The sequence below is a fragment of the Trachemys scripta genome, chromosome 9 (genome assembly GCF_013100865.1).
Source record: "Trachemys scripta elegans isolate TJP31775 chromosome 9, CAS_Tse_1.0, whole genome shotgun sequence".
Taxonomy (NCBI): domain Eukaryota; kingdom Metazoa; phylum Chordata; order Testudines; family Emydidae; genus Trachemys; species Trachemys scripta.
Genome location: NC_048306.1, coordinates 30,514,205 through 30,658,383, shown reverse-complemented (window position 1 = coordinate 30,658,383; position 144,179 = coordinate 30,514,205). Strand labels below are relative to the sequence as shown.

General features: G+C 39.8%; 1 protein-coding gene across 2 annotated transcripts; it reads right to left on the bottom strand.

Moving 5' to 3' along the window:
* Positions 1–48,713: 48,713 nt before the first annotated feature.
* KLHL4 (kelch like family member 4) lies at positions 48,714–136,329 on the bottom strand. 2 transcript variants are annotated; one of them, XM_034782096.1, is made up of 11 exons: positions 135,615–136,329; positions 77,796–77,969; positions 77,207–77,343; positions 72,458–72,654; positions 65,869–66,081; positions 62,266–62,452; positions 58,249–58,473; positions 56,259–56,421; positions 52,817–53,029; positions 50,869–51,040; positions 48,714–48,969 (listed from the first exon to the last, which is right to left on the bottom strand). In XM_034782096.1, the coding sequence occupies exons 1-11, from the start codon at positions 136,031–136,033 to the stop codon at positions 48,910–48,912; spliced, it is 2,160 nt and encodes a 719-aa protein (XP_034637987.1). In that variant the 5' UTR covers positions 136,034–136,329; the 3' UTR covers positions 48,714–48,909. The 2 variants fall into 2 exon arrangements, with proteins under 2 accessions (XP_034637987.1, XP_034637988.1); XM_034782097.1 differs by having other exon boundaries at positions 77,735–77,969; positions 135,615–135,736.
* Positions 136,330–144,179: the final 7,850 nt, after the last annotated feature.

The window sequence follows — 144,179 nt, the reverse complement described above, 5'->3', positions numbered from 1 at the left end:
AATGACAGGGCCAAAAGGGTAATATGATGGATAGAATTGTTTTGATCGAACCAACATGTACAAGGTGTGACTTTGCATCTTACTAGACTCTGTGATTATTGGGGGTTCTCTTTGGGTCTGCTGGGTCAGCTATCTGCGCAGAGCTGGGGCAGCACACAGGAACACACACACGCAGCTGAGTGATATCAACATAGGAGAAAGCAGAGCACTACACCGGTAACATCTGACAACACTGGTGACCCCGACTGCTGATCTGGTGAGTAAGCGAACCTGCCGTGGTAAGAATCGCAATCTAACATGGCAGCAAACCTCGAGCTAGGAAACCCCCTGATCCCCTCCCTTATGATCCCCATGAGTTTGATAACTCTTGGACTGGCTGGATTGCCAGTAAGGGGGGTCCATATGAATTTAAAAAAGAGAGTGGGGAAACATGGCCTGGCATATGCAGAGCAATGGTAGAAACCAAGGCTCTGAGAAACAATATTAAAAGTAAAAAAGCAAGAATTTTGCAACTCATGTCTATGGCAGTGAGATGGGCTCAGACAGCATGCTGGCATGCTGGCCAAACAAGTAACCGAAAAAACAGGAGAAGTATGCCCTGAATTAGGCTAAGAAACCTACAGGGAACTGCCATTGTGTCCAACATCGCAATAAACCTAGTCGACGTCAGATGCAAGTGTTGTCAGATGCTATCGGTGTGGTGCTCTGCTTTCTCCTATGTTGATATCACTCGGCTGCGTGCGTGTGTTCCCTCTGTGTGCTGCCCCAGCTCTGCGCAGATAGTTGACCCAGCAGACCCGAAGAGAACCCCCAGTAACCACAGAGTCTAGTAAGATGCAAAGTCACATCAACTAGGTTTATTGCGATGTTGGACACAATGGCAGTATCGTGTAGGTTTCTTAGCCTAATTCAGGGCATACTATGAGAAAGTGCCTCTTGGCAATGGACCCGGCTCAGTCAGTGGCGGGACTTTCCACTGCTCCCTCGGCTGGACAAAGACACCACCCCAGGGATACATTCTTATATACAGGTACAAACAAACAAGTTACACATCACTCCTGACATATTGAGGTGCAACACTTCTACTCAGCAAGGTACAACCCCTCTACATAGTAAGGTGCCGCCTCTCACCTTGTACATGTTGGTTCGATCAAAACAACTCTATCCATCATATTACCCTTTTGGCCCTGTCATTGGGATGGGTCAGCTTGTTCCTTAAGTGTGGAATGTACAAGTATGCGAATGTTCTGATATCTGGTGTCCAGTACCTTTTAGGTATGTCTCTTTTTGCAGCATCAGCCTTTCCTTGCCAGCTTCTGTGAGCAGGGCTTGCCTCTGGCTCACAGCTTAACTTTGCTTTATGTTAGCAAAGTCTTGACCATTACTTTAGTTCAGGCCTTAGGTCTCATACCAGGCCTCTGATACAAGGGTTTATGTCTCAGGGCCTCCTTTTACTACAACAGTTAGTTAGCTAGGTGGGGAAATAATCAGACACTTGCAAAATTGTCATGAAGTAATATACTCTTTATCTTTTTCTTATACATAATATGCTTTATTCAGAAATGTTCATGCATGATTCTATATACATGCTCAAGCTAACATTTAATATACTGTTGTGATACAGCATGGCCAGAGGGCAGCAGGAGAGGGTTAGAAGGGAGCCTTATTCCCCGTAGAGGGAAGAAAGTTTGCTATAGATTAATTAGAGCACCTGAAGCCAATTAGAGCACCTGAAGTCTGTCACCTGATAAAAAACCCCTGCTTCAATCAGACAGGGGAAGGAGTTAGAGCAGAGAGGATTGTTGTGGGAGCAGAGAACAGTTTGAAGGAGTAGAAACAGTGGATTGGTGTTGGAGCAAAGAGCAGTTTGGAGGGAAGCAGAGGGAAGTTTGGAGAAGTGTTGCGGGGGGCTAAGAAGACCAAGACCCTAGGTAAAGAGACACTTGGCTTGTGCAGAGGGAGGGCAGGAAGCCCCCACAAGCTGAAGGGCAGGAGAGGGAAGTAGCTCAGGGGAAGGAACTGCTAGTTCAAGTGGTTTACTGCTATCCTTAGAGCCCCTGGGCTGGGACCTGGAGCAGAGGGCGGGCCCGGGTCCCTCCCTCTCCACTCCCCTCCTCTAGGACACTAGTGGGGCAGTTAATATCCCAGTTCAGGTGCAAGAAATGGCATCCTGAACACCCTCTTTCCCACCCCGGAAAGGAAAGTGCGAGACCCATCATAGTAATGCCGGCAATTTGCCACACTGTTAAAACTGTATGTCTAGAAAGCTAAAAGTATTGGTTAAAACTTAACCTTAGTTCTCAAGCTGCTTTTCTAAAGCATTTTGTAACAGAACCCATAGTCTGAGGAAGTTTCCTTGCCAAGGAAACAATGACTATAAAGAATACTGCAAATAGTTTGGACCATGTTATATATATTTATTTAGAAATGCAATTGATAAGAAATATATATCTCTAATCTTTAAAGAATATGATACATTTAGTTGATTCTTAAGAAGCCAATTTAAATTGAAAATCTTTTACCATGAAACTTACAAAATGATTTATGATTAAACAACTACAAGAGAGACAATGTGGGTGACAATATGTTTTATTGGATCAACTTCTGTTGGTGAGAGAGACCAGCTTTCGAGCCATACAGAGCTACAAGGCATTTGTGGCTGACTGAGAGTGGAGCACAGACAGCTTAACATGGAAAATATTTACAACTCAAGGGATAGGAATAGCTTAATACTAGTGTACAAGTATCTACATCTGTCCTGTCTTACTGTCTCATTATCATCAACATTAATAGGGATGAACCAAGAAAATGAGATAAATTACTTTAAGTTGATGCATAATTAACTACTAAACAAGTGAAGAACGTGAAGGAAAGTGGAAAGGACATGAGGAGATTCTATAGATAGACTCTATCCTAATTTCAGGAAGGATATTTCTGTTGACAGAACAAGGTACTGCCAAAGAAATTGTAAACTGGGAAATAACATGGAGTCATGCTAAGATGGCCAAGGACCACTACACAGGGATCCCCAAGGGAAACTGCCTGTAGATGTAGGTTGCTGACTAGAGGTTAACCAGTGCATGCTGAATAGTTGCCATGCTATGATGTCTTTTACAAACTGATATGGCCAAACATGCCTTACAAAAAATGGTCTATAAGATGTTTACCTGACAATGTATGAACTTTGTTCTGGCTTCTAAGCAATAGTATACCATCGCAAAAATGTCTCAAAGGAGATGCATCATTTTTTCTTGGATGGGGAGAAGAGCCCAAATTTGCATTTTTTGTTAGATGTTTCATATCTTCTACAGGAGCCTGGATCACCCCCACAATAACTTTGCCAAGAAGAGGAACCTAGGTAAATAGGTGTGTATTCAGCAGTTTGCTCAATGAAGCTAATGTACCCTGACAAAAAGAACTGAGAGAAAGAACTGGTAGTCTCTAAGAGCACCTATTAATTCATTCCTCTAAAGTCCTGAATTTCAAAATCCAGAAAGAGAACAAGAATACAGCTGTCATAACACCTGAAATTAATGGCTTCTTGAGATAGAGTGAAAGCAGTTTTTAATATATTTTTCTATTTCAAGTAGCCATTCATTGAAATTGTGAACGTGACCTACAGAATACACATAGATTTACTTTACCCAAGAGATGACTTAGTTATATTCAGCTAAATGCTTCTCAGGAAGTACATACTTGAGTTAATACTAATAAAATAACTGCAGAATGCATATTTTTAACATGTTTAATATTACCTATTTAGAAATAATGCTAACTTTAAAAGTAATTGAGGTTGTTGGAGCTAGATATGAGGCAGTTAATGTAATAAGTTTTACTGGTAAGAGGAAATTGTGTTTACCTATAGCAAAATATAGTTGAGAGAAATCTTGAGTATTTCAAAGAGATCAATTTAGAAATCACACACATTTTGTGAGGGTTTTTTTTAAATCCTTTTTTTTTTTTTTTAAATATCTTGAGATTTGCTCTGTAAGGACTTCAGGCTTCTATGTCTTTAGCGTAACTCTGTGAGTTAGATAAATCATCTTGCAAAAGAAATGTAGGCAAAGATCACTGACTGCATGTGTGTTGAGCCCTCATGTCAACCTTGGGGAGGAAAACTTGGACATGGAAGTAAGGGAGATGGGGGGGCACTTAAGGCAAAAGGCAGACAAACCATGATTTAGTTGTAATTTTTTTCACTTGAGAACATTATAGTTATAATGCAACCTGTAGAAATATTGTAATCAGATGTAATTAAATGTTTAAATAACTTTCATGATAACTGTAACTTGTTTCATTTCCTTTTAATTACTAGTATTTCAAGATCCAGGGTTGCCATAATTGTTGGCTAGAGAAATTGCTCCTATATTTTTCTGCTGAAAGAACAGCTTAAAGTGCCATTATAGAAGAACTGAAGGGCATGTGCTGAACAGGGAAAGCAGAATGAATAAATGACTCTCAAAAACTTGGATGATCAAAAATATTTTTATTACATCTAAGACATATATAGTATAATTTGTCAGAACTGAACATAAATTCCTTTGACACAAAACTATATTGTTTAATGAAAATAAGCTACAGATGGATGGAATCCGCCACTGAATGCTCTATCAACCTCCTGCATTCCAAGAATAGTTGGTGACAATAAATATGGAGAAAAAGTAAAGAACTTTCTACTCAATTTTACACATCATTTACTGTACCTGCACTGATTCCCCTATTAAATGGACATTTTTTCAATGTCACATGCAACATTAGGAGGAAAAGTTATTTTATAGGTTACCTGAGCTGCTCAAAGTGAGCCACCTATCAATATTGGATGGATGGACATACAGACTAACAGATACATACATACACCAATATCTCTCTCTTTCAGTGTTGTTCATTTTTATTTTTTTCAGATTGATTCTTTTCTCCCCCATGGGAAGTTATTTTTAGATCACTTTAACTTGTGCTATTTGTTGTGAATAAATCTACAAAATATCTTAATAGATGCAGCAACAAAACATGTTGCTATATGCAGCTTCATAAAGTAAGAAATAGACTTGAATGTAGAAATAGGTTTGATTTTACTTCCACTAACAGAATTTTCTCAGTTTATCTTGGATAAGAGAAGGATCTGGCCCAATGTTGCTTGCATGGTGTAGTAATAGTGAATTAGCATGGAAAATCAGTGCTTCACAAATTTTGGTAATAAATTCCACAGAGTTTCAGATTTTATAAATCTAAATGTTCTACTATGGCCATTGGGTCTTGATTTAATTGACAAGCTGCAGTAACCAAAATTCTCCCCAGATATCAAAAATTTCCCCATCTACTAGCACAGGTAGTATGAAGGAGCTGGTATGTTTCCATTAATACAATTCCATATCGATAGTATAACTTGACGAACACTATCAGAATGTAGGAGGAAAGACAAAAACAATTATAGCTTTATTTTTTTCCCCATTTCATAAAGCTATAACTAAGGCTTGGTCTACACTACGAGCTTAGGTCGAATTTAGCAGCGTTAAATCGAATTAACCCTGGACACATCCACACAACGAAGCCCTTTTTTCCAACTTAAAGGGTTCTTTAAACTGGTTTCTTTACTCCACCTCCAACGAGTGGACTAGCGCTGAAATCGGCCTTTCTGGGTCAGATTTGGGTTAGTGCTCGCCATATGGGGAGACAAATCAGTGCTAACTGAACTCCGTAGCAGTAAATGAAATGGCAAAATATTAGAAAAAAGTCTCAAAGGCCATGAAGGACAGAGGCCATAACAGGGACGCACAGCAGTGCTGCGTGAAAATTAAGGAGCTAAGCAAGCCTACCACAAAGCCAGAGAGGCAAATGGAAGGTCCGGGGCAGAGCTGCAGACATGCCGCTTCTACGCGGAGCTGCATGCCATGCTAGGGGGTGTAGCCACCACTACCCCAACCCTGTGCTTTGACTCCATCAATGGAGAATCAACGCAACAGGGAAATGGGTTCGGGGTACGAGGAAGATGATGATGAAGACAATGAAGATAGCTCACAGCAAGGAAGCGGAGAAACCGGTTTCCCCAACAGCCAGGATATGTTTATCACCCTGGACTGGAACCAGTAACCCCCGAACTCACCCAAGGCGTGCTCCCAGACCCTAAGGGCTCACAAGGGACCTCTGGTGAGTGTACCTTTGTAAATATTACACATGGTTTAAAAGCAAGCGTGTTTAATGATTAATTTGCCCTGGCAATCACGGACAGTACAGCTACTGGAAAAGTCTGTTAACGTGTATGGAGATGGAGCGGAAATCCTCCAGGGACATCTCAAGAAACCTCTCCTTCATGTACTCCCAAAGCCTTTGCAAAAGGTTTCTGGGGAGGGCTGCCTTATCCCGTCCGCCGTGGTAGGACACTTTACCACACCAGGCCAGTAGCACGTAGTCTGGAATCATTGCATAACAAAGCATGGCAGCGTATGGTCCCAGTGTTTGCTGGCATGCAGACAACATTCATTCCTTATCTCTCTTTTTTATCCTCAGGAGAGTGATATCATTCACGGTCACCTGGTTGAAATGGGGTGATTTTATTAAGGGGACATTCAGAGGTCCCCATTCCTGCTTGGCTGAACAGAAATATTCCCCGCTGTTAGCCATGTGGTGGGGGGAGGGGTGAAGTGATCATCCCAGAGAATTGGGTGTGGGAGGAAGGGGGGTTAGTTGGGTTTGTGCTGCATGTTAACCTGGAAACCGCAGCCCCTCCTTTTACATTGCAAACCCATTTTAAATGGCCAACCCAACAGGTGCTTGGTATGGGAAATGAGGATGCTGCTGTTTGAAACCATTTCCACATGTTATGAAGGTTAAAAAAGCCAAAAGACTTTGGCTTACCATGGCTTCCTGAAACCCGAATTCTGTTGCCTGGCACTGCGTGAGTGATCTCTCACACCAAACCGGCAGGCCCTCAATATAAGAGGAAAAATGCGACCTTGAAACGAAAGCACATGTGCTGTGTAATGTGAACAGCAAAATTTAATGTGAAAGAGTGTACCCATTGTTCTCTAAAATGTGTCTTTTTTAACCACCTCTCCCTTCTCCACCAGCTGCAAATGTTTCTCCTTCGCAAAGGCTAGTGAAGATTAGAAGGAGAAAACAGCAGACTTGGGATGATATGTTCTCGGAGCTCCAGATGTCCTCCCACGCTGACAGAGCACAGCAGAATGCATGGAGGCACTCAATGTCAGAATGCAGAAAAGCACAATATGAACGAGAGGAGAGGTGGCGGGCTGAATCGTGGGATGAACAGAGCAAGTGGCAGGCTGAAGAGGATAGGTGGCGTCAGCTTGCAGACAGAAGGCAAGAGTCGATGCTCCAGCTGCTGGAGCATCAAACTGATATGCTCCAGCGTATGGTTGAGCTGCAGGAAAGGCACAAGGAGCAGAGACCACCGCTGCAGCACCTGTGTAACCAACACCCCTCCTCCCCAAGTTCCATAGCCTCCTCACCCAGACGCCCAAAAATGTGGTGGAGGGGGGCCTCCGGCCACCCAGCCACTCCACCCCAGATGATTGCCCAAGCATCAGAAGGCTGTCCTTCAATAAGTGTTAAAGTTTTAAACTGCAGCGTGTCCTTGTTCTTCACTCCTCTCCCACCCATCCTGGGCTACCTTGGCAGTTATCCCCTAGTTGTGTAATGAATTAATAAAGAATGCATAAATGTGAAGTAACAATGACTTTATTGCCTCTGCAAGCAGTGCTCGAAGGGGGGAGGGGAGGGTGGTTAGCTTACAGGGAAGTAGAGTGAACCGGGGGGGGGGAGGGGATTCATCAAGGAGAAACAAACAGAACTTTCACACCGTAGCCTGGCCAGTCACAAAACTGGTTTTCAAAGCTTCTCTGATGTGCACCGCGCCCTGCTGTACTCTTCTAACCGCCCTGGTCTCTGGCTGCGCGTAATCAGCAGACAGGCGATTTGCCTCAACCTCCCACTCCGCCATAAATGTCTCCCTCTTACTCTCACAGATATTGTGGAGCACACAGCAAGCAGCAATAACAATTGGAATATTGGTTTCGCTAAGGTCTATCCAAGTCAGTAAACTGCGCTAGCGTGCTTTTAAACATCCAAATGCACATTTTATCACCATTCTGCACTTGCTCAGCCTATAGTTGAACAGGCTGCCTATGTACGGCTTCTTGAGCCATGGCATTAAGGGGTAGGCTGGGTCCCCAAGGATAACTACAGGCATTTCAACATCCCCAACGGTTATTTTCTGGTCTGGAAAGAAAGTCCCTTCCTGCAGCTTTTGAAACAGACCAGAGTTTCTGAAGAAGTGAGCATCATGTTCCTTTCCCGGCCATCCCATGTTGATGTTAGTGAAACATCCCTTATGATCCACCAGGGCTTGCAGCAGCATTGAAAAGTACCCTTTTTGGTTTATGTACTCGGTGGCTTGGTGCGCCGGTGACAAGATAGGGATATGGGTTCCGTCTATCACCCCACCACAGTTAGGGAATCCCATTGCAGCAAAGCCATCCACTATGACCTGCACGTTTCCCAGAGTCACTACCCTTGATATCAGCAGGTCTTTGATTGCGTTGGCTACTTGGATCACAGCAGCCCCCACAGTAGATTTGCCCACTCCAAATTGATTCCCGATTGACCGGTAGCTGTCTGGCGTTGCAAGCTTCCACAGGGCTATCACCACTCGCTTCTCAACTGTGAGGGCTGCTCTCATCCTGGTATTCTGGCGCTTCAGGGCAGGGGAAAGCAAGTCACAAAGTTCCATGAAAGTGCCCTTACGCATGCAAAAGTTTCGCAGCCACTGGGAATTGTCCCACACCTGCAACATGATGCGGTCCCACCAGTCTGTCCTTGTTTCCCGGCCCCAGAATCGGCATTCCACGCATGAACCTGCCCCAGTAACACCATGATTTGCACATTGCTGGGGCCCGTACTTTGTGAGAGGTCTATGTCCATGTCAATTTCTTCATCACTCTCGTCGCCGCACTGCAATCGCCCCTCGCCTGGTTTTGCTTTGGCATGTTCTGGCTCTGCATATACTCCAGGACAATGCGCATGGTGTTCACAGTGCTCATAATTGCCGTGGTGATCTGAGCGGGCTCCATGATCCCAGTGCTATGGCGCCTGGGCTGAAAAAAGGCACGAAACTATTTTCTGACGGAGGGAGGGAGGGGAGAGTGACAACATGGCTTACAGGGAATTAAAATCAACAAAGGTGGCTGTGCATCAGGGAGAAACACAAACAACTGTCACAAAGAATTCCCCCCCCCCCCCGAATGCCCCCCCCCCCCAAGATTGAACTCAAAACCCTGGGTTTAGCAAGCCATTGATTTCACGGAGGGATGGGGAAGCAAATCAATACAGAACAAATCTGGTCCATCTATCTTTTACATCTTAGGCTTGCAGCAGACGGTGCAGCATGACTGACAGCCATCGGCATCTTCTGGGTGCTTAGCAGAAGATGCTGCATTACGACTGCTAGCCATCATCGATAAGACGGTGCAATCGGACTGCCGGCAGGACTGAGTCTCCAGGAGACAAAACATGTCTGCCCAGGTGCCTCTGACCGAACTCACTGAGGAGTACGATGACGATGGATACCAGTCATAATACAGCATCTGCTGCCAAGAGGCAAGGAGCTGCTGCTGTATAGCAATGGAGTCCCACGTCTGCCAGCACCCAGATAGCCAATGACAGCTACCAGTCATACTGCACCGTCTACTGCCAAAAGGCAATTAGCTGCTGCTATGTAGCAATGCAGTACCACGTCTGCTGGCACCCAGATGACATATGGTGATGCTGAGCTGAGCGGGCTCCATGCTTGCCGTGGTATGTCGTCTGCACCGGTAACCCAGGAAAAAAGGCGCGAAACGATTGTCTGCCATTGCTCTCATGGAGAGGGGCCTGACGACATGTACCCAGAATCCCCCGCGACACTGTTTTTGCCTCATCAGGCATTGGGATCTCAACCCAGAATTCTAATGGGCAGCGGAGACTGCAGTAACTGTGGGATAGCTACCCACAGTGCAACGCTTCGGAAGTTGACGCTAGCCTCGGTACTGTGGAGGCGGTCTGCCGACTTAATGCACTTAGAGCATTTTATGTGGGGGGACACACAATCGACTGTATAAAAACGATTTCTATAAAACCAGCTTCTATAAATTCGACCTAATTTTGTAGTATAGACATACCCTAAGGCATTATTCTATTTCCATTTGGGAGAAGAGATAACCTTGTGGGTAAGAGACTGGACAAGGCTCAAGATCTAAGGTAAAATTTTCAGAAGTACCTAAGTGACTTAGGAGTCTGTCACTTTTGAAAATGGGACTTAGGCTCTAAGTAAGTCATTTAGGCACTTCTGAAAATTTATCTTTTACTTCCTCCCTCTACCTGTGTTTTTAAACAGGTCAGAATTTGGCCCTATTGATCACATTTTCAGAAAAACCATTTAAATCGCACTCCCAGAACTTGCATGTGCACCTGTTTACCAAAAAAGAAAAGGAATTTACAGTGATCATATGATCTGTATGTGCACAATTATCTGCTAACTGTGTCAGATGCCAAACTGCGTGTATGTATGTTAAGTTTTTTGAACACAGTTTCAGAGGCTCCTATGAAAAGTTTAGCACTTAGATTTCAGCCCAGCTACAGTATAGGCCTCTGCCTTTAAATTTTCTGGGAAAGCAAACCTCATATAGGTATCCCTGTACACATATTAGGATTTTGTTCTACAGCCTTGTGGCGCTGAACTTTGGGGATAAATAATCTGTCATCTAAGTCTTTATATCACGCTTGTCACTAGTATCTCAGTAAGCTGACTTTTTTTCATTAACTATTGATTTTACTCTGGGAAAAATTGTGTTGTAAATATATCAATGGGCATCAGAATTTATTTTTGGATTCTCTGTGGTTTCCAAGAAACATATTGTCACAACCAGGCAGGTCATGACCTAGTAGTCATAAACAGAGTTTGCAGTCACAAGATGAAAGTAAGCTGGCTCAGGATAACTAGAGGTCAGAACCCCGAATCAGATGCCAGGAGTCCTGCCAGGTCAGGATGCCAGGAAATGAAGCCAGGGGAAAAGGAGCATGAAGCACAAGGCACACAGTCCAAAACAGGGTGGAGCCCAGTTCTGACAGTTTCCTGTTTCTGCTGCTGGCTTAAGTAGAGCCAGTAGGCCAATCAGTTGCTCTAGGACTCTGCCAATAGGACAGCAGGGGAAAAGCCTCAAACTGGAGCTGGGCTTCATGGGTCCCAGGTAAGCAAGCATTAGCAGGCTGCCAGATGGAGGATGGGAAGGTGACTGTTCCTATAAAACCTGCAAATTGAGACCAGTGAGTCATGACATCTATCCTGGTAATTGTTCAGATTGGATATATCATCTTGGAAAAATAAACTTTCACAACAGGAATGCTGTTTGAAATTTAGAAAAATGAGTTAATGTAGCAAATTTTGCTGAGATTTGGCTTCCTATCTATGATTTTCATTTAATCAATATCTGTTTCATATAAATGTATTTGCATATTTATAGTACCTACTATTGAACTACTTCATACTGTACTAATATAGTTTTTGGCATACTATTATGAAATCCCATTTGTTTAGGCTCATTGGGAAATATTGTAGGCAGAAATTTAGTTATTTTATCCATAAAATAAACTGAGTTCTCTAAAATACCATACAATAATCCCTAATGAACGCTAATACACTGTTGTTTGAAAATGGAATATCTCTCTGATAATTTTTCAAGGAACAGAACTAAGTGGTACATTTCATAAATGGAATGCCAAACAAGTTTAGGTTAAACATTTGAGAGTGCTAATGACAGAAGTAGATGTAAAACTTGAACCTTGCCCTCTGATGCTTTGCACTTCAATTTCAATGGGTCTGCTGTAAGTGGTTGCAGAATTAGGCCCCTATTGGTGAAGTATTGTATTGTTTCTCAAACTGTTCTTAGCAGCTTGAGCTATAAGCTTAGTTAAACATTGTAATTTGAAGACTTGCATAATGATTTTTTACATGCCAGAACTCTCACCGAAAAGATAATATTAAAGTATTTTAAAACAAAATCACCAATTTCACCAATCTACTAGAATTTTTGAGGGGGTCATCAAGCATGTGGACAAGGGGGATCCAGAGGATATTGTGTACTTACATTGTCAGAAAGCCTTTGACAGGGTCCCTCACCAAAGGCTCTTAAGCAAAGTAGCTATCATGGGGTAAGAGGGAAGGTCCTCTCATTGATGGTAACTGGTTAAAATATAGGAACCAAAGGGTAGGAACAAATGGTCAGCTCTCAGAATGGAGAGAGGTAAATAATGGTGCCCCCCTGGGGGTCTGTACTGGGACCAGTCCTATTCAGCATATTCATAAATGATCTGGGAAAACGGATGAACAGTGAGGTGACAACATTTTCAGATGATACAAAACTACTCAAGATATTTCAGTCCAAAACAGACTGAAGGGTTACAAAGGGATCTCAAGTATCAGAGGGGTAGCCGTGTTAGTCTGAATCTGTAAAAAGAACAGAGGGTCCTGTGGCACCTTTAAGACTAACAGAAGTATTAGGAGCATAAGCTTTCGTGGATAAGAACTTCATTTCTTCAGATGCAAGTAATGGAAATTTCCAGAGGCAGGTATAAATCAGTATGGAGATAACGAGGTTAGTTCAATCAGGGAGGGTGAGGTGCTCTGCTAGCAGTTGAGGTGTGAACACCAAGGGAGGAGAAACTGCTTCTGTAGTTGGATAGCCATTCACAGTCTTTGTTTAATCCTGATCCGATGGTGTCAAATTTGCAAAAGAACTGGAGCTCAGCAGTTTCTCTTTGGAGTCTGGTCCTGAAATTTTTTCGCTGTAAGATGGCTACCTTTACATTTGCTATTGTATCAGAGGGGTAGCCGTGTTAGTCTGAATCTGTAAAAAGCAACAGAGGGTCGCTACAAGACAGGCCCAGAAGAGAAACCAACAGAACTCCACTGGTCATCACCTACAGTCCTCAGCTTAAACCTCTCCAACTCATCATCAGTGATCTACAACCCATCCTGGACAATGATCCCTCACTTTCACAGACCTTGGGAGGCAGGCCAGTCCTTGCCCACAGACAACCTGCCAACCTTAAGCATATTCTCACCAGCAACCACACACTGCACCATAACAACTCTAACTCAGGAACCAACCCATGCAACAAACCTCGATGCCAACTCTGCCCACATATCTACACCAGCAACACCATCACAGGACCTAACCAGATCAGCTACAACATCACTGGCTCATTCACCTGCACGTCCACCAATGTTATATATGCCATCATATGCCAGCAATGCCCCTCTGCTATGTACATTGGCCAAACTGGACAGTCACTACGCAAGAGGATAAATGGACACAAGTCAGATATCAGGAATGGCAATATACAAAAATCTGTAGGAGAACACTTCAACCTCCCTGGCCACACAATAGCAGATGTAAAGGTAGCCATCTTACAGCAAAAAAAACTTCAGGACCAGACTCCAAAGAAAAACTGCTGAGCTCCAGTTCATTTGCAAATTTGACACCATCAGATCAGGATTAAACAAAGACTGTGAATGGCTATCCAACTACAGAAACAGTTTCTCCTCCCTTGGTGTTCACACCTCAACTGCTAGCAGAGCACCTCACCCTCCCTGATTGAACTAACCTCGTTATCTCTACACTGATATATACCTGCCTCTGGAGATTTCCATTACTTGCATCTGAAGAAGTGAGGTTCTTACCCACGAAAGCTTATGCTCCCAGTACTTCTGTTAGTCTCAAAGGTGCCACAGGACCCTCTGTTGCTATTTGCTATTGTGTGGCCAGGGAAGTTGAAGTGTTCTCCTACAGGTTTTTGTGTATTGCCATTCTTGATATCTGACTTGTGTCCATTTATCCTCTTGCTGTCCAGTGACTGTCCAGTTTGGCCAGTGTACATAGCAGAGGTGCATTGCTGGCACATGATGGCATATATAACATTGGTGGACGTGCAGGTGAATGAGCCGGTGATGTTGTAGCTGATCTGGTTAGGTCCTGTGATGGTGTTGCTGGTGTAGATATGTGGGCAGAGTTGGCATCGAGGTTTGTTGCATGGGTTGATTCCTGAGCTAGAGTTGTTATGGTGCGGTGCGTGGTTGCTGGTGAGAATATGCTTAAGGTTGGCAGGTTGTCTGTGGGCAAGGACTGGCCTGCCTCCCAAGGTCTGTGAAAGTGAGGGATCATTGTCAGGATGGGTTGTAGATCACTGATGATACGTTGAAGAGGTTTAAGCTGAGGACTGTAGGTGATGGCCAGCGGACTTCTGTTGGTTTCTTTTTTGGGCCTGTCTTGAAGCAGTAGGCTTCTGGGTACACGTCTGGCTCTGTTGATTTGTTTTTCTATTTCCTTGTGTGAGTATCGTAGTTTTGAGAATGCTTGGTGAAGATCTTGTAGGTGTTGGTCTCTGTCTGAGGGGTTGGAGCAGATGCGGTTGTACCTCAGCGCTTGGCTGTAGATGATGGACTGTGTGGTGTGTCCGGGGTGGAAGCTGGAGGCATGAAGGTAGGTGTAGCGGTTGGTGGGTTTTCGGTATAGGGTGGTGTTAACGTGGCCATCGCTTATTTGTACTGTGGTGCCTATGAAGTGGACCTCCCGTGTAGATTGGTCCAGGTTGAGGTTGACGGTGGGGTGGAAGCTGTTGAAATCATGGTGGAATTCTTCCAGGGTCTCCTTTCCATGGGTCCAGATGACGAAGATGTCATCAATGTAGCGTAGGTAGAGAAGGGGCATGAGTGGACGAGAGCTGAGGAAGCGTTGTTCCAGGTCAGCCATAAAAATGTTGGCATATTGTGGGGCCATGTGGGTGCCCATAGCGGAGCCACTGGTCTGGAGGTATATATTGTCACCAAATTTGAAATAATTGTGCGTGAGGATAAAGTCACAGAGCTCAGCAACAAGCTGTGCTGTGTCATCATCAGGGATACTGTTCCTGACAGCTTGTATTCCATCTGTGTGTAGGATGTTTGTGTAGAGAGCCTCCACATCCATGGTGGCTAGGATGGTGTTTTCTGGAAGGTCACCAATGCATTGTAGTTTTCTCAGGAAATCAGTGGTGTCACGGAGATAGCTGGGAGTGCTGGTGGTGTAGGGTCTGAGTAGGGAGTCCACATATCCAGACAGTCCTTCAGTGAGAGTGCCAATGCCCGAGATGATGGGACATCCAGGATTTCCAGGTTTGTGGATCTTGGGTAGTAGATAGAATAACGGGGCACTAAGGGTATGTTGATTTGTTCCTGTGTCAGTGTAGGAGTCTGAGTAGATGGTGCAGTTTCCTAGTGTATTCCTCAGTGGGATCTGAGGAAAGTGGCCTGTAGAATTTTTGGTATTGGAGAGTTGTCTGGCAGCCTCCTTCTGGTAGTCAGACCTGTTCATGATGACAACAGCCCCTCCTTTATCAGCCTTTTTGATGATAATGCCAGGGTGGTTTCTGAGGCTGTGGATGGCATTGCGTTCTGCACAACTTAGGTTATGAGGTAAGCGATGTTGTTTTTCCACCATTTCTGCCTGTGCATGTTGGCAGAAGCATTCTATGTATAGGTCCAGACTGTCATTTCGATCCTCAGGAGTCCATGTGGAGTTCTTCTTCCTGTGTTGTTGGTGGGAGGGTATCTGTGTATCAGTGCACTGTTCAGTGTTATCTTGAAAGTATTCTTTGAGTCGGAGGCGGCGAAAGTAGGCTTCCAGATCACCACAGAACTGTATCATGTTCGTGGGGGTGCTGGGGCAAAAGGAGAGTCCCCGAGATAGGACAGACTCTTCTGCTGGGTTGAGTGTGCAGCTGGATAAATTGACGATATTGCTGGGTGAGTTAGGGGTACACCTGCTGTGGCCCCATGTGGCAGGTAGGATTTTAGACAGCTTACGGTCCTTTTTCCTTTGTAGAGAGGTGAAGTGTGTAATGTAGATCTCCTGTCTTATTTTAGTAAAGTCCATTTGTATGGAGGGTTGGTTATTTATGAAAGTCTCCAGGTTGGAGAGCTCTTTTTTGATGTTTTTCTGTTTGCTGTATAGGATGCTGATCAGGTGGTTCCTCAGTTTCCTTGATAGCGTATGGCATAATCTCTCACTGTGGTCTGTGCAGTATGTAGATAGCAATGGATTTTTCACCTTCAGTCCATTTGGTATGATGTCCATCTATTTGCATTTGGAAAGGAAGATGATATTTGTCTGTATTTGTGCAAGTTTCTTCATGGGGTTGATAGATTTCCATTCCATACGGCTAAATGCAGTGCCTTGCATGGAGTCATGTATCAGAGGGGTAGCTGTGTTAGTCTGAATCTGTAAAAAGCAACAGAGGGTCCTGTGGCACCTTTAAGACTAACAGAAGTATTGGGAGCATAAGCTTTCGTGGGTAAGAACCTCACTTCTTCAGATGCAAGTAATGGAAATTTCCAGAGGCAGGTATAAATCAGTATGGAGATAACGAGGTTAGTTCAATCAGGGAGGGTGAGGTGCTCTGCTAGCAGTTGAGGTGTGAACACCAAGGGAGGAGAAACTGCTTCTGTAGTTGGATAGCCATTCACAGTCTTTGTTTAGTCCTGATTTGATGGTGTCAAATTTGCAAATGAACTGGAGCTCAGCAGTTTCTCTTTGGAGTCGGGTCCTGACGTTTTTTTGCTGTAAGATGGCTATCTTTACATCTGCTATTGTGTGGCCAGGGTGGTTGAAGTGTTCTCCTACAGGTTTTTGTATATTATCATTCCTGATATCTGACTTGTGTCCATTTATCCTCTTGCTGTCCAGTGACTGTCCAGTTTGGCCAATGTACATAGCAGAGGGGCATTGCTGGCACATGATGGCACATATATAACATTGGTGGACGTGCAGGTGAATGAGCCGGTGATGTTGTAGCTGATCTGGTTAGGTCCTGTGATGGTGTTGCTGGTGTAGATATGTGGGCAGAGTTGGCATCGAGGTTTGTTGCATGGGTTGTTTCCTGAGCTAGAGTTGTTATGGTGCGGTGCATGGTTGCTGGTGAGAATATGCTTAAGGTTGGCGGGTTGTCTGTGGGCGAGGACTGGCCTGCCTCCCAAGGTCTGTGAAAGTGAGGGATCATTGTCCAGGATGGGTTGTAGATCACTGATGATACATTGGAGAGGTTTAAGCTGAGGACTGTAGGTGATGGCCAGTGGATCTCACAATACTGGGTAACTGGGAACAAAATTGCAGATGAAATTCAGTGTTGATAAATGGAAAGTAATGCACAGAGGAAAACATAAATACAGCTATACATATAAAATGATGGGGTCTAAATTAGCTGTTACTACTCAAGAAGGAGATCTTGGAGTCACTGTGGATAGTTCTCTGGAAACATCCACTCAATGTGCAGTGGCAGTCAAAAAAGCTAACAGAGTCTTGGGAATCATTAAGAAATGGATAGATAATAAGACAGAAAATATCATATTGCCTCTATATAAATCCTTGGTACACCCACATCTTGAATACTGTGGGCATATGTGGTTGCCCCATCTCAAAAAAGGTACATTGGAATTGGAAAAGGTTCAGAAAAGGGCAATAAAACTGATTAGGGGTATGGAACAGCTTCCGTATGTGGAGAGATTAATAAGATTAGGACTTTTCATCTTGAAAAAGAGACGACTAAGGAGGAGTATGATAGAGGTCTATAAAATCATGACTGGTATGGAGAAAATAAATAAGGAAGTGTTATTTACTCCTTCTCATAACATAGGAACTCTAGGGGGCGGTCACCAAATGAAATGAATAGGCAGCAGGTTTAAAACAAACAAAAGGAAGTATTTCTTCACACAAAGCACAGTCAACCTGTGGAACTCTTTGCCAGAGGATGTTGTGAAGGCCAAGACTATAACAGCATTCAAAAAAGAACTAGATAAATTCATGGAGGATAGGTCCGTCAATGGCTATTAACCAGGATGGGTAGGGATGGTGTCCCTGGCCTCTGTTTGCCAGAAGCTGGGAATGGGCAACAGGGCATGGATCACTTGATGGTTATTCATTCTATTCATTCCCTCTGTGGCACCTGGCATTGACCACTGTTGGAAGATAGGATAGTGGGCTAAATGTACCTTTGGCCTGACCCAGTATGGCCATTCTTATATTCTTAAAAAGTGGAGGAGGGAAGCTTATGTAAACAATTGTACAGCTATGTGATATCACTAAACTTTATAACAGCAATGTTATGCCCATAACAAATGTATCTTCTGAAAGTTCTAAAACTGGCAGGAGGTCTTGTGAAATGTTTCTACAGAGCACAACTTTTGTTTTGTTCTTCCATCCTTATTACTGAATGTATACTACAGTAGGTGAAACCAAGAGTATAGTTCACCTTGAATTTAATGAAGTATGAAGGTGTTAGATGCTACAGTGCAACTACAAGTACTTTCTTGTAGCATCACTGGACTTAGACTAACCATTTTGGCTATTGATTTGTGGGTCACACGTGTAGTATAAGAAAAAAGGTCTTGATATTTTGCCTGTCTTAGTAGGATGATCATTTGCAATAGCTTCAGCTAAATTTAAAAGTGTGTGGTTTTTTTTTTTTTAATGTAGCTAGGTGCTGCCTTGCACAGCATAAGCAAACATTGCAGAGAATTTCCTATAAATTGTCTAAAGATCAGTGTTTATACCTTATTGAAATGAAAGGTACCATATTATCCCCAATAGCTAGTTTATCACTTTCTAAATCCTATTATTAATATTAATCATAATTTCAGTATTTTTAAATGATTTGATAGGCTGGAAAAGTTACCATTAAAGAGCCTATGTTGGTTTATGCAATGCTTCAAATCTCTAACCTGTCTCTTCAATCCGTCTCCTCATATGCCATGTTATTCTCTTTCATATCCCCAAACTGTCCTTTTGCCTGAAAGTGATAATCAAAGATCCCCCACTTTCTGAGGACTGTGGCTGATGAGTTTGGTGCTGTGGTGGATAGGGCTGCCCCAGTTGCTTTTGATGACATTTATGTTGCCATGAAAGTGCTCCCAGCGGGCTCTCTGTAACTGAACTGATTCTTTCGCTGACCAGCCAGTGTGAACTCTGTCCACAACAGGGGAATTTATTTGAAAAACTAGTGGAAGTGAGGTACTGATTTAGTGTGTCTTTGATCCTAAATTCGGGTTATGGAAAATAAATATTTGGCCATGGCTGGAGCCAGGTAGATTGGCATTTGTCTATTATTAGCTCATCCATTGTTCTCTTCAGGACCTTTGGTATTCTCTCTGGAGTTATGTTGTTTCTGATAGTGTTTAATTTCCTGCTTGTTCTCCCTAACAGCCTCCTTTGCTTTAACCCCATGTAGTCTGATAATATCAACCAGGTAAACTGAGGTACATGTGATATTCATGAAAATAATTCATATGTCTCCCTCTTTATCCCATAATGAAGTAGCTAACATGGTCACAGAAGAAATGAACTGTGCAAATACTATGCTAAGGTTCTGGGTTGCGGGCCAGATTATCAAATAATTTAGGTGTGCAACTGTGTGTGCACAATTGTGTGTGCAAACTAGGTAATTGTGTGTAAAAATGTTCTAATAAAAAAAGAGGGGAAAGAGATTAAACTCTTTGAGGTGAAGGTGGATAGATGGATAAGGTAGTCTGAGTTTATTTTTCTCAAGGCATCAATATGGAGGTGGAAGGCTGTTTTGAATACCAAATTAGCAAATTTCTATACTTTTCATTCAGGTTTGTTATAATTTTAATCTTAATTTTGAATTTTCTGGATTTTCTAATTGTTTAAAAATGTGAATACTCTTGAAAAGTAATAAAGACCAAAACACGTATATTTGCCTGCAACTTAAACTCTATTGCAGGGGTTGGCAACCTCTGGCACGCGGCTTGCCGACCCCTGCTCTATCATATTAAATATATATATATACACACACATACAGGAGTCTAACTTGTATTAAAAAAAAAAAGGTTTAAGGTTGAAAGTGTGTTTCAACTGCTAAAGTAATTGGACAAGGAGCTTACTTAAGAAAAAACATTTTCTTAAGTAAAAAACATTTTTCTCATAAGAGCCAAGAAGCACTTGGCAAACTAATATTATTTGTCAGATTCTGGAACTATACTTGAATTTCTGTAAAATATACTGAGTATAGTGATAATGTAGCATGACATTCAACTAATGTAATTTTGAAAGCCGGTGGAGTAAAAACTTGTAGGGAGATCTGGGGGGGGGGGAGGGGGAGAATATTTTAAAATGTTATATTTGGCTCGATTTAATCCATTCTTAAAGCAAAAATAAACAAATAGCACAGTATCTTCCTTATAGATGGTAAAATAATTTCCACGAGACCACCTCCAGCACATCAGATAATAGAGGATGCTGCACTTGGGCCCTGGCAGGTGTTCTGTCCTGTCATCACTTCCCCTGCTGATGCAGAGGAGAGCCAGCTTCCCCAGTAGTGAATGACAGCAACAAGCCAGTCTGTCTTCTTCACTGGTATGTTAGTTTACTTGTCCTTTACAGAAGGTTTTTGGGTCTTGTTTCCTATCATTTCTGTCACTCCAGTGCTGAGTGAGTCCACCTTCATCTATTCTGTATCCTTCTCCATCACCTTTTTTCTCTTTCCTCCTCCATTGCTCCATCTCAGCAGTGCCATCTACCCTCCTCTTTCATTAATCTCAGAAATGACAAACCCAAAATGCTGCTATAATAATTCTGCTTCTGCACAAAACAAAATTCAGTGAGAGGCCCAAAATTAGTTTTCCAGGAACATTTTGAAATGTCAGTTTGTGCTCATAAATGTTTACAGAATAGTGAAGAAGATGACTGAGGACATGTTTGAGTCGAAGTGTGATTTGGAATGAATTTACAAAAAACAATCTCAATTATTCACCTAGCACTGATCGCCACTACCACATAATATACTTAGAGCTCTTAAAATGAAAGGCTTGTGAAGTCAACTTGCAAGATTTCTCTCATGTGGCACCTACTCAGTATTTGTTTTCCCACTGTATTTGCAGGAGACTTTAAACACCAAGATTTTGGCTGACACATCTACCCCCAAAAGGTGATGATTTTACTGAATAATTGTTTTACATTTCATAACAACTTACACTCTTGTAGCTATGTTGGTACGCAGAGTGGTAACTCATTCAGCATCACTAAAAGCAGAATTCTTAATTGGTTCCTAGTGCACAGCTGAACTGATGGACTGAAACAGGAATTTCAAAGCATGGTCATTTCTGTGACTTTACAAAAATCTGCCATGTCTACTAGGAAAGCATTAGTTGAGCTAGTCAAATCTTGACTGCATTGTAATTTATGCCAATAGAAGGTCTGCATTAGTATCAGTGAGCTACTGCTAAGTGCTAAGGTCAGTTGTGCATTTCATACTTCAGCTGCAGAGGAAGAATTTTATTGCTTTTCATAGTCATGCTGCAGTGAAAAGGGTTCTTTACGATGCCACAGACAATTAACTGAGGTACATTACCTAGAAACTAAAAAGGTCACACATGGAACATAATCGACACCTCATAACCCCTATAACTGATTACAGAAATGCAAATGAGTGCTTCTCAGATTCCTCTGAGTAGCATAACTCTTCTCCAGACTTGAATTATCTCTCCATTTTCTTACAGTCTTTATACTTTAAAATGCTTAATTTACCTTTTTCAAGTAATATCAGTCTAAGTTAAAAAATTGTACATCCCCATTCATAAAAGCCTATTAAGTTGCAATTATATCTTTGTGTAATGTGCACAGAGAAAGGAACAGAATATATTTTATAAATAAAACACTTTTTAATGCTTCAATAATCCCCTTCAAGGTCATATGTAATACTTGTGGCAAAAAAGGGCAGACATGGAGGGAAACTTGGAACTCTACTAGAATTTTAGGTAATGAAGAACAAACAGTGGGATTTCTTAACAAAAATATCATAGCATCTTTTATGTGCAACCCCTCCCCACCCCAACATATCAAGAATAGGGGTAGGTTAACTAAAGGATAAGATAGTGAAAGATGGGGATCTGAGTTGAGCCTGTTCTATTTAATGCAATATCAAATGTTGAATCCCATTGACTTTAGGAGGAGGAACTAACTTGTATATTGTCATGGTGTTCATTTTCATATCTACACAATGATATTGCACTGTCATATCAAGGTTTCACTGTAGCATTCCTGAATTGTCACACGACATTGTAATTTTACTACATGTAACACTGTGACATGCTGATGCATCATTGTGGCTAGCATCCATTGGAAAAATTCCATCAGACTTTTCCAATGTTCAGTTTCCATCAGAAACCTATCTGGCTCCTTGGTGGCCCACCTAGTGGACTGCTGGGGAACTGAAAGCCTGGCAAGTAGCAGCTTCCAGACTTGCAACTGTTTGACAGTCCAGACTCTCAGAGCTTCCAGGGTCTGTACCCCATTCCTAATCATGGGAAATTTGGGGGATCATTCTGAATCAGAATGAAACCAAATTTTGAAATATTAAAATGCTCTGGGAAATATAATGACCTTTCTCTTTCCTGCTTTAATTGTGACTTAACACTGTGCTGCATGCAGGCAGCCCAAATCAAGTATGCCCTTGTATGTAATGGATTTCCATTTAAATTTCCATGCATACAGAGCTCCATCCTCCTTTTAAGTAGGCACAAACCATTATATCCTCTAATGCACACAGCTTTATGCAAAGAAATTATAGCCAAGAGAGTAATTAAGTATGTATATCCATTTTACCTGCTGACATCCTATGTTAAAAAGTCATTCAGAAACTGGATATACCTTCAAGCTGATATTAACAGCAGACTTAGAATTTTGCCTTTCTGAACATATCGCATTTAATGTACAGTTTGTACTTCTTTGGTGATAGTTGTCCCTGTGGGAGGATTCACCCACAGGGACAACAGCAATCTTCTGCCTTTCATTGGTGATGCCACTGTGCAGAGCAACTTGAAAAGTCTAGCCTGGGTCCCAGAGCAGCTTTGCTGACAGACTGCTTGTAGGATGTACTGCATTTTTGATTTCCTCCTGTTACCTGCCATCCTCCTTCGGGAACAGCAACACACCTATTTTTGGCATTATGCTAGTCACTTTGTCTTAATCTTCCATGTACAGATCGATGATTTCTCTCTCTTCACCCTTCATTCCCATTGTTGTCAGGAGACTGCAGTATTTCCACATCCAGTCCGCCAGCACTCACAATTATCTGCCATTTGGTAGTGGAATTATATGAAAGCTAAGTATAAAAGCCCTGTCTTATTCCACATATTCAACTGTCTTATTGAACTATCGTATTCAACATATAAATCTCCATCTCGATGCCAATCTCCTGGGTAAATGAGAGACACTGAGTAAGAGTCAAGGCCTGTTGTCTGAGTGTTTAAAAATAAATACAAAGGGTATGGAGGCAGAATTGAGACTGACTGTGGAACCTTACCTTTGAATTCTTAGACTTTCAAACAATATATTTTTAAGCATCCTTTTGACTTACAGCCAGATTCTGCTATGATTACAAGGAGTAGTACTTCGTTCCACAAATAGGCCCATTGGGCCAGATCCTCACTGGTGTAAATTGATGTAGCTACCTTGCCTTTAAGGCAACTTGATGCTATGCACCAGCTGAGGATCTGGCCCACTTATTGAAATGGGAGTATTCATGAAATAAATAAGGTAAGAGTGTTAAATATTTTCCCTTAGAATTTTCCCTTAGAAATGTTTATAATCTTCAAGTAAGGTTTTCATGCTCAAACAATTCTGTGTTTGTAACCTAAAATGAGTCTCAATGAAGATTTTTTGTTTCCTGGGAATATCTTAAAACAGGCCTGCTGTTCTGAGACTTAAAAGTGAATGTACGTATCTAAATAGTTTAAAATGCATAACTTTATTTTATTTGTAAGATGGTCTGAAAAGCTAATTCTGAAAATTCTATAAAGCCTTCAGCTCAGATCTTGGTAAATACAGTGAGCAGGGTGTGGAGGAGCACTGTGGCATGTGTTCAATTCACATTTAAGGTAGCATTTTCCTCCCCTTTTATTATCATTGAGACAAATAAAACATCTTCAGCCCTCTCTTCTCCTCACAATGCCATGATACAGGAGGGGGTGCTCATACCCTTGTATCTTCAGATAGAGGGCAGTGGCAGGAAGGGGACAAAGGATTTCCCTCCTAATACTGCCACCCAGAGGAATTCGAGTTGGGGAAAGTCTTGTACATATAATATTACGCCATCATGAGAGAGCTGCCATCCCACAACACTGCACCCTCTGCCCTCCCTCCTTGATATAACACTTGAAGGGGTGTTGGAGAGTCATGGCCAAGAGAAGGGGACCGAGATAGTGCTACTTTGTCACAGGAATTCATACTAGCAGCAGAAAGAGCAGGGACTATATAAGTACTGTGATTGTCATCCTAGCCCAGGGGTTGGCAACCTCTGGCACGTGGCTCGCCAGGAAAAGACCCTGGTGGGCTGGGCCAGTTTGTTTACCTGCCACTTCCACAGGTTCGGCCGATCGCGTTCATTGCTCAAGGCCAATGGAGGCTGTGGGAAGCCGAGGACAGCACATCCCGCAGCCCCCATTGGCCTGGGACGACAAACTGCAGCCAGTGGGAGTTGCGATGGGCCAAACCTTAGGACGCGGCAGGTAAACAAACTGGCCTGGCCTAGCCTGCCAGAGTGCTTACCCTGGCGAGTCACATGCCAGAGGTTGCCGACCCCTGTCCTAGTCAATTGGTGTAGGTATTAATTCCCCTGTTAACATGTCACCTGAAAAGCAGTTGAATTCAGAAAAGTGTAATTAAAAAAAAAACCCTCAAGATCAATTTAGATTCAAGTTAAGCAGACATGACCTTTGACAAGTCAGTTTTCAGCTATTGCAAGTCATTATAGGTAAATAAACACAGAAGGGAAAAGTCTTGCCTTTTTGAAGTTCTCATTTGAGCATCTTGATACTGTGTCCTAACAAGTAATTAAGGTTTATAGATTTTTATTTTTAACTAACTAAATCCATCTCCCATTAGTCTTTTTTAGTAAATGACAGAAAACTTTATAGAATTAATATATAAGGATAATATTTTCTTTTTAGCAAGAGCCACATATTTCCTCATTAGTTTTCTCAGCTGTGAATAAAGTTCCCTGCTGTTAAATCCAAAATACATGTGAGATGCCATGTCTTCGATATTCCAATTACAAGACTTAAAAATCTGGCCTCCTAGAGCACACAGGTGTTGATAATCAGCAATATGCAACACCATTACTGAGCACCGTTTGAGTATTATTTACACTCATTTAAAACACTTCTCTGGACTTATTTTAAGGAGAGGTCAAATGTTTGATAAGATACAACCCTCAGTTTCTCATGCTGTTCAAATGCTGTAATTTTTTCCTCTTTCCCCTTATACTATCAAGCAGAGTGCTTGCTTGTTGTGGAGTTTTCTATGTCAAAATGCTTAAACATAAATCTCCCTTATTGTAATCCTTCCCCAAAAAAGAAACAGAACTAACCCTCACCCAACAAATACGCTCAGGAAGAAAGCCGTAGTAAAAAGGCAGCATGCCCTCAAAGTCAACAAATTTGTGCTCTGTCAGAGCATCTGAAGACGCAAACTCAAGCTAAGACCACTAATAAGACTCTTTATTTACAACCTCCATAAGAAAAGGAAGTGATGTCACCTCCATTGTTTCTTCTGATTGTCTCCTACATCTGTCCAGCATCACTATTGTCTTATATAATTGTCTTTTGTAAATAAGCCCTCATTTAAATCCTGATCTCACCCAGAATCCTCAACAAATGAGCAACCATACCATCAGAGAGTCATGAAATGGAGGCATAGAGCTGTGTGTCATCAGCCTACTGATGTTACTGTACCCAGAGCCAACTGGGTTATGTGATTCAATTTCACTCCAAGCCACCTCCCAAACACTTTCTCCATCCCTGTTCAGGAATCCTTCTTTGACAGAGGTGTGGCCCATCCTGGAGTGGAGTATGAAAGAACAAGTTCCACTGACACTTCAAGGAAAGGGGTTTTACTCCAGATATTTCTTGATTCTAAAGAAAAGTGGCAGCCTTTGACCTATTCTGGATCTCAGGAAGTTGAACTCCTTCATCTGAAGATTTAAATTCTGTATGTTTACCATGACCTTCATTATGCCTTCTCAATCTCTTTAACACGAGTTTGGGGCTGTGGTTTTCAACCCCATTTGTTCTCACATCCGTATTAATCCCTCTCATTGAAAATACCTGAGATTTGCCATCAGTTGGCACACTATCTATATAAGTTCCTTCCTTTCAGACTTTCTGCAGTACTTTAAGTCTTCATAAAGCGCCTGTCGGCTGTGCTAGCCCAACTGTGCAGAGAGGACATCCATGTCTATTCTTACTTAGGTGTGTGGTAGCTCAGAGAATCATCCCAAAGAGTTCCAGCAAAAGCCATGCAAACACCCTGCAGTCTGTTTCCATAGTTGGGCTTCTCAGCAACTGAAAGAAATCTCTCACTATTCCCACCGAGGACATGACTTCATTCAGGCAGTCCTGGATTCGGTGCTGGGGAAAGTGTTTCTGCCAAAAGCAGACCTTATGACCTGCACAACTATAGAGCCTTACTGGAGGATTCACGTGAGTCCATGATATTCTTCTGTCTGGTGGATCTAGGTGGCCTCCATTAAGTGTGACTCCATTCGTGTGGCTGAGAATGAGACCTCTCCAGTGCTGGTTGGCAAGATACTATGTCCCCAACATAGATTACAGCATCTGTGTTGTTTATGCTGCCCAGAGAAGAGCTTTACACTCTCTAAAGGGACAATGGGTCTAATTTTTCATCCTTCATCTTCTTGGGTAACGATAGTTTCAGATACCTCCAATCACAGTTCGGATGTTCACTGTCAAGGCCACTGAAATATCTGAGAAGTGAGACTACGTATCAGTGTATTAGAGCTCAGGGTAATCCATTGGGGGTCTGCTGTCCTTTCTTACATTCCTTCACCATTACCTTCATCTCCAGCCCAGCAATGGTATGATATTACAAAAAATTTTCAACGCACAATCAATGCATAGAGAAAATTTGAAATTATCAGTTCACATTAATGCAATCTAGAAATCAGATTAATCTTCCTTAGACCAATTTGTTTATAAATGGAGTTTTTCTTTTAACTGAGCATAGTACTATCTTACAGTTCTGGACTCTTGATGTATAAAGAATGCTGATGGTCTTCGACATCAAATGACAAATTCTACTTTCTGATTCAGGTGGCTTACATCTACATTTACTTCAGTGGGAGCTAAACCCATGACAAAGGGCAGAATTTAATCATACATTCAAAGAATGTGTCTATTATAGGTTGGGTAGCCCCTGTGACTGAAGTAGATCCAGCTTACTTGTGCCAGAACAGGTATTCTTAACTGGGCCTGTTAAAGGCTGGGATTGCACCTGGGGCTAACAGGGTCAGGAAGAGACCCAGTGAGTCAAAACTGGCTGAGAGAAAGGGGAAGCGAGAGAGCTAAGATGCTGCAGGAAGCAGGACTGCCAGAGTCCCCTGGGAAGTAGTAAGAGCCTAAAATGTAAAGAGTAAGTTGAGGAACTTTGTAGAAGTTTAGACAACAAACTTGCCTAAAAGAGACTGTGGGTGTAGCAGCAAGCCCTTAGCAAGCTGGGGAGAAGCCCTGTCCTGTGACAGTGTCTTAATAGAAAACTGAATGAAAGAAACTCTTTGGATAAAGAACAACAGGGAAAAGCTCTGTCATAGCAGCTAATTAACAATTGCTAAAGATTCAAGTGTATGTGCAGGTCAAAACTTCAGACTATAATTCAATGGAAGAAGAAGAATTTAAATAAAGTTATGGAAGAGAATTTTGAGAGTCAGTATAAAAAATTCTGGGACAGTAATTGGAAAATGGAATCCTTACCAGCATTGACTGCAAAGGGAGTAAAATTTGGCATGCATTAAATGAAATGTTACTATACAGGTAATTTATCACTCAACATAAGTCTGTCTCAGTCCATTTAATTTTGCTTCATTAGTTCCTCCCCTTTCTCCTTTCATTCATCCTCATATCACAGTCATATACACAGTTGTTTGCTTCTTCTCTCCTCCTCCTCCTTCTCTTCCTCCTATAGAGATGAGTTTCTTTTGGTGTTTAAAGAAAATAAGTCTAACATATCCCTTTTGCCTAAACCATGTGTGGCGTAGAGATTATCTAGAAGGACATTGTAAATATATAAAAATCAACTACCTTGATTGTGGTATTACCTTCTGGCAAATGGCAATAGAGGCATCATGTGAAGACTGATCAGTACTGTTCTATAGCTGTTACAGGTGCTTTGTCAAGTTTATTTTATTTCCTTTTGGTCATCAAGTCTCAGATTGTAGTTTTGTGTGCAGTCTATCTAAACTGTGGTTTTGCTGTCAGCCATGTTTTTTGCTTTCAATTCTTAATTACTAGCCCTTATGCTTACCCTTCCCCTCTATTCTTGTAGTTACATCTCAAAAATGTTTAGGTATGAAGCCTCCTGGATACTAATGAGCCACAATAGCAGGAAGAGATTTAGGACTTTTAGCATATGTGAATAGATGCATGGTGCATCATGGAAGATGTCATCCAGCCAGAGATCCTGGTCCATTGGTCACAGTGGAGCATCAGGAATCTGAACTGCAGTTCCCATGAAGCAGTGTGCCACAATAGCAAGATGCTGTTCAAAGTTGGACTGATTAAAAAAAAATTGAGTTAGATCAAAAATCAAAGTGTTTTGATTTGGGTTGAACCAACGTGAAACTAAACATTTTGTAGAAAATCAATATTTTTTCGGCAACATTTTCTTGTGGAAAATTTTGATTGTAGAAATGGAGTTTTCTAACAAAATATTACTATGGAAAATTCCCAATCAGTTTTAATTTACACTCTACCCCTAATACAAATTGTAAAATTTTCTGGTACATTTAGCGTTCCCACAGTCTTCTGCAGATATTGGGATACCGTTGCTCTGCCCTACTCTGCCTTCAGGTTAGGGTTGCCAGCTGTCCAGGCTTTCCCAGGATCATCCCTTTCTGAGGTCATGTGCTTGGTGCTGTAAGGGTGCATAGTGCATGCTGCCAGCTATCCAGGTTTATGGACTCAGCACCATCCTGGATGTCCTGAGGTGGCAGTCATGCTTCAGAGGTGGCAGTCATGCTTCAGGTTCATTTAGGAGAGAGATTTTGGTGGTCTTTTCCCAAAAACCTCTCTACATACTCCCTAAAATCAATAGCATTTGATAAGACCTCAGTGATGCATTCATTCAATTTTCTTTGACTGTTACTAGGGGCTAACTGTTACTAGTGATGCTTGAGAGTCATCCTAAAGTGACAGTCGAGGAGTGCCATGTTAGGTATCCTGACACAAGGCATAACCATTTCTCTGATGCAGTCCTCACACACTAGAAAACAGGGAATGCTGACCTGGCTATAACAGTCTGACAAAATTTCTCTACAGACCTCAAAGAAACTATTCCCTTCTTGCAACCCTGTGGTGGCATGGCCCAGCATCTGAATTTCAGTGGCAAATAGATTTAATTAGTGTTACTTTCTGCAGAATTTAATTTGGATAAATCCAATTATATCCTGTTAATAAGACTACTAAATGTTAATGTCTTTAATGAGTGATAAAATACACTCAAAAACAAACTGAACAACTCTCTCTGCCCCAAAGGTCTTTAGAGATTAATACAGTTAATTGGTTATTGCAAGAAATCAGACCAGATGCGCAAAAAACTATTGATTTTAATAGCTTTTTCCTAAGCAGGCCCCAAGCAGGGTTTGGTAGCGTAGGTAAGGAGGAGGAGTGTCCTCCTTCAGCGTACAATATCTTTCCTACAGCTGGCTGACGAGTGCAGAGCAGCAGAGTTAGTTACTCCTGGAGGAATTCTGCGGGACTGCACGCCCACAGAAAACACACCTCACCACAGAATTCCTGTGCTTCCTTGCTGAAAATGTCAGGGAAGCCACGCCGGTGGGGCGGAGGTTTGAGGGGGACTATGACCATGAGCGCAGTTTTGGGGGGGATTGTCAGAGACTGGGCATGGGGGGCACATGGAGTTATGTGCCACTGCCTCCCTTCATTTCTGCAAGCGTAGAGCTGCCTAGCTTAAGGAGGCTGCATCTCTGCTCTGCTGACTCTGCAGCTGAACACTGCCTCCTGGGTCCTAATGCCAGTTGACCTCCCCTTCTGTGTGTTTCCTGTTTTCTGTGCAACAGTGAGTTCCAGTGTTGGGGCTCGGTAATGAGGGGCTGGGGGTAATGAGGGAAGGAGGGGGTGAAGCAGTTGGGGGAAGAAAGGGGTTGGAATAGGGCAGGGGGAGGGAAATGTAGGAATGAGAGGAGGGGGATGGGGGATAGAGCAGTGAGGGAGGGGGATGAGATAGGGAAAAAAAGGAATAGAGGAATCGCGGGGTGGGAGCAGGAGCGGGAGCCTGACATGCGGGAGCCTGACATGCGGCATCCCCTGGGTAGCAGCCGGGGCTCCCTTGTTAAGCAGGCCCATCAAACCCTCACCTTGACAAACCCTACAACACCCCCCTCCCAAGCCTCCCCCACCAGACCCCCAAGCCCACTTAACCCCAACCAGCTGCACCTGGACTCCCACTCCCCCAGAACCTGGACCCCCACCACCCCCACTGAGTCCTCCACAACCAGACCCATCCCATCTCCCCACACCTAGCCCCCCCGTTGAGCCCCAACCACCTTCACCTGGATACCCTTCCAAGTCCCATTGTCCCTGCATCCCCCAGCAAGTCCCTGTGCATCCAGATGTCCCACTGAGCCACCCACACCCAAATTGCTCCACGCAGAAGCCTCTCACCCCACACCTGGATCCCCCCACGCTAAGCTGCTCCACACTTGGCTCCTGCTGGACTGAGGCTGCCCACCCATATCTGGTGTTCCTGGTGCAGAGGGGCCGGGACCAGGGTGTTTCTGGGGCAGACCCGGTGCTTGCACTGTGTCAGGGTTAGGTGCAGCCTCACTGCCAAGACCCTGTACCGGGGGAATTGGGGTCTTCAGGGTGATCTTCCACCTCAGTGCAACCAGTGGCCTGTGCTCTCCACTGCCTTGCTGGAGCCACGTTTATTTATTGACAAATGTAATTTGCAGAATTTAAAAATATTATGTGCATAATTTTTATTTCTTTGGTGCAGAATTACCTCAGGAGTAGTTAGGGCTGCATGATAAATATAAAGATAAATATTGATCAGAAATTGAGGAGCATGTGAAGTAACCACACAGAATCAAGATATGGGTGCCTATAGGTTCAAACTTTGGCCAAGATCTGATGTTTGCTTTGGTTTCAGGAGTCCCTTTTCTCATTGCCAAATATGCTGGCTTGTGGTTAATAGTGTGGATTTTGTAGAGGGCACATTTCCTCCATCCCAGAAGAGGTTGTTTGTGAATTCCTTTGGATAAGGATACCAGGAATAAAAACAAATGAAGAAATGACAGTAGGAATCTTGCTAAGACTACCTGAGCTAGAGGAGAACACAGACATACTGTCTAGATCAACTCTCAAGTTACTGAGAGTTAGAAAGGCCAAGCCAGGAAAACTGCACGTACTCTGAATCTCAGAGTAGGGGACGATCATTTGAATCTCAAAATAGGGGAATACATGAAGCCTCAGTTCCAACCATTCTATATGATTTTTAGCTCTAGGATACACTAAAAATCAGAAGGGGAATGTTTTGTGGATGTATGTTTGGTGTGGCCCAAGCTGTCAGAAATCTCATAAGGACAGCTGATCTCTTCACATTCCTCAGTAAAATGGCAGAAATTTTGTGAGTTCAAGTAATTATGTAGGACTTCAAGTATTTTGAAAATGAAATTTTGTGACATTTCAGCACTAATCCAAACCCTGAACCCTAGACTATAAAATATCCCGAGCTGTATACACTCTTTTCTGTCCATATCTACTTCACAACTTTGGAATGCAACACTCCGGGTACGTCTATACTTACTTCCTGGTCCAGATGTAAGCGATTGATCTTCTGGGATCAATCCCGGAAGTGCTTGCCGTCGACGCCGGTACTCCAGCTCAGCGAGAGGAGTACGTGGCATCGACGGGGAAGCCTGCCTGCCGCGTCTGGACCCGCGGTAAGTTCGGACTAAGGTACTTCGAATTCAGCTACGTTATTAACGTAGCTGAATTTGCGTACCTTAGTCCGAAGTGGGGGGTTAGTGTGGACTAGGCCTCAGAGAACTTTATGTATCCAGATCCCCTATGGGTAACAAATAGCGCTAATTGTGCATCAACAAAGGTTCCTCATTTATGTAGAAGACAACTTTGTTCCAGAGTTTTTATAGGAAGGTTGGTAAGTGGCAATTTGGTGCAGAATTGATGTCTTGTTAAGTATACTGTTATTTATTTATAAGATTGACATTGTTAGAATGTTAATATAAGAAAAAAATATTAGTGCTTAAAGGTCTCAGCCGGTGTTTCTCCCACCCAGTTGGGGAGTTGTTATGAATTAAACTGAGGTGTAGGTATGGGATTTCAGCCTTTCCTCCCTGTAAAGAGGAAAGTTGTCAGATCTTTCCTTCCTGTACTCTTCCACAAATAATCCAAACAATTAAATTGCTGTTATTAGCTAGTGGTGAAATACTGATTCTAATGCAATTGTCCATACTGTAAAAAAAGATTGGAGTAATTTGTTTTTGTTTTGTTCCATGCTCCCATTTATAGGCCAAATTAATTTTAAAAAATGGACAGTCACAACCTGAAAGCCTGATATAGCTGCTAGTAATTGAGCTTTTCAAAATGTGGTGGTTTTGCTTTTTATTTTCTTTGCTTTCAGTCTGAGACACCTCATATTCAGGGTTTGTTTTCATTTTTGTTAATTTTGTTTGGAGTTCATTTGATACTGAAACTAAATAATCAAAAGTGTTGTGTTTTCCTAAATTCATGTGAAGCCTGGGCACAATGGCATAATGTTTTCATACATACATGTTTTCAATGTAAACCCACTTACAGAGTCAGTCTAGGTTTAGCTCACAGACTGAAGAACGCAGCCTGTGCTACATAAAGTTACAATACCAACTGTTTACATCTTGGCCTGGATTAAGCAATTAAGGAACTAATGGTTGAAAATATTAGACTACTTCTGCCAGTTACCTTATATAGAGATGGGTAGCAATCCCTACCACTACATAATCATTGTTCAGATTAATAGTTCCATTGAAACCACAGGACTACTTACACAAGTAAAAATTGCTGGTTTGGGCACTGTGGTAGTTGTGCTAAATGGCCAAAATCTGCCCTTGTGTGTGTCATGTTGTCTCCAAGTCTGTCGGGAAATTAGTACACCTGTGGCAGAACGTTGGCCTCAGCATCACATTAAGTCATGGTGCTATCACATCTAGTCATCCTCCAGATATTTTAGACTCTGAGTAATTGCACAGAAATGAAGTAAACTCACTTATGGTTTGTTGCTTAATTATAGCATAAAAATTGTGTGGACATATATTGTCTAATTGTGGTGGACCCTTATTTGTAGGAAAAATGCATAATCTACATAATGGAATAAATGCCAGTCAGATGTTTTGTTTTAAAAAGCAGCTGTTACATGGAAGTGAGCTAATGGTTTTTTATGAAATCTGGCAAATTAAAAAAAATACGATCTGTATACCAAGTGGGCAAATTACAGCACTATACGACAAATTTCATCCCACAGGGAATTTTGTAGCTTGAATTTATAAACTGCTAAATAAAGTAATGGAAGTATTGACAAAAACTTAACTATAACCTTGAGAAAGTAACAAATGTTAATACTGTAGACAGCAGGTATTTTTACAGATCTTCTAATTGTACTTTCTAATTAGCTTCCATCATGGACCTGACATCCTGTTAGCACATAGCAAGGCATTTTTAAAAAAAATATCTTTCAGAAAGAGGCTTTTATCCTCTATTTTTGGCAAGCTGCATTTGGTACTTATTTCACATTGATGATATTGCATCTGATGCATCATATTCTATCTCTTCAGTTATATTAAAGTGCAGGGCTTGATGCAGCTGAAGCAATGTCCCCAAACCTGCACCTGGGGAAGGAGTTTGAAAGAATTGAAATTGAAAGAATACAAGATTTTATTATTGGCTGATTTTTCACTCTTAATTTATTCAGTAGTTTTCTGTGGAAACATTTTCAATAGCAACCCTGTAGGTTAGAATGACTTAGTTAGTAGTACTCTCAATGCCAAAAAATTGTGGTTTGTAGGCATTCATTGAAAGGGCTCAATTCTACAAGGTTCTGAAAACCAGGCAGGATCATAGAAGTGTCTTCTTTCAAATGAGGAATGTAAAGAGCCTATTAGTGCATTGATATATGAATAGGAAATAACAAGATTCCAGATCAACCTTCTCTCTTTCCATAAAATGATTCTCAAGCCCAAAGCTGAATGTGAGCAACTGCTGAGCATACAGTGGCTTCTCCAAATGCTTACATGTTCACATCAATATCATGTTGGTAAGTGCTTTGGGATGTTCAGGACATATAATTAGGTGCAATGAAAGAGAGGTGGGCTTGCCCACAAGTCATTTTGAGGGGAAAGTACTACATCAAAACAAGTGAACTATAAAGATATTTCAAAGACATATTCCCCAGGAAGCATAAAAGGTTCCGAATAAATCATGCGTGGATATAAACCTTTCAAGATAGTGACTATTATCTAATCAAGTTCCCAACACCATTCTTGAAATAACTGTTGCACAAGTTTTCTTTCATCTCTAGATACAATATGTTTATGACAAGATGTCAGTGTAGCAGAACTCACATATCTGCTTCTTGAGAGATGAGCAAACCTGACAATCCTGGGAGAATTTTAAGTACTTTAGGATGGCAAGGTACTGTAGAAAAACGAAATTGGCTGTGAACAAAACACAACAAATACAATGACGCTAGCAGACAAAGTATATGTAAAGTGAGGTTCTCAAAGGCTGAGCTTGATGTACAGAATTAAAAAAAAAAGTAGCCTTTCTTTTACAAAGAGTCAGGTAAGGCTCTTTGGGGTCTCAAATGCTGAAAGAAATATAAGATGCTGCTATAACGATCAATGTTTGAATATAAAATTCAGTAACCTGCATATATGTCAGATTATTAGAATTACTATGACTTTTATTTCCTGGTTTGGAAGCAAAGTAGCTGTACTAGCAAAAAACCATGAACTTGTGCTGTTTTTAGTGTGGAATACCATTTGTTCTAAAGGAAAAGGAATGTTTCTGAGTTGCTTTCTGCTTTTCTTCATGATTATCATTCTTTGTTGGTGTAGTAAATAATCAAATAAGATTGTTTTTAATTTAACAGATGAAATGTATTTTGAAAGCCCCCCGCAATTTCTTTTTGAGCCAATCTCTCTAGCTTCTTCTTTGTTCCTTCTCTTCACTTTTCTGGGTCAGTTCCTGACCCAACCTCTCCAATCTTTCCCTATTCTAACAAAACGTTGTTAATGATGTATATACAGTGTAGCCTTAGGGAGAGGGAAGCCATGATCATTTACTTTTATTTTTTTTAAATGTGTTTGGTTATACAACTGCTGCAGTGCACCCTCTTTCACAAAAGGAACTGGTTAATAAACATGATTGGACTGAGTTTTGCTTTATCTGGGGAAAATTTTTTCCAAGTCTGGATGTGAGTACTGCTACTTTTTATCAGCAATGCCTCAGGCAGTACGTACCATTTCCAGTTACAATCAAGAGTTGTTCAGCAGCTAGATAAAAGTATTTTTCTCATCTAGAAGATTTGATATAATCTATTTTGATATCTACTGGTGGAATTCTATTTTAAATGTCCGGAGCTTCTACTATTGCTGCTGGGACTGATTGTTGGCATCTCATCTTGCAAATTTTTACAGGAAAGGAATGCCAAACAGCAGCTGTAGGTATATTAAAAATTAGAAGTGGGAGGATGGGAGAGTTGAAGAGTCAGGGCATCTGGGTTTCGGAAGTTGGGACATGGCATTGGTTGAGTTAGAGGAACAAACCTTTGAGGATTGGGGAGCCGATGATAGCTGGGGTAGTGTAGCCAGAGGTAGGGCAAATGGGGCTTTCATGTTTTGGAGAAAATTAGGGGAGAGGTCAAAGGAGGGACAGGTGGAGCTATCTCTTCATGGAGCAGTCTGATAAGGGACTCCTGGAGGAAGGAAGGAGTGGGCAGGAGAAATGATTACAAGCTTAATATACTCTTTAATATTTAAACTGTTGTGAAAGGTTTATGTACAGAGAAAAGCCATGCTGTATCTTTCATGCTGTTCATTGTTTCTTCTGGGATCTAGGGAATTCTAGGTTCCCAGTGTCTCAGGATCTAGGATCTAGTCTCAGAAAAAGAGAATCTCACGTGAAGGGCTGCAACTGGGGGAAAGAGCTTCCTTTCTCTCTCTCTCTTTCTCTCTCTTTCTCATTTATGTATTTAGTTTTTTTTATTTTATTTATTATTTATAATACACTTTTTTCCCATCTTAACAGATCCCTTTTCACCTAGAAACATCAGCTGATTTTGCCTGAATAAGCACTCTAGAAACAGAAGATATTGTACCATTTTCATTCCGTTTCTTAAAATGGTCCTTTTTTGAAAGATGTCTGTTTACATTATACTTTAATGAATGCAGTGGCTTCTTTTTCACTATCTGTAAAATGCTGTACATCTTAGTTTCTTAAGTTATATTGAATATGATTAAAATATTGATTCTTTTGCTGTTGAATTAAAAGAGAAATCTTGTGTTTTCAAACAGATTTCCCTCAGAAATCAAGGGCTTGCAGGGACGCTTTAGCTTGCATGCCAGTTATGCTTGACCCAGGTGTGTGTTTTCAATATCTTCTGAAAATACAAATGTGGACTGTGCCATAGAAACCTGGTAGTGCATGGCAGGACACTCATATATTAGCTATGATTTTTAAACAGATCTAGGTAAAACATAGGTCATGTACTCCAAGCATAGAATTGTCTAAATTTCAAGCATTGAAGGTAAGAACATACGAATGGCCATACTGGGTCAGATCAATTGTCCACCTAGCCCAATATCTTGTCTTCCAACAGTGGCCAGTGCCAGATGATTCAGATGGAGTGAACAGAACAGGGCAGTTTATCAAGTGATCCATCCCGTCGTCCAATCCCAGCTTCTAGATTTCTTAATGTAAGTAAAGCCAATAATGCTGTCCTTGAATAATATTTGTTTGCATTATTAGTGTTGTATTAAGGCTGAATAAATATTTGTATTCAGAGATAACCCTTCATGAAAAATAGTATAACTATTGTCATCACTGAAAAACTTTGATGTCCATTTGGCCTCTGCTTTTTGTGTTAAAATACTTTCTGAACTTCATCAGCATTAGTGTTCAGTACTTGAATAGGCACTTATGTTGTTGTTAATTAATGCTGTGAAGATACCCTAAGTGTGCATATGAGCAAATCCTGCTTCTGCGCAAGTAGAGGATACCTGATGTACCAGAGCCAATATGGTAGTTTCTGTAGGGGTGAGATGGCAGTATTGGGGAAGTCTATGCACAGCTATTCTGTAAGGGCTATCTTTGCTAATTTGCTGTTAAATTTCAAAGCTTATTGTCATCTTTTGTACTTGTAAAAGTAAAATTTTAAAAGCAGACTAAATGTAAGAAGTAAGACTGATCAAGGAAAGACAAAGTTTTCTTTGCTTTGTTTTCAGAACTAGCCAAGTTACCCAGAACAACTTTCCTCCAGGCATGGTGGTCTTTAGAGCAAAGCATCCAAGTTGTCCGTTATGTTTTAGAGTAAACTGACCAGTAGACGTGAGCCTCTCTGGATGTCCTAAACAGTGAAACATAAGTAGTGATTGTGTTTTCTGTACAAATGGTGTTGTGGGATCTGGAAGAAATGGAGATAGAGGGCAAACAGATTAACATGGCAGTATGGGAGAAGTTCAGATAACAAGAAGAATAACTGAAACAAATATTCCATGAATGGGGCTCTGGGTTAATGGAAACTATTGGAGTATTGGAGACAAAAAGTTTCCATAATATAGACCTGATTAACTACTGAAAATTCCTCTCTTGTCTACACTTGTCTGTATATAATATGCTGAATGAATCATAAAATTTTTGGAAGTATTTGATTTAAACGAACAAATGAAATTTGTTCAACTATCAACCAATAGTTTGTGTACTTGGTATTCAGGATTGTTATACATTAGGTAGTTATCATCTTGTTCATTCTGACGATTTTTATTATGATTAGCCAAACTTCACCCCCCCACACTTTTTTGGGAAGAGTTCTTTTTATCCTTTCAATTCACAATTTCATAGACTAGTAAAAGGAAAAACTCAAACACTAATTTGAACTTGCTGAATGTATCATGAAATTTATATAGAATCATCCATGTTTACTGCCACATTAAGACAATCATGGGAAAATTAGGAGGCTAGTACGAACTTCAGCAGAGCCTGGCATTGTGTCCAAAGTTGTTTGTAAAAATTCAACAACATACCTATGCCAAATATAGAGAAATGGAGGAGATGGCTTTGACAAGAAGGCAGTAGACTGAGTATTATAAAATGAAGAAGATAGTTTGTCCATTTTATTCACACTTTAAAATAACTTATTACAATACTATATTTTCATGGTAAAATGAGATTTCATAAAAATCTTGTCACATAGCACCATCTTCTGAGCAAACTTCATATTGCAAAATGTATGATTAAGCTAAAAATCATATAGTTAATATATTCTTACAGACTTTTAAACTGCAAAGTTTGGATCGAATCCAGACATGACAAAGTTTCAAGATTTTAGTTTGGGCCTGTCCCTAATTTTTGTGACATATTGAGCTTAAATATCTGTTATTCAGAAAACCTCTAGAACTTTTATGTGAAAAGTAAGGTTTATTCTCCATTCATTTGCTTTGTGATCAATGCAGTATACCTCTACCCTATATAACGCGACCCAATATAACATGAATTCGGATATAACGCGGTAAAGCAGCGCTCTGAGGGCGTGGGCTGCGCACTCCAGCAGATCAAAGCAAGTTCAATATAACACAGTTTCACCTATAACACAGTAAGATTTTTTGGTTCCCGAGGACAGCGTTACATCGGGGTAGAGGTGTATATGAGCATATTCTGAGAGCAGGGCAGAATTGATTCTTGTCTCTTGTACCCTTCCTCCTTTTTTCCTTCATGGTAAGCAAACATTTTATTTTTTAAAAAGCATCCTCATTACAATTGTATAGAATGTTAGACTCATTGGCAGCCACTGGGACATTTTATGAAATTCTGTCCCTTTCTATTTTAACTCCCTGAGAAGCATTCACATTAATATTAGGGACTAGAAATGGACTGAACTGCTGAAGAAAGTCTTATAGTCTGGTACCTGGCATTTCTTTAAAGTCCAAGCACAGGAAAGGGACCATGGTCCGTGAAAAAGCTTCTCAATTTGGTCAAACCCTCTTTGGCTATCAGAAAATGGATACAAATCTTCTCAGGGAACTAACAACTGAGAGAGAGTGTAGAAGGAAAATAAATGGGATCTATTCTGAGCATATTTAGTAATCAGGCTGCAGGCTCAAAACAAGTAATCTGCGTATCCAATCCCATAGTCTTAAGTATGGGTTCATAGTGGGGTGAGAATATGACCACTGAGGGAGAAATATCCCACTATTATCTTGGAGAATGAGTCTCAGACACTTACAATTTCTCTTGATACCAACAGTATTTTAGAACAGAAAATAATATGACCAGAACAAAATGATTCTACCCATTCAGGTGTAACTAAACACCTACAAGCATGACAGTGGCAACTAGCATTTTTAGATGCTGACAGCTAACTACATGTGAGAACACAAAAGCAAAGCATTTTTTAACTCCTGTTAAAATCATTGCATGAGCTGAGTTCAAAGATAAACTAATGCTTTTAGGTCAACAGACAGGCTCTTACTTATTTGCTATTACTGGACAAAGAGCAGAAAAATAGTTGTTGAATCAATTATTTGAATTGTGAAATGGTTAAATAATTTCTTCTACAAATACTGTTCACCCAAGAAGATTTGGCTGAACACCACAAAATTATTTGTTAAATAAAATACTTAATGAAAAGCAGCAAAATTCACTGAAGTATAGTATTCAGCCACGTCTGTTTATACTATTTAACTTTCATCCATGTATTGTCAGTACCTGAGATTGGGAAACCTCCCACAAAACGTCTTACAGTTCTAACCTTTTATTTAATCCAATCTTCTAATTAATAGGTAATATTTGAATGCAAGTAATCTTTGCTCCTCTGGTATTGTTCAAGTAATCAAGTGCTGGAATTCCCCTTTATTTAAGTTAGTCTGGACAAAACTTGAGGTGATACAGTTAAGTCTAGTCCATCTAGAATCTTATACCAAGCTCATCACTGTGCTGTGTATGCAATATAGGAACTACTGATGTGGTAATGACCTAGGCCACACAAATGGTTGATTCAGTATCTAATTTCTGTAATCGTAGAATATTTGGTACTGTTTAACTGAGCCTTTGACTTAGAGGAGGTTCTTAAGCTACTGTTCCCTCTCTAGCCACATCTCTGTTTTATTTTTACTCTTTAAAGTATAATTTAAAATCACTTCTCTTTTTGGATTATGAATGACTCTGTTAAACATTTTGTGATGCTGCATATTAAGGACATTACATAAAATATCAAATGTTGTGTATTGTACCTCATAGGAAGTAGAATTCCTAGACTGAGGGAGGGGAGATTCAAATACCAAACTTTGCATGCACTTGCAGTGTGAAAAGTGTAGCATCAGAAATTAGTGATCACATATGCACATTAGCCTCGATCTCTCCTAGACTTAGTTCCCTATCAGTAAAATATGGATATTCTTTCCCTTCTTCCGAGGGATGCTATTTTTTGTTTGGCACACAGTTATGGTGATGAGGGCCTAGAAAGGCCCATGAGAATTGTATAATTCTGTATTTAGTGCAGGGCTTGGATGATGAGCAATAAATAAAGTATGAGGCCCACACATTGAAAGATGGGGATAAAAAACAATATTGAACTGATGCCTCACGTAGCGTTGTCCATCATGAAACCTAGGGAGCCAGAGGTTATGTGGAAACAAAGTAGTTTGTAATCACATAATAAAAGTCTGCACCATAATGCAGTGAGAAGGTAGGAAGAATTTAGATTACATGAGTCCTTTATTGATTTCTTCTCCCCATCCAGTTCTAACCTATTAATAAATAACATTCACGTTACATCTTTGCAGAAGCATCTTTGCCTATTTTGACAGGTCTGAAGTTAATGAGCATCTGGAACATTCTTCCTTTCTTAAGGACAAAGCCTCAGTGACTATAAATGTAGTTGCAGACTCTCTAGCTGCTAACACTTGATGGCTTTAAGTCATGGTGAGTCTCAAGACACACTCCTATTAGGGCCCTAGACACCCTATCTCTGCTTCCCATTCTTCCCAACTTTCAGCAACTAATCATAAGGAGAAAAGAGAAGCGGCAGATAAACCATCTGTGCTCAGCCAATTCATCACATTCTGTAGAGAACTATCTGTTCTATTTAGGTTCAGTTGCCAAGCCCATAATGGGTATCTAAACAACATAGAAACAATCTTATACAATATGGTGGGGGAGTGAACCAATTGAACCAATAGTTCTCTTACGTCTCTGTAGCGGGGTAGACACCCGCTCCTGCCCTGAGGGGTTGGAAAAGCCATGCAGAGGGCTGGGGCAGGGCAAGGTAAAACCCTGTCTGATTGGGGGAAGTGGCTGCAGCTGGGGCCATGCCCCAATCAGGTGTCAGCTGGCCTATATAAGAGGCTAGGAGCCAGGAGCTCAGCAGGTAGTCTCTCTCTGCCTTCAGAGAGAAAAGGGCCTGGCTGCAGGGAGCTAGACAGGGTACCTGTGGTGGAGCAGGGCTGGGGAAAGACTGGGGAGCTCCAGCCTGGATAGCCCCAGGCTGCGGCCTGGTAATAGGCCAAGGGGTACTCGGGATTGCAGAGGGCAACCCAGGGCTAGGCCAAGGCAGCAGGTCCAAACCCAACCTTGCCAATGATGAGTGGCCTATACTGCAGTCTGCCCCAGAGAGTGGCGGCTAGATGGTGACTGGCAGTGGCCTTATCCTGAGGCGAGGTGGGGTTAGTGGGTGGGGGTTCCCCTGGGAGGGGAGACCCAGCGTGTGTGGGTAATGCCAGGGGGCAGCACCCAGAGCAAGGGGCACCAGGGCCCTGTGAGGGACACAAGGGCCAGTGCAGAGGATAAGGTGGATCACCGGCCTGCAGAGGCTGCTCCGGAGGCTGATGAGCTAATTCCCTGGATGACCAGCAGGAGGTGCCGCAGGGGTGAGTCCGGACCTTCTACAGTCTCTAATTACTCTGATTCTGTGACCAGTGCTACTGCTGGTCTGCCAGTGGAAGGCCTGACATAGAGGAGATACTCTTTTTTTGAGAAATGGTATATTACACATACTGTACACTAAATTTTATATAACATCCTTAATATGCATGATCACAAAATGCTTTACAAAGAGGGTCACTCAAAATCCAAATAGAAAAGGGAATTTTCAAGACAAGTCTTAGGGAGGAAAGAAACTCAGTGATTTGGACAAAGGAGGGGCAGCACAAGTAGCAGTCACTCCAGTGGCGAGAATCAGGATGAAGGGGGATAATGCAGTACTGGGTCAGAGAGGTAAGAGAAAATCACTTTCTCTAGAACCTTACTCCAGAAATAGAGTTTGCAGATGGAGTGGCAGGTATGAGGATTGTATGTGCTGCTGCCATATAGTAGTTTGTAAATGATGAAAGCCATTAATCACTTCTGCCATCATTGTAGATTACATCCACTCGTGGTTTTTTTTAATGGGAAATCTGAAGTGAAGAAGCCTCATTGTAAGGGATACCTATGTTCTCCTCTCACGTTAGGACAATTTATAGTCTTCTTCATGCTCTCCACTTTACATTTTTCTCATTTCCATCTTCCTTTTTCTGGATTTGGGGGTCTCAGTACAACCTCTTTCCAATAGTCTCTCAAGCTTATGCTTTCTTTGATTATGGTCCTTCGTTTTCCAGCATTTATAAAATATTGTTAGTTACAAATATTGTAGAAGAACAGAAGACAAATATCTTCAGTCTGAGAGAAAATGGTGATTAGTGTTCAATCAGTTCTGTCTCTGTTATATATTTTTATAATTTTAATTATATTGTTTTAATATTGTAATCCAGGCTTGACCTCATTGCCCTTTTTGATTGTCAAGACTTCTAGATCTAGATTGACAGTAGACTCTTTCAGCCTATCATCCTAAAAATAAATTATCCTAAAAAATAAATCAGAATACAAGTGTAACCATGATTTCATTCTTAAACATTCATTTCAGTAGTCTCAATCCTTCTTGCTTTTAAAGAGGTTAACATTTTCTTTATCTTGAAGAGGCATTTTTAAAAATCCATTTTTATTGTTTACTGTCTGAGCATGCTAGAGATTTGAAGGAGTAGGCCTGGGGAAATCAGATTCTGTTTGATTACAGTACATGTCCATGCCAGTAATATGTGACTTGGGAAAAGGGCGAATTCATGTTTCCATTTTAAAATTTACCGGCAAGTGGTATTCATTTAGTTCCTCTGTAGTACTTTCATGTTATCAAGAGACAGAGCATGTTATATGTAGAGGCACTTATGGCAACTCTCATAGTTAAGGTTGTGTTAAGATTTTCAGTTAGAACAGGAATTCTGCCACTTTGTTTTGGAAGAGGAACACAACATGTGCACTTTGAGTAGTATTAGAATTTGTTGAGGATTTTCAAGAATTAATAATGGGTCCTATTAATAAACTTGTCCTGGTGAGTCTCACCTTGTTTAGTATCCCTTTCGCAAAAAGACATTTTTCAAACTCAAATTTTAAAGATCTATTTTAAACAAGTTATTTCCCCTTACTTATCATAGCATGTTCCTTTCTCCATTGTGCTCTGTCAATGCATACAGACCAAATTTCCCCATCTCCTCCCACCCATCCTCACCCTTATGCTCTTTTCACTACAACCAGGTTCATCCTTAGTCCCCATGTTATGTTGTCCCAGTTCAAACTGAACTGGCAAGCAGGGCTTTCCTATGGATGGGCATGGGGAGAGCAGGTCTTCGAGTCTGAATACCATCTGGAATGATATGTTACAGGACTTGAATAACCTTTGTGAAACTAGAATAATGCCCTAGTAGGACTATAGCAGCTGGCAACTAATGCAGCTGTAGAATTAGAAAAATCATAAAATCCATTATGGGGATTTTGGTCAATAGATACTGTTAGAATAAAATGGAACTTGCCAGAATCCACTAGCTGCATTTCTTATTGAGAATAAGAAATTAGAGTTTTTTCCTTTGGGAAAAATATACCTTTCCCTCTCTGTGTCTGCATTGAGAGTTTCTTTAGGTATACGCAGATATGCTAATTTTTCTCCACTGTAGGACACACCATTCTCTCTCTCTGTTCTTCTCCATCCTATCAAGTCCTTCCTTCATTTGAGAAAGATCTACAATTGGTACACTGTAGGTTATACTGCGTGTGTCAGATGTCCCCTCTTTCAACAGCATCTGGTCTAGTTCTCCTTCAAGAAGGCCATCTCATCAAACCCTTTCCCAGCTTCAAGTATATGTTTTGCGAGATCCATTTCAATGGCTTTGGCTTACTGTAGTAGGTTGCCTTGGAGCTGTGAAATTGAAAGGCTTGATATGAGTTGAACGCTACATTTTTCCTCACTCTTATTTATGCTGATTCAAAAACAAAGTCAACCACATGATACTATGTCTTTCGACAATGGTAAAGCACCACAAAAAGAGAGTTATTTTCTTCTAATGTTAAACTAGGAATTTCCTTAGAATAAGGAAAAAATTGTTGTATCCCTAAAGCTTTACTTCATGGAGAGCATCTGTCTAGTACCTTTTTCAACCCCCTCTTAACTGGCTTACTACAGTTAGTTTAATTAAAGCTATGTCCGTATCGCAATACCATCACACCTTTTGTTTCTTCCTTTCTAAATATACGGTGTATTAATAGCTGGATCAATGGTATCTTGAAATGAAGAAGAATGAAAGAGTGCACTTCTCAATGGTTATGTAATTTCCTAACAAAACTGGGGGTTGGAGGAGGAGGGGAAAGAATATACAGAAAGGCTGGGGAATTTCCCTTAATAAATTCTTACTATTTTATTCTTGTACTCTTTAAATTCTCTCAATGGCTTCCCCTGTCTTCTACATTAAGCGTTCTTATTTCCCTTTTCTAAGGTCTTTATAATTATCTTCTTCTTCACCTCTGCCTTCATTTCCAGAAAAAACATGGGTTTTGGCATTGACCCTATATTCCTGTATTCTTCCCCACTTCTCTCTAAAGACTTTTTTAGATCCTCCAATTTGCTGCTTTGTGCCTTCTTTCACCCCATTCTATATTCTTGGAACATCTTCCCCTTCCTTTTAGGAACCTTCCTCTCCCTCTGAGATGCATTTATTTTGCTAAAAGTAGTGACTTCATCAATGTCTCCTACCCTCCCTTCTTGCACCTGAGCCCTTGTCGTGTGTCCCACATTTGACTTACTTTTAAAGTGTGGAGAGAGTTTGTCCTTGGTTGTGTTTTTTTTTATAAAGCTACATGTAAAATAAATACTCCATAAATAGTAATAAAACATAAAATGTGGAAAAATACAGATTTCTCTTTTGTTGCTTGGATACTAACCAGATGATTAAGTAATGAATAACTCCAAAGTGATTTGGATTTAGAAACCCAAAGACTTGAAGTCTATTCAAAACTGGTAATTAGTAAGTGAGATTCCATGTGCTTCATGGAGTGCACTATACAGTGGCCCCTCTAAGTAAACTTGTCAAATAGCAACCCTTGGCACTTTGCAAGTGAACCATCTGGGCTTTCTGTAGAAGAATTGGGAGCACTTGTAGGTCTTCCTGCATCCATAGAAAGGGGGTTCTCATGTGACTGCATTAGCATTGTAATAACCTTCTTAGAGGTCACACAGAACAAAGGGGTAAGGATGCTAAAGGATTTGGACATGGGGGAGGGGGAAAGTAGATCTTGGGTTATTACCTGAACCTAATGCAGTACAGTTATGTCAAAAGAGTGAGATTATCTCAAGAGAAGAGCAGGATAAACAGCACAGATCCCTGATGGAGAGCAGGGTCTAGTGTGCTGAGGGCTAGGTAAGATTTTCTATCCTCTTAAAAATGTCATTTTTCAGCTACTTGAAGGAACACATGACCTATATTGATGCAGTGTCACCAGGAAAGGGGAGAGACTTGCTACTATGACTAACACTGGGTCTTTTATATAAAAGTACTTTAGGAAGAAAATGTCATTGTCACTAGTATTGTTGAAAATACATACAAGTTGGGAATCACACAACTGTTGAAATACTGTTTAAAATTGCATAGAGACTTTCTTAGCAGAGAAAGTAAAATTTATTTTAATTCAGCATGCCATACTATAAACATAATTTGTGTGAATTGATTTGCAAGTTTAAAAACACTTTATTTTTTTTATAAATAATCCCATGGTTGCTAAGTCTTAGAACTTTTCTACACAATATATATAGTATAAAGCCTGTTAAAATAGCATATTGCAGAGATGTGAAAATGCAACATTCCATCCCCAAAGTTGTCTACATATTCATAAAGCACATTTGTTACTATTTTACCCTGAATTTTTCTCATAAATGAAATGATGAGTTTTAAAGGCTAACATAGACACTACCCAAATATCATGTTTTACAGTATAGAACATTTTACATATATGATAACCTTCCCTACTGTATAATTCCCACACACAAAATTATCAGAAATGGGGGGGGGAATCCTTCATATAAACTGGCACATGAAAGAGATGTTATGCATGCTGAATATTATGTGCTGTTTTTCAAGTGATCCTTTGATTCAGTGAAGTTTATCTTCATTCTTAGCATTCTAGATGGTTTCAGATAAAATGTAAACATGCTTATTTTAATGGTACATAATGTTACACAGTACCCATGTTCCTTGACTACAATATTTTATTCTGTACATGTGAGGAAGCTGGCACTCTTCAGCTGAGGTCATAGATTGTCATATCAATATGATATACATTTTTCCATTATGTAAGCTATATTTGATGAATGTAATTACACTAACTTTTTACCAGTGATAAGTCTAATGCATGCTGATTATTCCAAGAAAAGCCAAATTTCTTTAAAATATATTGACAGATGGTTAGTGGGCTGAGTGTGATCAGGATACTACTAGTGCATATCAATACATTATCAAATTACCAATTTTTAGATACTGCAAGTTACATTAGCTATCTTTTTTTTTATAAAAGAGATTTCATTTCAGTGGCAGAAACTTAATAAAAGAATGATTTCTTCAGACTTGTTGGGCAGATATTTTTAAATGTTAGAGAATTTAATCGGCTATATTGCTAAAAATGATTATTCTGTCATAGTGTTTAATAATGAAAAGTTAGACAGTATCACACTTATAATTAGTAACTAGGTTTTGTAATTTTGCATAGAATCAGTTCCACAATTTTCTGATATAATTTGATTCTATATACTTTTAAAACATCCACTAAATATTCTCATTTGTGAAATTAGATGTCATTAAATGTAAACTTACTTTAAAGGAACTTCTATTGTGATTTTGTTGTTGTTGTTGTCAGTGTTATGGTTATCTATTGTTGAAGATTTATTTTTTCCAGTGTCTGCTTTTCACTTAAATACAAATTTCTTGTTTTCTAAACATATTAACATTGCTGCTGATATGGACAAGAAAATGTATATTAAGTCTTATTCAGTGACACATCTATCACTAACAACAAGAAGTAAAGTTTTATAATAGACTTGAACCATTTAAACATATTATTGTATTACTGTGTATCAAGTGTAACCAATATTGATACTTGCATATGATCCATGTTTTGCAAAAACCTGTCTGTGCAATGGCGATAAACTTCAGTTTTGTGCTCAAACCACATAATGGCTCAAATTTGAGTCTTCCTCCAGTAGAGAGCTGTGAGAATGTACCGTATATACTCGTTCATTAGCCCGTTCATTTATAAGCTTGCCCCCCTCCCCCCAAAGATGGTTAGGTCAAAATAGCAAAAACTATATGACCCTTTCATAAGCCGACCCTGTATTTCAGGGGTTGGCAAACTTTGGCTCCTGGCCCATTAGGGTAAGCCACTAGTGGGCCTAGACATTTTGTTTATCTGGAGCATCTGCAGGAACGGAGCCCCTCAGCTCCCAGTGTCCGCGGTCTGCCGTTCCCAGACAATGCGAGCTGAGGGAAGTGTCTGGGAATGGCAAACCACGGACACTGGGAGCTGAGGGGCTCCATGCCTGCAGATGCTCCAAGAGGTCCATTGGTAGAAATGCATGAAGAAATCAAATTACACAGTAACAGACTGACACCAGTGCTATAGTACTATCATTCATTGTATTTTTCTGATTGGCTTGTAAGGCTAGCCTTTTGTGAAATGCATGGGTCAAATGTCATGCAGACCTGCAGCACTGCTCTTTTAGTATTCCTTTCAAGCCAATCTAGTCCACTAAACAAACTCTTTGCAACTTTAAAAGGCTGCAGTATTGACATCAATAAATGGATTGGCAAACTTTGGCTCCCAGCCTGTCAGGGTAAGCCGCTGGCGGGATGTTTTGTTTACTTAAAGCGTCTGCAGGCATGGAGCCCCTCAGCTCCCTGTGGCCTGCAGACGCTGCAGGTAAACAAAACGACAATGTTTTAGATATTCAATTCAGTGATTCCACAGAGTTTAAAATCATCAAATTTTGTGGTTTATAAGCCAATCCCCGCTCTTTGATGCGTCACTTTTTTACCAAAAATATTCGGATTATGAAGAGTATATACGGTATCTAGTTTGTATTATGTTCTGGAACTTGTTTCTTCTCCTCCTGTCACATGGTTTTTATGGAACTGAACTCGGGGTTTATTTCACACCAGGGACATCCATCATGGCAATTTCACCACAACAACACAAGCTCCAGCTCTTCCAATATTGACAGGCACTTCCTAAAAGGAGGAAACACATTTCTTTGCTTAGTTAACTTCATGTAATCTGTCACTCAAAGGAAAGCAATTGTTTTTTCTAGTATATGTAAAATAATTAAATATGTTTAAACAGAACTATGCAAAAGAGTGATTTTGTTTTAAATGCAATGCTTGCTGTTAGCAGAATTTTAATGAAAGCTGTCATGATTTCATGGCCATATGGGACTTTTTAGTTAGTGGAGAGCAAACTCAGTTTCTTGTGCACCAAAAGCACGGGACATGCTAGCTACAGGACAATCTCCGACAACTATAAATAATAGCAGATGGTCTAGAACACTGGTTCTCAATCAGCTGTATGTGTACCCTTGGGGGTACATAGAGGTTCTCCAGGGGATATATCAACTCATCTAGATATTTGCCTAGTTTTACAACAGGCTACATAAATTCAGTACAAACTCAAACTTCACACAGATAATGACTTGTCTATACTGCTCTATATATTAAACACTGTAATGTAAGTTTAATGTTTATATTCCAATTGATTTATTTCATAACTATATGGTAAAAATAAGATAGTAAGCAATTTTTCAATAATAGCATGCTGTGACACTTTTTTGTGTATTTGTCTGATTTTTGTAAGCAAGTAGTTTAAGTGAGGTGAAACTACACAAGAAAAATCAGACTCCTGAAAGGGATACAGTAGTCTGGAAAGTTTGAGAGCCATTGGTCTATAAATCATAAAGTTGAGTACATCTTAAAATACCTGCCAGTAGAGGGCAGTGGTGACAAACATTAGTCAAGGCAATACTAAATGTATGCAAATATCAGTATTTTGATCAACATGTAAAATTCCACCAAACGGGATGAATCTATGTGAAACTTAATTTTTAGGAAGAAAGAGAGAACTGAAAGAATCAGTAGGTTTATTATAAAGTGACAGTATTTGCTTTCACCTTTCACTTCTACTTTCACTGTGGTTGATACATTATATTAGGAGCAAATAGTCTTCATTGATTAAAGCTGCCTTTGTATTCACATGTTATCAAATTTTTTCCTTTTTCTTGTATGTTCCAAAATCTTGTAGATTATTACAGCACATTAGAATTGTATAAATTTGTATAGCTACAGTACACAATATTTAGTTGTGCAATACAGCTAAATTGTAACTGCAATCAAACAGTATACTATATACTTAAGGTGTTCTGCTTATCAGACTCTGAAAATGGCTGGGCATCCAATGGCTTGGGAAGGGGGGATTGTATTTAACATTTGATCAAATACATCTCAGTAATAGTCTTATGTTCAACAGAGCATATCCTGGCCTTGGCCCCATTATAAATGTGATCAGAACCCACTGTTGAGGAAATTTTAGAAAAGCATTGAAGCTTAAAAAAAGTGTGAATTTGTTTATACCTTACAGAACATTTAAACAATCTCACTTGTCTTTAAAAATCAGCTTTATCTAATCTGGGACCACAAATGCTAATAAACATTAATCATAATTGTATGCTCATTGCACAGCATCACTACAGAGCAACGTAAAAGTTGTTTGAGTGTTTTGTTTGTGGACTACCAAACATTAACATGCTTGGATTTCTTTTAAGGTTAACATTATCTCTGAATTTCCTGAATTTGCTTGCTTTTGAGATTATTATATCCCTATAGTGTGTTACTATAAATTATTAACGTATACTCTCAGTGTTAATTCCATTTTAATATAGTTTTTGTTTGGGAATTAACTTAATGTCAGATATGAGGCACTACCAATATTTTATACATACGCAAAGTATTATCCTGATTTTCTATGTCCCAATGTACAGCATATGTAAATTATTATTTAGGTTTTTAATGTACTCACCTCTGTTGTCCCTGTAATAATTAGTGTCGTGTCAAGTTTTTAATATATTTATATGACATTACCTCTGTCCATTCATTATTTTGTGCATCATATGACTCCACAGTGTCCAGGTAACTATGTCCATCATAGCCTCCTATTGCATATAATCTGTCCCCAAGAGGACAGACGCCAACAGCATCCCGTGGTACACTTAAAGGTGCCACTGTTGTCCAGGTGTCAGTTTTAGGATCATATCTAGGATATTTTATGACAGTGATTAGAAAAATAATTGGTCACAGGTAAGATAATGATTATTGCATTTTTAAATTCTAAACAACTCAGATGAACTATAATACAGAAGAAAATGAACCAATTCATGGACAATTACAGTTACCAGCAGAGAGAGACAAAAGTAAAATGGTTTAATATTTATTTAGCCACTAGAGGACTCTTCAAGCACACACACACAATCTTTTCTCATTTTACAGGATATAGTCACAACCTGTCTATTCTCCTATCATCTTAGATGCAATTATTTCATGCAGTATAATGTGAAGTTTGTGGCAATAATATTGTGACAGTAGCTTAATCAGATAAGCAGATTTCAATGTATTTTTCTTCCCCTTTGCTCATAAAGCATGCAGCCACTATTTCAAGCCAGAGTTAACATTTAAAGTAAACTTCATTGCAAACCTGAAACATTTCTCATGTAGGTAATATTTATTTTCATTCAAATATGTATCTTTATGAAAGTTGGCAACTCAAAATACATACAGTAAATTTAACATGAGTTTTCAGTTTGCTACTGCCTATACAATCACTTCAGGATACACTGGTATAAATATCAATTCCCCTGGAGTTAAGTTATTCCAGATTTACACCACTATAACTGAAAGCAGAATTTAACCATTCTGTCTATCCCCTCTGGTGTTTTTCATGTTCACCAGTGTTTCCCTGGCCTTTCTCAAAGCATCACACTGCAGGAGACTCCCAACAGTTCTTTGTACATACTGCCAATACTGCTAACTAAATGTCCAGAAAAGTCACTGTTTAAGCAGGGTATGAGCATACTCTTATCCTAATTCATATTGCAAACTGAGATAGGGGCGGGTGGGTTAGCACATAACGTAACAATATTATTGTTCTTAAAAAGATGTGTCCAGTGTATGCATTTTTCTGAGACTCTGTACATCTGCTGGTAGCATCTATGGAAATATGCTTAAATAAGGTTCATTTAAAAATCTTTGCATAAAAAAGGTTAATTTGAAAGCTTTTTTTTCAATAAATGCATACAAACCCAACTATCTTGTAATATCTTGTTGCTATTCATATTTAGCTCATGGCTTTGAGGTTTTAAGTGGGACTTAAATGGTGCATAGGCTTCATGTTTGGTATCTGGATAGGGATGAAGCTGACTTTTGAAGAACAGTAATTTAGGGAGGGAATATGCCAAATGTGATCAAGCTTAATGTGCTTCTGAAACAGCTTTGTAAAGGGATGAACGAGTCCTCCATTAGTCATGATAGTTTGTACATGCAACCTAGGGGTTTGGTGAAAATATAATTCATTCAATTGCCCTTCTAGAAGTAACACATCAGTAGGACTGATAAAACCTTGCCGGATTCTGCTCCTGCTGGATACAGAAACCCAAACTTTTAGGTTCTTTTAATTTGTGTTCTATATGAACCCCAGCCTCCCCAAAAAAATCAATTTAAATTCATCTATAGTGTTTGGTTCTGCTTACTAAATAAATAACTCTGACCATTTCATTATACAGCTAAATACTTAAAATAGATTGTCTGTAGCCATATATTTTATAAAACACCTACACCTAATAATGTGAATGCAGGGTAGAGCATTTTCCCTGGGTATGAATTTCCTTACTTCTGCCAGCTAAATCAGAACCTTAACATTATTATAAATTTACTTTTGTAATATATTTTGCAAATGTAATGTTCCAAGCTCAGGGATTTGTTTGTGGTACTGTAAGTAAATTTGTTTCCAGAGATATAAAAAAATAAAAATCCTTACCTTTCCACACAATCAGAAAGTCTAGAACAGTGGTTGGAAGCTGGTGCGTCATGACCTCCCACTGCATATAAAAATCCATTGTATGTTGCAACACCAACACCGCCTCGCCTCTTAGACATTGCAGCACACATACTCCATTTGTTAGTATGAGGATCAAAGCATTCCATGGATTTTAAGCAGGAGCTGCCGTCTCGTCCACCAACAGCATATAATCTATAATAATCCACATAAGGATAACACAGTGTTGTAAACATATGTTCTGTCTTCCCTCATTCATTTGATCTTATTTGTTTAGTCTCATTTAAAATGCTTTAAAATAATATCACAGACTGAAATTTGGAACTAACTATACACCGGAGTTCTTTTTCCATAGTGTTTTTTGGAGAATATGATTCTAATCTCAAAGGAAAAGAATGCTACCATATTTTTGCATGTCTCACTATTAAGTATTTTAAGTAGTATAGGAAAGAAAAATAAGATTACAGAGCCTTTTCACATGAGCTATTCATTAAACATAATCTGAAGAGACAAAACAGGAAACAGGTAGTCTTAAAAATAATACTGTTTTCCTACAGATGCTACAAATGTTTGTTTTTGGATGGTTGACTTGTTAAAAAAGGCATTGTTAAACAATGTTATTCCATTAACAATTTAAAACTTTAATAAACAATCTTATATCAGTTAAATTATTAGACACATCATTCCCCGTGTCTGAAAGACCTCAAGGTAGATTTCAGCAGGGACCTGTTATATCCATCCTTTCTATTAAACTTGTGTGAAGCTATTGGAGGACATAGTTACATAGTTTGCACTGTCTTGCCGTTAATATTGAGATGACATTTTCCTTTTAACAGTATGGTATCTTTTGTTTTTTCCAGTGCCTGGCTAACATTAGGACCTGGATTAAAATGATCTGACTGAAGTTCAATCCAGGTAAAACACCAATGATGCTGACTGGTTGGGAGCAGAGAGAATATGGTGAGGATGGTGCTTGCTCCATGACTCAGGATATTTTTCAGCCTTTTTTCAATAACTTTTATAAACCTTGGGGCCATTCTAGATTTCCCACTGTTTCTTGGGGGTTGCTCCCAGGCAGCTGCAGTGGCTTGATGGTGATTAGTGTGAGAATTTATTTCAGATATGAACCTTATCTGTTATCCATGTTGCTTTCGGTTCCAGATTAGACTTGTTCAGTTGCTACTTACAGATTGCTCAGACATTATAGCTAGTGCAGAAGGGAGCAGTGTATTTAATAGTACCTGAATGGGGAAAATTGAATGTGTGCTTGAAAGACTGAGTGTCCTATTCACTTTTAGATGTAGTTCTTCAAGGTCATGTTGATCTTTCAAACCTTGCATGATGTTTATCCTACACTCCAGAGAAATCATCATCTATCTCCATGAAAACCATCTTTACAGGTGAAATCAGATGATATAGTCTCACTAGAGCTGGTCAGGAAATGTTTGTTTAAACCAAACTTCTTACTCTCAGCACCTAAATTTTAACATTTGTATGCTCGTGGCAGTTTATTTGACTCTGGCACACTCTTCATTGGTTGGACCCTTCAAAGCTCGAGTTTTTGAATTCAGGCAATGGGTAAAGCTCACCTCCTTACACAGTTGTTTTGGCTGAGGAGGTATATACCCGAAGGATATTTTTTCTTAATGTAAGAATATATGCAGGCACAATATGATGGGCATGTTTTAAAAATTAAATATTCGATTAACCTCTCCCTTTTTCTGAGGGGAAAGACCAAATACCATTATAAACTTGTATTGTTCCTAGGTGTTTCCTTGGGCAAAACACATTGTGTGTATTGAAACTCCATTAAAATGTTTTCTGGTGTGGTTAATAATTGATGGTCAAATATTCTAATTTCAGTACCACTGCTTTAAAACAATAGATCCTGGGGAAACAAAGGAGATGGTCTTTAAAAGTCTACATGGAAGCCTTTCACCAAGTTGGAGGGCATTAGTAGGAGCTAAATGAAACATAGTTTAACTCCTCATATCCCCTGTTGTGCAGTAGATTGCCTCACAAAACTAACAGACATAAATTAGGTCAGGTTGGAGCCAGGCAGCCTGTTTCAGGATTGCTTTAGGCCTGAGACATCATGGGGCTGGATTTCCTCTTTAGCAAAGGGATTTCCTGCATATCAATGTAGAAGACACTAAGGAGTTTCTTGTAAAATTTATACTGAGGATGTCTGCAAGGTATTTCCTCTGTGATAAAATGGGCTTGAATAGCTAGTTCTGCTTCTCTAAATGTTCTGAGTAAACATATATATTAAACTCTTAAGGTCATTTGCCAGCTTCATTCTGCCGTTGCATATTTAGGGTTATAATTTTGCTTGAATTTGAAAGCTATATAAATGGATTTGGCAACATGGGATGCAGAGGGGTGTGAACTAGGGGACCTTTTCATGCTCATCCATGCCCCACATAACATCATAACTAGAGGCTTTCATAGAATGAAACCCCTCTCTCCAAAAGCAGCTGGTTTTCCAATTTGCTTCCTGACTGGTGTGTGGGGAATGGAGGATAAAATTGATCCTATTGTATACCGATTTAGGAATTGCTCCACCAATGCTGAAATGCTGCAGCCCCTTATTAAATTGGAAAATAGAAGAAAATAAAGTGTGGCTCACTACACAATACTGGGAGGAGGGGCAATTTTTAGCCCAAGATGCATGGATAGAATGTCTACTTTTGTGCAAAGTTACTGGGGATCTGTAGTGTCTCTGAACATCCATTTTCAATTCTCATCTGAAAGACCCAGGAACAATAAACCGCATGGAACTCAATTTGTCTAGATTAGATGGAAGAAAGGCCATATAAACACTGACAAGATTAAAAACTATGGTTCTGGGGAGATAAATTATTTCAAACCTGATGATTAAAACTTTTCCTTCCTTCTCTCTGTACTGAGTATTTTTTCCCTTTGTTTCTTGTTCTATTCTTATTTCGGACTTGCTAGTGAAGGGGGTGGTGGGGTTTAGGTTTACAATGGTTATTTACTTGGTGGGCAAGTATTGCTTTCAGCTTGTGGCTCCTTCTAGACATTGTATCAGCACTCTGTTGCTGATTTTAGAAGGTAGAAGTAAAATGAAAACATTTCTTAAAAAGCTAATAGATCAAAAGACCAAAATCTAAAATTCTGAAATGACTGTGGTATCATTTCAAATTAGTGTAACTATGAATAGCTAAAATACCATAAAGATACAATTTATGAAGGGAAACTTTGAAAGGATATTTAGCACAATAATTTTTGAGGTTGTGTGATCTGGGATGATATGTCTTTCTGTTATTATACAATCTTAAGTTCTCTTCAGAGAAGAAGTTATTAAATATTGGAAGTAAATTGTCACACCACATATCTGAGCAAAAGTAAGTAAATAACCTTCCAACCCACCCCCAGTCCTTCAGCTTGTCTGTTTACATACTTGCTATTTAATGCTGCAACCCCCACTGTGCTTCTAGGAGTTGACATGCTAGCAACGTAATTCCATTGCCGTGCCTGGGGGTCCCATCTTTCTACTGTATTAAGATAACTCCATCCATCATGACCGCCAACAGCATACATTGGTCCTTCAAGCATTGCTACGCCTTTGAAAAATAGAATTAGAGACAAAATTAGATAAGTCTGACATCTGAACATTTCAGTAACTAATATTCATTGCCTGTTATGGCTTTTCATTTCTCTAAAAATGTCTTTACAGAAAAATCACCTCATATAAAATCTACATGACACTGAGCAGAATGAAAGTCACACACATTTTATCCAAATATAGTTTTTCTGCTGGGAAAACACAGATTTTAACTCCAAGATAAACAGGGAAGCAGTTTTAATATGGACACTTCCCGCTTCAGGGTTGGCCATTTCCATTTGTACTGAACCCTTCAGGTTAGTAGTAGTAGTATTTATTAATATGTTTAGAAGTTGCACATAAGCTTTGCATTTGATGCTGTGCATTTAGGTACAGGAACAAGTTCATTCAGCTTCTATGAAGCCTTTGAGTTTTCTCATTTCCTTTTCCTTCATATTGTTGAGAATGCTTTATAGTATGTTTAGTTTTTGTTTGCTTCATTTGAATCTGGATGCTTAAAGTTAGGCTTTTAAATCCATATTTACAGACCTAAATATAAATGGTCTGATTTTCAAAGACACAAAATCTAACTGAAGCTACTAGGAACTATAGGTTCAAGACAGCTTTGAAAATCAGGATGATTTAGGAACCTAACTTTAAGCATTTGGTTTTTAACATAATAGTCTATATATTGGGTGAATCCTGCCCAATTGAAGTCAACAGTAAAATTCCCATAGATTTAATTGTGGCTAGGATTTCACCTGTTTTATGTAAAATATATATATATATATATATATATATATATATATATATATAGCTCCTGCTTGTCTTATCAAAGCAAATAGTTGCGAAGTTGACAGACTTGAAAGAGCACTTTAAGCTGTGTTGTCATTACAGAGTACTTGGTGGAAAGGTAATACATGCCATGAAATCTGCTTGAATGGTTATGAATCTAATGTCATCAGTCATTTGACTTTTTAAATTATTATTCTTATTGTGTTTACTGTAATGATTATCTTCGTGAACAGCTCAAAGATTTTCATGAAATACATGTTTCTAGAATTGTGTCCCTCTCAATTCACATGCTACAATTTTCTACAAAGGATTTTCTACCTTTTAAAATCCTGCTTATATTGCCCACCCCGCCTTAAAATTGTCCCTGTTTTTGTTGTTCTGTAATGGGAATACACAATTGTATGATTACTGTTGATTTCACATAGTCATTAAAGATGTATAGAGGGATATAGTCTGAAGGCATATTAAGTTGTATAAGCTTTCTCTCAATGGGAGAAGGTAAAATAGAAGAATATTTTTCTCAATAGAATTGAAAGGACAAATTCATTGGGTGTTGTAAAGTGTGTTGACTATAGGATGTAAGTGTTTGTAAATATATTAGTCTTTGCACACTTATATTTAATTAAATATATTTGCCAGTGGTTTAGCTCCTTCTTTTCAGATGTGCTGAGCACTCCCAATGCTAATTGAAGTCAATGGCATCTGCAAAGTCCATTGTGTATTGCAAATAGATCCCTTAGATTGTCAATGGGATTTTAGATTTTCCTACTAATTTGTTACTTTTACCTTTGTATATATTTTTGCAAATGTTCAGAGCAAAATTAGCATTGAAAGGCCAGGGCAAGTTTGTTAGGATAATAACAAGGAAGGATTTTATAGCAGTGGGAAAGTAGCTGGATTTGAAAAATATCCTGAATAAACCACTGCTTTCTATTGGTAAATATTTTTAAAAATTATGGCAACAGTTAACATTTACAATTATCATCCTTAAAACCAGTATTAATCTGTAAATGTGGTGCAATGTATATTGTACAGTAACTCTAACTCTTACCTAAGCCGTGTCTGTGAGTTGACATAGGAGGCATTATAGTCCAAACTTTGGTAGCTGGATTGAAACATTCAACTGTATTAGAGGTTTTCAGGCCATCTCTTCCTCCCACAATATAGAGCTTGTTGTCAATTACTGCTACTCCAAACTGCAATCGTCTACCATTCATGGTACCAATTTGTATCCAACTGTTTGTCCTAAGGTCATATTTCTCAATTGTAGTGGTACCTGTTAAAAGCATAATTATCAAAACTTTAAATAGCAGATGGTACTTAGTGTTTAACATTCAGTAATTTCTATTCCAACACCCTCTCCACCCCCACCCCATCCCCCCTCACAAATACCATTACGAAATTTGAAGGCTTTGACAATACTGTGCATTGACTCTAATTGAGATCTAGTTCTTAGGTTGAAAATTGTGGACTTACTGAGACAGCCACATTAAATGCATTGGTATAGCTTTGTCAGGCATATGAAAGTAAATCAAGCACTAGAGACTTCAGGATTAGATGTAAACAAATGTTTTGGCTATAGTTAATTTTGCAAAGTTGTTAAATTGATGAGTTACTCAAGTATTATGAGGTTCTCTTCTTTTCATTTCCTTATGAGTATGATCTCTAGGGGCACTGTGGTGCCTAGCAATATTTGTACTTAAATTGTCACAACCATAAGAAAAATTGCAGATGCCATGTTTAAATATCTGCCCTTTAATATATTTATGAATGTATATGAATCCTGCATGTGCATCCAGAACAACGTTTATGATGTACGTTTTACTTTATTAAAAACACACAAGGTAAAATGATGTGCTTGCACACTGCTAGTTACCACGAATTTCAACCACATCATGGCCTTGAAATAATCCCAAATCTGCAATAATACCTGACCTGTATTTTCACTTTTTCTTTTTACATTGCTGTGTTTTTTGTAATGCTTTTAGTGAAAGATTCCTTTCTACCTCTATTATTAGGACCCTGACTCCATGCCAGTCAAAATGTACCCTTTTCAAAGCAATGGCTCCTGTCAGTCATTCAGTAGCTGCTGTTGCTTCCATAAGTGCTGATCTAACACATCAGGGAGGCCACTGCCCAATAACTAAGGTAGGCAGGAGGCAATTGTTAATCATACCTATGAGTCCAAAGCTCCCTTCTAGCATGATTGGGTGGATTCATTCACATGGTCCTGAAGGCAACCATATGGAAAAAGCAAATTGATTTTCTGCCTGTCCCCTAATGTGAATAAAATCTACTAATTTTGATAGAAGTGAAGGCAAGTACCACAGAGCTGTAATTAGCAATTAAAGTATGGTTTATGGCACCAACACAACAGCAGGAAGAAACTGGAAAGAAGGTTTAGAATTTACTGCATAGTACTCTCACAAATCCAGTTGGGAGTGACTCCACCACTGTGCTTGTTAAGTGTACTGAAATAACCAGAACAATATCTAATGTTCTCTTTTTATCTCCTTCTGGTGGCTGTTGCATGCTTTTCAAAATCCAGTGACTCTTGAAATTAATCTGACTAATCCCTACTGCTCTGATGAACACCATGGAAAGCATTGCTGCCTACCAGACCATCTGGAAATACTGATCCAAATACATTGGAGGAATAGCAGGACAATGGAACTAACAAGATCAAGAAGTTTAAAATAACATTTTTAAATGTTTTGTTTTTTTATATTTTGGCTTCTCCCTCTTTCCCTTCTGATCTTTTCCATTTTCCTAGTTTTAAACATTCTTCATCTTCCCTAATCTCTCCTTTTATTCTGAATTTGTATATCTCTTTCACTACCTCTTTCACTGCTCTCTTCATTTTGTTTGCCTATTTACTACTCATTTCTTTGACCCCTACCCGTTTGTTCCGCTCTCCTAATGGGTGAGCTTTCCCAAAGTCCTCCAGTCTGATTATTTCAAAAGATTTAAAGAAACATTCAACCCACTAATTTTAAAAGTAGGTGAAATTATATTAACTATGTAAAGTGTATCTGCATACCAGCTGTAATTTTCAGAGGAGCCTACAGGAGTTAAGCACCCAACACCCATTCAAATTCAATGGATTTGGGAACCTAGGTGCCTCTGAAAATTTCAGCAAATAAGCCTACTTTTGATCTTTCTTTAAGCTGTGTCATGATATCCTCTGATAAATATGAATGGTACTAGGTATGCCTGGTACCATAGGTTGTTTTTATTTTTTATTTTTTAAATTTTTGGTGGGGGTGAGGGGGTTGGGGTTTTTTTTGTTTTGTTCTCCTAACAGAAGTGCATTATTGGCAGAGGTGACAATTTACTCCCATTCCATGTTGTCGTAGTAGTGTACAGTAGTTAGGTGTTGATTTTATCTTACAAATCCAATGCAGGCTCAAGATGTGAGTCAGAGCTGTCATGGGAAAGTGGGGAAGTACTGACTTCCTAACCATCAAAAGGCGAAAGTTCAAACAAATGGATTCTTTCCAAGATAATGAGTAAAAAGAGTCACTGATGGGAAGTACACATGTTCATTAAAAATGTCCTTTCTTTTTATAGTACTTGCTTGGAAAACAAATTGGAATTTTTTTTCTTTTGATGGGAGGTGGGGAGAGAAACTAGTTTATCTTTAAGCTTCCAGTTCTTAGTAGCAGATGATTTACACAGTTCATTAATGCTTAATATTGTTCACCAAAACACAGATATAAATCCAGCCATTACAATATAATTTTGTTTGATGAAACTGACTTCAGGAAAGAGCCTCGGTTTCTTTCCTTTATCTAGTGATAGTTACCATCATGTATGTTTCACATTTAAAAGACTGTAGAGTTGCAATTATTTCAGACTCTTCAGGAAACACAAATCAATCATGCTAACCATTTTTCTTGCTCTTCATAACGCTAGCTGTTATGGATATTTGATGTTTAGGAGGTGAGCTGTAATTTTAAAGGAACTCACTCAGTATATGTAATACTTTTAAAACCTAAAAGTGGAATGGGCAACTGTCTTGAAATGCTATTAATATTCGTTACGTGCAGCAAAGGAGCGAATCATTAGTCTTGAAACTAATTATAACATCCTATCGTGCTGCTTATTTTCTGAAGAGTGGGAGCTCTGTGACGTAGCCCTATGACATTTTGGAATAATTGTATTTCCAAGCTCATGCACTGTAGATGTGAGGGTAAGGTTTGCTGAACATTAATTAGCATGTTCCCTAATGTATGAAGTATTCCATTTTTAAAGGGACAGACATAAGTATTACAGTTCACATGAACCTGTACTTCTGGCCTCTTTTTAGTAGTTTGAAAAGGCTTAGTCACAGAATTCTGTTGAATGACATTTCTATGTATAATTCATAGTAAATCATTAAAGAATAGGATGCAGACTGTGAAAAGAAACTGCTAAGTGATATTTCCTTGATTTTTTTTTTTTTTTTTTTTTTTTTGGTTGTGTACATGCCATAGTGACTGAACATGACTTCAGGTGTGAGAACCCTGTATGCTTTGGGTTTTTGTCCGGCTGGTTGGAAGAAAAGGGTTTGTTGCACCTTAAAGGGATCTAATGAAAGGTTCTCTTACTTTAAAGATAGGATTTGCTTTGTTTAGAAGCAGTAATGAAATGATACTTTTTAAATGGTCCAATAATATTGAGGGTTTTTTTTTTTAATTTTTCCCTCTCACCTTTCAGGATTTGGTCGAGACTGGAGCTCGAAGTTCCAGAACAATATACAAAAGATTGTTTCACTGTATTTCCAAACTGGCCACATGTAGGAAATAGTGTAATTTTCTTCTCATTGTTTTTTCAGAAAAATTCTGCTATAAACCTCTAAATTTTTGAGTGCTCCTCTGAAATGAACCTGAAGTCTAAACTTTGAGATGTTAATCTACTACTTACAACTGTGGGTCTTCCTGCTAGAAGGCAGAGAACAGAGTGAGCGGATCTTTTATTCTTTCATCCCTAAATTTCTGTGTTTAGAAACTTTCTAATAACCCTATAACTGCGTTGTCATTTATTATCTGGGTGTTCCTAAAATAACTGAAAAAACTTCCAAACTTGCCTTTAGTAGCATCCATGCCTCCCACAGCATAAAGTGCACCCACTGTAGACTTCCTAGGTTTAGTTCGAGGACTCTGCATCATGGATCTTCTTTCCGGTAGGAGATGATACTTCATAGCTTCCATAAGAAGTTTCTGACACTCAAGGTCATGTGTGAACATTGGGCTATTTTCAAGATCTGCTAGTAACTGAGAAATAAAACAGATTGATCTATACTCATTTAAATAATAAAAGATGGGATACAAATTAATATCTGAAACAAAATCACAGATCTAACTTTTTGGGTCCATCTTTCATTTGAGCTTTGTCATAGTCCAAATAAATTATCTGATGCAAAATAATGTAAATATAAGAATATATAATGTAAAAAATATAATGTGTGTATATATATATAATATAAATATAAGAAAATAAAATCTTTAAAAGGTTTTTATTTACTCATATGAACAGCCACAATCTTGCTCCCATTGAAGTCAATGGCAAAACTCCTTTTGACATGACTAGAAGCTCATCCATTATAATAAAGGAGGCAACTTTACTAATAGAGGAACTAATTACAAGTCTGTGTGTCTTTTTAAAAAGAAATATATGCAATATCGATATCCAGCCTGCAACTGTAGAACCTTATGCTCTTTGGGAACCTACATGCAGTGTTGGAATCAAAAGTTTGATCAGCGCTTCATATTCTGACCTACAGATCAGACTGACAAGGGTCCCCCTCATACCCTTTACAAAACTAGGAAGGAAAGAGGAACAACCCCTGATTCTGACCAACTAGCATGGTCGAAATGAAGAGAGTAAAAATATTAGAGAATCAGAAAGCCATAAAATTATGAAGTGATATCCTGGCAATGCATGTCATGTAATGCATTGCAACACATTGCATTATGTTTTGATGTTGGGATGTATTGACAGTCTTCTACTACAAACATCACAAAGCTGTAATAAGATGTCTGCTCACTACAGAATTGTACAGCTGTCTCTGTGACTCCCTTTGATAAAGTGTCCATTTCAATGTTAAAGGTTGAGTAATGATGCATGTAATGAAATATACACGGCTGGTTTCTATATTGTGTGATATGGTGCTAAAATTCAAGGACAATAAAAGTTGTAGGTGTTTTTAAAAATTATTCAGTCTTCAAACTGGTTTGCGATTTAAGATAGTGAGTTTGTAGGATATCCAAGTTTCTGTTACTAGATAAGAAAATACAACAAAGCACTACATTTCAGGTAGATATGCAGTAGATTGGTATTCTAAAAATGGGCAGATTTTCAGCATGAATAACTACATTGGCCTCATGATATTCTCTTTATTGGACCTTTGAAAATCAATAATTACTTGGCCGTTTACCAAAATATCAAATCTTTTTAGTATAGAAATATGCTATTTCCCAAAACTGTAAATAGTGTGTGTGTGTGTGTGTGTGTGTGACAGAATATTCCCCTGTATTAACACCAACACACTATTGTAATCTTCATACAAAGGATGCATTTTCAGGCATCATTTAAAAACTCATAATTTGCTGGTCAGTATAATCCTGATTACATAAAATGTTGCCACAAATATTTTAAGTTATAAGATTTACCTGTATATTGTTATTAACACATGTTCCAAACACCACAGCCCAGCCCAAACAGAAATCAGCAAATAGGAATGTCTTAGACAAAGGAACGTGTGCTTGCCTTAATTTGCACTTAAGCAATAAACAGAGTCATCAAGCTGGGAGGGAAACAAAGAAGGCTCAACCAGGTGAGAAAAAGCCAGCAGGGAACATCCTTCCACATAGACTCTTTGTCTTTTAGTGCCCAGCTGGAAATATTTTTCAAGAGGGGGACTGAATCTCTAAAAAGGAGGGACAAACTTTTACTCCCCTGTCTATCACATTCACTGCACCCTGAAGAGACTGCTGGACTCCGGGTGAGCGTTTCTGACCTCAGAGTTTGGTCAATAATTTGCTGGAGCATGTGGTAAGAAACTTTGCTTGAATCTGATATAGTTGAGCATTAATAAATATCTCTATTTTCTTGTAACCACTTCTGATTTTTATGCATCATTACTTATACTCAAATCAATTTCTTCATAGTTAATAAACTTTTTACTGCTTTATCTAATTGTGACATTCCCCTGGTGTTATCTGGACTGGTGATCTGCTAGATCACTCCAATCTTCGAATCTGGGAGCCAGCCTAACCCTGGCTGAGAACCTCCATTCCCAGGCTGTTCACGCACAGCCTCTCGCATGTAAGCTGCTCCCAGCTACGTGAGTAAGCACTTTTGGCCAGCTGTTGCTTGGATTGTGCAATTGAATGACACTAGCCAATATCTCCGTTCCCAGACACAACCCTAGGAACCTCCATCTTGCAGTGTCCAGTTATGCCCGCTGGATGCTGCAAGCTTATATGAGTTAATCAATTTAACAAAGAAATTGATATGTACCAGGCTTGTTATCCCAAGGAGAGTCTCTGACACACTACAAACCAAATGCACTGCTTCAGGTAGAATAAACAAACAAACTTATTAACCACAAAAGATAGATTTTAAGTGATTATAAGTCAAAGCTAATCTTAACACTTTCAGTGCCCTTGCAAACTTAAACGCCTCTCACCACAGGCTGGCTGATTGCCCTACAGCCAGGCTCTCCCCTTTGATCAGCACTTCAGTAGCTTGGTGGTGGTGTCTGTAGATGGAGGTGGAAGAGAGACTGCAGGGCAAATGTCTCTCCCTTTTATCATGTTCTTTCTTCCTTCTTGGCTTTGCTACCCTCCCCCTTCAGAGTCAGGTGAGCATTACCTCATCATAATCCCAAACTGACCAAGGGAAGGGGGGTGACTCACTCAAGAGTCCAACAGATCCTTTGTTGCTGCCTAGGCCAGTGTCCTTTGTTCCTGGGCTGAGCTGGTTTTGTCCCATACATGCCCTGATGAGGTGTGAACTGCCCCTCTGCTCCTGGAGAGTTTTGTCTGGGCTTGTTTTAAGCTATAAGGACACATTTTCAGCCTCATAACTATATACGTGAAATTACAACCTATAAGATTACTGAAACAACAATGCTCAGTGCATCATGAGCCTTCCAAAGACACCCGACATGACAAACTTTGCATTGGCTACCACACAATCATATTATAAGGATGAACATGGGGGTTCAGAGCATCACAATAATCTGATGTGTTCAAATTGAAGAGTCTGAATAACTGTTTGAGATAATAAACTGGGATTTCATTCCCTTAAAGGAATAACAGATTTAAAATATGTGTATTGTTCCGGAGAGGGCTGAGCAGGACATACATGTCTGTGGGAAAATCTGAGATTGGGGTGTGTGTTGGGGTCACTCTGCAGAATAACCAAGGGTGGTGAACGCTGCAGTGTAACCCAAAGATGGCTGGCACACAGACCTTCAGGGTGTGGCTTGAATACTGAAAAGGCTGTTGCTGAGTGGCCCAGGTGGGAGCTACTTCAGCAAAGCATTGCAAGGCACCCAAGATTGTAAGGAAGGAGTGACACAGCCCCCTACTGATCTGGATTGTACCCTGGTACGTCACATTGAGGAAAGGTTTTGAGAGGGTAGTGATTTAAAGCTATTACCTGTTACTATACAGTCATATACCTGTGGTGGGAGTAGTGGCAGTCTAATGTAAGAGAGGAGCATTCCTAAGTCTCGTTGCCTGCTTTGCAAATCATGTCTCACCCACATCATTAAAGCCTGGAATATGGCTTCTTCATCTGGTACATTGATGTCATCGCTAGACAGGAGTTTTGCTATTTCACTAGCAGGAAGCAAAAGAAATTCCTGATTCTGTATCACTTCTGTGAAGTGTTCCTAAAAAGGAATAGATTTCAATGAACTCATGTTATTGACACCTTGATACAATATTTGAGCAGAGAATGCATTTTGCATGGGTTGTATGCCTGCTCCCTAATAGAATCTAGACAATGTTCTACAGATTACTGAATCTAACATGGTTTCTGAAGTACAGCCAAAATTAATTTCTTTAAGAAGTTTTTTCATGCCTAAAAAGAAATAGATAACTTGAAATGTAGAATGCAATTGAGAACTACATAGAAAAGATCTAGAGGATTTATACTAAATTTGCTTGCCAGCCTTTCACTTGTGAATTCCAGACAGTGACTTATGACTTAAGTGAGATGTCAAAGTGAGTTTTGTGACTTTAGCCTTCTTTAAAGATAGTGTATGAACAGGATAGATCTAGAGGCCAGGGACTGTTTCAGAGCAAAGCACAATGAGCCCCCAATCCAAACTGGGCCTCTGGACACTGTTGTAATACATAAATAATAGGACACCAGTACTAACAAGATAGGTTAGAATTCCCCTGGATCTTACATCTTTGTTCTCTGAGACACTGGCATTTGGGTCTGAGCCATGTCTTCCATTCCAATTACTGCTGCCTCAGCTCCCTCTAGAATCTTTTGTGAGTCAGTCCCTTTATGGTTAGCAAAAGAGCTCCCCCACAGGAACTGTGTGCTGGATTTTTTTCCCCATGGCTACTCCAGTTCTTTTGAGGAAATTAACTATTTTTAGGCAGCTCCATCTCTCTCTCAAGCCATTAGTCACTCCCTCATCAGAGGCATGGAGGGCTGACATGCATGAGAGGTTTCAAACATCATCATAGTTGCCTTGGCATTTCAATACTAGGTAGAAGAAGAACTGTTTTTTCCTGCCTTAGCACACTAGCACCTAGCAGGCTCAGTTGTTGTCCTGTGATACATCAGCAGTGGCAAGGAAAGGCAACCTGGTGAGTTGGCAATTTTACGGGTGCTCCCTCAGGCGTGTATTTAAGGTTCTAGAGGGGGAAGAGGCAGACGTGAGAAGGAACCCAGGGGAGGAGCTCATACCCAACTGTCAGTGTCAACAATCTAATACCTTAGAGATCTCTGACCAGTCTGGCACTAGAAAGCTGAGGCCCCAGGACAAGAATCTTGGGTGGTGACATTTTCAAAGAAGCAGAATTACAGGGTAATTATTTTTTTTTATCGTTGTGCTATGTTATGAACAAACTTTCCAAACACTTTGGCTCAAAGAGAGGCCCAGGGACAGAAGCACAGTAGTGGTGAAGTTCATTAACAATGATTTAGAGAAGATTGTACGCCATATGCCTAGAGAGCACCCGGCTCCAGAGAGAGATAAATTCTTCACTTTTGTGAGCATTAAACACTCAGATTGAATGATTCATTCTTAATTTATAGAAGGATTATTAAAGATTTTTTTACTATTAATATGATCTTTCATCCAAGATTAGAAGTAAAACAACTCTCTAGGTCTTTCATAACCCCAGCAAGTTACACCCATTTTACAGAGATCAATGACCTGAGTTTCAGCTGCATAAGAAGCATGGTTACTAAGTACTTCTGAAAATGAGTCTGTAAGTGATTTGTCCAAAGCTTACAGTGAGTCAGTGACAAAATCAGGAATAGAATCCAGGATTTTTGACTCCCTCTTATGCTCTGAATCAAAATAGAGTGATTTAAATCCAGATTATTTAAATTGGAGGTTCTCAAAGCTGGTCTGCCGCTTGTTCAGGAGAAGCCCCTGGTGGGCCGGGCTGGTTTGTTTACCTGCCGCATCCGCAGGTTTGGCCGATCATGGCTCCCACTGGCCGCGGTTCGCCGCTCCAGGCCAATGGGGGCTGCGGGAAGCAGCACGTGTCGAGGGATGTGCTGGCCACCTTTCCCGCAGCCCCCATTGGCCTGGAGCATCAAACTGCGGCCAGTGGGAGCCGTGGTCAGCCAAATCTGTAGATGCAGCAGGTAAACAAAGCAGCCCGGCTCGCCAGGGGCTTTCCCTGAACAAGTGGTGGACTGGTTTTGAGAACCACGGATTTAAATGACTTAGCTTTAAAAATCGTGTATGTGCTTTTCTATCTTGATTTAACTTGAGACTTTATCTCTCTGTAATCCATTAATCTGTATCTATTGTCAAGCACATGCAAAAGAAGAAGGAAATTACCCTACACCCAGTTTAGGAGGCCTGATGCTGCCCCAGTTTTAGAAGAGGAAGCAGTACTGGCTACACACACACCCCTTTCCCCCATTCCAGCATAGTCTCTACACAAAGACTATATGTTGTTCTAAAACAATTTAAGATTGAAAATAAGAGCTAAATTATACTGTTAAATCTGGAATAGAATGCATACAATCAGTTTGAGTGTCCAATTTATTGCTGGTTAGATATGATGAATGCAAATTTCTTAAACACATCTAGTTCTTACCTCAGCATTCTTTTGCAGTAAACTTTGCCAAGTCTTGACCACATATTTGTACTACTAATGGCAGACAAGATAGCAAGAGAAAATAAATTTTATCTTTAACAATACCTTTTGTTAGACAGCTCAGTGATTTGAGCATTGGTCTGCTAAACCCAGGGTTATGAGTTCATTCCTTGAGGGGGCCATTTAGGGATCTGGGGCAAAAATCTGTCTGGGGATTGATCCTGCTTTGGGCAGGTGGTTGGAATAGATGACCTCCTGAGGTCCCTTCCAAACCTGATGTTCTATGAACAATGGAAATTCATTCAGTTCTGGTTACACATTTCTCCCACTAAAATCTAAAATACTTGGGGACCCAGGCCTGCAGTTCTTACTCAGATACAGTTCTCCATGGACTGCAGGATTTTGCCATGAATCTTGGTGTCCTAAAATCTTTCATTCAAAGCAATATTTTTATTTTCACAAAAAACACTACTTCAGGAAGTCTAATTACAAGTCAACAGTAAGGAAAATAAATTAACGATATTCTTTGTTGTACACATGTAGCCAGGTATGTTTGCATTCAATGGATAAATTAACATCTATAATTACATAAAGTAGTATATCATATTTGAAAATATAATGTAACCTGGAACAAGGAGACGAAGACATTTTCAAAGCTGAAAATATCATGCATTTTGTTTGTGGGCAGTAATATGTTATAGATTTTATTATAGTAATGTTAGAGACTTTATTATTATGAAACTTGAAAAGAGTTATTGTATTTAAAATAGATATAAAAATAGCAGTATTGAGAGTTTAAAGGAGGTGTTCACTTTGGTCCTTAATACACATCCTGCTCTAATATTGTGATATCCAGGGAATAGGAACAGGAAGACAAATCCACTTTAAGTTACAAAAATAGTGCAAGCTGTTTATCAGAACAGGCTTCATCTGCGTGACAGAGATACCAGGCAGGAAATTGTTAATACTTTGCATCAATAACTAAAGTAATTGAACAGTTCTCAGGTTTGCTTTTTTGTGGCTGATTTTTTAATCTGTTTACTGTTAGCTCATATTGCAAGCAATTTCTCTATTTGCAATAAGCCTTTATTAATTGCTCCCTTACTTTGGATATTTTTACGTTTCAACTGGTGATGGGCCAAAATCAGAACCTTTTATTTAATCCTTTCCCCTGAAGTTCAGGGCGTGTGCAGTGTTACCCCCCAAATTTTTGTAAGACCGGTTCAATCTAGTTTAAATCAAATTTTCTTTTAAATTTATTCCTAAATTGGTTCCAGAAGGTGCAGGTTTCCTTTCTTGCCTCTAAGTACTTAGGGTCTGGGCGATATAGGGCTTGCAGCGTTTTTCTCTGCCCCACTTCACCAGCACCATGCTTCATTTTGTAAACAAGAACAGGAGCCAGTTCTGGAGGCTGAGATTTGCTCCAGCTGGGTAGCAGGAAAAAGGGGGGGGGGGGGGGGGAGTAATATCTGGGCAGTGTGGTCAAATCTCATGACTTTACCCTGAGTCTTGATATATTTTATATTCTTCTGAAAGCCTCAGCTCCCGGATACATGTGAGTATTTAAGAGGTTAAGGAAAACAATTTTTCTCAATCCTCCTTGTAACAAGCTTTTATGTACTTGGAAACTGTTATCATGTCCCTCCCTCAGTCTTCTCTGCTCCAGACTAAACAAACCTATTTTTTTTTTCAATCTTCCCCCATAGGTCATGTTTTCTAGGCCTTTAATCATTTTTGTTGCTCTTCTCTGGACTTTCTCCAATTTGTCCACATCTTTCCTGTAATGCGGTACCCAGAACTGGACACAATACTCCCTCTGAGGCCTAATGAGTGCAGAGTAGAGTGGAAGAATTACTTCTTGTGTCTTACAACACTCCTGGTAATGCATCCCAGAATAATGTTTGCTTTTTGAGACAATGTTACACTGACTCATAGCTTGTGATCCACTATGATCCTCAGATCCCTTTCTGCAGTACTTCTTCCTAGGCAGTCATTTCCCAGTTTGTATGTGTGCAACTGATTGTTCCTTCCTAAGTGGAGTATTTTGCATTTGTCCTTATTGAATTTCATCCTATTTGCTTCAGACCATTTGTTCACTTTGTCCAGATCATTTTGAATTTTAATCCTATCCTCCACAGCACATTCACCCCCTCCCACCTTGGAATGATCCACAAACTCTATAAGTGTATATATGTGTTCTAGTAATATTATAGAAAGGGACACGAACAGTGCCATCAATCTGTTCATGCCAATCACGCACCTTTAATGGGTGGAAAACTGGATGGGGCCAGCAGTGATTGGGAGATTCCAGTAGAAATGAGAAGAAGAACACAGACAGGGGGGAGAGGGGATGCAGAGGTGGCCTCTCCCACTGCTTAGTCTCCAGCCACTCATTGGCCAGCTGGGAGAGGGAGGGTCGTGATTGGTCCCTAATGAATCCCTTTCATTAACTTAAACCCTAGCCAAGGCCATGTGGAGCCTCATTTTGACCCATTATAGCAGCCCCACTTTTCCCACATTGAACTGGAAGCTTCAGAGCTGTGTTATTGCAGATGGAGTAGGGTTGACCTGTTTTGGGGTCAGGAAGGATTTTTTTCTCACCATAGGGGCCAAATTGGCTAAGGTCTTGTGGGTATTTTGCCTTCCTCAGAGCATCCTGGAGGAGTTAAATAAGAATAGGATGTAGTGCTTGGTACGGATGTAAGTTTGTCACAACTTGTAGCTAGTTTCCAATGTTAAAAGGAAAAAAGCAAGAAGTGTAAAAAATAAAAAATAAAACCCTGACATTTTGCTGATGGGCCTTGTGCTCCTGGAATGGGCAGACCTTGTGGTCTTTGGGGGCCAAGGTTCCCCCTTTAGTACCCTCTGTTCCCCTTGCAGAGAAACGGATGTGGTGGTAGGATTTCGAAGACTGATCTGAGTCGTAGGGTTAGGCTGAGGAGAGTCTATGGGTTATATGGTAGGAACCATGTAACCCTGCACTGGAACCACTTAAAATGCCTGGTATGTGAGTTGGCAAGGAGGGTAATACTGCTTTAAATTTAATAAAGTTGTAACCCATGACTTAAAATTCATCCCAGTGTTTGTCCTCATTTGCCACCATGTCCAAATTAATTTACTTCCGCATATAAAAGCATTCTATCTCTGGAATGGCTTTAGAATTGTGAAGCCTTTATGCTGCTACAAAATTTGTTGATATTTTGTGCTCATAGTTTGAGAATAAAATTGCTATTTGTTTCCTCTGAGTGTTTCCTCTTACGTTAATTTTGCTATAATAATTGCCACTCTTTTGTATTTTTTTTTTCTAAATCTCATTCACTTTTTCTTTTTCGCCTTTCTTATTGTTCTTATTGTTTGCCTACACCTTGAAAGCAGTGTTGGACTTTTCTTTGCACTGCCGTTAGTCAGTAAAGATGAACTGTTGTCTTCCCTTGACATCCGCTAGACCAGAATACTGTTGACTTTTCAAAGGACACTGTTTGCAAGCTGTATTGTATCTTCTTCAAATATAAAAAAATGACTGTTAATACTTTTTCTTTTTAATAACAGCAAGTTATTAAATAACAAGTCAAAAATATAAACAGCAAAATCAAACGTTTCTTTCTAATGTTTTTATCAGCTCCCAATTTGATCCCAGTAATTACACCTATTACATTTTCCTTTTGAGGATGGATTGTGGCACATATTTCTTGTTAGGCATTGTGCAGGATACTCCTGCACTGGGAGTTCCTGGATGCATGGTACCTTAGTAAGGCTCAGTGTCTCTTGATCTCAAGGGTGCAAATGGAGAGCACAGCTTCTACATCAGTCTGTGAAATTGCTGCACCCATATACCTCTGCACTCAGCTAGTTCTGCTGCAATAACCCCTGGCCATCTTTCCATCACCCCATTGATTTTGCAGATCCAATATAGTATTCATGCCTGCTCTTCATACTGCCATTTCAAAATGGTTGGATTATTAATCTTACCATTGTGTACAGATGCGCCACCTTCAAGAGTTCCATGCAACCCTGCGCATCTCCAAAGGATCGAATCCCTAAGCAGTTTGAAGGATGGAGCTGTTTCATGAGAAAGTTGCAACACACTTCAATGACTTGAGATAGCTGGAGGAGACAAGCTGCAGCCAGCAAGCTTTCTATAGTGTCTTCCTTTAACTCTAAAACACCTGTGTGGTTTAGATCAAGAAAATTATGCATTAATTGGTTTGCCATTCACTTCCCTTGTACCTATGGCTACAACTACACTATGAGCAGTGGGTGTGATTCCCAGCTCCCATACACATACTCGTGCTAGCTCTTATCTGAGCTAGTATTAGGGTGATCAGACAGCAAGTGTGAAAAATCAGCATGGGGGGGGGATAGGATCCTATATAAGAAAAAGCCCCAAATATCGGGACTGTCCCTATAAAATCGGGACATCTGGTCACCCTAGGTAGCATAGTAAAAATAGCATTGCCATGGTAGCACAGGCAGCAGCATGGACTTGCCACCCAATATATATACCCACAGGGTTCAGAAGGTTTTGTATTTGGGCCAGCTAGCCTGTACCGCCACAGCCACTGCCAGTGCTACCATGGCTACGCAACTATTTTTGGTGTGTTAGCTCAGATGAGAGCTAGCACAAGTATGTGTACACAAGCTGGGACAAGCCATAGCTATAGGTCTATTTGCATTTTTTTCCCCATGAGCCTTTCCTCATAGGGAAAATCTGTGGAAAATCTGGGCAAGACTTATGGTTGAATCAGCACCCCTCCATAGCCACTGTTTTACTCTAGATTGCAACTGAGCCTGCTGTCATCCTACACCCCTTCTGTGTGCATTTTTCAGCAACTGGCTCTTATCTAATTGTCACCAACCTACTTCCGATATATCACTCCATGCTAATTCTGAGTCAAGATACAGACATATGTTTGTTAATCATTCTGAGGTTGGGTCAGTACTGCTAACCAGGATATAAAGGATTATAAAGTGTATCTCTGTAAAGAGGAATCAAGGGATTGGGATGGAGGAGGACCTGCAGGGAAAATCTAGAAACAGCCAGAATGGGGAGCAATTTTAGGCTGAGATTCACGGCATCTTGTTTGAGTTACCCACTAACCCAAACCCCAGAAAACTGGTAATTTTGTAGTTGGTAGGGGGTTGGTAGACTCTGTTTAATGCAACATAGTATTGAAGGGGTCAACTAATATTAACAACATGGAAAGTTTATTTCATGCTTATATGATATGCATTTATTTTCAAATAAAATACTATGCCTGTAGATTAATTTAAATTCTGATGTTAGTTATGAATTAAAGCTTTTCCTATATCTGACTTTTAAGACTTTTACATTTAATTTATATTAATCACATTTTTCTTCTAATTTGACCAAGTAAAATGTGTTAAACTTTTTTATAAAATAATTGCATTCATACATTTCCTTGAATTACGCTTATGAATTTTGTTCAATTATATCATTGTTGTGAGATTTATTAGATATTGGTGTAAAATCTGTAGTGTAAGTTGCACTTTTCTCTTTTGACAATCATCTCTTTACATAACACCAAATATTTCTACAGGTTCTAAGACAATCAAAGTGAAAACAGTCTTCTATATTTTTACCACTTTAATGTAAATATCAAAACACAGTAAATAAAATGGGCACTTGGAAAATATTTTAAATGTCCCTTCTTACACAGTACCCTTTTTAAAATTTAATTTTACTTATGTTTGCCATGAAATAATTTTTTACTCTCTTTGAAATAATTCATGGAAAGGTTGGACCCACTCAACAGGTATGAACCACAGTTCTTCATGTCCCATTCTGGAGGCTCATGCTTGTAGAAAGTTGTTTCATTCAAAGCAAATCAATGAGATAGTGCATGTATAAGAAAGGGAGAATGGAATGAATGGTGGATCATCTCCCTGTGCAAGGATGGTGTTCTGGTAATTTGTGTGCTGCTACATTCTGGAAGACTGTTTTTCTCCCTTCTCAAGATTCAGGCATGGGACAAGGAACTCCTTTGGTATCTACGGCAGAATGAACTTTCTTCTGAGTTGAATAACCTCCCAAAGAGCTAGTATCTGCAGCCTTTCAATGCTTGCATAACTTTAAATGCTGTGTATATTTTTAATTGGATTGCACGCTAGAGTAACAGAAATCTGTTCTACAACATTTTTTCTCCACAGATTACAGAACAGCAAGAAAAAGACAATTCACACTTCTCTGGTTTGGTCTTTTTGGCTATTGAGTAAGGTCTCAGAATCAAATTAATAATTAATGTAAACATTGGGGTGCAATTGTACTGAAAAGAGGGGGGAGAGTAGACTAGAAAGCCTGAAAATACTCTGCTACTAACATAAAATATCTTAGACCAATTTTTTTCAAGTAAACATCAGTAGTTAATTTTTCAAATTTGTGGCTAGTTCATGACATTAAGGAGTATATCTTATTTCCCTTACTATATTAGTCCAGTTCCAAGAATGGGCCAGTGCTTCTCTCCCTGAAGGAGATGAGTTGCTGAAGTTGAATCTGGCCATTTGTTGGGCCATCCAAAGCACAAAGGTTCTCAGCATGCTTCTCCCATATAACTTCACGAGCAAAGTAACAGGTAGAATCTGACCTTTATTAATTTAAATTACTATTGCTCTTCTTTGTGTCTGAATTAAAAATAGCAGATGTTCTAATCAAGTTCAGAGTAACAGAATCTTTTTATATTTGTATGTCTGTTGTATATCTACTTGCAGTGTTGATATAGCCATGTTGGTCCCAGGATGTTAGAGAGACACGGTGAGTGAGATAATTTTATTGGACCAGCTTCTGTTGGTGAAAGAGACAAGTTTTCAAGTTACACAGAGCTCTTCCTCAGCTTCAGAAACTTCTCTCTTTCACCAACAGACATTGGTCCAATAAAAGAATAAGCTATTCATGCAAGATATGGAGTGTGAGGGAGTTGTCTATTTTTATATATATCACATGCACTTCAGTTTACTTATTTGATATTATTCTGCCTGACTGCATAAAGGTGAACCAAAGGAGGCTTTTTGGAGATGGGGGAGGAGAGAAACAGGAAACAAAACAATGGCAAAGAGAAGGTACAGTCTGAGAAAATACCATGGGGTCCCTTAAGGAAACAATGGGGGTAGTTAGTAATAGGGGAATACCCCCTCACCCTCTGCTTCACTCCAGTGAGGTTTATTCTCCACAGAGCCAAACCTAGTGTCAAGGCTGGATCCCCACTTTGAACTTTAGGGTACAAATGTAGGGGCCTTCATGAAAACTTCTAAGCTTAACTTAGCTCTGGTTCTGCTGCCACCATTTCAATGGATTCCATTCCTGGGAAACCTTGAAAAACCTTCACCAATTCCCTGGTGAATACAGATCCAAACCCCTTGGATTTTACAACAAGGAGAAATTAACCATTCCTCCTCCTTCCTCCCACCAACTCCTGGTGAATACAGTTCCAACCCCCCTGGGATCTACAACAGGGAGAAATTAACCATCCCCCCTCCTTCCTCCCACCAACTCCTGGTGAATCAAGATCCAAACCCCTTGGATCTTAAAACAAGGAAAAATCAATCAGGTTCTAAAAAGAAAGCTTTTAATTAAAGAAAAAAAGGTAAAAATCATCTCTGTAAAATCAGTATGGAAATTAACCTTACAGGGTAATCAAACTTAAAGAGCTCAGAGGACTCCCCTCTAGTCTCAGGTTCAAAGTACAGCAAACAAAGATAAACACTCTAGTAAAAGCAACAAGGAGTCTGGTGGCACCTAAGGTGCCACCAGACTCCTTATTGTTTTTGTAGATACAGACTAACACGGCTACCCCCTGATACTTGCCTCTAGTAAAAGGTACATTTACAAATTGAGAAAACAAAGGAAAACTAACACGCCTTGCCTGGCTATTTACTTACAAGTTTGAAATAGGAGAGACTTGTTTAGAAAGATGTGGAGAACCTGGATTGATGTCTGGTCCCTCTCAGTCCCGAGAACGAACACACTCCCAAACAAAGAACACAAACAAAAGCCTTCCCCTCCCCAAGATTTGAAAGTATCTTGTCCCCTTATTGGTCCTTTAGGTCAGATGCCAGCCAGGTTACCTGAGCTTCTTAACCCTTTACAGGGAAAAGGATTTTGGAGTCTCTGGCCAGGAGGGATTTTATAGTACTGTACACAGGACAGCTATTACCCTTCCCTTTATAGTTATGACACCTAGGATCTAAGTAGATTCTGAAACCTTAAAGATGTTGGCACAGGTAAGAAGAGGGATTGAGTCAGTTGTCAGAAGCATATCGAGATGGAGATGCCAATGCAGACTCATGGAAGGAGGGAAAGAATGCAGCAAGACAGTCTGCTTCTCCCAGCTGAGATGAAAGTAACTGGACTGAATTGAATTTACCACGCAGAGGTCCAGTCTCATAGGGGTTGAACCATCTCTTCAGAGAGATGAATGAAGCCAAAACTTTCACCTTAGGCGTTCACTCAGAGGACACAAAATCTCAGCTTACCCTGTAACTATGATATATTCTTATTTTTCCTCACAATAAGAGCTAGCTAGGGTTGTTGCGGGTTATTTTTATTTTGTCATCATATTTGGTAAATAGCATACTTCACAAATATATTTTCTAGTATTGAGTATGTATCTAAGAACTAACATAAAATGGATGAGGTGAAAAACGTTTGCATACTGGACAGGGTTCACCTTTCTTTACAGACTGGAGAATTAGATTAGGAATTACCTGTATAGGCATAGTGCACCAAAGCTTTCAGTGCATCTGGGTCCACTCCTTCCATTTTGATCTCCTCTTCTTTCGCTTCACGCACATCATTAGTAAACATTGCAGCAAAATAATCAGACACGGCACTAAGAATCAATCTTGAAATAGAAATATTTTAGGGGGATTTAAATTAGTTCATAATCTCAATGGGAAGCAAAAACTCAGCCAATTATTATACAATTCATTTGTCTGTGTTGGAGAAACATATCTTCTCCCTAAGACTTTATCCTTACAGTGTTTAGCAGAGAAGTTAAAAGGGTAACTAAGTAATCTAATTTTCTTTCAGAGGGTATGTTTGTTCTGTTTGTTTCACTCATCTCTCTAAAGTTTGACTGTAGCAAAATAGAGAAACTGGTTCATACTTGAATTTCTTTCTATTTACAATAATGAATTTAAAGCTATGATCATATCATTTAACTGTCTTCAGCTGATGTGTTAATTATTGTAACCATTCATTCATAACTAATCAGGAACAAGGTGAGAACTCACATTATCTGAGCTCTTGGAACTGTCAGGCTATAAAGGCTTGTAAAAATAAGGAAAATTCCACCTGTGAGCTGGAATCTTGTGATTTCCAGCAATGAGAAGAACATCACACAGCTGCTTCTGCTGGAGATAGTTCTCCATCTTGCGGAATGTCTGCTCTGCATGATTTGTGGATTGGAAGTATTCGTCTGAGCCATTAGTGTTCATTCCAGTGGGTGAACAGCTAGTTATTGATAATCTGTTAAAGAAAGGAGAAAATGTGGTTACTGTAGCACTATCAAACCTGAGAATGCTTTTTCACTTTATCTTTAATTGAGCTGTGGAAATTGCAGTATAACAGGAAGTCTTTAAATATATTGATCTGGTGAGAGTGGACTTAATGTGTCATTTTCCATTTGTTTCTTTTAATTATACTTCAGACCTTTTGTAAACTATTTTAAAACTTATTGTAACTATAATAAATATTTTCTAAGAGAGAAAAACAAAATAAAAAGAAAGGGTTCATATCTGGCAAATATAAATAATTTTAAGGATATATTACACTATTTTAGTGAGTTCTATGAGGTCAGGTAGAGGATTTTAGATTTGAGTGTAAAAGATTATGAGTCAGGGGTGGGTGGGGCTGTTTTTTTCCTTCAGATACTACTTCCTTCTCATTTACTAAGCTGATTCTATTAAATCATACAGCAAATATAATTTGGGTATTTCCAATTATTTTAAATTATTTTTACTCAGCAGATGTGTGCTTTAGGCAACTGTCATAAGTACGTCTACCAATTTATTAATATTAATGCAATACTGATAGTTAAAAAAACTTGATTTTAGAATTATTTCCTGTGGGCCTGATCCTGCAAAGACAACTAAGTCCAGCAATTTCTACAAAGAGCAGTTCCATGGGCATCAATTAGAAAACTATTCATGCTAGTAAAGGTTTACATGGGTAGACCCTATGAAGATAGAAGTGTCAGGGTCTAAAAGGTTCATCGCAAATCCCAGACTTCAATACAAAAAGAACAGATTACATTATACTCCTAAAAACACATCAAAAAGACACTGGTTTTTGACCATCAAACATTTTATTGATAAATCATATTAATTCATTGGCAAGCACATAAGTGTCAATAAATGTAATGTGAAAAGTCTCAATGAATTCATGATTGGATTGCTCTTCTTCTTGCTGAATACCATATTACCCTTTGCATGATTTTTTATTTTTTTAACAAGTAGGTACCTAATCTGCTGGTCATTCCTATTCAGACTTTAACAGTCTGATATGCATATTATTTTCCCCAGCTCTTTTAATCATCTCTCCAAAAGATGTGGGGTTTTTTTGTAAACTTTTAATGGATGTTTACGCTTTCCTAACTCTTCTTGAGTTAAGATGAATCATTTCTTTGACCATTTATCGTGTTGATGAAATCTAGTTTGCTATATTTTTTTCCTGCTACTTGGTACATTTAAACTGGCAAATTATCTTTACAGTTATATTTGGATTTACAGCGGGCCTGAAGCTGTCAAGAAGCAGCAGCAAACCTTAGTTCTTTTGGGTTCATGCATTGTGCTCAAGTGAAAGAAACAAGAAATTTTCATGATGTTAAGGTCTTTCAGCAACATGTTCTGGTTTTGTAGAATCAAAGCTTCCATTTTAAAGAAATTTCCCACTTTTACTGTTTTCAAAGGTAGTCTTCATAATATAACACTTTGGTCCTGTAGGGTTGCTGCCATTGTGTGTGTGCATTAGATCAGGTCTGCAGTAAAAGAGATCTCCTAGTATAAATGTACATTATGCAGGCAAGAGTTCCGTTGCTGATATAACATCTACCAGTTCTCTGAGTGAAACTAGCTAAACTGACGAAAGCATTTTAATGTTAGTATAACTGCATCTACACTAGTGATTTTGCCTCTATAGATGTGTTGTTCAAAAATTACACCCCTCACTGACATTACTATGCCAGCAAAGTTTTCTAGTGTAGATCTGGACACTTTGTGTTTGTGTTTGTATTTTGGCACTATCTCCACATTGTGTAAAACCTATTTACTTAGGGCAAGTCTACACTTAAAATGCTGCAGCAGCTGCTCCACTGTAGTGCTTTAATGAAGTTGCTCTAAACCAATGGGAGAGAGGTCTGGTGGGCCTAGTTAATCCACGTTCCCGAGAGGCAGTTGCTAAGTCAGTGAGAGAAGCCCTCCCACTGACATACTGTCTACATCGGGGGGGGGGGGGGAGAGGTTAGGTCAGTATGTCGGTCACTCACTCACGGGTATGGATTTTCCACATCCCTAAGCAACCGTAGTTATACCGACATAGGTCTGTAGTGTAAACCAATCATTTGAGAAAGTGTAACTTCAAAGTCTACCTGAGACATTAATTTTGCACCTAATTCAACTTCTATTGAAGTGAATGGCAGGTATTCCATTGACTTAAAAGAGAGCAGGCCCATCAACAAGATTCTGCTGAAGTGAGGCAGCATTTTCACATGCCCTTTAGCTCTTTTCCTCCCCTGAAACAAAATGAGCTCTTTTCTTATTCTTTAAAGTGAGGTTTCCTTTTCACATTAAATAGTTTGGAATGAAATTTAGACTTTCCCTGCCCATTCATCCTTGGAATTTCTTCATTTTATTTCTCATTCTTTCCTTCTTTATAACAAATGCAATTATTCAGTTTGTCTTGTGCAATGGAACTGGATACTGTGGGTCTGATTCTGCTTGTTAACCATACAGAATGTGCAATCCATTATTACATAGAAGAAATAATAAACTGAGGTAATAAGAAGTTCCAGAAGCTTTTGCGTAGTTCTTGTTGCTAAGAAACGTCTTCTGTTATGCATGTGTCCATAATGTCTGTATCCTTCAGTCTAGCCATCTAGAGTGCAGACCAATTTTTGTGACCCCCAAAGATGAAAACAGAATAATTTTATCATACTCATACTACTTAGATTGGATATATTTTTGTAGATGTTTGGGGATTATGGGAGTATTGGTTGTTTCCTGGTTAAGGAATTGAATATATTCCTTATTTATTCCAGTCAAGGTTTTTCTGCAGTTTTTTTTTCATTTTTTTTACACAAAGGCAAACTGTAGGTGCAGTAAGTAATTCAAAAAGTATTTGATATCGAACCTCTGTGTCACAAACAATCTTGTAATTTGGGTGCTTCGTGCCAGATCGAGAAAGCTGATGATAGACGTTTACTTGCATATGATAAATTTATCTAGTATGCAATGAAGCAAGTGTAAATTTCACTCGATACATAAAGTGAAACTGAATAAAAATTAAGTTGGTTTCCCATGAAGTAGTAACAAGTAAAATTCTAGCAAGATGATAAGACAACTAATGACCCACAATCTGACCAAGTAGGGGCCTCTACTTGATGCCAATCAAATAATATAATCACAAAAATATAGGGCTGGAAGGAACCTCGAGAGGTCATCTAGTCCAGCCTTCTGTGCTGAGGCAGTACCTGCTATACCTAGACCATTCCTGATAAGTGTTTGTGTAACTTGTTCCTGAAAACTTCCAATGACTGGGACTCCACAACCTCCATTGGAACCTATTTCAGTAGTTGACTGTCCTTAAAGTTAGAACGTTTACCCCCAGAATATTTAGCCTAAATCATTCTTGCTACATGTTAAGCTGATTACTTCTTGACCTATACTCATAGGACATGGAGAAAAATTGGTGACTGTCCTCTTTATAACAGCTCTTAACATATTTGAAGACTGTTATTAGGTTACTCCTCAGTCTTCTTTTTTCAAAATTAAACATGCCCAGTTTTTTTGTTAACCTTTCCTCATAGGTTGTGTTTTCTAAACCTTTTTTCATTTTTGTTGCTCTCCTCTGGACTCTCTCCAATTTGTCCACATCTTTCCTGAAGTGTGGCACCCAGAATTGGACACAGTACTCCAGCTGAGGCCTCACCAGTGCCAGGTATAGCAGGACAATTACCTCCCTTGTCTTACATACAACACCCTTGCTAATTCACCTCAGAATATTACCCTTATTTGCAACTGCAACACATTGTTGATTCATAATCTGTTTGTGATACTCTATAACACCCAGATCTTTCCACCAGTCATTCCCCATTTTGTACTTGTGCATTTGATTTTGTTATACCTAAGTATAGCACTTGTCTTTATTAAATACATTTAAATCTTCTTGATTACAGACCAATCCTCCAATTTCTCAAGGCCACTTTGTATTCTAATCCTGTCCTTCAAAGTGCTTGCAACCCTTCCAGCTTGGTGTCATCTGCAAATTTTATTAAGTATATTCTCCACTGTGTTATCCAAATCATTAATGAAAATATTGAATAGTACCAGACCCAGGATAGAGGTCTGAGAGACCCTACACAATCTGTTTGACAGCAAACCATTGATAAACTGTACTAAAAGAGTAGTTAATTTTCATATATTTTACTTCCACCTTATAGTAATGTCTAGGATATATACCCTACATGGTGCTCTCTACACCCAAGCAGTGCATCCCATGTCTACAGTGTAGTGTCCCACTCCCTCCCTATTGCCAGAGTTTCTCCCTATCTCTGTGAAAGACTTCAGCACCTCCAGTATAAGTAAGGCCTGGGCTCTTCTTCTCTCATCTGGCAGAAATAATCAAAAATTTGTTCTGCTTGGCTATGATTAGGGGGAAATATTTCTGACTTGATTTGCCATTATAGGTACACGTGTTCCAAGTGAAAAGCACCAAAGTATTATGTGCCCAAAGGAGGGGTTAGCAAGGAGGCACCCTCAAATGTTGAGTTTTCACCCTCAAAAGCGTTAGCCTCTGCGCACAGGCGTGACACTAGTTTAGAAATAAAATTGAAAATAAATATTTCCCCTTTTTCTCCCAGATGTGCAGAAGTCATGATAAAAATGCATAGAAGTGCTATATTTGGTCATTTTTATCATTTTTTAAAATGTATTAATTATAGTTTCCCTGTCCTTCCAAGATCTGTACAGACTTGGACACAGTACAATAAAATCACACATCAGAGAGGGACAGAGCCAGATTAATCTTTTGTGGGCCCAGCGCCCAACATATTTGTGGGCCCCCCGTGGGCAATGGAGCATGGTGCAGGGGGGTCAGTCCCTGGAGTGAGCAGCTGGCCAGGGGCCTATAGCATAGGGTCCAGTGTGAGGGCACTATTTACAAACCGGCAGTAGCCAGATGCAGAGTGGCATGCCCAGCCCTGTGCTGCCAGCATGCCCCTTCCCCTTGGGGGTGAACCCATGCCATGCCACAGAGCCCCCATCACCCAACACTGGAACAGTCCTCCGATACCCTATGGCCAGAGCTCCCCCGGACCCACTATGCCCAGCACCCCTCCCCCCCAGACCCTGTCACAAATACACAACGCCCTGAACAACACCACCCCTGCCCAGCGCCCCCACCCACAGCTCCACCACAACTGCACAGCACCCCAAACAGAACCACCACTCCCTAGTACCCCAGCATACACAGATCCCCCCTCACCGCCCAGCACCCCCACCCCAGGCCCTCCAGACACATTCTCCCCCATGCCTTGCCTCCCGGCAGCATTCACTGATCCTGCTGGGAGGCAACTGTCTGCTGGGCTGAGCCGCCAGTGCAGGTCCTGAGGCAGGGAATCGCTCTGGCCCCTCAGAAGTAGTGCGATCAGCCAGGCCAGGGCCTGCCCCAGCCAGCCTCCCTCAGGACCCACTTGCCTGGAGGGGACCAGTCAAGCCCCCCATACTGTTCCCCCCAACTGGCTGAGACTGACCAGGATTCTGCACCAGTCCCAGACGGCTCAGCTCCAGGGAGACAGGTGGGGCCCCTCAGGTGGTGGGATGCAGAGACTGCCCGGAGACGGAGATTCACTGGGGTCCGGCCAGGGAGCAGAGAGAAGCCGGTGGGTGGGGCCGGGGTGAAGAGGAGCCCTCGGCAGGCAGGGCAAGAGGAGCAAGTGGTGGGCAGGGTGTGGGGAGCCAGCAGGCTGGTGGGGTCTTAGGGCACAGTGCAAGCAGAGCAGGCTGGGGCCCCTTCTGAGCATGGGCCCGGCTCCATGGCACCACTGGGGGAATCTGAAACGGACAATAGGGTTCTCACTGACGAGCAGAGAAGAAATCCAATGGAGAGGCTGCAGACATCGTTGGCTGGCTGTTACACAAATTAAGTCTACATTGAAGTGGCTCCAGTCTTATTCCCTCTTCTCTCCCCCCCCCCCACCCCCAATACTGAACCATACTTCTGTATGCCATTACACTTTTACGTTATTCTGACCACTATTACTAAAGAACACTTCTGCTATTACTAAATAGCACTTCTGCTATTACTCAAGAACACTTCTGCTTTAACTAGAAGTAGTGATTCAAATGCCTTAATTGGTATTTAAGTTGTGTGATAAGTTCTTTTTTTAAACCCTTGTGTCTTTAATGTTTTAGCACCTGAGAATGCACATACAGTGATATTTCTCCACCGAATAAATTTCTGCTAAAGCATTCCATTAACTTTTATGCTGACAGAATAGTAATACTGCTGAAGGAATTTAGAAGTGTTTTCCATTTAGCCACTTGTTTTATACTTTTACCTAAACAATAATCTGGCTATTCTGTCAAATAGCTATGTGAGCACAAAGATTTGTAAAGCATTACCATGTTATCTTTCCTGCCATCTCTGAAGTTACAGTGAGCTCTCAGGAATTCATAATGTGTATTGTTTCTGGCTAAAGGAAAAATTAGCAAGTAGTGTTATATGTATGTACATATTATATAATATAAATGCAATCAGTAGGCCTAGTACATTTTAGATTAGGATGATATGGATCACAAATATCGTGGGTCTGTAGTCTAATTAGTTTAGTTAGAAAATGCATCCTAGCTTTAGAAGTAGCACACCATAAATAAGTTGGAAAGTTTTGTAAATATTTTGAAGTGGCATAATTCTGGAGGATGAAAATCTTCATTTACAGAAACCCATTGTGTTGTGTTGATGATCTTGAAATGCACACATAAAAGTGCAAAATATAAATAAGGGGAAGGTTACTGGGGTTTGAGAGGGTAGTTGCTGTTAGGTGTGTTCTCTTAGGAAAATGCAGAGGAGCTTTTTTATTCTTTCTTTATCCTTTTTAAAGTTGGTATGGAAAATACTCCTTTCTTTTTGGTGTCTCATGCGCTCAAGCCAGCTCTACACTACAAAGTTTTGTCGGGATAGTGATATTGGTCAGAGTGTGTGAAAAAGCTACACTCTTTGCCGATATAGCTATACTGGCAAAACACCCGTAAGAGTGCTGCTGTCAACATAGTTAATATGGGTCAGGGAGGTGATGTTATGATGCTGATAGAAAAACTCCTTCCGTTACGCTGCTCTACAGCCAAAATGCTTCTGAAATAAATATAGTCAAACTTTACTAATTCTGAGTCACTGAGAACGAAAATGAGGCTTAAAATTGGTGATTGGCTCTAGTTTTCAAGATATGCTATTGGGTCAGTATATAAGACCCTTGACTTGGGAATGGCAGAGGATAAGTGAGTTATAAAGGGAAGGGATCTCAATTTAAACCAGAAATGACTAAAATACATCTTTGACTGGATCTATGAATAAATCTATGACTGGGTTTGGACAGTACTTGCTTTTTAGGCAAAACAATGAATGATGCAATCTGAAGCTGGTATTGCGTCATACATGATATGAATTGCATCATGTTATTCCTAGAAGTCATGGATGATGCAATCATAACGAAGCTTACATCACTCTGCTGAACATATCAGCTCTAGAAATCATACAGTGTCATGCTCTCTTATTTGTCAGTGTTTGATTTTGCAAAGGGACACATTTCTGTTTAGCCAAAGTGAGCAGAGATGCCTCATACTTGTGTGAACAGTGCAGATAACTTCTGCTATGTTTGTGGTGAAGTGACTTTTGCATCACAAAAGCGCAGTATAACCACTATGGTTAAGAAAGTCTATTACCTTTATTTTGGCTGCAAAATTGTAGATCACTGCAAGAGGTGGGCCCCACACATATGCTGCAACACTTGTGCAAAAAATCTTCACCAGTGGTTGAACAGGAAAAGGAAATCTATGCCTTTTGCAGTGCCAATGATTTGGAGAGAGACAACAGATCATACCAGCAATTGTTACTTCTGCATGGTGCCTCCAGTTGGGAAAGGCACAAGGTGAACTGAATGACCTTGTCAGGGATTTGGAACTACCCAAGAGTAAGGCAGAGCTGTTGGGCTCCAGAATACAGCAGTGGAATCTCCTGGCAGGTGATGTTAGGGTTTCTATGTTCCGTGACCGTCAAAAGGATCTTGTCCCATTCTTCTTCATGGAAGGTGATCTTGTAGCCTGCAACAACATCGATGGTGTGATGGCAGCCCTCAACATCGTTCACGATCCAGATGAGTGGAGACTGTTCATTGATTCATGGAAGACGAGTCTTAAAGCTGTTTTACTGCATAATGGCAATGTTTTGCCATCAATTCCAGTTGGTCATGCAGTCCATATGAAGGAAACCTATGACAACATGAAACAACTTTTGAGGTGCATAAACTATGACCAAAATCAGTGGCAGCTTTGTGGCCATTTGAAGATTGTTGCTCTCTTGCTTGGTCTGCAGACTGGATACACAAAGTACTGCTGTTTTCTCTGCGAATGGGATAGTTGTGCAAGAGATTCCCACTACATCAAGAAAGATTGGCCACTCCGACAGTCATTGGAGCCTGGGAGGAAAAGTGTTCAGCATCCACCACTTGTTAAATCAAGGAAGATTTTGTTACCACCCTTACACATCAAGCTGGGTCTGATGAAGAACTTTGGCCATTGACAAAACACAAGCAGCTTTCAAGTACCTCCATGGAAAATTTCCAAAGTTAAGAGAAGCTAAGATAAAGAAAGGTGTCTTTGTTGGTCCTCAGATTCGTGAACTTCTTCGAGATGATGCATTTGACCATGCACTGTGTGGCAAGGAAAAGACGGCATGGAAAGCTTTCCAGTTAGTGGCAATAAATTTTCTCGGAAACAACAAGGCAGACAACTACAGGTTGATGGTGGAAAACCTCCTCAAGGAATACAAAAGCCTTGGTTGCAACATGTCACTAAAGATACATTTTTTGCACTCTCATCTAGATTTTTTTCCACCGAACTGCGGAGCAGTGAGCAACAAGCACGGCGAGCGATTTCACCAGGACATTGCAACAATGGAGAAATGCTATCAGGGCAAACGGAGCCCATCAATGCTTGCAGACTATTGCTGGATAGTGATAAGAGATGCTCCATTTAATGAATACAAGAGACAAGCCAAGAAGCGCCAAGTAGACACTGAATAGGACTAAACTGTGTACATAATAGTTTTTTGCCTTTTGTTTCATAATACATTTTATTTATATAACCCTTTTGCTGATTTTTAAAGTGTTACATAAACAGGACAGGTGAAATATTATCATGTAAAGCAACCATAAACACATGAAAAGACCTAGGTTTACAATTTATGATTAAAACTCTACTATCTACACAATAGACATAGACATAAAATGTAAAAACTTAAATATCTTAGAAACAGTAGCCAACCAATTGTTTTAATTGTCATATTTGAATTCAGCACATCAAAATACATAATAAATAGCACATTTTATCTCTGAAGCAAACGACTTCTCAAAAATTGTAGACCAGTGTTGTCATAAGCTGCATCTGCACTATGGGCACCGCTGGTATAGTTAGTGCTATAGCTATACCAGCAAAGCATTTGTAGTGTAGACATGCCCTCATTGTATGCCATTCTATATACAATTCTGGATTTATGTCATTTCATGATTTGTTGGGATTTTCTTTGACAAAATCAGAGTAAATTTTGGCAAATAATCTATTTTTACAGACATTATAGTTACATTAGATGACAGTGATTGAAGACAAGTGAAACTTCTAGGTATGGTTATAACTATTTTAATTAACACATAAAGACAGAAATGGTGAAAGGTAGACAGGAGGAAAACAACATCAAAATTATTTGAATTTGCCCCACCCCTGATTATCTGGTATAGTTTCGTAATCATATAGTAGAAAGCTAAACTGTTGCATAATTTCACATATGGTTGATTTTGGAAATGGATGCTATAAAATGTTTTTGTTTCATGCAGTAATCCATGACTGCCTAGCAGCTTGTGCGACAATTTGCTTTTGTAAATTGGTATGCCGCCTACTTCATGTGCCTCTCCCTCATTTTGCATTCTCATTCACCTGTGTAGTTAGAATACAATAAAAATTGTCTACTTATGTTTCCAAGAAAATCTTTAGCAAACATATTCTTGTGCATAAATGTCCACTTATCATTTTACTTGGTGGTTTTTTGAGTGTATATACATGTAGGTGTTTCCAGCAGACAGTGTAGACTGCAGAGCTACGTAAGTGCTTTAAAAACCCACATTGAAAAATCCAGTTTCTGAAGAGTTTAGTGGCTAAACTGCCTAATCTCTGCAAGACTAGAGTTTCTCTGGATCTGCACTTAAACCACACCTTGGAAAAAACACCCTGTGATTGAGGAAAAAACTCAGAGAAAATAGAGAAATGTTTCCAAAGAAAGATTTCACGTCACTGTGAATTGCATCCAATTTTCCACTTAATTAGGCCCCATCCCACAAAAAGCTCCTCTACAAAAATTATATTTTCACACAGTAGAAGCTGTACATTTTTGACACTCCATAATATGTGCAAAAAATGACCACTCTGCAACTTGGTTGGGGTTTTTTTCTTAGTTGTTTTTTTGTTTGTTTGTTTTCTTTTGGTGTTTTGTTTTGTTCATTACAAATAATTTGGACCTCTTGGAATCTTGCTTAGACCATTAAGACCAACAATTTCAAAAGCGGCCAATGATTGTCTCTACTTTGTGGTGCAGAGTGGCCTGTGGATAAAAGTGCAACCATTACGCCTTGTGCTGTGATCCCTTTCAGTTCCCTCAAACTACTGTAATAAGATTCAGGTAATCAACAGTGAGATGCAAGACTGCCAAGTAACTGTCTCAAACATGCCTATAGCAAAACAATATTATAATTAGAGCTAGTCAAAAAAAATTCAGAATGCTGAGGAATAATGTAGGCAAATGCAAACAAAACATTTTTTCACAACTCTTTTCACATTTTAGACCAGCAGTACTAATGCTAAATTGTATTCTTACTAAGTGTTAGAGAATTCAATGAGTTCCAGTCTTGTGTCCTCTAACATTCTACTCATTACATAACAATCACACTGATGTTTTTTTCTCTGACTTTTCAGAATAAGGTATAAATTATATACTGCTTTTGTGATTTGTTAAACCCGCTCCAAAATGAGTCACTCTCCTCCTAAGGTAACAAATCACAATGGAGGAGGGGAAAATGAGGGAGTTACACAAGTATCCTGCTTCAGTAATCAAAATACAGATAATTCAAAATGGAGGAGTGATTCGCAGAATGTTTCAGGAAAATACAAAGTGTTGAATGTGAGCTATTCAGGCAGGGACCATGTCATCTTTGTGTTTGTACAGCACCCAGTAGGCTATGGGCCGGACTCTGCCACCTTTATTCAACCTCGATATTACGCTATCCTCGGGAGCCAAAAAATCTTACCGCGTTATAGGTGAAACTGAGTTATATTGAACTTGCTTTGATCCACTGGAGTGCGCAGCCCCCCTCAGCCTCCCCCGCCCCCCGGAGCACTGCTTTACCGTGTTATATTGGGTCGTGTTATATCGAGGTAGCAGTGTATTTTATTCCTTGAGGAATCCCATTGAAATGAGTAAGATACAACACACCATGAAGAAGGGTGGGAAAATCTGGCTATATGGGTGCCTCTGGAAACAAAAAATAATAATAGCTATGCTGATGGCCCAATGTAATGTGCAGATTCAGAAAAATAGAATTCTCCTACTCAGTTCAATTAATGAATGATTACCTTATCAAATGTGCTGTCACAGACTTGCCCCCATAGTCCCACTGATATATTCTGATACACTGAGATAAAATATTTAATATCTCTATCTCTTTTCTCATAAAATGTTTGTAATAAACAAAAGGAGAAATAAAACAGTCCAGCAGAATACGCGAGAGTGACATTCAATGTCATGCTTAACAGAGATTAAGAAATGACTCACCGAAAAATATTCTGTCCTTTCCCATTCCTTTGTCCTTTAAACCAACCTATAGTACTAATCAGCGACATATTCAGCTTTCATCTGTCTTTTCTATTCTGTTCCTAATTATGCTTTAGACTTGCTTGTCAATCATCTTTTCAGTACAGCACATTAAACAAATGTTGTTGCACTTTTGGATTTATTATTCAGCAGTGATGTGGCATACACATGTTGTATTGCTAATGGCACATAGAACTGGGTGCCCCCTCTTCCATTGCTTGTGCCTCAAGCTTCACATTCAACTTCACCTCCAAATTCTAACTTTAAACATCATTATAGCATACACTCATCATTTATTGTCTTCTATGTATTTGGATTTGCTTCCGTGAAGGGCTTCTAGAAGAAATTGCTCTTACAAAATGTAAATGACATTATCACCAAAGAAAATCATTAGAAGAATGATTAATTAGAAAACTAGTGTGTAATATTGTCTCCAAAAGCATGCTGTGCATTTAGTTAACAAACAGCTGAGGAAATAATTGCTTTATGGGGGGGAAAACATCTATAAGTTAGAAACCATCATTTTGTTGTCAAATACATTTTTAATACAATGATCTCTTTACATTAATGATACGGATTTTCACTGATTGGCAATCAGCTCAGTGTCACTTGCATGTGTATAATATTCTAGGAAATTAAAGGAGGTAGTCTGTGTGTATTAGTATTGTAGATGGTTTATTACCATCAGTATCAGCTGTTCTCCTTTCTAGCCTTGGAGGAATACCTCACCCTGTTTTTTTCCCCCACTTCTCCCAATATAGAAAAAGTACCATTTCGTAGTAGATGGCTATATAATTTGTAATTTAATGTTATCTTTATTTACAATGGTAATCTGTTTAAATAAAAACCAATTCAACTAGGTAAACATTTCTGTTAGCAAATAAACAGCTAATATGTGTTGTTTAATGCAGTGAGCAAGTTAAATTGCTTTACCAGTGCATCTAGAAATGTGCTAAGCAAACTGGAGTATGTGGCGCATTGAAATATGACCTGTAAAACAGGTTAGATTAGATACAGATTAGATCTAATCTTAAATATTCCTTTTTACAACTAACATTGCTTATAAAAATTTAGGTAGCAGTGGATTTAGATTGATGCTTGATGTGTCTTTCTACTGCAGATGATTTCAGTTTCTCTACATTTGTGTATCTAATTATCTCCCTGCAATGCTAACCACTGGAAACAGTGACACAGGAATGGTAACAAAACCCTGACCAAGGTCAGATGACTGGGTTCAGGAAATAAAGGTCAATGCTCTAGCCACCATCTTGTGTTTCAAATTTATTGTAATTCCCATTATAATTCTAGTTGAACTCTATGAGTTCAGTTTGGCAACTCCATCATGAACAGAGCCGTACAGATTTAATTTAGCTCTTGCAGTGCTGTAATTATTTTAAGTTATGTCTAGGATAGTTTTATTCAGAAAACCATACCGGAGAAGCAGATTTTATGAATTAATAATTATATCATTTCATTAATTATTTGTATTACCATAACTCCTAGGAGCCCTAATTATGGAGCAAGTGTAAGGGGCTGCATGGAAGAAAGCACAAAGGTGCTTGTTTAAAAATTTTAAAAAGTGGACGGTGGAGGTTGGCATCATGGAATGATTGGGGGCAGAAGTCGATGTTTGGATAATGAATGAGAGATGATAGTTAAGATGGGGATAGTCCATGAAGGGCCTTAAAAGTGAAGACAAGCAGCTTATGTTTGATGTGATAGAGAAAGGGAAGACAGCTGAGGGATACAAAGGGTAGAGTGACATGGTCAAAGTGATGGCCTAGGAGAGTAATCTTAGTAGCAGCATTCTGAGTGGATATTAGTGGGGCAAGATTACATTTGTCAAGAGAAGAGAAAAGGAGGTTCCAGTAATTGGGCTGATGAGCATCTGGATGTGATTTTTAGCTATGTGTATGTATAGAATCATAGAACATAGGACTGGAAGGGACCTCGAGAAGTCATCTAGTCCAGTCCCCTGCACTCATGGCAGTACTAAGTATTATCTAGACCATCCCTGACAAGTGTTTGTCTAACCTGCTCTTAAAAATCTCCAGTGATGGAGATTCCACAGCCTCCCTAGGCAATTTATTCCAATGCTTAACCACCCTGACAGTTAGGAAGTTTTTCCTAATGTCCAACCTAAACCTCCCTTGCTGCAAATTAAGCCCATAGCTTTTGTCCTAACCTCAGACGATAAGAAGAACAATTTTTCTCCCTCCTCCTTGTAACAACCTTTTATGCATTTGGAAACTGTTACCGTGTCCTCTCTCAGTCTTCTTTTTTCCAGATTAAACAAACCCATTTTTTTTCAATTTTCCCTCATAGGTCACGTTTTCTAGACTTTTAATCGTTTTTGTTGCTCTTCTCTGGACTTTCTCCAGTTTGTCTACATCTTTCTTGAAATGTGGACACAATACTCCAGTTGAGGCCTAAAGAATGCAGAGTACAGCGGAAGAATTACTTCTCATGTCTTGCTTACAACGCTCCTGCTAATACATCCCAGAATGATGTTCGCTTTTTTTGAAACAGTGTTATACTGTTGACCCATATTTAGCTTGTGTCCACTATGACCCCCAGATCCCTTTCCGCAGTACTCCTTCCTAGGCAGGTTTCAGAGTAGCAGCTGTGTTAGTCTGTATCCGCAAAAAGAACAGGAGTACTTGTGGCACCTTAGAGACTAACAAATTTATTTGAGCATAAGCTTTCATGGGCATCCGAAGAAGTGGGCTATAGCCCACGAAAGCTTATGCTCAAATAAATTTGTTAGTCTTTAAGGTGCCACAAGTACTCCTGTTCCTTCCTAGGCAGTCATTTCCCATTTTGTATGTGTGCAACTGATTGTTCCTTCCTAATTGGAGTACTTTGCATTTGTCCTTATTGAATTTCATCCTATTTACTTCAGACCATTTCTCCAGTTTGTCCAGATCATTTTGAATTATAATCCTATTCTCCAAAGCATTTGCACCCTCTCCCAGCTTGGTATCATCTGCAAATTTTATAAGTGTACAAAACGCCATATCATAAAGATGCTGTGCAGAAAGAATCTGCAAGATTTGGACATAACCTGGGTGTGAGGACATAGAGAGGTATCTGAGTCTAAGATAACATGCAGGTTATGGGCTTAAGTGACAGGCAGGGTAGTGATTGTGTCTGCAGTGATCAAGAATTGATGGAGAGTTTAGGGGGAAGGTTTAAATTTAGAATAGCAATTGATTAGAACTTGTTGAGCTTGAGCAGATGGCTATATATTCATGAGGAGGTGTCAGAGAGACAGTCTGAGATTTTAATTTGGACAGAAAGAGACAGGTCAGGAATAGAGAAGCAGATCTGAGTCATCAGCATAACGATATGGTTGAATTTGTGTTTGTGAATGAGATTACGTTAATAGATAAAGTATAGAAGAAGAAGATATTAGGACCAAGGAGAGAGCCCTGTGGAACCTCCACAGAAAGCTACGGGGGGTGGGGGGAGGAATGAAAAGCATCCGCCACAGAAAATTATGAATGAGCAACTGGAGGTAAGAGGACAACTAGGAGAAGACAGAGTCATAGAAGCCAAGGGAAGAAAAGATTTCAAAAAGAGGAGCATGGATGAGCGTCAAAGACAGCTAACAGGTCAAGAAGGATGACGATGGAAAACCAGTTCTGAGATTGTGCTAGGAAGAGGTTTTTAGAGACTTTTTGGTGAGAGTGGTTTTATCTAAATGCAATGGGGAGAAGCTGGATTAGAGTGGGTCTAGTATGGAATTGGAGGAGAGCTCCAGACAGCAATTGTAGACCGCTTATTCATTGAGCTTTAGATGTATGGGAGAAAGGAGATGGGGCAGTACTTGGAGAAGCAAGTGGTGAGTTTTAAGATGGGAGAGAATAAAGCTTGTTTATATCATGAGGGGAAGAGCCAGAGGAGAGTGAGAGGTTAAGGAGAAAAGTAAGGGAATTGATGAGCAGATGAGCAGATATGGTAGGATCATTGGGGCAAGTGGAGGAGTTAGAGGAGGAGAGCAGATACGAAAATTCTGTCTCTCTGACAGTGAAAGGAGGAGGGAGAGTGTTATAGAGGGGAAAGCAAAATCTGAGGCAAGAGGAAATTTGACAAAATGCTACATGACCTTCTATTGGAAGAAATCAAGAAGATTCTATGCATGCAGAAAAGTGGTGGTAGGAAAGTGTGAGTGTTTGAGGAGTGAATCAAAGGTGGTGAAAAGGCAGCAGGGATTGTAGAGTGGAATTCAGTTAAATTGAAGAAATAGAGTTGTTCAGTTAGGAAGGCAGAACCAAAGGAGGAAAAAATGAATTTGTAGTGGAGAAAGTCATTCTGTCATGGAATTTCTGGCAGTTATGTACTGCAGAGTGAAAGCAGAAGTGGATGTTGGGAGGTGAGCCACGGCTAGGAGTTGACGGAGATGACCTTGCAATGGGGGAGAGGGGCAAAGGAGTTAAAATTGGAGGAGAGTGAAGCATGGAGAGAAACAGCCATATCAATAGAAGAAAGGAAAGAGAGGCCAGGAAGTGGCCAGGAAGGAGAGGGATGAATGTTGAATTAGTAACCAAACTAGAAAAATTAAATTTGAGTTGGATATTTGTCTATATTTGAGGTGATTTTTCTTCTCTTATGTATTCTTATTGACAGAATACAAGTTTTCGTTGTTTGATTTTAATGTTTTGTTTATTTTTTTCCGTTTCATTGGCAAACAGAATAATAAGGTTGATAATATGTTAGAAAACCCATTTACAAGAAATTAAGATGGTCTCTTTGCATTAGTATTGTGGTGACGTGCCTTTTATATAACTAGCAGGCATATCTGTGCTCAGATCTTTTGTACATTATATCAAATGCCTATTATACACAGAGGAACTGGGGAACAAATGCTATAAATACATTGTTAGCAGAGGGTAGGGAAATTATATTGTGGGAAATCTTTGCAGTTTGCCATCTCATCTTGTCTGCACCTGTCAGCTATACACACCAGCTGACCACTTCCCTTTTCTAATAGAGAAGAAAAAGAATATGACTATTAGAAGTGGTGGTCTCTGCCCAATATAATAAGAGAAGCATGGATTAAATGTAATATGTTTAACCTGGAAAATATTTTGGGTATGTTATTGATTGCCTGTTGTGATCAGCTCCAATCTATTATGAGGTGGAGTTTACTGTGCTAATTCTGCTTGCATCAGTGCCCTTACACATCTGTTTAAACCAAGCCCTTGTTTATATTTATGAAGAAGCAGCTTGAGAAAAATCAATGTGGGGGCCTAAGTGCAGCAAATCTTTAACAGAATAAAGTGGTTCCCCATGTACACTACACTGAATACAACAAAGATCCAAGGACAAAAAAAATTCTTGTTTAATTACCCCAAAAAAACCCACCTTTAAAACTTTACTTGTACCATAAAATCCATAAACATGCAGTCCTCAAGCATTCAATATTCTTTTCTATTTGTTTTCTAATTAAATCACCAGTAATGGATTGATTGTCTGAACAAGCCCATTGGATGTAGGAAATACAGAATAAATATTTTAATTGGAAATTCATTTAACAGAAATTCTCCATGCAATATACAGGAATTGCAGAGCTGATTTATCTACACTGATTACCTGTTGGCCTAATTATACTGGATTCTGTAATTGTTCAGCCAACTACCTAATAATAATTATTTACTATTTGTGAACATAAGAGCATACATTTAAAATTTGATTATAGTACACTGGACTCAGGAATGTGACTTATCAATAGATATAATATATAATGAAATGGATCCAGACACCTTAAAATCTCTGTGAGAAGACTACTGAGAATAATAATAATAAAAACCTAAAATAAAAAAAATAATTAAAAACTCCTGCAGATTGCAGGCCACAGAACCTTGCCCACCTACTCCTGTATTAGACCCATAACCTCTGGCTGAGTTACTGAAGTCCTCAAATCATGATTTCAATTTACAGAGAATCCGTATTTACTCTAGTTTAAGCCTGCAAGTGACTCAGGCCCCACACTGCAGAGGAAGGCAAAAACCCCTTGGGCTTAGGTCCCAGTCCTGCAAAGTCTTTACAGGATTAGGCATAGGTATTGACTTACTCAGATACTGGAGCGTACTCGACTCCCGCTCTGCCTCAGGCCTTGCCCTCACTCCACCCCTTTCGCCAAGACCCCAACTCCGCCCTGCCCCTTCAGGCCACGCCCTATTCCACTCCCACCTCTTCTTGCCCTCACTCCTCCCCCACCCCAACCAGCGCCTCCTGCATGCCGCTGAACAGTGGATCCGCAGCAAGTGAGAGGCACTGGGAGGTAGGGGGAAGAGCTGATCTGCGGGGCTGCTGGTAGGCAGGAGGAGCTGGGGGGGATTGGGGCCTAAGTGCGTAATGTGTAATAGGAACTATAATACTCTTATGGAAAATGACATTGGTATTTGAAAGTTTCCCAAAACCTTAAGTACAGATGCTAAAACTAAAGAATTACAACAGAGGTTATGGATTGGAGATGATACGACAGATATGTATATTTTTGTGCAAAAAACGCTGGGCCAAATACTTCTGTTGCATTTGTACAAGCCCAACAAACTTAGTGTGGATGCACATATGCCACACAGCAAATGGGTTCACAGAGGTTTGGCATGTATGTTTAATTCTGTCTTTGTATTTAATTGGGACCATTCCTTTTAAGTTTAAAAAGCACTGCATGTTTCTTACCTTTTAAAAAATGTACCCTTCTGGAACTTGAGGATTCTAATGCTCTTTGATTCTAAAAGTAGGAATGCATATCCTTGTTCCTCTAGAAAGTCTGATGTGCTGCAGACTGCTAAGTCATTCTGGGGGAGATTAGTGAGAGGAGGATCAAAAATACAACAATCTTCTCTTTGGCAGGAGTAGTCATGAGTTATAGCAAGATGTGTCAATATTTTTTTTATTTCTCTATGAGATTGTTGTCTTAATTCCTTAACCATGCATATGGTGATTGGTGAAGGTGCAGAGAGGAAATTAAAGCTTACAGGTTGCTTATTGTTGACGTGGTATTCTGTCTTCTTTTTAAGCTATGGAATGTGCTGCTTCTGTAGTGCCATCTACAAACTCACTTGTAGTCCAGTTTTTAGGTATAGGTAAACAGTGTTGATTGGTGATCCTCAAAAGTTCTAGAGGTTCTGTTAAAAAAAGTGCTTTCAAATGTTGCTGGTTATCCCCAGTCAGAACAATAAGATGTCATGGCATGAAGCAGAATGTGCTCTACGGGGGGTGATATAAGTAGGGAAAAGTGATTCTGAAGTGAGAGGTAGAAGTTTAGAAACACCCAAGAAATAGGCTGGCCTCCCTGCTACCTAGCTACTTTTGTCTGCCTTTTTTGATCTTCTAAAACCCAATACAGTAACTCCTTGCTTAACATTGTAGTTATGTTCCTGAAAAATGCTACTTTAAGTGAAACGACGTTAAGCAAATCCAATTTCCACATAAGAATTAATGTAAATAGGGGGGTTTAGGTTCCAGGGAAATTTTTTTTCCGGACAAAAGACTATATTGTGTGTGTGTGTGTGTGTGTGTGTGTGTGTGTGTGTGTGTGTATATAATGTACACACATATACACAGTATAAGTTTTAAACAAACAATTTAATACTGTACACAGCAATGATGATTGTGAAGCTTGGTTGAGGTGGTGAAGTCAGAGGGTGGAAGAGGGTAGGATATTTCCCAGGGAATGCCTTGCTGCTAAATGATGAGCTAGCACTCAGCTGAGCCCTCAAGGGTTAACACATTGTTGTTAATGTAGCCCACACTCTACAAGGCAGCACAAATGGAGGGAGGGGAGACAGCATGGCAGAGAGAGACAGAGACATACATCTTGTATGTGAGAGAAAGACACACATTGCCCCTTTAAGTACTGTGACCCACTCTAAGTACACTCCCCTTTTAAGTAGATCCACAAGTTGAGACAGTAGCTGCTGCCAGCAAACTCCCTCCCTCCTGAGCCCTGTCGCAACACACACACCCCCCCCCGCTCTATGGAGATGGGGTAAGCGGGGGGGGCAGAGGTACACCCTGACATTAGCACCCTTCTTCCCCTCCCTCCCCCCACATGGCAACAGCAAGCAGGAGGCTCCCAAGGCAGAAGGCAGGAATAGCACATGGCAGTGGGGGGGAGGGACAGCTGAACTGCTGGGCAATTGATAGCCTGCTGGGCGGCTGCTGCACAGGGAACTTAGGGGAGTGGGGGACTGATAGGGGGGCTGCTGATCCACCCTGGTTCCAAGCCCCCACCAGCTAGCTCTTTCCGCAAGCAGTGGGCAAAGCAGGTGGCTGCCAAACAATGTTATAAGGGAGCATTGTGCAACTTTAAAAGAGCATGTTCTCTAATTGATCAGCAATGTAACAATGAAACAACCTTAACTGGGATGACTTTAAGTGAGGACTTACTGTATATACAGAAATAATAACCAAAAATTCACCAAAATGCACACACAGGTAAGTAAGGGTCTCGGACTCTCACCTTACATGAAAATATGTCCCTTGAAAGTTTTATTTTTAGAAACTGATAACTGAATAAACATTTGATTTCATTGTCAAGCTCTATCTTTCACCACCAGAGGCTCTGAAACTCCTTTTGAATGTTCAGGGTTGGATCCTGGGGTGCCCCAGGATGGGATCAGCCAACCTCAAGATCATGGCCTGGAATCTTCCTTGAATAAAACATGGGACCCTGGGAAGCCCTCTACTGTACCTAGGCTAGTACAAACCTCTGGTGTGAACTATTCTCTTATGGGGAAAAAAACTGCTCAGAAGAGGTCTCTCATAAGTTGAGACCCCTCTAATCACCCTCCCACCCTCCAGAAAAGTACTAATCGAAGAGAAGAAAAGCCCATTGATTCCCTTTGTCTTCTGAAGATTCTTGTCTAGGAGATTTCTGTTTCCCTCAAGCCACATCAATCTGCGGAGTGCATCAGGGCAGATACTCCTCAGCACTTTTCCCCCTACTCCCCTTCAGAGTGTGCAGCATGAGGGAAAATCATCCCCACCAGCTTCCCATGGTCACCCTCACAGAGTGCAGCATAGCAAATCAATGCAGAAAACACCAGGCCATAGTGTTGTATTGATTCCTGTAGGTATGCATGTGCTCTTCTCAACAAAGGGAATTCTTCCTCCATGGGAAAGGAAGGCCAGCATTCCAGATCAGATAAAGACTCAAAAAGTAAACAAAAACAAAAAAAACCCTCCTGTCCCACCTCCCACCTCAAAAAAACAAAAGAGAATAGATTCTTTCAGGCAACAATGCACTGAATATTGTAAATGATGTTTAGGAGGTCTTCAGCTGTCCTAGAGAAACTATGGTCTGTATTCCTTGTCATGTACCCTGGGAGGTTTAATAGTGGGTTAGGGATTGTGATGTTGCACCCCATAATGCTTTATAGAAATATGCTTATGCATGTAAATGTGAAATAACTGTAATATGTTTTATGCTAGATATGCCATGTAACATATCTTTGCAAAGGTTATGTTCTACTGAATGTATTCATCATATTCATATGCATGTATCATTTTTATATCTGAAGTTATGAGTGTTGGCTCGATGCTTGTATTTAAAGTGTTTGCTGTAGGAAGCACCTAAGTCAGATTTGGTAAGCATAGTGTGAAGGGGTTATTCATGTAATTGGGAGTACTTAACTAACAATGGACCTTGATAGACACCAGTCCACATCTGAGTTTTCCTGGGAACATTCGGGCAAACATGTGGGCAATGGCGTCGGCCTCTAAAGACTGAGTCATGCATGGACATGTGACTTTCTCATGTGACTCCAAAACTCTATCTTGTAGCTGTGATTCTACTCGGGGGGAGAGAGGTTTCCACCTCCAAGACAGAGACTATATAAGCCCCTGGATACCCCTCCATTTTGTCTTGAGGTGGCACAAAAGATACCCTCTCCACCCCAAGGAGATGCTTGAAAGAAACAGGAACAAAGGACAGTAACTACAGGGGTGTGAGTGATAGCTGGCCCCAGACTAGGAGGAAGTCTAGTCTGCAAAAGAAGCTTATTGAAACATCTCTAAGGGTGAGATTTACCTGCATTTAGTTTCTTACTGTATTAGGCTTAGACTTGCGTGTTTTATTGTATTTTGCTTGGTAACTTACTTTGTTCTGTCTGTTTTTACTTGGAACCACGTAAATCCTACTTTTTATATTTAATAAAATCACTTTTTACTTATCAGTTAACCCAGAGAAACTATTAATTCCTGGGGGAGCAAACCGCTGTGCATATCTCTCTATCAGTGTTATAGAGGGCGAACAATTTGAGTTTATCCTGTATAAGCTTTATACAAAGTAAAATGGATTTCTTTGGGATTTGGATCCCATTGGGAATTGGGTATCTGTGTGTTGGAGACAGGAGCACTTCTTAAGCTGTTTTCAGTTAAGCCTGCAGCTTTTGGGGGACGTGGTTCAAACCTGGGTCTGTATTTGTAGCAGGCTAATGAGTCTGGCACAACCAGGCAAGGTACTGAAGTCCCAAGCTGCCAGGGAAAATGGGCTCAGAGGTAGTCCCAGCACATCAGGTGGCAGTTCACAAGGGGATTTCTGTGACTCAACCCATCACAGGGATCTCCTGCCACACCTGAGATTGGGAAAGTATTGGTTTGTCTTCCCCAGCAGCTGCTGTGGATCACTGTGTCCTAATTTTTGGGCTGTCATTTCCAGTTGGCACTGTGGGTCACCAGGCCTTCATGTTCAGGTTATTGCTCCTACCTCCTGTTTCAGTTTGCTTGCCTCATGACCACCTTGATGATGAATCCCTATCTACAATTACATTTAGAGACCTGTCAGGCAGTTTTAATCTGTTTCAGGTGTGGTATGTTTATTTTGTATGGTTGTGGGGATTTTGACCAAAATGCCATGTGGTGCTATGTCAAGTGCCTTACAGAAGTCTAAATATATTACATCAACATTTTATCGGTCAAACTTATAATCTCATAAAAAAAAATCAAGTTAGTTTGACAGGATCTGTTTTCCATAAACCTACATTTTTCAGAGGTAGGACTACCCTTCACTGCCACTGATTGACAAGGTCGGTCATCTTCCATGGCTGCAGAAAGCAGAGACCCAGTGTCTGTGAACCTTATTACTCCAAGAAAGGAAACTTAAGGTAAGGCACAGATAAATTTTACTATTAATTGGTAGTGAAACATTGTGGAAATGTATTGATTTTGATTAAATTTCATACTAAGAAATGGAACTGAATATTAAGATCAAAATGTTACATTTCAACCATATTCAAATGAAACATTTTGATTTTCTATTTCTAAATAACTTTGTTTTAAAATTTTATATAGCATAATAAAAACATTTTAAAAATCAAAATTAGACCAAAATGTTTCAATTTAATTGAAACATAACATTTTAATTGATCCAAAATAATTTTTCCCCAGAACTTTGTTTAATGGTAAATTTCAGTTGTTTTGGTTTTGTTCCATTTTGGAATGGAAATTTTTTTAAAGTTGTGGAATTTCCCATTAAACATAAAATCTAGTTCCTGCCAAGCTCTAGTCACAAGATCATTTTTGTTTTATGAATGAAACACCTATAGAAGCTGGTAATTTGTTTGCATTTTGTCATGCTAAGCTGTGCTGATAGATTTTTATTTTGTCATGTTTGTCCCAGCTCCTTTTCCTGCTCCTTATACTGAATAATTTTTCCATTTAGCAAATATTAGTTTGTGTCCTTCCTCCCAAACTAATTATTTTATGTTAATTAACTAAAGTAAACATTGCAGGCGATAGAATTGTATTAGAAACATAGTAATTTTCTTAGGCCCTAATCCTGCAAGCTTCCACATGTAAGCACAAGAGGCTGGTGTCATCTAGCTTATTATAGCATCAGGGCCCTAAATTTCTATTATGATAAGAATGATAGATGTCTATTTCCTGGAAGAAATACAATAACTGTAGTACATTCAGTAGTTGTTACTTTTGATCATAATTATATGTGTGATTCTCTTGCTTTGTTGAGTGATTGCTGAAATGCAACACATCTAGAGCAAACTTTAAACTGGTAATTTCACAGTGCTGTAGTACATGGTACGTGCTCTAGCTGCCTGCTTATAGTAATGTTTTTGACTCACTATTGACATAATCTTGTCACTTCTCAGTGTTGGAAATGGTTAAAATAAGTTATCTCCTGTATTACACGTAGAAATGTACTCATTGGCATTTATACAGAAATGTTCAAAGTGTGGCATTCACAATGTATATATTAAAAAAAAGTACTGCAGTTGTATTTCCTCTCCCCCCTCCCCCAAGCACAATGATGTATAAAGAAATGCCACTATAATTTGCACCAGACACAATTTGGGAAAATCTACTGGCAAACAAAGAAGCTGGAAACACTGGCAGGATACAAAAACATTTAGAGCTGCCATAAACTGATAAACAGTCCAAACAATAAACTTACTATTCATTCTATGAACTAGTCAGGAAAATACAAAAAGATATAACTTTACCTGAAACATTCTCAGGAAGTTGTCCCCAAATTCTTATACTGATATTAGGTTAATTGTATGGTTAATTGTAAAATTTAATGTTCAGGACGATTGCAACGTAGATTATTAATGATTGTGGGTATTCCCATTGTTCAGGTTTTTTTAATTAAATATGGTAGATTATCTGAAGCACTTTATCTAAGCCAGCATGTTGTGATTTTTTTTTTTTTTTTTGTATTGACATCCTGTGCCTGCCTTACAGTTTTATACCAACAGTTTGCTTTCTAGGGTATATTATATAACTGGAGGCTTTAATGTAAAATTGTCACTAGTATCTTATTGAGCAAAATGAAAATAACATGGTTCAGTTCTCCTTTGGCTATGACCGCTACAAATCTCTAATAATAATAAAGTATCAGTGAAATAAACTATTTGTTGAAGTGTCAACATGCACAGTAGTGATTTTTCTGCTGCTGTTTGAGGGTTGTCGTGAAAGTTGCTGATAACTGTCCCTGATACATCAAAGAATCTCACTATTGACATAATCTTGTCACTTCTCAGTGTTGGAATTGGTTAAAATAAATTATCTCCTTTATTAAGGATATGAGTAGTGTGTTGTCTTAAACAACTTGTGGTTCTGATCCAAAGCCTACTGAAGTCCATGGAAAGTCTCTCGTTGACTTCAGTGGGCTTTGGATCAGACCTCATGAGTTTAAAGTTAGTCATGTTCTTAAGCAGTTTGCTGGATCAGAGACAGAGTGCTCTGTCCCTTGCAGTTTATAAATAAAAATCTGGATTCACACCTACCAGTATATTGTAAGGACCATATGTTCACTTCCTATGGAAGAAGAGAATTTATATTTAAAGATCAATGGCATAAGGATATGAGACACTGTGTTGTATTATCCAAGTTCTGTGCACCAAACTTCTGGTCACATGCGGCAGAGGACGAGATCTGAACTACTTTAATAAGCCAAAAAGACTGGTAACAACACCAGAGATTCTGTGAATTTCCATTTTAACATTTGCATTTTCTTGTGATTCCATAGAATGCTGTCATCATGCTTCTCCTTGATAGCATGCTGCGCTGCCATTAGTTCCCTGCCAAATGCTGTGTGCATTTGACCCCTTTGATGTAAGTTTTAAAGCCTTGTCAAACAAATTATTTTTCATTTTGTCAATATTAGCTTAAACTAATGACCTCCAGAGTTTTGAAGGGGGACCACACTGCAGCCATTGGCAGTGTAGGATTTATCACAGAACAATTCATTTAAGATATTTTAATTTAAACCAGACTCTTGTTTAACTAGAGTTTTAGAGAAGGCTCCTGAAATCAGAACAGACCTCAGCATGCTCCTTGCCTCTGTAAAGTTACTATTACACCTAAAGTATGGTGGCCTGAGAAGTGGTAACTTCCTACATGTAGCTGACTGCCTTCCCATCTCCACTACCGTTTGACATTTCTATAGAACTACAGAATATGTGATCTCCTTCTAGGCAGATGGAGTGGTCTATTGTTCTATACAGGTATTTTTTCTTTGTTTTTGTTTAGATTATTTTGCACCACATTCCCTAGCTCACTGGTGCAAGAACAGCCAGAACGTGTGATCCAAAATTCAAAAAGAAAATCTCCTTTATATTATCTTGGGAGGAGAAGTGTCCATGCACTTAGAGAAACCATTTTTGTTCATCTCAGTAGACCAACAAATGCACAGCAGAAAGAAGAAAATAACATGCCTGGATCATGCAATTAGCATTTTCATTTCACTTTTATGGGGGCACCTCAATCATTTGTGGGTGATATTTCTACCCAAGCCTGATTCTGTGCCGAACATGAAATGCTTGGAACTTAGTAAATATGTAAGGAATCACATTACTTCTTCCCAGAGCAGCATAAACATATTTGGATAGAATGGGATGCTAAAGGAATTGAAGACGCTGACATCAGTAATTTCCTTCTTTCATTTCACATTTGCATCCCTTCCCATTAGTGGTTCTAGTTATGGCTATTGGACTACAAAGCAAGTTATACAATCATTCAGAAAAATATCCCCAGTAAAATAATGTTAAAGCAATAAGACAGATACATTATTGTCCTATTTACCAGGCATCTTCTGGGGGGGGGGAAGGGTTACTCACTTCAATTAGCTAGATAGATAGAGATATCTTTACTTCAGTTCCACTTCGTTTTTTTCTTTTTCCCATAATCGTATCAGTTAGTTTTACTAATTATTAAGTCTTTTGATTATTGTTTTTATAGAAATTGTATGTATTTTATTTTTGAATTTTTTTTAAATCAGAAATTGAATTTAGTTGAAAATAATTTCAAAATTTGTTAATGTAAATCTTCATGTAAAATCTGTCTAATCTAATCTATCTATACAAGATAGACAGATACCTGTGTGGGTTCAGGAAATAAACTAATCTAGGTCCTGATTGATTGATGAACTATAGTTACATATCAAAGGGGTAGCCGTGTTAGTCTGGATCTTTAAAAGCAGCAAAGAGTCCTGTGGCACCTTATAGACTAACAGACGTATAGGAGCATGAGCTTTCGTGGGTAAATACCCACTTCTTCATCAGAACTAACTGAAACATTTGATGACAAAGGACCACATTAAACCCTGATGTAAGCAGGAGCAATTCCACCAAAGTCAATGCAGTTTGGGCTTGCATTACGCCGCTGATGATTCTACTACATACACCTCTACCCCGATATAACGCTGTCCTCGGGAGCCAAAAAATCTTATCGCGTTATAGGTGAAACTGCGTTATATCGAACTTGCTTGGATCCGCTGAAGCATGCAGCCCTGCCCCGCCCCCCTCCCCCCCGGAGCGCTGCTTTAACGCATTATATCCGAATTTGTGTTATATCGGGTCATGTTATATCAGGGTAGAGATGTAGTTATTACTTACTGTAACAAGCAAAGGCAGATTCTTTTCTCTGAAACAGCTACTTTGCACTATTTAAGGATTGTACTCAGCTGGCATAAATTCCAGCAGTCCCATGAGTATTCTAACTCAGTGGTTCTCAACCAGAGGTCTGGGGACCCCTGGGGGGGTACAAGCAGGTTTCAGGGGGTCCTCCAAATATGACCAGCATTAGACTCGCTAGGGCCCAGGACAGAAAGCCAAAGCCCCACCGTGCAAGACTGCAGCCCGGGGCCCTGAGCCCCATCACCCAGGGCTGAAACCGAAGCCTGGACAATTTAGCTTCACAGGGTCTCCTGTGGTGTAAGGCCCCAGACAATTGCCCTGCTTGCTACCCCCTAATTCTGGCCCTGGCTTTTATATGGAGAAAAACAATTGTGGCACAGCTGGGCCATGGAGTTTTTATAGAATGTTGCAGGGGCCTCAGGAAGAAAAAGGTTGAGAACCTCTATTCTAACTCATGCTGTGGCTACAGAGAGCAGGGACCAGTTACTAGCTACTAACACCTCGCAACCCCAGTCTCTTGCAGATCTTGGTGCAAGATAGAATTTGCCTCACCGCATACGTTAGAAAATACATCTTGCACAGTGAATTTGAGTTTGTGATTATTTTTGCACATTCTTTTTTGGTACAGACAGACTCTAATGATTGTGCAAGGAGAACTATGCAGCCACTACTTGCAATGCATGATTTATAATCCAATTTAACCTTTTATATTACATGACTATATTGTGAGAAATTAAGTCTCTCAAGGAGAAATTCAGTGTAGTTTTCTTCTTGTCCTCCTCAGTGATTTAAATTAAGCTGGTGATCATACTGTTAAATAGTTTAATAACCTCTTTCTAGAGAGCACAATAAATTAAAATGACTAGAAGGCATAAGATAAGACGTGCCAAGTTGTCAAAGAATGTTGAAAACAAAAAGTAATTACTCTAGATGCTGGACAGTGATGGAAGTTTGTGGTTTGTTTCTTTGGGTGGGAATGTAAACAAAGTATTTTGAGGGACAAAACTTAGACATGTGAATCCTTCCTAGGAAGGAAGGGGTATTAGAGGGCAGAGGAATCATTGAATAGGGGGTGAGGGGTTTGTGCCTGCAGCAAGGGAAAGGGGAGTTATGAGGAGGGGAGATGAATGAGGATAGATAGTAGAGGAGATGAAAGGTGGGGGGAGAGCTCAGGTGAGGAAGGCATGGCACCCCCTGCTCTACCAGGGCACCCCAACGTGCCTGAACCCTAACCTGCCTGCACCCCACAATTCTGCCAGGGCACCCTAACCCCATGCACCCCACAGCTCTGTTAGTGTACCCCAACACTGCATGAAAGCAATAAGTGTTGGAAGAACATAAACCAAGAAATTGGCAGGTTGATGGCTAAATGTATACTGTATGGTATAGAGACATTATAAGCTCTGACACCTCACTGTTTCCCAGAGATAGGGGACATCTATTGTACAGGAGTCAGGGAATCTTTCTCTCAAACACAAAACTGTCAGTATTTTGGAAGAGAAACCATGCCTGTAATTTCTCTCACCAGCCCTGTCATGAAACACAACCAGGAACCTATTCCACTCTAATATAGTTGTCCTTCGCTCCAGCACTCCGTGTAAGTTGAGTTATAGTAAACACCAATTGGGAAAGTAACACCAGTAGAAACATTTGTATATGAGGGAGAGAAGGCTGTAAGAAGAGGCATTCCCTGCTTGCTATGGGGAGGTCTGGATACAGAAGTGGGGAGGGGCCAGTTTAGAGCGGGACACACGGATTGGATCAGGGGCATGGCTGGGGAGGTGTGCCAAAGCAGGGCTGGTGGGGCACAGCTGATTTGCAGGATAGGAAATGCTGGGGGGGCGGAGGACTGGCTGAATATGCTACAACTGCCTAAGTGACTATTAACTCCTAACAACAATATAGCTATTCCTGTTTAAAAAAAAAACCTAGGTAATTAAATGGCAAAAAACTATGTTAATGTCCATGCAACTTAACTGCCCTCTTTCAGCAATGCCCCAGTACATCCCATTAAAGCTACCTTTGCTGTGCCAACAGTCTTAAGATTCTGATGACCTATGCCCCTGATGTACCTTCAAGATCTGTAGCTGGAGGGTAGCTTCTATATGTGGATCTCCCCCTTTTTATCATAGACCTGGTCCAGTAGAGAGGACTGGGACTGAGGGGACCTGGGTTCTGTCCCTGGCTCTGCCATTGACTTGGGCAAGCCTCTTCACCTCTCTGTGCTTCTTGTTTCCCCTCTGTCACCTCTAGCTGCTTTGTCTATTTACAGTTTAAATTGTTTGGAGCAGAGAGCATCTTCCTATGTTTGTACAGCATTTAAAACAATGGTGTGCCAATCTTGGTGAGATTCTTAGACAGTCAGCTAGAATTTTATAATAATCTGCTGTCCATACACGTTTTTGACCCCAAATTCTCACTCATTCACTAACAGTACTGCTCACCATGTTTCAAGGATACACCGCATCAGATGATGTGCGATGGCAGAGGATTAGAATGCTAGTGGTGCATCATCATCTCTGATTTCAATAGGAAAGAGCAAAACCCGTTTTATTCTTTTTTAGCTGTGAAGGAAGCCAAAATCATCTTTTCTCCATCCAGCTGGATCTAAATCAGCAACACTACACTACACAGAAAACCACTTACATCAGTACAGCCTGTGCTCATCCCCGTAGCTGAGTACCTCCCACCATGAGGAGCTGGCTGCCTATTTCACTGAAAAGATAAACAAATCTGAAATGGGTTAGCTAGTCTCAAAAAGAACAAAGAAAGACAGAGGGTGGGGGGGGTTCATTTAGCCTTTTTTTGTTTTTGACTGAGTTTGGCTCAGTCACGCAGGCCATAAAGACACTGAGAAACGTATTGTCCTACATATATCAGACACACTCCACCTCCTCCAAACTAGTGAAAGACACTGCAGAACGTTGGATCTACAATGGACTGAAATTAAAGCTTGTTTCAGAGAGAGTTACCTTCCACACTATAAAATGTGTGATAATACAGTTAGTCCTCATTTGACACCAATGGCCATGGCAGTACTGCCTGTCTCGAGTGGCGATCATCCCCCTCCAAACCCAATGGGATTTAAACATAATGAGCCTATCTCCAGTATTTTATGTACTGCCCTTCTCTTTCTCTAGTCCCTGGCAATGCCAACCTCTTAGCTTTTCTGTTGGCTCTCCAATAAGCAGCACCCTGTGTTGGGTGGGCTGGCAGGATAGTTTCACTCTCTGCTTTCTGTAGGTGCACTGACACCAGTTACTTCCTTCCCCCTTCCTAAATGTGTGGTTATGCTGTCTCCCTCAAACTGTTGGGAGCTTTCCACACTTCTCTAGAGCCAAAATGGCCTTATGTGGCCACATCCACAGACATCCTGCCTACTTGCAGTCACTCAATGGGATGATGCCATGGAGATTCTGTAGCTTTAAGTTAAGTGTTTTCCAGCTGATTATTAACTACATGTTAGAGGGCATGTTTTAGCCCTGAGTCTCTAGCTCAGGGGTCAGCAACCTTTCAGAAGTGGTGTGCCGAGTCTTCATTTATTCACTCTAATTTAAGGTTTCGCCTGCCAGTAATACATTTTAACGTTTTCAGAAGGTCTCTTTCTATAAGTCTGTATAGTCTAATATATAACTAAATTATTGTTGTATGTAAAGTAAATAAGGTTTTTAAAATGTTTAAGTAACTTCATTTAAAATTAAATTAAAATGCAGAGCCCCCCGGACCGGTAGCAAGGACCCGGGCAGTGTGAGTGCCACTGAAAATCAGCTCACATGCTGCCTTCGGCATGTGTGCCATAGGTTGCCTATCCCTGCTCTAGCTAAAGGAACGAGAATTAGAATGAACACAGCAGGACAAATTCAGACCTGGTATAAGAAGGTGTAACTACACTGAAACTAATGAAATTACACCAGCTTACGCCCTGACTGAATTGGCTGTGCGTATGCTAGAAAGAACTATAAGATGTCAATAAATATGTCTATAACCCCAAATTATTTAAAATACTATTTTGCTTTACAACTTGCTTTTTCTTCTTCTAGCCCTCTTCTTTATATTTGTGTTAGTTTCTGGAAGACTATGCAAATATTTTGTTTTCTGCTTCTGTCCTGTTCTAAGGTGAGATGTTAACTTGCGCTGCATATTATTTATTCATGCTCTCAGAAAAGGCAGTTGATGCATTTCTTTTAGCTTTTGTTTATGTAGTTTACTTTACAAGTGCAATAAAATCCTTTTCCTATTTTTTTGACATATGTACTCATTATTCAGAAAATCATTTTTGTCTTTTTTATGAATTAGGTTTTTAGCCTCTGAGTGTAAGGTAATGAAATAATTATATTAAATCATCTTTACAATTTGAGATTACATTATATGGGGCTGTCTTTATCTGAGAACATCAAGTATTTAATGCTATATTTTAAATAGTCTGACTTACAGAAGCATACCATTCTTGATGTTAAAGTTGATGGACATTTTTTTTGTATATCTAGAAAGAATGCAGTGGTAATAGCCTGTCCACTATTTTAATGGTTCTTTGTCAAATATGTTTTTTAAGACTTCATTTAACTGAATTTGGACAATGAAAAATATAAAATAAATCAAATAAAATCTGAAGCGTTAATATGATGTTGTTATGAATGACAGAAACTTTACTTAAAGCATCACTGCTACTGAGCTATCTAATTTCAGTTGTGGTTCCTTAATAAAATATTTACATAAAACACTAACAATTAATATGGGAACCAGAACAATGTGAATTATGTAGGAGAAGCTTTAGTTAATCCATATGGTAGGGAAGAGATAATATTGCCCCAACTTCCCCTTCCCCCAAAGTGATGTATATAGAAGGTTGGGATGGCTATGGTAACTGCAAACCTTTGGTTCCATAGAAACAGGGGCATCAGGACATAACTTGTGATGTTGATGTGTGTAACCACCACGTTCCTATTGTGCCCTGGTGACATAGAAGATTATAGTCAGCACCAAAGGAGGTAGTTTAGAAGTAAGTGGTGAAAGTAAGAGGAAAAACGAAAGAAAAAATGGATAGGTATGGATGAAGGTAGGGGGAGAACAACATAAAATACAGTGTTTTAAAAGCTTTGTTCTTTAGTCCTGCCATTGAAAATGGTTTGGATTGTAAAATTTTAATGGAGCAATGAAATCAAGGTAATTTCATAAAAATACATATTAAGCTATGGTAGAGAGAGTGAGACTATCAAAGGCCCTTTGTGATGATGAAAATTTCCCCTGCCGTGGAAAGGTAAGCACCATTTTAATTGCTGGCAATGCTAGCACTATCGTCTGATGTGGTGAAGGTGAAGTGGTCCGTTATTCATGGACTGAATAGAGAGACTGCATTTATGGCTTATTACAACAATCTGTAACCCACTAACAATCACATCCCCAGCTGCTTCCCTCCCCCCTTACTTTCCTCCTTATGACTGGAGGGGTGTTAACCGGCCACTTCACGTTGATTGGTCCCTTGGAATATGTGTTAACTATTTATGCTAAACAATCTGTTCCACTTTGTATTTAGTAGTGACACTCTGGGTTAATTTCCCAAACCTGAAGAAGAGTTCTGTGTAAGAGCTTGTCTACACTGGCAAGTTTCTGCACAGTAAAGCACTTTTTTGCACTCAAACTGCAGATGTGTACACACTGCCAAGCCACTTTGTGCGCAGAAACTCTTGAGTTGCAGTGCTGCAAAAAAACCACATTGACGAGAGTCATAAGGCTATTTGTGCAGAGGCTCCAGCATTCTATTGCCAGTGTAGACACTCGATTGCTTTCTGTGCTGTAATTGGCCTTCAGAGCTGTCCCATAATGCCTCAAGTGACTGCTCTGCTCACTGTTTTGAACTCGGCTGCCCTGGAGACATGAGCCCCTCCCCTTTCAAAGCATGGTTTCTGACAGCCCTTGCATGCTGTGGGGTGTGTGTGTGTGAGAGAGAGAGAAAGAGAGAGAGAGAGAGAGAGAGAGAGAGCGCGTGCCCAGGGAGGGAGGTGGGGGCTGATGTTGGGGTTTCCCTTTCCCCTTGCCTCAGCACTGGTTGCTTCCTGCTGCTGTCTGAACTTACAAGACAGCATGCTGACACACTGTCCCCCAAAAGGCACTGTTTCTCCCACCCCCATAAACACACACACTCTTACCCCCCCACACACACACTTCAGTTGAAAAGCAGCTGGCAATATAATAGGATGCCCATGGAACAATAAAAAGAACAAGGAGTACTTGTGGCACATTAGAGACTAACAAATTTATTTGAGCATAAGCTTTCGTGGGCTAAAGCCCACTTCATCAGCTGCATGCAGTGGAAAATACAGTAGGAAGATATATATATATAGAGAGAGAGAGAGAACATGAAAAAATGGGTGTTGCCATACCAACTCTCATGAAACTAATTGATTAAGGTGGGCTATTATCAGCAGGAGAAAAAAAAACTTTTGTAGTGATAATCAGGATGGCCCATTTCAAACAGTTGACAAGATGTCTGATTTGTGTCCATTTCTACGCTATAGAATAAATGGACACAAATCAGATGTCAAGAATTATAACATTCAAAAACCAGTCAGAGAACACTTCAACCTCCCTCTGGTCATTCAATTACAGACCTAAAAGTCACAATTATTCAACAAAAAACGTCAACAACTTCAAAAACAGTCTCCAATGAGAAACTGCAAAACTAGAATTAATTTGCAATCTGGACACCATTAAATTAGACTTGAATAATGACTGGGGGTGGATGAGTCATTACACAAACTAAAAACTATTTCCCCATGTTAATTTCCCCCCTACTGTTACTCACACCTTCTTGTCAACTGTTTGAAATGGGCCATCCTGATTATCACTGATGAATCACCTTTTTCCTATTGTGAATAGGTCCCAATTTCTATAAATACATTGGTTATTTGCAAGTATCACATGAACAATTCTCAAAGTATGGTTGATAGTGAAATGTTGACTTTACCTATTCGCAATTCTTTATTTATGGTGTGTGATTGGGCATCTAGGTCACATCATATTGATTCTGCTCCCTAAGCAGATGATTGAAACTTCTAAAATATGAGAATAATGAATGGATAATTATGAGTAATACTTTATGGGGAGGAATTTTCTAAAATAATCATTCTTGTTTCAATTTTTAAAACTGAAGATTTGCAACATCTTTGTTGATGATGAGTTTAATAATAATAGATTATTATAAATATGATCCTATGAATAAGGTCAGAGTGATTTCATTACATTTATGCAAGAAAATATTTATGGATTTCTTCTTTTACTATTTGACCAGCTCAGGTTATATTATCAAGTTGGTTATAGTGTCATCATAAGAGAGATTTGCCAAAAGTAAGATATGTTGTTGTATGATGACTGCACCACAACAATTGGCGGGGGGCAGAAGTTGTCTGGGCTTACCCAAAGAAGGGCAGCTCTGCTTTGTGGTCGGGAGGGGGGGGCAGAGGAAGAAGGTCAGAAACTGCTGCAAAAGGTTCTAGGTGGTCAACTTTGCAGCAATGACTTCCCCCCTCTCCTCTCCCCGCCCCTTCCCCCCCCCCGCCCCACCCCTCCCCGGAGTGTGCATAAAGGTTCGAAACCTGGTTGGGGCAAGTCTCTACGTGAAAGCAGCAAGGAAGCCAGCACTCACCCTCCCTCCCCTAGTGGAGGCAAATGGCAGGCTGGGTTAGGACCTGCTGTGGGCATTACGTTAGTCGCCCCCTTTTAAAGGGGGACTGGGAAGGAATTTTTCCAACACCACCTAATACAAGTGCTATAGTGCAATCTCTTTATCATGAAAGTTGAACTTACAAATATAGAATTATGTACAAAAAACAACATTCAAATAAAACAATGTAAAATTTTAGAGCCTGCAAGTCCACTCAGTCCTACTTCATGTTCAGCCAGTCACTCAGAACAAACAAGTTTGTTTACATTTGCAGGAGATAATGCTGCCCACTTCTTACATTGTCACCTGAAAGTGAGAACAGACGTTCTCATGGCACTGTTGTTGGCATCGCAAGATATTTATGTGCCAGATGCACTAAAGATTCATATGCCTCATCATGCTTCAACCACCATTCCAGGGGACATGCGTCCATGCTGATGATGGGTTCTGTGCGATAACAATCCAAAGCAGTGTGGTCCAACGCATGTTCATGTTCATTATCTGAGTCAGATTCCTCCAGCAGAAGGTTTATTTTCTTTTTTGGTGGTTCGTGTTCTGTAGTTTCCACATCGGAGTGTTGCTCTCTTAAGACTTCTGAAGCATGCTTCACACCTCGTCCCTCTCAGATTTTGGAAGGCACTTCAGATTCTTAAACCTTGGGTCGAGTGCTGTAGCTATCTTTAGAAATCTCACATTGGTACCTTCTTTGCGTTTTGTCAAATCTGCAGTGAAAGTGTTCTTAAAATGAACATGTGCTGGGTCATCATCTGAGACTGCTATAACATGAAATATATGGCAGAATGCAGGTAAAACAAGAGCAGGGGACATACAATACTCCCCCGAGGAGTTCAATCACACATTTAATTAACCCATTATTTTTTTAACGAGCATCATCAGCATGGAAGCATGTCCTCTGGAATGGTGGCCAAAGCATGAAGGTGCATACGAATGTTTAGCATATCTGGCACGCAAATACCTTGCAATGCCATCTACAAAAGTGACATGCAAATGCCTGTTCTCAGTTTCTGGTGACACTGTAAATAAGAAGAGGGGAGCAGCATCTCCTGTAAATGTAAACAAACTTGTTTGAGTGATTGTCTGAACAAGAAGTAGAACTGAGTGGACTTGTAGGGTCTGAAGTTTTACATTATTTTGTTTTTGAGTGCAGTTATGTAACAAAAAAAATCTACACTTGTATGTTGCACTTTCACAACAAGGAGATTGCACTACACTACTTGTATGACGTGAATTGAAAAATACGATTTCTTTTGTTTTTCATTTTTACAGAGCAAATATTTGTAATAAAAAATAATATACACTTTGATTTCAATTACAACACAAAATACAATATATATGAAAATGTAGAAAAACATCCAAAATATTTAATATATTTAAATTGGTATTCCATTGTTTAACAGGGTGATTAAAACTTCAATTAATCACGATTAATTTTTTTAATCATGATCAATTTTTTTGAGTTAATTGCGTGAGATTCAAATGTTCTCAAAGTTTGTGATTGCAGCTTTTGCATTTTGATTTGGGGGCCCATCTCTTCTTAATACTGGGATTTTCTCCTAAATAGAACTCTGAGTATTGCCAAACCAAACAGAAATGAATAAGCCCTGCAGAAATTCTACATGTGTTAGCTAAAACTATTCCAGGATATCTGACTTTTGCCAGAAGTCCTCAGTTTTTGTACAAAAATCCCTCAAAAGGTTTACTTTGGCAGGTTAAGATGCGGTTCTGTCAGAAATTGAGGTGCTAGAAATAGTAGTGCTGGAACCAAGTAATAAATTGAAGATCAACTGGTTGTTGGGGCTGGCTGGTTATTAATCAAAGAGTTCTAAAGAACTTAATTTTTAAGTGGCTGAACTGCTAACAGAAACCTGCAATATCTCATTAGTATCAACTTCCATAACAAAGGAACGAAGAGTAGCAAATATTGTACCTAGTTTTAAAAAAGAAACCAGAATGAAACTGAAATTATAAATCAGTGAGTCTTCCTTCAGTAATAAATAAATTGAATGACATTATAATTTAAAAGTAGAATTATAAAACACCAATGAAGATAACTGGAACAAACCAGCAGAACTTCTGCAAAAGAAAACAAGTGCCTCTTTAGTAGATTTTATTTGAGCATTTCAACAATAAAAATAGTGATTCAAACACAACCTGTTGAAGTTGCTAATGTGGTGCCCCGGGCTGTGGTATAAAGGCCATGCTCTGGCTCTCTGTAGGCAGATTACTCCTTAATTTTGCATGCAAGTTTTCTTTCACCTTCCTCTGAAACATCTGGTCCTGGTCTGAACCTGTATGCCAATGTCTATGTTCCTACTGGTTTTTGGTGTAGGCCAGTTGTTCTCAACTTATTTACCATTGTGGGCTGCATATGCAGCTTTCTGTGTGTTATGTGGGCCACATTCAGGACCGGCTCCAGGCACCAGCCAAGGAAGCAGGTGCTTGGGGCGGCCAACGGGAAGGGGCGGCACGTCCGGGTCTTCGGCGGCAATTCGGCGGTGCGTCCCTCAGTCCCTCTCAGAGGGAATGACCCCCCCGCCGAATTGCTCCCGAAGCAGTGAGGCAGAGCTGCCGCCGAACTGCCACCAATCGCAACTTTATTTTTCTTTCTTAATTTTGCTTCACCGCTTGGGGCGGCAAAGAAGCTGGAGCCGACCCTGGCCACATTCACACAATATATGTACTACCTATATGGCCCTGGGGATGTCAGATGGGCCATAGCTGTGTGCTGATTGGGCTGCAGGTTGAGAACCACTGGTGTACGCCATATTAAGTAACTGTACTCCCAACTTTTATCAAAACATGGTTATTCCAAAACTGATGTAACTTTTTTAGGGTAGGTCCTATATACTATCCCCTGTTTAAACGCAGACATGCTTTTGAACATAGTCTACTGGAGAAAATTCAACGTAAAGTGCTGATGTAAGAAATGGACAGGCAAAGTTGAAACAATATTTATATTTTATTGGGTGAGGACCCTTTTTTCCTGTTGCTTTCCTTTTTATCTTGTGAGTTTTCTACAGACCACTGAAAGCTATGGCAATCCTTTCCTGCTTTGTACCAGCCATACTTACATTGAAAATTTAGCTTTAAGTATATCGTAACACTCAGGACAGGAGTGTTTTATTTTAAGGATCTGCTTATGTAGGACAACACAAAACCCCCCGATAAATGTGATGGGCTGATTACAAAAGAAACAAGTAACAAACAATACAAATATTTTGCCATTCATACTTGTAGCACTTTTAACCTCTTTTAAATACATGATATGACTTCCATATTAAAAGATGACGCACAGGAAAATCAGATCAATGATCGCCATCAATTTGGTTTATGAAATGTCACAGTAGTAACCAGCAGGAACGAAATAATGGCTTTTTCCTCTAATGGTCTCACATGTGGCACATAACAGAGGATATTTTATTAACGATACAGAACTACGTTTGATTCAAGAGTTCATCCTGTATATATTACAGATGAAGCATCAATGTGGTGTTTTGCAAAAAAAACAAAAACAAAAAACAAAAAAAAACCTGGGAGATGTCAACATGGTTTCTGTAAAGGGAAATCATGTCTTACTAATCTATTACAGTTTTTTGAAGGGGTCTGTACTTAGATTTCCAGAAGGCCTTTGACAAGGTCCCTCACCAAAGGCTCTTACATAAATTAAGTTGTCATGGGATAAGAGGAAAGATCCCTTCATGGATTGAAAACTGGTTAAAAGACAGGGAACAAAGGGTAGGAATAAATGGTAAATTTTCAGAATGGAGAGGGGTAACTAGTGGTGTTCCCCAAGGGTCAGTCCTAGGACCAATCCTATTCAACTTATTCATAAATGGTCTGGAGAAAGGGGTAAACAGTGAGGTGGCAAAGTTTGCAGACAATACTAAACTGCTCAAGGTAGTTAAGACCAAAGCAGACTGTGAAGAATTTCAAAAAGATCTCACAAAACTAAGTGATTGGGCAACAAAATGGCAAATGAAATTTAATGTGGATAAATGTAAAATACTGCGCATTGGAAAAAATAACCCCAACTATACATACAATATGATGGGGCTAATTTAGCTACAACTAATCAGGAAAGAGATCTTGGAGTCATTGTGGATAGTTCTCTAAAGACGTCTATGCCATGTGCAGCTGCAGTCAAAGAAAGCAAACAGGATGTTAGGAATCATTAAAAAAGGGATAGAGAATAAGACGGAAAATATCTTATTGCCCTTATATAAATCCATGGTATGCCCACATTTTGAATACTGTGTACAAATGTGGTCTCCTCATCTCAAAAAAGATATACTGGCATTAGAAAAGGTTCAGAGAAGGGCAACTAAAATGATTAAGGGTTTGGAACAGGTCCCATAGGAGAAGAGATTAAAGAGACTAGGACTTTTCAGCTTGGAAAAGAGGCGACTAAGGGGGGGATATGATAGAGGTATATAAAATCATGAGTGGTTTGGAGAAAGTGATTAAGGAAAATTATTTACTTGTTCCCATAATATATGAACTAGGGGCAACCAAATGAAATTAATGTGCAGCAGGTTTAAAACAAATAAAAGGAAGTTCTTCACACAGTGTACAGTCAACCTGTGGAACTCCTTGCCTGAGGAGGTTGTGAAGGCTAGGACTATAATAGGGTTTAAAAGAGAACTAGATAAATTCATGGAGGTTAAGTCCATTAATAGCTATTAGCTAGGATGGGTAAGAAATGGTGTCCCTAGCCTCTGTTTGTCAGAGGGTGGAGATGGATGGCAGGAGAGAGATCACTTGATCTCTGTTAGGTTCACTCCCTCTGGGGCACCTGGCATTGGCCACTGTCGGCAGACAGGATACTGGGTTGGATGGACCTTTGGTCTGACCCAGCACGGCCGTTCTTATGTTCTTATGTTCTTATACTTTGTGCAGTACAAATAGGAGCTTTATATCTGACAAATGAATACTCTTGAATTATTAAACAGATTGCACAGTTGTTCCAGACCTTGCTTCACGTTTGTGGCCGGTTGTGTTAAATTCAGTTTTGAATGCATTGTAACACTAACTAAAACAGTGTAATGAAGCCTTAATTTAAACAAATCTAACTAGTAACTGAACTAGATAGTGATTTGCTCATAAGGATAAATGGAAAGCATGTGTCTGAGTGCTATGGCTTAGAGGACTCACATGAAAGCTTCATACGGAGCATCTTTATTTGTATATTTTAACAGAAATGTGATCTAAAGCCATTAGTTTTCCTTCAAGATTCATGTAGGTATGGTGAAATGTATGAAAAAGAAAGAAAAAAGAAAAAAAAGTCCCTGGCAGTCTTATGGTGGTTGTTTTGTTGTGTTTTTTTCCCCCTGCCCTCCATAACCTTCCCTGTCTAGAGGGACTGTTATCACAAGCTGAGACTTTGTCTGGTCGAGCAACAATAACTGCCTGGGTTACTACAATAGGAAACTGGGAAAATTGCTATTGCCAAATGTAAGGATTTACTGTACAAAATACTGAAGTAGACATATGGCAGGATATTTTTTAGTAGAGTAGATAAAAAGATTGAATGTTTCTGACAAGGTACAACACAAAGCGGTGTGTGTTTGTGTGTCAGATTTAAAATTCTTCGTACTGCTTTGGTTTAATATTTACATCAGTTTTGAATTATAAGAAGCTGTCAGAGCTGAAGAGCAGGGAAATCAGCAGAAAATTCTCAATCTCAGAATTATTGGTGCACCGGAAAAGATAGAATCTGATGATTTAGGAATAATTTGTGTGGAATGGCTGATGTCTGCTTCATAACTAAATGGTGCCTTTCACTACAGCAACTAGATTGCCTCATAGCAAGAATCAATTTCCCCCTTCCTCCCCAATCCAGCCTCAAGCTGTTCTGGTAGTTCTGAGACTTTACAGCTGCACAACTATGCATCTCTTTCTTTCTCCACCTGTTATCCAATGATATTTTAATGAACGGCATGGTCCACAAATAAACAACAATTTGTCCAGTTTCTACATTACATAGCACTACTTAAGATTTGGTGAGTTTTGTTGTCATCATTATAAATTGTAGTTCCAATCTAATATATACACATCATCACAATTTTTATTTTAGTGACACTCGTCTCATTTCATTTCTTTATCAGTAAAGAACTTTTTGTAATGTTATAGATTTAACTAACAAACAAAATAAAACAACTCTAGAGTTTATGAGCAATTTGTCAATGCAGGTAACTGCCCATCATGGAATTTATCAGATTATGGATTAACATGACAGTCTTAGATGCACTTTATTATATTATTATTGAAGGTAAAGATAGGAGCTTTTTTGTTGTCTCAGAACACAAATCATTTCTAGCTGTTCTCTGAACACTGTCTACTCTTTCAACATCCACTATAATGTCTGGACACCAGAGGTGGACTTATTTCCACTATACTGGACACTGTACAAACATGCAAAGATAAGATCACTGCCCCCAACATTTTATAATCTAAAATGCAGAACCTGTATGGATCAGATTTTAAGAAACTCTGAGTGAATACTTTTGCTGTGTAAACTCAGAACTGCAGCCTGATATTTTAAAAAAAATGCATTTAAAGTTAAGCTTGTGTCCCAGATGCAAGAAAATCACAATGAATGTGTCAAATGAGACAAAACACAAGAGAGATCCCCTGCAAATACAGGACATGGGTAAAATATAATTAATCAGATACATATTCAAACAATAAATATTTAAGAATATATAATTCATATATAAATTCATATGAGAATCTCTCTCTCTCTATATATATATATATATAATTCCTAATATTCCGGTGCAATCTAAAATGATAACATACACAGAGCCTGCGGAGCATCTGTGCTAAATTCATATTGTGTTTAAAAAAAAAAAAAAAAAAAAAAAAGGTTTCCCTGGCAACACACACCATATGAAAGATCTGAGAATAGCTTTTCTTCCACACTTAAGATTTCTTACCTTTCAGTGGTTTACACATCAGTTATCATTTACATCCAGGTATGTATCGCCCAATTCTGAAAGGTGCTGAATTTCCACAACTTTCATTAAAATCAATATGCATTGAAAATACTCAGCACTTTGCAAGATTGGCATCCTCTGCTCTTAACTTCTAACTTGTAAGGGGGACTGAAGCATAGCAAATGTTGACAGTCCATGCCCTCTTTCTCTGATGAAAACACTCCAATTTTGCCACTGTCTGTTACATTTTCTCTTGCAATACAATGATCTAAACAGTAGTAATAGTAAAATAGTGTAGCTGAGATTTTTGTGCCAGATAATGTCATGGGAAAAATGACCTTTGAAGCAAAGTGGTACATTGCTCCTGTATAGCATCTTTCATGCAAAAATCATGGGTGTTTGCAAACACTGATTAAGCTTTACATTGTCCTTGACAGGTAGGTAATTGATACTTACCTTTAACATGGGTAAACTGAGGCACAGAGAACTTGGATTATTTGTTCAAGTTTATAGAGCAGGTCAACAACAAAACTTGGAATAGGCCATAACAGTTTTGATTTTAAGACCCAAATGTACATAGTCAAAAGGCATGGGATCCACAAAAGTACATACTCTCACTCTCTCTCTTGCTTCTTTATGGCCTAAATATATATTTAAATACAAATACCACAATTACAAACTGACCAGTTTACCACACACCTCATTTGGAACCAGAAGTACAAATTAAGGCAGCAACAGAGACAAAGGAACAAAAGCTAATACAGTACTGTACTGTGTTAAATGTAAACTACACCTCTACCCCGATATAACGTGACCCAATATAACATGAATTCTGATATAACACGGTAAAGCAGTGCTCCAGGGGTGAGGGGGAGGCTGCGCACTCTGGCAGATCAAAGCAAGTTCGATATAATGCAGTTTCACCTATAACGCGGTAAGATTTTTTGGCTCCCGAGGACAGCGTTATATTGGGGTAGAGGTGTACTAAAAAAATCAAGGGAAAGTAGCATTTTTCTTCTGCATAGTAAGGTTTCAAAGCTGTAAACTTTTGAAAAAACCATAAGGTTCAGAGTTACGAACATTTCACAGTTATGAACAACCTCTATTTCCAAGGTGTTTGTAAGTCTGAGGTTCTACTGTAGCTGTTGCACCACAGAGAGCGATAAAGAGAAGGAAAGAATGACTGTACAGTCCAATGTTTAGAGGACCCACCAGGGAGGTGGGAAAACCCAGGTCCAGTCTCTCTGCTCCAATCACTCATCTGTTAGTTATACATTGTGGAGCAGCTGCAAGGGTAGAGACTGAAGAGTCCCCCAGCAGACTATCTCATGACTCAGGGGCTAGAGCACCTCTCGTGAGAGGTGGGAAACCCCTGTTTAAATCCTTTCTCTCACTCTAGCAAGGCAGCCCTTCCATTCCCCCAATTAATTTCCTAAGTGTCTGGGTAGTCATAGCCAAGCACTTGAATGTGAATCACTCTGGGGCTTAAGCAGGAGATAGGTGGAGCAAAGTTGGGACTCAGAGGCCTGAATCTTAGTATTTTCTGGTGATGCAGACTGCGTTAACAAGCTGAGGTATGTGTTTTGGTTGGCTGTCTATTTTTGGTGCTGGCCCATGTTTCCTAAGGTAAGAAATGGCAGATAATAAATTAGCTTTATTCTTTACATGATTCACCAGAGCACTTGTGTCAATACTTACAAGCTGAGTCAGCCATTCAGGTCTGTTGACAATGTTACAAAGAAAAGTTAATGTAACATTTATTAATTTTTCTGAAGGCTACCCCTTTAGAGAAAAATCATGGCCAGAAATTCACAGTTCCATTGGAGCTATGTTAGCAGAGGGCTGTGGAGGGCGAACCCCCTGCAGAGGCACAGGGCATTCTGGGAGTTCCTGGGATCCAGTAGGTTTGGAGTGACTTTTACATAGGAGTGAACCCCACCAGCTTAGCAGTATGTTACAGGAGAATCTTATCAAAGAAATCCCTTTCCATTGGTTGTCATGCGGGAGGGAATGATCTGCTTCTCATTTTCCAACATTACCCTTGGTTCTTGCCCTGCCTATCTAGCTACATTTGTTCCTGTTAAATTGTCTCTGCCTTAATTCTACCACTTTTGCCTCTCAGAAATTAAATTACGTAAAGGGGATTTTCCTTTAGTGCAATTCTAGGGGCTGTGGGACAGTGTTACTCTTAACCTATGCTCAATGTTTGGTTAGTTGCTGCTTTTTACTAGCCTCATACTTAGTTCCCATCTCCACCCTATTCTCCTACTGTGACGTTATCTGATTAAAATATGACTATATAGATGATTGTTGCAACCATTGTTATATATTTGCAACAAATCATGTACAAAATGTGGCATGTAAGATGTCTATGGAAAGGTTATGATTTGCTGAATATGATTATGCTATTTGTATGCATTATAATTTTTGTATTTGAAATCATGAGTATTGGCTCTATACCTATATTTCAAATGTTTGGGCCCACAAGGTATTCAGCCTGCACATCCTGAAGGGACTATTCAAATTAATTGGCTCATCAAGGGACACTTAACTCACAATGGACCATGGGAGACACCTATCTACAGAAAATGGACTTTCCTGCTATGACTAAGTGAAACTATGCAGGGACATGTGACTTGCCCATGTGACTCCAATCTCCCATATTTTACCTCTAATTTTCCACCAGCTATGCTGAGGGCTTTGTTTGAAACAATGGGTTTCCCTCAACATAGCAGAAACTATAAAAGGCCCTGGAAACACCTCCATTTTGCCTCTTTCCTGCTCCAGCCTCTATTCTGCTCTAGCCTCTGGACTATGAACTTATACTAATGGGAGCATTCTAACCAATGGACTGAGGACCTTCCAGTGATTTGGAAGTAACTAGTGCCCTATTTAACTCCATGGGTTGCCCCAGGAAGTTATCTGGGCAACTACACAGACTTTGCTTGCTGCAATGCCAGACTTTGATCTCCGATCTCTGACTCCAGCCTGACTCTCACCCTGATTCCTGCCTCCTGATTCTAGCCTGGTACTGCCTCTGATCTCTAGTCTCTGATTCTAGCTTGATTCTAACTCTTGCCTTCTGATTCCAGCCTGGTGCTACTTCCTGTCAACAACTCTGGCCTGACTCTGACCCTGATTCTTGCTTACAGGATCTGGCTCTTGTGATTCTTCCTACCTCTGCTTAGCGACCTGGTGTGCAGGCCTCAACCCAGCTGTGACCACTATGCCAGACTGCCTGCCTCCTGGACCTTTACATTCTACCACTACAGAAATAGAGGAGATAGAATTTGAGCCTTAGAACAAAATATAATTTAACTTTGTTGGTCAACATCCACACCTAGATGTGATTCACTAAGTGCCTAACCATATCTATGATTTCTGCCTCCATAAGGCAGAGCACTCAAGACTTGTATATTTCTTCTGTGCTCTTTGGAGATGCTCCAGAAAGACTCCTTCCCAACCCGATGGCTGACACACAACTCATATACTTTCAGTCAGCTCTGTCTCCTTCCTAGGGTGGAAGTGAAATGTAACACCTGGGGTTCTAGCAACATTAGGGAAGACTTCACCCCCAATAGTCTCTAACTCCTCCCCAATGAATTTTTTTTTCTTTTCTTCTTTTGTTCACTCCACATTCCTAGGCTTTTCTCTTTCTTCCCAAGCAAGTTTAACTGGGTGTTGCTGAGCTTTGAAAGCTATAGCACAAGAAAGGGAAAGGGACAGGATCTGTAGAGGATTGCTCAAGTGGAGAGGTAGGAAGAGTTTCCCTTCCATTCAAGCTGTTCATCAGATTCTGATCTCAAAACTTTAGGGCCCTATTCTGCACTTGGCCCAACCCTCATTAAGATTAGTCTGTTCAGTGTGGTCAATAGCTATATTGTCAGAAAGTGGGTACTGTGCCTCTTGCTGCCAAATAAGGCTAGGATTTGGCTCTATTTGGACAGTGGTTTTCCAATGTTAAAATTATTTTCTGTTTATATAATCTGAGATACTGTATAGAGAGGAAAAAATCACAAGAAACTGACATTTCCTTGAGTTCTGTCTGTGTGAGTATTCCTGCAAAGTGGAAAACCGCTCCTTGCAAATAACAGGTCATATGTTAAAAATGTACTTTCATTTCAGACTCACATGATGCACTTGTTTCCTCAAAGTTTCTTGGGTTTTCCAGACCTTCGTTTGATAGCACTTAGTGGTTTTAGCAAAAAAAAGGCACATATTTCAGATAGCCTGGTTTTCTGCAGTGATTGCAAAGACTGGTTAGATATGTTAACACTTGTAGGTCAATGGTATTGTGCAAAATTATACAGGTTACCTTCTCATAACTTTTTTTAGACTTAGAGATTTTGGTCCCAGAGTTACTGATTTTGAGGAGGATATTTTTAAGTAATTGCAGACACATTTTGACAATTTTTTATAGTGATGCAAGTTAGCATGTCTATTTTAATGAAGTGGCAGCACATTTACCTTGAGGTGTAGAACATCTGAATTCAAGAACAGATTTGAGTCTTATACTTGTTTTTGTATATGTATACTAATTGTTGCATTTATACACCCACTGGCAGTCAATACATAAGTAAAAAGCAACAGAGGGTCCTGTGGCACCTTTAAGAATAACAGAAGTATTGGAGCATAAGCTTTCATGGGTGAATGCCCACTTCATCAGACGCAAGTCATAAGTACATAAGTAGTACACGTCTTTCTTTGAAGTTTACCCATCTCATGGTATGCATATTATGCTCCTAATGTTAATGGAATTATCAATCAGAAATAAAGACTGGTGGAGTCTCCTCCTTTATTTCCTTTTTCCTCTTCCTTGAGCAATTGAAAACATTCACTTAAAGGAATATACAAAATTCCAATTAAGGATTTCTAATACCAGCCTATTAAAACTAATCTGTTAATTAGTGAGCCATGTTCATGGGGTCATGTAAATTGTTCAGTGTAAAAATTCTTTTGAGAGGCTTAGCCAATTGGAGGAGTATGACTGTCTTTGCTTGAACATCCTTTTGTATATGGTACATGGAGAATACTGAAGGCAGTTATGTGGCTAAAACACAGTGCATCACTCTGAAAGCGTACCCTGTTATGTATGACACAAGCACAACAACACTGGAGACTCAAGTGAACAGTCTATTTGTAGAGGCAAGCGTTGAAAACTTATAAGAAAAGGTAAATACTAATTCATAAAAAGGAAGCTTGAAAATCGTGGTGTCAAATTTACCAAAAGAGTAGGTTTGTCATTCAGTGCTATAGATTTCCAGAAACCTCCAGAATAATTCTGACCACACGCTTCTTCTAATACTTACTTTAATTTTATTTTTATTCTCAGTTTATAAAATTTCACCAATGCATTTTTCTTTACTTATTTATATTTGCACATGATTTTTAGCAAAAATGTCTTATCTCGGTAAGGGAACTTAATATTAAGAACTTTTTCACAGTTCTCGGGGGGAGGGGAAGAGGAAAGAGAAAGCAAGGGCCAGATCATGGCCATTCATGTGTATCAAAGCAAGGGTTACTAGAGTGTATATGTAGGGCCCTACCAAATTCACGGCTGTGAAAAACACATCATGGACCATGACATCTGGTGTCCCCCATGGAATATGGTCTTTTTTGTACTTTTACCCTGACCAGCATTTCTCAAACTGGGGTCCTGACCCAAAAGGGGGTTGCGGGTGGGGTGGGGAGAATCATGGTATTGCCACCATTATTTCAGAGCTGGGCAACTAGAGGACGGCAGCTGCTGGCTGAGGGCCCAGCTCTGAAGGCAGCAGTGCAGAAGTAAGGGTGGCAATACCATACCATGCCATCCTTACTGCTGTTGGCACCAGCACTGCCTTCAGAGCTGGGCTCCTGGCCAGCAGCTGCTGCTCTCCGGCCGCCCAACTTTGCAGGCAGTGCCGCTGCCAGCAGCAGCGCAGAAGTAAGGGTAGCAGTACTGCAACCCCCCTACAATAACCTTGTGACTTCCCCCCCCCAACTCCCTTTTGGGTCAGGATCCCTACAGCTACAACACTGTGAAATTTTAGATTTAAATATCTGAAATAATGAAATCTACTAATTTTAAAATCCTATTACTGTAAAATTGACCAAAATGGACCATGAATTTGGTAGGGCCCTATATATAAGGTACCCTTTATGCCAACAATTCGTACCATTGCTCTGAGATCAGGAAGGGAAGCTAGCTCTGCACAGTCCCTATTTCCCACCTCCCACTGCAGCTCCCTTTCACACTTGCAGAATGAAACATTTTGTCTTCTTGCTCTGAAATGACTTTGATTTTGTGAAAACGAAATGTTTTGACCCAAAATGATTTTTTCCCCTGAATATTCCTTTACAGAGAATTTCTAAATTTGGGGGGGTTGTTCGGTTGGAATGAAGCCACATTTTGAAATCTTAAAATCCTTTTTGAAAAGGAACTTCCATCTTCTGCAAACTCTATAATTTTTCTCCAATATAATAGTTAGACCTTTGGTATAGTTTAGAGTTTCCTTTTTCACTTAGAAATGATGAAAGCATTGTGTTCAGAATCTTAAGCCTTCCATTTTATTTATGCTGTTTTCCAAACCTCTTCCTCTGTCTTAAATGACTGTAACATGTAGCTTGCCTCACATCCAGTAAACGCTTTTAAAATCAGTTTTCAGCTCTTGATGAAGATCAGAGGCAAACTATTTCTTGTCTAGCCACATTTTTAGCATTCTTTATTACATTAGTGAGTATGTCAAATAGTGTTGAAAGGTTTCCTTTACAACACTAGAAGTTCAGAGAAAGCATGGGATAAAATAGAACAGCTAATGGCTTCATTTAAAAATAAAGGTTGCTGCTGGATGAGATTAGCAATAGTAGTTTCTAAACTTTGCCTGAAGCATCAGGAAATTGTTTTACAAGTCTGACTCTTTACTCTTGGCAGGGAACTAGTCTCCTGATGAAGCATATTGAACACAGTAGTTGCTCACCTGTTCTAATAAATATATCATGGTCTATCCATGTTCTAGTTAAGGTTGGAAGGTGAGTGCCTTGTCATTTTTATTCTTCTCACATTCTGCATTGAGACAGTTACTGAGTAGCCTGCTCAAATAACTAAAATAATGACATTTTACAGAACAATACTGTCTTAATTCCTGAGTGCTATATTCAATTAACTCATCAATTTTTCTTTTTATTTATTATCAAGCATTATTAACCAGTCTAGAAGTTTAAGTTCAATACTCAGAGTTGTATTCTCAGTAAAGAGGATTTTTTTGGCCTGAATATGCTCAGTTTAAAAAAAAATAAAATCATATGTTCTCTTTTCAAAGAAATTATCAACTCTCATCCTTTTTGATAGGAACTGATCTTTTGCTCCTGAGAAATTAAAATGACATCATGTGTCACTGAATGTCTGTTGCAAAATGTATATGGCCGTGATGAGTGTGTAGTGTGAAAGCATCCCCAAAAGGGTCCTTTATTAATAAGAAATGTGACAGACTGTGCCACTGGCAAATGCCACATTAACTAAGACAAAATGATATTACTCTGAACTGGCAATTAGGACCAGAGAACTCTAATTGATTTATTTTCCATTGTTTAATATTCTACACTCTCCCAACCTGTTGGGATATTGCAACAATCAAATGGATAATTCTTTCATAATGTTCCTACCTGAAAAATGTCAGCTGAGGCTTTTATCTGATAATATCAGATATTTATTCAAAAAAGAAAGAGAACTGTAGTGCTTGTCTACCATACTCACCTCCAGTGTGCCCCCTTGTGTCAGGGTGTGATTTTGCAGGGATTTTTGTCTCTGGTGCCCCCTGCAATTCATCTTTCTTTGTGCACCACTCAGTCCTCTAGCTGAGAAGTTGCCTAACTAACCCCCTTCTGGGGCAACAGATGTCCCAGTACAGTCTAAAGTCCTGAAGAGAATCAATCTCTCTTCTGGGTCTGGTGCATAACCCCTTTCTTGGGGTTCCATTGCCTCTCTCCAGCTCTGGTATGAAGCCTCTTAGATCTTCCAGCCTTCAACAGCCTCTGGCACTTCAGCCTTTCATAGGATCTTGTCTGCTCCCTGTGGCTTCTCTGATCAGAGAGAATTTTCGTGCCTTTTCTGGGGCCTCCGTGTCCACTAAGTTATCACCCAATACCTTCCAGCCCCACACCCTGTGGTTGAGATATAATTAATTAAGTAATCTATTGCATCCATTTCATAATTAACCTCTTTCCAGACTGTGATTGTTTTTATCCCATCACACATTACCTCCTCCTCCTCCTTTAAACAGTACCCATTGGGGGTACTCTTTGGAGGTTACTGTGCTGGTCCAAATTCCTGTTCTAGTTCTTCCTTTAGTTCATGCACCCACATAACCCATAGATCTTTTTTTCTTGCAGACTCTTTTGATAGTATTCCTCCAGCTGTTCTTTGTCTTGTGACTTTTTGTATGGCCTGATCAACAGTCAACAATCTGTGTACCCTGAGCTTTCCCCTCATCCTTTTCTGGTGTCTCTCCAAGGTGAGAATCCGGTTCTGTGATTAGTGCAGCCTCCTCTGTCTTCTCACTGAGGGCATCCTTTTCCCAGAGGTCTACCCAATTTCCTTCTTTTTCAAGCCCACGGGTGCTTGTTCCTGGGTTGAAGGGTCCAAATTATTTTGCTACCCACAACATATCCAGCCCCTCTTTGAACAGTTGATATATGGTCCAGCTCCATCTTGGTTTGGATCAGTTCCTGTTCCTATTTCTTTTCTTCCATCATAACCTTCTGCCAGGAGGCCTTCACTTCCTCCACCTCTCACCTCACCTTTTGTAATTGTATGGCCAGGCATTAAAGATGCTTTAAAGCTTCCTGTTTGTCCTTTCAACATCTCTTGCATAAGCTGTCTGGTCTCTTAATTGCATCTCCAGGCTTTGGAGACAACTGAAAACCTCATCTTTGACTCTTTCAGCATTGCCAAGCCTGTCTGGTGTGTCTGATTACTTCCAGCCTATTCAGCAAGATTAACCAGCCCTAAGCCTAGGTTTCTGGGCCAGCATTACCTTGTCATCTATCAGCTCAATGATATCTTGTGTTGTATGAGGGTCATGAAACACCACTAGTTTTGGCCAACAATTACAGACCAGGAGAGGTTCCTTACCACCTCAACCCTCAGCTGGCCCTGCTGACCTCATACTTCAATGTCCACCTCCACAATCAGGTACATGTGAATCTCACCATGCATACAGGAAATGTGTACCAGCAAGTGTCTCCCCACCTTTATTATTGTTGCCCTGGATTAACCAGCAGTCAGAGTCGTATTCCGTTAGTCTAGAAGATTTTATTACCAGTTCCCTAATCTAATGGTTTATGGTAGGGTTCAACCCTATTATGGGAACCTCCCAGTCCACAAACAAGGCTATAATAGCATGCCAGGTAACTGCATTCCATATGAGGGCAGTTTCTTTTTATATAGCCATACTGGCTATTACAAAAACAGACCACAGGGCGTTCTTGATTGCTGCCTGAAGGTCCGTAATGGGTTTATGGGAACTTCTGAGGTGTTGCTAGCTCCTCTTGTCCCTGGGACTTAGAACTGTCTAGAAATTTTTCTCCTCATGTGTTGCCTTTGCCCTCTGGGGCTTGGGGTTCCCCTTCATTCCTCCTCTCTTGACCCTTAGCTTTGCCCATCTCTTGAGCTGTTCAATGACCTCAGCATCTAGATAGGCCTCTTTCATCTCTATAACCTCTCTGGTGGAGCACGGCCAAAACCTTTCGACCCAACTTTGGGATCCAGCAGGCAAGACTCATTAAAACTGTTCTAAAATTATTCACTCAGATACTTTATCCAATGAGTTCCTATCAGGATGCAACCACCATGTCATCAAGTCAATAGGCATTGCCCTTTGGGAAAGGCTCTGCTCTCAAGTGGTCTAAGATAGTCTTCTTCACACATAACACAGCCAAGTGTCCATGAAGTTATCACCTAATGAATCTTATCCCACACTCTGTGGCTGAGATGCATTTCATTAGGTACATCGATTGCACCTGTGCTATAATTAACTTTCCCTTTTCAACCTGTGATGGGATTCACCCCCTTCTGAGTAGCTATGAGAGAGATACCCTCACTGTAATAGATAATATATGAAGGGTCTACTGCCCTACAGTATAGATAGATGTCTATTAGGGAGAGTGAAGAATAAGATTTGTAATAAAGTTTCTCTGTGTGGATGGCATTCGTAGCTGACATTTAAATGAGTTTTCAGTCTTAAACAAGAAATCTACTACACATTTCTTATAAGATACTTCAGACTATCCTCTCAACATTTCCTCAAGTGGAATCTCAGAAACTTCAAAATCTTTCAAAATGAATTACCAGACATAACTGAAAATTGTAAATGGAAACTACAGAAAATACATTGCCTCAATAGAGAAAGGAGTCCTACTGAATATATACTTCACCATACTATACACCAGTACTAATACTTTCAAAACCACCTTACAATTTAGAGGGAAAATTCCTACTGAAATTAATGGGAGTTGTACATCTAAATTTCCAAGGCTGAGATTTTTCAAAAGCCCCATACCTGGACAGTGTTCACATTTACCCATAGGTAACACATAGTGATATCATAGACACCACAGTTCTCTCTCTGCTGAAAAATGGAAATAGCTGTGATATCTTGCATACCACAGTTAATTCTAATTCTCATATACTGTACAATAACCTAGATGAATATAGTGTTAAACAATACACAGGTGGTGTGGAATAATACATCTCTGCTTTGTAGATACTGTATGCTTCCACAGATCCAGATACATAGTCACATCTATCAGGCATCAATTCCAGATTAATGTTTTCATAAAAAATATAGCTAACAGATATTTAATATCCAGGTTATATATTGGTTTGATGTGGGAAGTTGCCTACAAAATATTATCTGGAATTTATTTGTTTAGTCAATTTTTGGTTTTCTACAGGGATCACTCTTCGATAGTCTATTTTGTTAATTTTAATCTGTCTTCCAATTAGTGTGTAATCTAAGCAGCCTTTGCATTTTCCCTTCTCTAATCACCCTTCTGGTATACTATTATGTATGTATGTATATTTTTCCCCTCAAAAACTTGACTTCTATAATGTAAGTAGCCTCCATTTATCAGACTTTCACTTCTGCATTTTATCTCTGTCCATATCTGACATTAGAACTAAATTTCTGTTAAAATCTGTTAGTGCCCTTCCCCCTAATTTTGCCAAATTAAAATAAGACTGTCCATATAGATTCTGATGCCAGAATAGATATTTATTTTTAAAGTGTAAGGAAAATTTTACCATGTATTTTAGAGATGCTAACCTTTTTAAAAATTAGGTATTATCTTCTCAGCTTTTTGGAAAGCTCCCTAGTGTTTTTGGCTCATAGTGTCTCAAAAACAGCTTGGCCTAAAAATACCAAGCATTTTATTGTATTTGTCTGCTTGAAGACAGGTGCCTCCACGTACTTTGAAAGAGTTTGCTTATTGAATAAATTAGGGTTCCTGAGATTGAGAAATACCAATTATCAGCTGTTGTAGATATATCTATATAGGTTTGGAAATATATTTATCTACATGACACAAAGCTGTCTCTTGAGCCCAGAACATTCCAGAAAAAAGGAATGGAAAAGAAATTCTTATGTGTCCAAATGTTCCCTCGGGACTTCCTTTGATCTCTCTGGCGTCACTGCCATCTCTCTCTCAGGGCTTGACTGCCTCAAGGAATTGTGGTCTTTCTGAGGCCCAAGGCTGAAGATTATTACTGTCTTCTGTAGGCACAGACCTTTACAACTAGAAGACAGATGAGTCCTTAGGAAAAGATGAAAGCTTCAAACACCCTGGCCAGAACTTCAGGTTTGAGTCCATTTGTTTTTTGCAGGAAATTTTCACCTAGATTCCATAAGAGGTGGTTTCAGCAGTTCAGGCAATAGTTGCCAGAGGAATACCTTTGGTTCATGACAGTCTGCCAGCATGTCTGAGATAGCAGTAGTATTCACCAGGGCCTTAATTTAAAGACCAGTGAAGTCCCTGGAAAGGCTTCCACTGACTTTCAATCAAGCGGCAAGTGTTTGGTGGTGTTTACAGTTTATCTGCATCATACCATCTTCCAGGTATATCTATATGATTGGCCACAATCCCCAATATTGCACTGGAGAAGTTCATGCCTGTCACAGACTTGATTCCTCTTCAAAGATCTCTGTGAGTAAATACAAGATCTACCTTGGCACCAACTCAGGTTTTAATTAATATAAGGGCTAAATTCGAACCAAGGACAGATTCCAAGATCTCATCCAGACCGTGGACACAATAGAAGGCCAGTGAGATTTTTATCTGTCATTGCTAGGCTTGATGGCTGACTGCACCTTTATTGTCCCTTCTACAGATTTGCAGATGCAACTCTTACAAGTATAATTGAAATCAGTATGCAAACCAAGCGTTGATAGCTTGGACATTATAGTGTTTCTCCGTTAGCAGATCAAAGACCCTCTACTAGGACACTGCCAGACGATATCTCGAAGGGAATGGTTCTCTGAGCTTGTTCCTCTGATAATGACAGACACAAATGTTGCCAGTCCAGGTTGGAGACCACATCTTGGGCCTTTTATTAATCATGGTCTTGGGAGAGCTAAGGAGTCCAGGCTCTAAATAAATTTGTTGGAATTGAGCCACTCAACTGGTTCTCAAATATGGACATGGCAGAATAGTTTCTTGGAGCTTTTTTGCTCTCTCCAGAAATGATCCACTGAGTTTTCTTCTGAGTCAGTACTTTCCTCTGATGTCATGGCTGCTGGATTTCTAAAACAAGATATCTTTTTTTTTTTTTTTCTGAGACCAAGACAATCATATTAAAGTCTCAAAACCTATCCATTAGGAAGAGTTACACTGTCAAATGGTAGTGGTTTCAAAAGTCTGTTTATGGTAAAGGTTTCGACCTGGTTTCCTGTCCTTTCCCATTTATCATAGAGTTCTTACTGACTCTGGTATGGTCAAAGTGACCCTTAGAACTCCTCCCCTCTTCTTTAGCGTCAGAAGCCCTATTTGTAGCTGGAATCTAGAGAGGAGCAGAGGGATGATTAGAGAAATCATGGTACTTACACTTTCTGTGTTTTGAATACTGGGATTGTGCATACCTCCTGATTGCTACCTACTATAGTATAGTGATCCCATGGCTATAGTATAGTGATTCCAGGTGCACACTTAAAGAGTATGGCAGCAAGACACTTCTGTGGAGGCATTACACTCCTAAAACAAGAGATATGGTTGAGAACGACTTTTGTATGGATTCAGGCGCGGATGTGAAATTTAGAGTGTATGGCTGTGGTAATCTGCCATAGTTTTAACAGTGTAGTAAGATGTATTAAGCAGATCCAGAAGACTGAGTGGGACTGATATTTCAGAAGTCCTGAGCATTGGCGGTTCCCAGTGACTCCAGTTAAAATCATGGCTTTCTAACATCTCTGGGGAAAAATCAAGTCCTTTGTGGTTTAAGATGACTGCTTTCATAGGTAACTGAACAACTAGAGCATTAGAGAGCAGAAAATGTATGGGTCAGTTTATGACAGCAACAACCTCTATTGGTAACATAGTAAAGACTTTGTCTTTGTATTTGTTATGAACTGTAGTGCACCTAGTATTTAACGTCTACTCTTGCAATGACAATGTGAATTAGTGTGTGTGGTTTGTGTATAGTGTTGTATGGCATGGAAATAACATACGGGGGGGGGGTTGATGATGGAAATTGAGATATGGGAGCTAAAGTAAGATTGCTTGTATGTATTAAAACTTATTTTAAGTTATTCCTCCACCCTTGAAGTTAGATTTTATATTTTCAAGTTTAACTGGCTTTTTTAAAACATAAAACAAAGCAGAATCTTTTCTTAATATTTCTGTGGAAAAACCACTAGCTTGAATAGCTGTATTATTTCATAAGAGGCTTATATTTGTAAAAAATTGATAATCTCAGTATAAAACTTTTCCAAGAGTGTAAAAGGAGAAGGGTCAAGAGAGATTTGTTTTCGCTGTGTGCACATACTAACATATGCAGTATATTTTTATGTAGGGTTTTTTTTTTTTAAGAAAGAAGTAGACTTTAGTACTTTTACAGATTCTTGAAATGACTCATTGGCTGAAATGTTAGGTCACAGAATTTTGTCACATTATGATAGAATGTTCATATACAAAAGGGTAAATATTGTGACTATATTGTTTTGAGAGACAGATCCTTAATAACTTCTCTAATTGAATTTGATCATTTGTTGTTTTTTTTTTCACTTCAGAGGGACAGAATGTCAAAATGTATAGTTTTTTTTTTTAAATTTGATGGTCAGTAGTTTCACAAAAGTCAGTGGACACTTCTCTGATTCAATACATTTCTTGTTGGCAGTGTTTTCATTCACATACTTTCTCAGCAAATTTATACTTAGACTTAATTTTTAGGAAATGTTGACTTTTTTTTTCATAACAGTTCAAATATCTAGTATTATCTCAACAAAATATGTTCTGACCTTATATTTTAGATTTTTCATACCTCTTACAAATGATTGACCAAGTTAACCTGCATACACCTAATTTTATCTGATCTGATTGCATTTGAGAACTTCAGTGACTTGTTTATATACACTGTTCCCTATTTGATTTTGTTTTGTGATTAATTTGTATACTAAACACTGCCTGCTAAGATGCTACTTGAAATGAAGTTTCAAGCTAAGAAATTTCAGAATGCATCTTCTTTTGTACAGACATATTTAAGTCTGTATGTGCCAGATGTCCTATATGCCAGATTTCACAATTTGAACAAATAACTGCTAAAAATACACAAACTGTCAACTGTGTCTTACTGACAGAAACTGTCTCTAGGTAAATTAGTCTTGCATTTTCGTTAGTGTAAATTTTCCTGGTAGAGTGATAGCAAACCCACAAAATACAACAAATAAATTGCCATGTTAAAATATACACTTGATTGGATCTAATTTTATGTGGTATTGTAAATAATGTTGGTATCTGCTTAGAAAAAATCAGCAAAAATAAAATAAGCATATTACATGTCACCCTCAGTCAAATGACTTGTATAAATATCTTAGCCCTCAATATTAACATTTTAAAATAACTCATACCCTGAGCTTCCTGCATTAAGATCTCATAGCTGTAAGTAATATTTCATTACCTGAGCTTGCAGAGAGTATTTAGTCTCTCACTGTAGCAAATTAGCTGTGAAGGTAATATAATTTGAAATGAACATTTTCAAAGCCATGCCAAGTAGGTTCCTTTCCACATGGTTCAAGGTTAATTATATTTATCAAGAGGGCAATAAAAAGGGGCAGTGAAGATGCTAACAGACTGGTGGCAACAACATAATGGGTGCGTCTCCAACGTTTTACATTTCTCAAAGTTGCAGTTATTGATAAAATCAGAATGAGGACTGTGTTTTGTGATGGATCGTTTTTCATTGTTTTTATGCATAACAAATTAGGGCAACAAATTGACATGCTTTTTGGAGCTGCTATATGCAGTAACAAAGGAGACAGTGACAGATCTTATTCATTAGGAGCTAGATCTCAAAAATGAAAAATGCGAAGCATAAAATATATAAAAAATGCATGGCAAGGCTCAGGTTCATTTTGAACACTTTTTTGTTTATAAATATTCTTTATCAGTCACATCTGTATTTTACAGTGCAAGTTCAAGGAATGTAGAAGGCAACTCTAGTTAAAAACAAAGACATTATTTAGGAATATTTGGATTGGAGTATAGCTTTCACAGGACAGACATCTAAAACTCCTACCTCTCAGTGGATTCATCTGTATTTTCGTCTGTGATCATCTGCAACTCCTGTATATTTTTACTTGAATCTTCTTTGACACAATTTTCCTCTGTGCTTGCTTTGGGGATATCCTCATTTGCTCGCAGCTGTTCTATGAGGTTTTGTTGATGCCAGGTTTGAATAGATCGGTGGTGCACAGGGGTTGGACCTGGCACTGGTGCCAGTATATTGTGGTGAACAGGACTGTTGTTTTTCTTTAGCCCATTTCTGTCCCGAGAGTGGCTCTTCAACCTATTCTGAACCGGTGTCCCTCTATGCTCATATCCTTCCTGAAGGCAGCCTCCAGTGCCTGTGGAACCTTGAGAGGGGTGACTGAACCACCTCCAGCGTAGCCTTAGGATCTGTTTCACATCAAACTCTTTCTTTCCAGAAACTGACATTTTTGCAGGAAAAAAGAACAAAAGCCTATTCTTTTAGAAAGGAAATGGATTCTTTGTTATCTCTTGTGTTTCAGCACCTCTTCTTAAGAAAAGACAACAAAGGAACAAATACCAGTAGCCCTCTTTTTTTCTGACTAATATACTGCTAGCACTTCAAGCCGATGCTAAGCTGCTGTTAACTGTATAGGTGGGAATCCATACTGACAGGATGATGAGGTCAGACCTTAAACAAGTAAATCAGCTTAGCACAGGAAAGCAGCTACCATAACACTACCCAGCTGCTAAGCTTACATACAGCACTACAGCACAGAGCTCTCAGATATAACCTAGCCTCACATGATCCTAAGGGATCTTAGGCAGCAACTTAAGATGCAGAGAAGCACATACAAATAAAGTGATAAGATCTTGTTTCCCATGAGGATTTGCATGAAGCCTGCTAATAAACAATACTGCATTTCGCTACAAAATTATGAATGGTGAACTACTTATGTGGATTTTGCTAATGATTCACTGTGAAAGTATCCTGCAGCTCACATTTTCCTTAACAGGTTTACTACATTTATTGCAGTAGACCTCACTTTACTATGTGAAATATCTATAAATAACCTTAAGTGTCAAAGTGCTTACCTAAAAGAAAGTGAAGTTTCTTATTTAAAAAACATTGTGCCATAGTGTATGAAATATTTTTTTAACTAGGGATAGCATTTCTGGTGTATCGGTCTGACTAAGTGTGGGTACGAGAAAAGGAAGAGCTTATAAATATTGGAGGAGAAACCCTCCCTAAATGACCATATCTGTGAAAAACACAGTGCTTCCTGGCTAAATTCCTGTGTAAACACCCTCTTGCCCTTGTACAGACTCTGTAAAAGGGTGGGATTTTTTTTAAACCATTCTTTTGATAGTGTGCATCAAAACATGTTTTGAACCAAATTAATTCTATTTTAGAGATTCTTTATTAGACAAGCATTAAATGTTCAGAACTGTGTGAAATGTATTATAAATATTAGATAGTAACGCACACAACTTTGTGACACACAAAAACTAATAGTATTAAAAAAAGACACTCAGTTAGTCTTACTTGGCAATATATCATGTGTAGCTGTCTGTGTACCATTCTTTAAGTACTGTTTAAATAACTGCTAGTGATAGTCAAACCTCAAAAGACTGCAGTTCAGCTTGGATAAGCCCTGAGAGGTACTAATCCAAACTTAATGCAGCACTTCCCCCATTCCCAATTTTTTTGCTCTCTCTCCTCCAACTTACCTATATTGTTCTCTATTTTCCTAACATTTCTCTTTTCTTGATCTCCAAAATTTCACTGTCCAACAACACTCAGATTCTGAAATCCACTTTCCCTTTCCTGTCCTGGCCCTTAGAGTCAGGGATAGTTTAAATCCAAGGAGTATGGGGCGAAGACAAGGCAAAATGAATGAGGGATAGGATTGAAGAACCATCAGACTTTATTTATGTTGGGTCATGAGGTTTCATTCCTACTCCCAGCATCCTTGCCAAATCTAGATAGCATCAGGGGTTGGAGCAGTGTGAAATTAATTGGGAGAGCAAGGGAAGAAAGAGTTTGAGGGAAGGGGGAGAAGTGAAATAATGGAGGAGCACAAGAGTGATTTACATATATGAGGGAGGGGAAAGTAGTTATTTGCAGGTTTGGTGCTTCAGGGAATCTATCTGTACAACCTGTGAATTCTGGTTGGTATTGCAAAGTTTTTATGAAATTGCTTTATCGTGGAACGCCTCTCTATCTGTTTGTCCACCACTGCTGGCAAGGGTGTGTTACATCCTTTCCAGATAGGGGTCAATAGTATGTTGTTAGGACTCAAAGACCACCTATTCAGATGGAAACACCTGAATTACAATGGGCTGGCTAGACCTGGGGACTTCCCCCAACTTGTCCACAAGGAGTGCAGAAGTGCAAAATTCCCAAACCAGATTGAGACAGAGGACAAAGTCGGAGTTTTAAAAGGACTCTCAGAGTGGGAACTGAGAGCCACACATGAAGTTTTGGGCAGGAGAGGAGAAGGGGGTGGACTGGCCAGGTCAGAGGAGATAAGCTGAGGAAAGAAAGTTCCTTGTTGTTCAAGTGATTGCATATTTCCATTAGACTAAGTGTGTGTGCCTTGGGTACTCTGGTGCTGAAGTGATTTCCTTAGCAGTACCTCTAGGGGTGATGACATCTCTGCCTTGTTGCTTCCCCATCCCCCCAGCCCCAGTCCAAACTGAAGGTATAAAAAGGCAGGGCCATCCTGCCCACCCTTCAGTTCCTGCTTACCACCCATGGTCAGTGGTCGTCATATACTGTCAATTGTTCCTCTGTGAATGTGCAGTTAGTGTTTTGCCTAGTTAATGGTACTCATAAGGGGGTCCTCAAATCCTCTTTTCTTTCTTTTCCTTCTTTTTCTTTACCTATTTCCTTCCACTGTTTATAAATTAGGCAACTCCAGACTCTGCCTGGTATGCAGGGAGCCTGTGCCTACAGCCCCTGGCTTCAAACCTTGCTCCAGAGAGGCTCGTGAGCAATGGTCTCATTCCCTGAAGTTCTTGAGTGAGGATCATGTCAGGAACAGGTGTCTCATTTGCCAAGGCTTCAAGACAAGAAACAAGAAGGTGAGAGAAGAACCACTCAGGTACATTGTTATAGAGGCCTCCCTTCACCATGCATTGTCTTGTTACCACCTCGACCGACTACAGGGAGTTCCTCTCTGCCCAGAAATGTTCCCCTGGCCTTACCAGAAGAAAGAGATAGGAGGAGATCTCCTTCACCAAGGCACTCTTCAAAGAGACATCATTGCTCAAAGCCCTCTCAGCCTCTGAAGCCAAAGAAAGGGACAGCTTCCATGTTGTCAAAATCTTTGGTGTGGGAATCCTCAGCTGCAAAGGCTAGCTATTTTGGTATCAAAGGCAGAGCACACCCTTTAGCTTGGCGGTGTCGAGTACTGCTCCCTACTGGCTCCATCAAGGCAAAACCATTGACTGTCTGGTTCCTCAGTTGGTACCATCAAGGCTGGTTGTTTCCTTGTAGCCAGCACTACAGCTGTTGCCCTTGATCACAATGGGCCAATCAGCCCAGAGGTCTACACACCTGCAAAAGATCTCTTGAGCCCCTCAGTACCACCACTGCTGATTAATCAGACCAATAGTGTCTTCTCAGAGCTGTTGTACATGATGAATATGTTGCCTTCTGTGTCAGCATCCATTATGACACCAGTTGCTTTTTTTTTTTAAAAAACAATGGAGATATCCTATCTCCTAGAACTGGAAGGGACCTTGAAAGGTCATCAAGTCCAGCTCCCTGCCTTCACTAGCAGGACCAAGTACTTATTTTGCCCTAGATCCCTAAGTGGCCCCCTCAAGGATTGAACTCACAACCCTGGGTTTAGCAGGCCAATGCTCAAAGCACTGACCTATCCCTCCCCCCACTTCAGGTCTAGTACCACATTAATCTATCATGATGTCAGCTCCAATACCAACAGTAACTGCTCTGCCTCAGCATGCAGTACTGATAGCCAGGAAGTCCATTATGTTGCCACTGGTATTGCAATCCAGTCATAGATCTTGGTCCCAATCTCTGATGATGCCACCCAGTATCACACCTCCCTGGCCTGCGGAGTACTCATACTCCTCCTCAGAGTCTGAAATGGGTTTCTCAGTCTCCAACTACAGGGAATCTAGAGCATCCTCTAGAGCAGTGTTTCCCAAACTTGTGACACCACTTGTTTAGGGAAAGCCCCTGGCAGGCCGGGCCGGTTTGTTTACCTGCTGCATCTGCAGGTTCAGCCGATCGCGGTTCGCTGCTCCAGGCCAATGGGAGCCACTGGAAGCAGTGCAGGCTGAGGGACGTACTGGCTGCCACTTCCAGCAAGTCCCATTGGCCTGGAGCAGCGAACCGCAGCCACTGGGAGCTGTGATCGGCCAGACCTGCGGACGCGGCAGGTAAACAAACCAGCCCGGCCTGCCAGGGGCATTCCCTAAACAAGTGGCATCCCAAGTTTGGGAAACACTGGTCTAGAGATGGTGACTGCTCTTGTAGGAGCCATCATGACAAGAGCAGATAGAGAGATTGGAGGGTCTGGTCTAGACATAGTTGGCCTCAAGTACTATACCAGCTCCATCACTGGCCCTCCGCTGCACTGCAGAAACCAACCCCCAAGAAGGGAAGTCTCTCCACCTGGTACCAATAGATAGTTGGAAATTGGTACCAGGCAACTGCTGCACTACAGAAATATATCCCTTGGGGGCGAAGTGTCCCTGTGTGATAGTGATAGGTTCCTTGACCTTCTGTGCAGCACCCAGGACTGGGACTGCCTATTGTTGGTTTCAGACAGCCTTCTATGTCTGCAGTTTTCAACCAGCCTCAGGAGGGTTCTAACCTGCCTTCTATGTATACATTGTCCTCATTGGGAGCAGGTTGTCACATTTCCTAATCTCATGGCAGTCCATCACCACTACCAAGTGGGTGCTAAGCACAGTGGAATCAGGATATATCCTGTGTTCCCCTCCTTACTCCCCATCTTCCCACTCCCTTTTCAGGGACCCATCTCACAAGTCAGTTCTGAGGGCAGACATGTTCTTTAGGAGCCATAGAATGAGGGCCTCCTCAGTATCTGGACAAGGGGTTCTACTCCCAATACTTCCTAATACACAAAGCAAAAGGAGTCTTAGGCCCATGCTGGACCTTCAGAACCTAAACAAATACATCAAGAAATTATAGTTCTCCATGATCTTTGCTACAACTTTTATCCCTTCATTAGATCCTGGAGACAGGTGTGCTGCCCTTGACTTGAAGGATGGATATTTCCAAATCACTATTCACCCTGGCCACAGAAAACATTTAAGGTTCATAGTAGGAGGAGATCACTTACAGTTTACAGTTCCATGCATTAGCCTATCATCTGTACTGAGGGGTGTAAACAAATGCTTGTCAGTGCTAGAAGCATACCTCTGCTGATGTCCAAGTATACCCCTACTAGGACAACTGGCTGCTGTGGGACTGCTCTTGTCAGTGAGTGGAGGAAGTATCCATCAAATAAATACTCCTCCTGTTTCGATGTCTAGGCCTGGAAGTGAGAAAGGAGAAATCAATGCTAGTACCCCTCCGGAGAACAGAATTTATCAAAGCAGTCCTTGATTTAACTGTAGTCAGGTTGAGACACACTCACACCTAGTATAATTGGCATATACATCACATCTTGAATAACAACAATTATGAAAGATGAGTAACCATTCTTTTCAGAATACAAGTCATGCACTGCAACAGAAAGACCCTGACCCCAGCCTAAAGAATGCTCTGAAGTGGTATGGATATGCCTGTAGGATATGCCTTATTGTTGTGTATATCTGTTTCTAATGCAATTAAATAAAGAGTAATGGTTTTAGAATCCTGTGCAAAGTCTGTCTTTCTATTATGCTCTTTTCATGCCATTTGAAGAGGTAAACTGGGGGCCCAGATCATCCACATGGCTGGAGTTCTCAGAAAGTGTGTTTAAACTATGGAGGGAACCGGAGGGAACCTGAGGGGTTGCCTCTGGTTCCCAGCAGTGGGCAGTAGGCCATGTGATCGCAGCTCTGAGTACGGGGGTACTAAATAAATTATCTGTACCCAAGAGTGTGCTTAGAGTCCCCAAAATACAGGGGCAGTGCATGGACTCTGTTCAGACTCCAGGATCCCTGGGTGTTTAGTCAAGGTCACATTAAAAGTACTGGCAATCCTTAGTTAAGCGGAGCACTCATCCATCCCATTCTGGATTGTCTAATCTGAGGTAGGGTCTGTGCCATATATTTTGTTTATCCACATAGTAACTATAGACTTTTCTTTTCTCTTGTCAGCCATAGTGTATACTTACAGCAAAGTAGTGCTGTTAGGCATAATCTAGTAGTGCTGTTAGGCATGATCTTCCAAACTATTTTTCTTTGCATGGTATTAGAAGATGTTCAATCTTGGGAAGACATGCTATGCAGTGGTATCAGTTTTGTTATGTAAGGGGCGGGGGGTCTCTGTTAGCCACTGGAGAGTTTACTCTCTTAAGTTAGTTTCTGATTAGATTCACAGTACTCCATGGCAACCTAGCATTCTGAGACTCTTGAAAGAAGGAAGTGCATGCTGTTTGTGACCACCTTTGTTCCAGGACTGCTGTATGGGTGTAAATTTAGTGTACACTTAGAATATACTTAATCACTCCTGGTTTGGGGAATAACATTAGTAACAATATGAAAGTTACTGGGGATGTTAATTTTATTTTATTTTTATGTATTTATTTTTCATTGTTACTGTTTTTAAGAGGTTTTATTAAATGTTTACTAACCCTTGTACCAGAAAAAAACTATCCTAAACTCTGGATTTCAACCTTAATATCTATATTGTGATATTTTCCTATTACTTTCAAAGAAGCAACAGAGAACACATGAATATATGCCTTGCAACAATCTAACTACCAGTTTAGTAGAGATATTCTCTACATATTAGGAGGATAATAAACTAATTTATGGTGGAATGTTGTTAAGATGGACAAGGACCATGGTATCTCACTGCATCCTCTTAATCAGGTCATTGAGTTACAGCAGGAGCTCTGTCATTTCTGCTTAGCAGCAACTATGCTATATTTAACCCATATTTCTTCAATCTTTTCACAAAGCTTCAGCATTTCTGTTAGTATTTCCTTTACGCCTGATCATAAGCCATCCCCAATAGTAATTTAGTATATTTGAAGTGATCATGGCAGATTAAAAAGTACATTACTTGAATGTTGCTTAAGCATGCACTGTATGCATTCCAGTTTGTGAATTACAAACTACAGATTATTTTCTGCTAACTCAAGCACATTTCCAGACAGAGATAAAGAGTGTCATGCTAGTATTAAAAAGTTAATAATGGACACTCTCTGAACAGTCTTTTTTACTTGGAATGCTATCTTGAGGCGTGGAGCACACCTCAGATAGAGCATAAATGGATTATTCGTCACACAGATAATGTATAATATATTTTATTTGTGTTTATAGCTTCATATCACCATTCAAAATCTCAAGTGAAATCTCTAAGTATTTTACTAGTATGGTAAAAGTGAACTGATGTTCCAGGCCTTTTAGCATGGAACATCACCTCCATTTTACACCAGTATGCCACACACTTGCTTCTAATTAATTAGACCTAAATCTTGATATTTGTGTTTTAAGATGAAGGGAATAGGAATTCTCACCTTAGAAGATGGGTTATAAAAATTTAGGCTGGGATTTTTAAAGGAGCCTAAGGAAGTTGGGCACTGAGGGCAAGATCCAAAAAGGAATTTAGGCACCTAGCTGCCTCTATACATCCACTGTTTAGGCACTACTGACTATCTCAAAATCACCACTCACCTGCTACCTAATCTTGTAGGCACCTAGGTTTCTGCCAGTAGCTATGTGCAAATCACTGCCCTGCACTTTAAGCAGGGAGGAGTTTGTCTGGCTGGCTGGGAGAAGAAGGCAATGCTTTCTGGCTTGGGGGAAGAGGAGAGAAGTAAAACTGCTGGAAGAGCAAGCAACGTGGTGGCCCCTCCCCTCATCACTTGGAACAGGCTGGGCAGCACCCACCCTCCCTCCCTAATTAGGTCACAGATATGTCAGGTGTTTAACTATATCTGCTGTGGATATTACGCTAGCCACCCCACTAAGCGGGGCTGGGAAGGAATTTTTCCCTTACCACCATATTGGCCAAGTGCAGTGGGTGGGGGGGGAGGGGAGAGGAGAAGGGGGGGGATACGCCTTCCTCACAGCAGGTTCAGCTGGGCTCCGTTCATGCATAGCATGACGGGTGGTAGGTCATATGTCACAACTCTTTATTTAAGTGTATAGCGGATGTTCAGTGCAGGTACTCCATAAATTAAGGCACAAAAGAACAGGAAAATGGCCTGGAAAAGGAATTAAGGAGAAGTGCCGGGGCAGTTGGAGACTCCTATGATTGGTACAGCAGAGAGCCAACCCCCGCATCATTATAGTCCAGCTTAACCCCTCGTATTCTCAGAAATAATATTCACAGTTGTACAAAATACAAATGTGGCATTCTGGAATTCTAACTTCTCAGTTTTGTATGCATATAATAATAAAAATCAAATAGATAATCACCTTTTAGAAATTTCTGTCTATCCAGAATTCTCTAAAT

Bases quoted from the DNA above. Each gene is read 5' to 3' on its own strand.
- KLHL4 (XM_034782096.1), bottom strand. From the start codon at position 136,033: ATGTCAGTTTCTGGAAAGAAAGAGTTTGATGTGAAACAGATCCTAAGG. The intron at 77,970-135,614 runs GTAGGAGTTTTA...TTTCTTTAACAG, and splicing joins ACAGATGAATCCACTGAGAG to ATTATCAATAACTAGCTGTT. The intron at 48,970-50,868 runs GTAATGTCATAT...TCCTCCTTTTAG, and splicing joins AAAATAATGAATGGACAGAG to GAAGTGCCTGTCAATATTGG.